This window comes from Enhydra lutris, unplaced genomic scaffold (assembly GCF_002288905.1).
Source record: "Enhydra lutris kenyoni isolate GAN:26980312 unplaced genomic scaffold, ASM228890v2 scaffoldscaffold112, whole genome shotgun sequence".
In the NCBI taxonomy this organism is placed as follows: Eukaryota; Metazoa; Chordata; class Mammalia; order Carnivora; family Mustelidae; genus Enhydra; species Enhydra lutris.
The window spans coordinates 1,773,035-1,901,999 of record NW_019154196.1 but is presented as its reverse complement, the minus strand read 5'-3'; the positions used below and the strand labels follow the sequence as shown (position 1 = coordinate 1,901,999).

The window sequence follows — 128,965 nt, the reverse complement described above, 5'->3', positions numbered from 1 at the left end:
TCTCCAACCTAGCTATTGCCTGGATAATTGTTAGCCTGAATTCTCTTTCTGACATATTGTCTATGTTGATAGCCGTTAGCTCTGTTGCAGAAGGCCCATCCTCTGTATTTTTCTTCTGTTGGACATTCCTCCTCCTAGTCATTTTGGTGAGAGGTGACTGAACGGATGTAGCTGGATGTATCGACCATGGTGCAGTCCAGGTGCACCCTGGAATGCTTCTGAGCAATCAGGATTCCCCATCCAAATGAGAGAAAAAAGAAAAGAAAAAGAAAAAAAAAAGAGAGAGAGAAAGACAGGAGAAAAAGGGAAGATAAAAGAGAAGGTTCAGCCCAAATGGGCCCCAAGGTAGGATTTATGAAGTATACAAACAAAAGTAGACAAACAAAAAGACTGATAAAAGTATATGACACGAGAAAAAAATATATATATAAACAAATAAAGGAAGAACCTCGTCAAAAAGAACCCCAAGTATAAAATTTATATGCTATCAGGACAAACACAAAAACACAGAAATACTGGTGGAAGAAAAAGATGGGAGAGTGGTAATAAATTCTCAGTGTGGGCGAGGAAGGTTGTTTTGATTCTTCCTGGATGTATCTTGATATCTTTGTTAAAGGACTCAACTTTCCTAAGATAAAGGGTGATTAAAAATTGGTTTACCTATAGGGGTAGCATTGATTGGGGAAAGGGGATTACTTTGAAGTTTAACTCTATATGAATATTAGAAAATAAAAATAAAAAAGGAATAAACTAGATTAAACTAAACTAAAATTTAAAATAAATTAAAAAATAGGAATGCAAAAGAAAAACACAAGTGTATATACCAAAAAGTTCAGGTTAGAAGGTTATTATGGAATTTGATGTACTGGACATCTCACTGTAATGGTAAATAGGTTAAAAAATAATCTATATAAAAAAAGTGAACCAAAATATTGGGAACAAGTTAAAAATAAAAGTTATCCTATGAAGTAGTGGTGGTTGTTCTCTTATAGTCTTTTTTTTTTTTTCTTTCCTGGTTGGTTTTCTGTGGGAGGGGCCTGCCACGTGGGTTTTCAGTCAGTGATGTTCCCTGAGTTAAGTCCTCCCACTCCCCTCAAGGGGGTGGGCTCTGAGGAAACTGTTTTTTTTCTGGCTTTTGCTCTCTGGCGGTTTTTATGTTTGTTCACTTTTTTTTCTTCTCGACTTGACCGCTTTTGATGGTTTTTGTAGGTTTAGAGGAAAGCAAACTGCACCCTGACCTCCCTCTCAGAGAGAAGCCTCAGTCTGGCTGGAGAGCCCAAATAAATTCCCCCTTGGCCACTGGCAGAGCAGGTTGCTAGTCATGGTCCCTGGGGATGCAGGATCTTCTGCTGCAGCTGTCTGGGCAACTCCAGACCACCAGAGAGGTTCCAAGCAGCGATCGCACACTGAGATTTTCCCGCTGGCCCGGGCTGGGAGTGCCTGGTCTTTCTGGGTCTAAGAACGCCGGGCTTTCACGCACCTCTCTCAGGGGAGGGGACGGGGTGTGCGCGTCTCAGGCTCTATTAGCACGGCTGGGCATTCTGCTGTCTGGCGATGCTCCCAGCCGCTCACAGGAGCCGGACCCTACCGGCGCGCTGGGGGTTCAGAGACTAAGACCTGGTTTCTCCGCAGCACACTCTCTGGCTCAGCACCAGGGGAGGCTGTCCTGGGTCCTGGGACTTAAGCCCCTGTCCCTAGCCACCCCGATTCCCACAATTTCCACCCCCGCCATGATCCTTTGCTCTCTTTGAGTGCTTTCAACCAGTCTCCAAGTTAATGCTGGTCCCCAGACACAGGGCACTCCCGTATTGGGGTATTACTTTCCAATCAGTCACCTCTGGTGGCTCCCTCCCCCTTTTGTTTATCTTCTGATATCAGTCCCACGTTCCCACTCCGCTTTACCTGCCCACTGGCGTCTTCTGCCCCTGTAGAGATCCAGATGTGTATAATTCTGATCTCAGGCTGATTTTGTGGGTTACCGGAGTTCTTTGGTAGGTAATCAGCTCACTTTAGGGTACAGGTTGAAACGGCGCCTCCTCCTACTTCCCTGCCATCTTGTCTCCCTCTGTTCTTTCCTCTTTCATTCATGATTTGATTTGGCTCCATTCTCTTTTCTTTCTGATATGTCTGGCTAGGGATTTATCAATCTTATTAATTCTTTCAAAGAATGAGCCTCTAATTTTGTTGATCTGTTCAACTATTCATTTCATTTCTATTGATTGATTTCTATTCTAATCTTCATTATTTCTCTAATAATATCTCTAGGATAAACAAGGCAGAATAGATGGATTTAGGTTTTATTTGCTGTTGTTTATCCAGCTCCATTAGGTGTGAGGGTAGGTTGTGTATTTGAGACTTTCCCTGTCTCTTGAGAAAGTCTTGTATTGTTATAAAATTTACCTCTTAAGACCATCTTTGCTGCATCCCAAAGTTTTGAACAGTTGTATTTTCATTTTCATTTACTTTCATGAATTTAAAAAATTCTTCTTTCATTTCCTGGTTGGCCACTCATTCTTTAGCAGGATGCTCTTATCCCCCATGTATTTGTGTTCCTTCCAATTTTTCTCTTGTGATTGAGTTCAACTTTTAAAACATTGTGGTCTGAAAATATGCAAGGAATTATCCCAATCTTTTGGTGTGAGTTGAGACAAGATTTGTGACCCAATATGTGATCTATTTTTGAGAATATTCTGTGTGCATTCAAGAAGAATGGGTATTCTGTTGCTTTAGGATGAAATGCTCTGAATATATCTGAGAAGTCCATCTGGTCTAGTGTTTTATCTAAAGCCCTCATTCTCTGTTGACCTTCTGCTTAGATGATCTGTCCATTGCAGTGTGAGGAGTGTTAAAGTCCGCTACTATTACTGTATTATTGTCAACATGTTTTTAAAATTTTGTTATAATTTGGTTTATAAAATTGGCTGCTCCCAAGTTTGGGGCATAAATATTTATAATTGTTAGATCTTCTAGTTGGATAGACCTTTAATTATGATATAGAGTCCTTGTCCAACTCTTTCTTTTAAAAAAGGACTTTATTTATTTATTTATTTGAGAGAGAGACAGAGCAAAAGAAGGTTGAGGGGCAGAGGGAGAGGGACAAGCAGACTCCCAGCTGAGCAGAGAGCTGGATGTGGGGTTTGATCCTAGGACCCCAGGATTATGACTGGAGATGAATGCATATACCCACCTGACTGAGCCACCTGGGTGCCACCCTTCAACTCTTATTAAAGTTTTTTAAATTTGTCTGATAAAAGGATGGCTACCCCAGCTTTCTTTTGATGTCCATTAGCATGATAAATGGTTATCCACCTTCTCACCTTCAATCTGGAGGTGCCTCTGGATCTCAAGTGAGTATCTTATAAGCAGTGTATCAGTGAGTTTATGGGTCTTATTTTTTATCCAATCTAATACACTGTATCTTTTGATTGGAACATTTAGACCATTTACCTTCCGAGTAATTATTGGAAAATATGAACTTACTGCCACTGTATTACCTGTAAAGTCTCTGTTTCTGTATATTGTCTCTGTTCCTGGCTGGTCTATGTTACCTTTGGTCTCTCTCTTCCTTAAGGGATCCCCTGTAGTATTTCTCTTAGTTCTGGTTTAGTGATCACAAACTCTTTTAGATTCTGTTTTTTCTTGAAGCTCTTTATCTCTCCTTCTCTTCTGAATGACCATCTAGTTGGATAAAGTAATCTTGCCTGCATATTTTTCTCATGTAGCATCCTGAGTATATCATGCCCATCCTTTCTGGCTGCCAGGTCTCTATGTATGAGTCTGCTGCCAGCCTTATATTTCTACCCTTGTGAATTAAGGACCTCTGTCTTGAACTGCTTTCAGGATTGTCTCTTTATCTCTAAAATTTGCAAGCTTCACTAATACATATCAGGGTGTTGATTTATTTTTATTGATTTTGAGGGGGGTTCTCTGTGCCTCCTAGATGAATGCCTATTTTCTTCCCCAGGTTAGGGAAGTTCTCAGCTATAATTTGTTTAAATAAACCTCCTGACCCTCTCTCTCTTTGCTCTTTCTCTGGGGACCCCAATTATTCTAATATTTTTTCACTTTATGGTATTGCTGATTTCTCAAACTCTCCCCTCATGATCCAGTAGTTGTTTATATCTCTTTCTCTTATCTTTCTTATTCACCACCATTTTGTCTTCTAAATCATTGACTCTCTATTCTGCCTTGTTTATCGTAACAGAGCTTTCATTTTAAAAAATATTTAATTTATTTATTTATGAGAGAGAGAGAAAGAGAGAGAGAGAGCATGAGTCTTTGCCCAGGTGCAATTGCAACCCCCTTGACAGGGGGCTGGGCTCAGTGTAAATGGCTCTGGAACCAATGTGGGAGGTGAAAATGGTGGTGCCCTGATCTCTAGCCCCGGAGCTGAATGGGGCTCCTGGAGCTTTAAATAGCCCCGGAGCTTCAGTGGGCCCTCACAGAAAAGCAGTCAGTCATTCTTGTCTCCCTGGCTTCTGTCAGAACTCTGTTCCCCCAGCCTGTGATTGAGCATTTTTATCTCAGGCATGTGACCCCTTTTCAAGTCTCTAAACTTTAGGGACTCATGTGGCACACCCTGCACTCCTCATCCTGGGGGAGAAAGGTGGGTTTGCTATGGTTCTGCCTTTTTTGGGGTCCCTGCTTGGAAAGCAGTAGCTTGACTGTGCAGTGGTTCCTGGTTTATGGCAACATCAAGCAGACAGTAGGTGCCTGGACACCCTGTCTGCAACTGGCTTTCCCACTCCAATATTTGGGAACTCCACCATGCTCAGGCACCCCAGTTCTTTTTGTGATCCTGGGGATCCAGAGACCATGTTGTCCCACTTGGGATTCTGTCCCCCTTCACCTGCTGAGTGTGTTTCAAGTAGGGATGTCTCCCACTGGGCCAGACTTCTAAAAGTTCTGATTTTGTGCTCTGCTGCTTATAACACTTTCCAGTTCCTGGTTTATAGAGGCTCCCTGCCGCCATGGTTTCTTTTTATTTTCTTTTTGTATTTTTTTGTTTGTATTAATTAATTAATTAATTAATATTAACATATAATGTATTATTTGCCCCAGGGGTACATGTCTGTGAATCATCCGGCTTACACATTTCACAGCACTCACAATAGTCTTGTGGTTTATTTTCTGAGATATCACCTTGGATTCACATCTCTGCACCTCCTACCTTGCAAAAAGTGGTCATTTTTCTATTTGTAGAATTGCAGCAGTTCTTTTCTCAGATCTCTGGTTGATTTTGCAGGTGTCCAGAATAATTTGATAACTGTCTAGCTGAATTCCAGGGACCAAATGAAATTAGGGTCCCCTACTTTCCCACCATCTTAACTCAGAACTTAAAAGTTCCCCTCTTTGAGTACACTCCTAGAAATGGAATTGGATCCTCATATCCTGGATGGAGGCTCACTAATTATAGACACTTATGGCTCTAATTCCATGGAGTCAAGGCAGGTGAGAGATTTCCAAAGATGACCTATGTTTTTTCAGGAAAACTGTGGATATAAGCAAATACAGAACTGATGTTTAGAGAATTGTGAAGTTGTGAGACAAGCTGGAGAAGCTTGTGTTGACAAGGGAAGAACAGAGTGCAGCAAATGTGCTGGGCCAAGATGACTAGATTGTATATTTGTGAAGTAGATGCTTTGTAAAATCACTATCTTAAGACTTCTTGAAAACTCTGAGAGTGGTCAGTGTGGAGGACTAAAAGCTAAATTCCAGGATAGGAAATGAGGGCATCACAAAAAGTAAACTGTAGGGGCACCTGGGTGGCTCAGTGGGTTAAGCCGCTGCCTTCAGCTCAGGTCATGATCTCAGGGTCCTGGGATTGTGTCCCGCATCGGGCTATCTGCTCAGCAGGGAGCCTGCTTCCCTCTCTCTCTCTCTCTGCCTGCCTCTCTGCCTACTTGTGATCTGTCCCTGTCAAATAAATAAATAAAAATCTTTAAAAAAATTTTAAAAAAAGTAAACTGTAGACTGTCCACCCATATCAGAGACTGGGGAGGGCATTCAACACTGATCAGCAGGGAGAGATGACAGATATAGATAGATAGATGATGATAGATAGATGGATAAATAGATGATAGATGGGTAGATAGATGATGGTAGATAGCTAGCTAGCTAGCTAGATAATAGATAGAAGACATATAGGTGGATAGACAGATCAATCACACATTAGACTTTGGATATCCCAATACAGAAGATACTTATAGTCTGCAACAGATTGCCCCATTGACACACAACAATAATCCTTCTTCCAACCCCAGCAAACCAAGGAAGGGAGAGGGAGACCTAAGTTTAAAAATTTAAGAAGCAGGAGAAATAGTGAAAGGAAAGATACTTGTCCTCTTCCTCATGGTGGACCCCCCAAACTCTGTCAGGCCTGAGCTAAGCAGAGGTAATCAGATAGGATTTGAATTAGATGGGTGATTTAAATCATGACTTCGATAAGGCTGGATCATAGCCTACTGAAAACCAGTCTTGATTAGCTAAGTAGGATGAGACTTATACCTGAATCTGACTAGACTGCTCTGTAATCAGCCTGATATCCTTCAAGAGGTGGGCAAGAAGATTCTAGGTATGAAGGTGGTCCTAGCTTAAAGTAAAGCTGAATTTTGTTTGTATACAATCAAATTCCACCCAATCACTACGTGGGTTAGATAAAGGGTAATATAACAGATTTCACATGGCAGAACAAATGTAATTGCAAATTTTACAGACAAGAATCCAATGGGGCTTACAGAGGCTGAAGTGGTTGTGCATTGAATCTGTGGACGGTAAGAATAATAACAATGAGTTTTAGATGAGTCTTTACAGAATGAAGTTTCAATAGGAAATTCAAAGCTGGCAAACTAAGTTCCAGTGGAACAACAACTTGAACAAGAATGTGGAGGTGGGAACTCTTCAATTAGGTATTGTAACCAGAGAGATTAGTGGGTAGTAAAGTAGGAAAGGAAGCAGGAACAGAAGAGTCTGAGATGGCTATGAGGAGTTTCTTCAAAAGCCAGATTGGTGTCCCCGGAACACTTGGCAGAAGGCCTATTTTTTCTGTGTCTTCTAAGATCTTCCATCAATCTCCCTTCTCTTAGCCCTCAGATCCAATCTTTGTAACTTTGTATCAGTATCCAATTGAAGCTCCAAGAGTTTTGTATGGCAGGTAAAACATTTCTTTTTTTTTTTTTACTATCGTGAAAATCAAATGAAAACCAGTCAAATAAAACTAAAGACTCAAAAGATAAATTGGCTATTTGGCCGATTGGTTTCCAATGAATTGCCCATTGTGAAAATTGACCTGCTTCCATTATAATAAGGGCAAAAACAGGACAACTGTAAAATTGTCATCCAACCTGGGATATTCTTCTGATGGTGAGAAAGTGTTGTCCATGATTACACTGGGAAGGCAGGTGTAATATCCATAGACCACAGAGCTGTCCACACCAAACTGTGAAGGGCACTGAGTTTAGGGAAACATCTGACAGTTTTGAGAAAACAACCAGGTCTCTGCCACCATTTGACTCTTCTGAATGTGGATATTCTTCTTTTCTTTACACTGGGTTATAATGTCCATAAGGCTAGATTGTGTTAAGTCTCCAATTTTCATTCAAATACAATGTGTCACCTAGTGTGCTGTGTATAACAGGCCCTCCATAGATAAAGGGTGACTTCATGGGACAGATAAAGAACAGGTGTGGATTTCATGGTACAGGGGCAGACTACTGGGACAGCCACAGATGGAGACCTTGTGAGGGTCCTTAGAGTCACTGGGGAAGTAGGAATGTGTCTGCAGTCGGAGGTAGAGCACCTAGAGAAGATTTCCTCTTCTGACCAGGTTTTCTCACACTATCCCAACTGGCCCTTCTCTGGTGCTGTCCCCAAGCTCCCTGTTTGGGTTTCTTTAATTGTAAGCTTGGGAACTACTATTCCAGAGCTGGAGTTTGTGGGCTCCCCTGGGATCCATCAGCTTCACTCTCCTTGCTCAGGTTCAGTGTTAAGTACTTGCATGGGCAGTTGGAGACAGCTGCAATCTGGGCTACAGGCAGCTTGTAGAAGGTGGATGGGTATCTGTGGGTGGGCTGGGATGCACAGGTGCTGGTTCTGGGTCCACCACCATCTCCTTGACCAAGTCTTCTTTCTCTCTTTCCACTTTTGCTGAGAAGAGGCTGTTATCTTTTTGGGTCTTACTCTCTGAGTGAGAGAGCCACAGGAGTGCTGAGGGTGACAAGGGCTTTGATAGCCTGATTGAGAGGTGATTGAGGGGCTGAGGTAGGATGGAGCTGGAAGGTTCCTCCTTCTCTCCTCTGATCCAGTAAGTACAAACTCAAGGAAGGACAATGAAGTTATTTTGGTGTTAGACACTCCTCCACAGGATATCTGCTGAATTTTTTTCTTCCAGGGATTCCACTCAAAGGTGAGTGAGGGTCTTTTCCCTATCACCCCCTTACCACTTCCTTGCAGTTTCTATTGCTGATTGCAGGTCATTTCTCCACTTCTGTTTGTTTATTAACATTTCATTTTCCTCTTATTGTCTGCCTCCTTCAGGTTTTGTGGGGGGTGGGGATGGAGGGCTTGAGCATATTCTTTCTAGTGTTATGTCTCTCACTTATCTTTCTTCTAGTCCTCTTCCTTTGATCTATTTATCCATCTGTCTAGGTTATGGGACTCAGTGATGGTCTCCTGGGTTAAAGAGTGATCTAAAGCAAAAAGGCAAAGAATGAGTGACAAGAAATGCAGGTGAAGGAGAGGAAGAAGAGCTGATATAAGACATAGAGTTAAATTAACTTGTCCCCAAAATTGTACTATAGAGACAAAGTGGCCCCCTTTATGGTATCACTTTGAGGGACAAAATGAAGGCATTAACTAAACACCCATGAAATAAATGAAGTTAGAGAGCAGGAACTGAACATGTGAGATGCTAGAATTTCTTGATGCTAGATGTTTCTTGAGGTGTTTCCATATTATAGTTAATCATTCAACAAAATTTACTGAGAATATAATATATGCCAGTACTATTCTAGGATCTGGGGATCCCCCCCATGAGCAAACATGGCATCAGGAATATAGGTTCTAGCTGGGAAAACAGAAAATAAATCCATGCTAATTAAATGTGGAATGCCTGATGGTGTTGAGTGTTCTGAGAAGTACAAGGGCAGGGAAGAAATGGGGAAGGAAGAAGGACTTCAACTCCAAATAGGTGTTGAGTAAGGCATGGTAGAGTAGGTGAGGGAACAATGTTGAGCATATCTGGGAAGAGCCTTACATGAAGAAGTTAGAGCATGTACCAATTCCTCCTGAAATGCAAGGGAGGTCAGTGACACCAGAGTAGAGGAAATTCCAGAGAAAGCAAAAGAAAAAGAGGTCTGGATAATGATGGATTGCTAGCTAAATGAGTCTTCCTTTATTCTTGAAGCATTTGGTCTTTTATTTTATAGAAACAACTTCACTCTAATGCTATGTACAAATAGACTAAAGTGGGAGCAAGGACAGAAAGGGGAGGAATCCAGCTGAGGGCCATTGTCATCATCCGGTGGAGCAGTGATGATAGTGTAGCCAGCTGGGACCTGCAGGAGTGAGATGTATCCAGGAGTGAATACATTCTTCAGGAAGAGCCAGCAGGGATCTGAAGTTGGGATATGTGTGAGGAGAGAGGAGTCAAACATGTACCATGTATTATTGTCCTGAGCAACTGACAGACATGCCATTAATTGACCTGGGAAGACAAGAAAACAGCTGTTTCCACAGGGGAGACCAAGGGTTCTGTCTGGTCAGTTTAGATAGGAAAAGCCCATTGGACATCCAAGTGGAGGTGTTGAGTATAAGTAGATATAAGAATCAGAGTTCAGAAGAGCTGTCCAGGAAGGGAGAGAAATGTCATTTTTTTCACCTGTGTAGTATTGTATTATAAGAGTTGGAAGGGAGGAAAGGTATGGAGTGCAACTCTTTGAATGTGCATGTGGCTGAGTGCCTCTGCACACAGTTGGTAATACTGGTTGTCCTCAGTAAAGGAGGAAGAAGTTTTGATGAGGTCTGGGGGACCTGGTTTTCAGTTGATTGGCTCAGTTTGGAGCTGATATATCCAAGATAATATTTGAAGGCTATTGGAATAGTTATTTACTCTTGTAGAACAACCCTTCCCAGCATCATACCTGGGTGTTGGTGATGGCAAGGATACCTGGGCACATCTTCATTGGCACAAATCAGAACATACTCTCTACGGTAGGGACACAGCTCACACAGCCTACGTTCTTAGTGGTGAATCTATGTAGGACCATTCTAGTTTAGAAAATTACCCTAAGTCTTTACATAGAGAACATGTCCTGTGGGGTTGCCTGATTTCCTCTTTGTAAGGATATAAGGTAGACATGAATACATCCCACACAAACATCTGCTAGATGCTGCTATCATGCATTTGTGGAAAAACTCTAATCTTTTAAAAATACCTGAGATATTTCTTACTAAATCACTCACTTATCCTCAGAAGAAGGAATCCAGCAGTGAAGTAGTACATTCAGGTCAAGAACAGGGCTGTGGGAAACAAACTGAAGGTTGCAGAAAAGAAGGTGGGTGGGGGGATGGGGTAACTTGGTGATGGTCATTAAGGAGGTCATATGATGTGAAGAGCACAGGGTGTTATAGTCAACTAATGAATTATTGAACATTATATCAAAAATTAATGATGTATATTGACTAATTGAATTGAAATAATAATAATAAAAAAGACTGAGGGCTCCTGCAATTAAAGGAGGAGTCTTTCTGCCTTCAGAAAATGAAAGTTTATCATGTACTATTTTATTCAGTCAACACATATGTATTGAGATGATACTATGACCTGAGAAACCATTCTAGGATCTGCCAATGTCACTGTGAATAATAAATGGTGCTTATGTCCCAGTGGGATGAGACAAATCATAAAAGTAGAGAAATGTGATGAGCACAGGGTGTTATATGCAACTATGAATAGTTGAACACTACTTCAAAAACTAATGATGTATTATATGTTGGCTAATTGAACATAATAAAAAATAGAAAGCAATGTAGAGAAAAGAAGTAGAGAAATGTAAGCAATGTGTGGTAAATTGTGTAAGTGCTATGGGGAAAAAAAAACAAGAGCAGGGAGGGCTTGAGGGTGCAAGACACTTTTGGTCTTAATATGACCTTACAGAAGGCATCTCTATAGGGGTAGGCATTTGAGTAAAGATCTGAAGCAGGTGAGAGATAGAAGTCTGGTGAAAGAACATTCCAAAGAGAAGAAAATGCAAAATCCCAAAGGTGGGAGTGTGTCTAGTTTGTCTAAGGAAATTCAAGAATACACAGTGAGTGAAAGGGGCATGATAGGAGATAAGGTCAGAGGTACTGGGTGTGTGTGTGTGTGTGTGTGTGTGTGTGATATACATAGGGCCTTGCCACTGCCAGGATTTCAATTTTATTTTGAGTAATTTTGGTAGACAAGGATATACTATCAGCAAAAGAGTTACATAATGTGACATATTCTAACAGAGTCATTTAAACTGCTATGAGAATAGACTCTCAAGGACAGAAGCCAGGAAACCGGAGAGGAGCTTATAATAATCCATCTGAGAGAGGATAGTGGCTTGGAGCAGTTACAATGGGGGGTGATAAGAATCAATTGGATTCTGAGTATTTTGAATGTAGAGCCAAGAGGCTTTTCTGATGGTTTATATCTAGGGACCTCTAAGACATAAAAAAATAAAATTATTGTAAGATGTTAGGACTGAGAAAAATAAAGAATATCACAAATATCCATTAACTTCCCTATTGCTAACATATATAAATTACCTCTTGGACATGAAATGTTTCAAGGCCTATTGGAGATAGTTTACTTAGTTCGTGTAATTCCAGATAAAAAGAAGCATATTATACAGGGAAAACCAGTATTTTCCTGCTAAAAGAGGATTGTCCAATAGTCTTGTGACACATAAAATAATTCATTTCCTAGTATCTTTGATATGGATACATACAAATATAGATATGTGCCCAATTCCATAAGCTAGTAAAGATCCTACACTCCACATCATGGGAATATGAAAGAGCACCCTATTTATGTCTCAAAGCACATGTTATTGGGCTTTGATGTGTTACAAGATACAACTGACTGAAGTCGAAGATAAATAAAGACATGTCACTCAATCTCAGAATTTCTCTGTTCCTGTTCTCAGGTGATTGTGAACAACTGAGCCATGGGGATATGGTTGAACCAGTCATCTATAGATGGCTTCATCCTCTTGGGCATCTTTTCTCATAGCCAGACTGATCTTGTCCTCTTCTCTGTGGTTATGGTGGTCTTCACAGTGGCCATCTGTGGAAATGTTCTCCTCCTCTTCCTCATCTACATAGATCCTCGGCTTCACAAACCCATGTACTTCTTCCTCAGTCAGCTCTCCCTCATGGACCTCATGTTGGTCTGTAATATCACACCAAAGATGGCAGTCAACTTTCTCTCTGGCAGGAAGTCCATCTCCTTTGTGGGTTGTGGCATACAAATTGGTTTTTTTGTCTCTCTTGTGGGATCTGAGGGGCTCTTGCTGGGACTCATGTCTTATGACCGCTATGTGGTCATTAGTCACCCACTTCACTATCCTGTCCTCATGAGTCAGAGGGTCTGCCTCCAGATTGCTGGGAGTTCCTGGGCCTTTGGGATACTAGATGGAATTATCCAGATGGTGGCAGCTATGAACCTACCTTACTGTGGCTCAAGAAATGTGGATCATTTCTTCTGTGTTCCAGCTTTATTAAAACTGGCCTGTACAGACACATCTCTTTTTGACACCCTGCTCTTTGCTTGCTGTGTTTTTATGCTGCTCCTTCCTTTCTCCATCATTGTGGCCTCCTATGCTCACATCCTGAGGGCTGTGCTCCACATGCACTCTGCTCAGGCTCGTAAAAAGGCCCTGGCCACCTGTTCCTCCCATCTGACAGCTGTCTCCCTCTTCTATAGGACAGCCATGTTCATCTACCTGAGGCCTCGACGCCACCAGGCTCCTAGCCATGACAAGGTGGTCTCTATCTTCTACACGGTCCTTACTCCTATGCTCAACCCCCTCATTTATAGCTTGAGAAACCGGGAGGTGATGGGGGCCGTGAGGAAGGGGTTGGACCATTGCAGGACGAGCAGCCAGCATTGAAGGAACAGCATCTGGTGCTTGGTGTTGCCACCTCTTGCTTGCATGACATTGGCAAGTCACTCATCTTTTGTGAGCATCTGTTTCCTCATCAATAAGAGACTCATGACACCTGCCCTGCCTCACAGGGATCAGTACATGTAAATCTAAAGCCTCATGTAGAAGCAATACACTGATGTTGTTGTCATTATTTATATTTTTTAAAATTTTGAATTAAATCTACCTATTTCTTAATTCTTCTTGGTTATAACTGTGTTTTATTGAGTGTTTTAATTGCTGGGCACTGTTATTTTCTCTTCACACACCTTCTATATTATTTAATTGATGATTTAGCCTAACAAATATGGATAATTTAAGTGGAAATTTCCTACATGAAAGAAATTGAGTCTCTATAATTCTTCACAGTTGGTTCCTGGACTGCTCCCCTGCTGCATTAGAGGATTTATAAAGCTTTCTTTAGGAAATGTAAATATATCCCTACAGTTTAGAAATTACTTGCATATGTTCTATTATGAAACAAAATAGATGAACATAGGAGAAGGGAGGGAAAAATAAAATAAAATAAAAACAGAGAGAGAGGCAAACCATAAGAGACTCTTAACTATAGGAAACAAACTGAGAGTGACTGGAGGGGAGAGGGTGAGGGGATGGGGTAACTGGGTGATGGGCATTAAAGAGGGCATTAATGAGCACTGGGTTTTATATGCAAGTGATTAATCATTAAATTCTACCCCTGAAACTAATAATACATTATGTGTTAACTAGATTGAATTTAAGTAAAAATTGAAAAAAATTGAAAATAAAAAGAAGAAAAAATTATTTGTATATTTCCAGCATGTGACTCTGTGCCTTATAAATAATAATTGCTCAATAAAACCTTATCAAATGAATGCAAGAAGAAGTTATCAAATGAGATAATATTCACAAAAGCATTTTTTAAAAGCACTATTCACATGCCAAGTTTGCTGTGGTAGCTGTGATTATTTCTGTACTTCATGTTCTGCAAGAGTAAAACTGTATCTCTTTAAAAGGGCAAAGATTAGAATAAAAATACAGAATTGAAGCCATTATTTAAAACATGTATCAGTCAGTGTCCAGTCAGGAATAAAACCACTATATTTATTTTACCAGAGAAGATATTCACAAATGACGCTACAGACAAAGGGCTGATATCCAAGATCTATAAAGAACTTCTCAAACTCAACACCCAAAAAAACAGATAATCACATCAAAAAATAGGCAGAAGACATGAACAGACACTTCTCCAGTGAAGACATACAAATGGCTAACAGACACATGAAAAAATGTTCATCATCATTAGCCATCGGGGAAATTCAAATCAAAACCACATTGAGATACTACCTTACACCAGTTAGAATGGCCAAAATTAACAAGACAGTAAACAACGTGTGTTGGGGAGGATGTGGAGAAAGGGGAACCCTCTTACACTGTTGGTGGGAATGCAAGTTGGTGCAGCCACTTTGGAAGACAGTGTGGAGATTCCTCAAGAAATTAAAAATAGAACTACCCTATGACCTGGCAATTGCATTACTGGGTATTTACCCCAAAGATACACATGTAGTGAAAAGAAGGGCCATCTGTACCCCAATGTTTATAGCAGCAATGGCCACGGTCGCCAAACTGTGGAAAGAACCAAGATGCCCTTCAATGGACGAATGGATAAGGAAGATGTGGTCCATATACACTATGGAGTATTATGCCTCCATCAGAAAGGATGAATACCCAACTTTTGTAGCAACATGGACGGGACTGGAAGAGATTATGCTGAGTGAAATAAGTCAAGTAGAGAAAGTCAATTATCATATGGTTTCACTTACTTGTGGAAAATAAGGAATAACATGAAGGACATTAGGAGAAGGAAAGGAAAAGAGAATTGGGGGAAATCAGAGGGGGAGATGAACCATGAGAGAGTGTGGACTCCGAAAAATAAACTGAGGGTTTTAGAGGGGAGGGGAGTGGGGGGATTGTTGAGCGTGGTGGTGGGTATTACGGAGGGCACGTATTGCATGGAGCACTAGGTATTATATGTAAACAACGTATCTTGGAACCCTACATCAAAATCTAATGATGTATTGTATAGCAACTAACATAACACAATAAAAATAAATAAAATAAAATAAAATAAAATAAAATAAAATAAAATGTAATATAAAAAGTTGTTAACCAGATATTTGAGAACTGAAATGGTAAAAAAAGATCACTAAAGATTACTGAGGGGAAAAAAATCGAAATAATTGCTAGGCCTGGGACTCTAAAAGGGAAGGTTAGGGTTTTAAAACTTGGAGACTTGGAGCCCAAACATCTGAGGAGTGGTCATTCACTAGCTGGTATTCCTATCTGAGAAGAAGTCCTATGGGCTTCTCTTCAGACATCAGAGAAGGCTTCCCTGGCAAACTTAATGGTCCTTCCTCCAGAGTCCAAAGGAAAAAGAGCGGCTTGCCTGGGTCCCAGGCTTCTGACAAGTGAGTGACATAAGGTTAGTTCTGGTCCTCCGGCTCACAGGAGTCTCTGTCTCCAGACTGCCAAAGAATAGGTGCTTCTCAGCTACTGCTTGTTCCTCTGAGGGACAGGATGAGACTGGTTCTATGTGTGTGAAAATAAAATTTGCAAACTGGAACCAACTGCCAAGATGAAGAATGAAGGATGAAGAAACAGTGCTGGGATAATCGTGATAGGAAAAACAAGGAATAGTTAAGAAGATAGTTTCTTCTATCTTCGTGGCTTACAGTCTTCTTCTAGTGCCGCTATTGGCATATCTGATTACAGCTTCATGACAAGGCAGCTGCAGCATCACAAGTTGGACTGTAGAGTGTGAGTTTGGAGCTGAGACAATAATTTAACAATTGGCACAGTCTACACTTTTCACTAATCAGTTTTCAGACCACAATAACAATGTTTGAATTTCTGTTAAACACAAACAACAACATAACAATTCTCTCTCTCTCTCTTTTTAACGATTTTATTTACACACAGCAAGAGAGGGAACACAAGCAGGAGGAATGAGAGAGGGAGAAGCAGGCTTCCCACAGAGCAGGGAGCCCAATGTGGGGCTCGATCCCTGGGATCATGCTCTGAGCCCAAGGCAGACGCTTAATGACTGAGCCACCCGGCGTCCCAACTCTTCTCCTTTTTTAAAGTTTGTATTTGAATTCCAGTTAGTTTACCGACAGTGAAATATAGTGAAATATAGAAATACAGTGAAATATTAGTTTCAGGTGTATAATATAATGATGCAATATCTATATACCACACCCCATGCTTATCTCAACAAATGCCCTCCTTAATTCCCATCACCTATTTCACTCATCCCCAACTCCCCACCTCTCTGGTAACCATCAGTTTGCTTTCTAGAGTTAAGAGTCTGTTTCTCCCCTTTCAACTCTCTCTCTCAAATAAATAAATAAATAAATAAATAAATAAATAAATAAAATCTTTTTTTAAAGTGTGGGAGGGGGACACGGGGTGGCTTAGTCAGCCAAGCGTCTGCCTTTGGCTCAGTTCATGATCTCAGGGTCCTGGGACTGAGCCCCATATTGGGCTCCTTGCTCAGTGGGGAGTCTGCTTCTCCCTCTGCTCTCCCCTACTCCCAAATAAATTAATTAATTTAAAAAAGAGTCTGTCTCTTGGCTTACCCCCTTTTCTCTTTTTTTCTCACTAGCTGGTTTGTTTTGTTTCTTAAATACCACATATGAGTGAAATAATATGGTATTTGTCTTTTTCTGACTGACTTATTTCCCTTAGCATTATACTCTCTAGCTCTATCCATGTCATTGCAAAAGGGCAAGATTTTATTCCTTTTTATTTTAATCACTGAGTACTATTCCACTCTATATCTATGCCACATTATCTTTATCCATTCATCTGTTGATGGACATTTGGGCTATTTCCATAATTTGACTGTTGTAGATAATGCTGTTATAAATACAGGGGTGTATGTATCCCTTTGAATTAGTTATTTTTGTATTCTTTTGTTAAATACCTACTGGTGCAAATGATGGGTTATAGACCTCCATACTGTTTTCCACAGTGGCTGCACTGGTTTTCATTCCCACCAATAGTAGCAAGAGAGTTCCCCTCTCTCCACATCCTTACCCAAATCTGTTGTTTCCTGTGTTGTTGATGTTAGCCATTCTGACAGGTGTGAGGTGGTATCTCATTGTAGTTTTTATTTGTATTTCCCTGATGCTGAGTGATGTTGAACATTTTTTCATGTCTGTTGGCCATCTGGATGTCTTCTTTGGAAAAATGTTCATATCTTCTATCCATTTTTCAATTGTATTATTTGTTGTTGTTGTTTTTGGTTGTTGAGGTTTTTTTTTGTGGTATTTTTAAAAATTTTTTAATTTATTTTCAGCGTAACAGTATTCATTGTTTTTGCACCACACCCAGTGCTCCATGCAATCCGTGCCCTCTCCAACACCCACCACCTGGTTCCCCCAACCTCCCACCCCCCGCCCCTTCAGACCCCTCAGATTGTTTTTCAGAGTCTGTAGTCTCTCATGGTTCACCTCCCCTTCCAATTTCCCTCAACTCCCTTCTCTTCTCCATCTCCCCATGTCCTCCATGCTATTTGTTATGCTCCACAAATAAGTGAAACCATATGATAATTGACTCTCTCTGCTTGACTTATTTCACTCAGCATAATCTCTTCCAGTCCCGTCCATGTTGCTACAAAAGTTGGGTATTCATCCTTTCTGGTGGAGGCATAATACTCCATAGTGTATATGGACCACATCTTCCTTATCCATTCATCCGTTGAAGGGCATCTTGGTTCTTTCCACAGTTTGGTGACCGTGGCCATTGCTGCTATAAACACTGGGGTACAGATGGCCCTTCTTTTCACTACATCTGTATCTTTGGGGTAAATACCCAGTAGTGCAATTGCAGGGTCATAGGGAAGCTCTATGTTACCTGATTTCAAGCTTAACTACAAAACTGTGATCACCAAGACAGCATGGTACTGGCATAAAAACAGACACATAGACCAGTGGAACAGAGTAGAGAGCCCAGATATGGACCCTCAACTCTATGGTCAAATAATCTTTGACAAAACAGGAAAAAATATACAGTGGGAAAAAGACAGTCTCTTCAATAAATGGTGCTGGGAAAATTGGACAGCTATATGTAGAAGAATGAAACTCGACCATTCTCTTACACCGTACACAAATATAAACTCAAAATGGATGAAAGACCTCAATGTGAGACAGGAATCCATCAGAATCCTAGAGGAGAATATAGGCAGTAACCTCTTCGATATCATCCACAGCAACTTCTTTCAACATATGTCTCCAAAGGCAAAGGAAACAAAAGAGAAAATGAACTTTTGGGACTTCATCAAAATCAAAAGCTTCTGCATAGTAAAGGAAACAGTCAACAAAACAAAGAGGCAACCCACAGAATGGGAGAAGATATTTGCAAATGACAGTACAGACAAAAGGTTGATATCCAGGATCTATAAAGAACTCCTCAAACTCAACACACAAAAAACAGATAATCATATCAAAAAATGTGCAGAAGATATGAACAGGCACTTCTCCAATGAAGACATACAAATGGCTATCAGACACATGAAAAAATGTTCATGATCACTAGCCATTAGGGAGATTCAAATTAAAAATTCACATTGAGATATCACCTTATACCAGTTAGAATGGCCAAAATTAGCAAGGCAGGAAACAACATGTGTTGGAGAGGATGTGGAGAAAGGGGAACCCTCTTACACTGCTGGTGGGAATGCAAATTGTTGCCGCCACTTTGGAGAACATTGTGGAGATTCCTCAAGAAATTAAAATTAAAAATTGGTTGTTGAGTTTTATAAATTCTTTATAGATTTTGGATACTAACATTTTATTAGTTATGCCATTAGCAAGTATCTTCTCCCATTCTGAAGGTTTCTTTCTAATTTTGTTGATTGTTTTATTTGCTGTGCAGAGGCTTTTTATTTTGATGTAGAGCCAATTGTTTATTTTGTTTTTGTTTCCCTTGCCTCAGGAGACATATTTAGAAAAAAAATTGCTATGTCTAAGTCAAATAATTTATTACTTGTGTTCTTTCCTAGAATTTTTATGGTTTCAGGTCTAACATTTATATTTTTCATCCATTTTGAATTTATTTTTGTGTATGGTGTAAGTAAGTGGCCCAGTTTCATCCTTCTGCATGTAGCTGACCAATTTTTTTCCATGTGACACAATTTGCTGAAGAGACTGTCTTTCTCCCATAGGATATTCTCTCCTGCTTCATCAAGGGTTAATTGTCTGTATAGTTTTGGGTTCGTTTCTGGGTTTTCTATTCTGTTCCATTGATCTATGTGTCTATTCTTCTGCCAGTACCATACTGGCTTTTTTAAATTTAAATTCAATTAGTCAATGTATAGTACATTATCAGTTTTTGATATAATGTTCAATGACATATAACACCCACTGCTTATCACATCAGGTGCCCACCTTAATGCCCATCACTGTGTTACCCCATTCCCCCACCCACCACCCTTTCTGCAACCCTCAGTTTATTTTCCCAGAGTCAAAAGTCTCATATGGTTTTTCTCCCTCTCTGATTTCTTCTCCTTTGGTACCATATTGTTTTGATCACTACAGCTTTGTAATATAACTTGAAGTTTGGAATTGGGATGCTTCCAGCTTTGCTTTCCTTTTTCAAGATTGTTTTGGTTATTTGAGGGTCTTCTGTGGTTCCATATAGATTTTAGGATTGTTGTTCTAACTCTGTGAGAAATGATGTTGGTATTTTAACAGGAATTGCCTTAAATGTGTAGATTGCTTTGGGTAATATAGACATTTTTCCAATTTATGTGCATAAAATGTCTTTCCATTTCTTTGAGTCATCTTCAATTTCTCTCATTAGTGTTTTATAGTTTTCAGTGCACAACAGGTCTTTCACGTCTTTGATTGGGTTTATTTTCTAGGTATTTTATGGTGTCTGGTGCAATTCTAAATGTTATTGATTCCTTAATTTCTCTTTCTCCCGCTTCATTATTGGTATATAGAAATACAACAGATTTCTGTACATTGATTTTGTATCCTGTGATTTTATTGAATTTCTGTTTTTTAATGAGTTTTTAAAAATTTTTCAGTTTTTAAAAATTAGCATATAATGTATTATTTGTTCTAGGGACACAGGTCTGTGATTCATCAGTCTTTTTAAAAATTTCTATTTTTTTATTTTTATTTTTATCTTTTTTAACATCTTAATTTTATTTTATTTTTTTTCAGTGTTCCAAGATTCATTGTTTATGTACCACACCCAGTGCTCCATGCAATATGTGCCCTCCTTAATACCCACCACTAGGCTCACCCATCCCCCCACCTCCCTCCCCTCCATAGCCCTCAGTTTGTTTCTCAGAATCCACAGTCTCTCATGGTTCATCTCCCCCGCTGATTTACCCCAATTCAATTTTCCTTTCTTTCTCCTAATGTCCTCCATTTTATTTCTTATGTTCCACAAGTAGGTGAAAGCATATGATAATTGACTTTCTCTGCTTGACTTATTTCAACAGACAAATGGATAAAGAAGATGTGGTCCATATATACAATGGAATATTACACAGCCATCAGAAAGGATGAATACCCAACTTTTGTATCAACATGGACAGGACTGGAGGATACTATGCTGTGTGATTCATCAGTCTTACACAATTCACAGCATTCACCATGGCACATACCCTCCCAAATGTCCATCACCCAGTCACCCCATCCCTCCCACCCCCCTCCACTCCAGCAATCTTCAGTTTGTTTCCTGAGATGAAGAGTCTTTTATGGTTTGTCTCCCTCTCTAGTTTCATCTTATTTCATATTTCCCTCCCTTCTTCTATGATCCTCTGTCTTGTTTCTCAAATTCTCAAATTCCTCATTCATTTTTTGATGGCTGCATTATATATATATATATATATATATATATATATATATATATATATATACATACATATCTCACATCTCTATCCATTCATCCATTGATGGACATCTAGGTTCTTTCCATAGTTTGGCTATTGTGAACATTGCTGCTGTAAACATTCAGGCGCATGTGTCCCTTCTTTTCACTATATCAGTATCTTTGGGGGTAAATACCCATTGCTACAATAGCTGGGTCACAGGGAAGCTCTATTTTCAACTTTTTGAGGAACCTCCATACTGTTTTCCAGAGTGGCTGCACCAGCTTGCATTCCCACCAACAGTGTGGGAGGGTTCCCCTTTTTCCGCATCCTCACCGACACCTGGCATTTTCTGACTTGTTAATTTTAGCCATTCTGACTGGTGTAAGGTGGTATCTCATTAAGGTTTTGATTTGTACTTCCCTGATGCCAAGTGATGTTGAGCACTTTTTCATGTGTCTGTTGGCCATTTGGATATCTTCTTTGCAGAAATATCTGTTCATGTCTTCTTCCCATTTCTTGATTGGATTATTTGTTCTTCAGGTGTTGAGTTTGATGAGTTCTTTATAGATTTTGGATACTAGCCCTTTATCTGGGGCTAGCCCTTTATATTTGCAAATATCATCTCTCACTCTGATGGAGTCTTTCAGGTTTTCTATATAGAGTATCATGTTATCTGCAGTAGTAAAAGTATCACCACTTCCTTACCAATTTGAATTCCTTTTATTTATTTATTTTGTCTGATTGCTATGACTAGGACTTCCAGTTTTATGTTAAATAGTAATTGTGAGCACGGACATCCATGTCTTTTTCCTGACCATAGAGGAAAAGTGCTCACTTTTTCCCCATTGAAGATGATATTAGCTGTGGGTTTTTCATAGATGACCTTTATTAGGTTGAAGTATGTTACCTCTAACCCTACATTGTTGAGGGTTTTTATCATGAATGGATGTTGTACTTTGTCATTTCTTTTTTTTTTTTAAGATTTTGTTTATTTATTTGTCAGACAGAGATCACAAGTAGGCAGAGAGGCAGGCAGAGAGAAAGGGGAAGCAGGCTCCCTGCTGAGCAGAGAACCCAATGTAGGGATCGAACCCAGGACCCTGGAACCATGACCTGAGCTGAAGGCAGAGGCTTTAACCTGCTGAGCCACCAAGGGGCCCCTCAAATGCTTTTTCTGCATCTATTGAAATAAATGGTTCATATCTTTTCTCTTATTGTTGTGATGTAACGTGTTGATTGATTTGCAAAATACCAAACCACCCTTGCAGCCCAGGAATAACTCCTATTTGGTCATTGCAAATATTTTTGCATCTATGTTCATCAGAGATATTGGCCTGTAGTTAGTTCTCTCTCTCTCTCTCTCTGGTATCTTTATCTGGTTTTGCCCTTAGGATAATGCTGACCTTATACAATGAATTTGGAAGTTTCTTTCCTTTTCTATTTTGTGGAATAGTTTGAGAAGAATAGGTATTAACTCCTGTTTAAATGTTTAGTAGAATTCACTTGCAAAGCCACCTGATCTATGACATTTGTTTGTTGGGAGATTTTTCATTACTGATTCAATTTATTTGCAAATTATGGGTCTGTTCAAGTTTTCTATTTATTCCTGTTTCAGTTTTGGTAATTTATACGTTTCTAGAAATTTATCCATTTCTTTCAGTTGTTCAATCTGTTGGCATACAATTTTTCATAATATTCTCTTATAATTGTTTGTATTTTTATGGTATTGGTTATGCTCTCTACTCTTTCATTTCTGATTTTATTTATTTGGGTCTTTTTTCTTTATGATAAGTCTGGCTAGAGGCTTTTCAAATTTATTAGGTTTTTTCAAAAAACCAGCTCTTCATTTTATTGATCTGGGCAATTATTTTTTAGTTTGCATATAATTTGTATATGCTCTCATCTTTATTATTTCCTTCTTTCTTTTGGATACAGGCTTCATTTGTCATTCTTTTCCTAGCTCCTTTGGGTGTAATGTTGGGTTGTTTATTTGAGATTTTTCTTGTTTCTTGAGATAGGCCTGTGTTGCTAAGTATTTCCCTCTTAGGATTGTTTTTTGCTGCATTCCAAGCATATTAGACCACTGAATGTGGTGAGGTTTAACTAGGTGTGCTCTAGTCTGCTTGTTATATGAGACCTGACACCACTTCCACTGGAACTGATGCCCTGCAAAACTCTCTGGCCATGAGATGTAGTGTGGGCAGGTGTTTCTGCTGGTGTGCTGGGAGAGGGGCCTACTGTGTGGGGCCTGAGGCAAGTGTGACTGGAAAGGGCATTCTTGCTGGAGTGCAGGGATGTAGATTTTGGTGTAAGTAAGTTATGCAACCATTGTAGTGCTGTATTTCTGGTGAGGGGTGGAGGAAGGAAATGGTGCCAATAAGCTCCTTTGTTCCCAAAGAGTCATCTCTGTGAAACTGCTTCTCAGGAACAGGCTCCAAAACAGCAAATACTTTCCCCCTGTGTACCCCAAGCATTCTTCAGATTGCTGTTTCCATGCCATCTGTCTCTGGGTTGTTTGCCTGCCTTCTCTCCTGGAGTAGGGCTGTGCCCCCAGGTCTCTATCATATCCAAATCTGCCAACCTTTAAAATTCCAGTCATCCAGCATGGTACTGGCATCAAAACAGACACATAGACCAGTGGAACAGAGTAGAGAGCCCAGATATGGACCCTCAACTCTATGATCAAATAATTTTTGACAAAGCAGGAAAAAATATACAGTGGAAAAAAGACAGTCCCTTCAATAAATGGTGCTGGGAAAATTGGACAGCTATATGTAGAAGAATGAAACTTGACCATTCTCTTACACCATACACAAAGATAAAATTGAAATGGATAAAAGACCTCAATGTGAGACAGGAATCCGTCAGAATCCTAGAGGAGAACATAGGCATTACTTCTTCGATATCAGCCACAGCAACTTCTTTCAACATATGTCTTCAAAGGCAAAGGAAACAAAAGCAAAAATGAACTTTTGGGACTTCATCAAAATCAAAAGTTTCTGCACAGCAAAGGAAACAGTCAACAAAACAAAGACGCAACCCACAGAATGGGAGAAGATATTTGCAAATGACAGTACAGACAAAAGATTGATATCCAGGATCTATGAAGAACTCCTCAAACTCAACACACACAAAACAGATAATCATATCAAAAAATGTGCAGAAGATATGAACAGGCACTTCTCCAATGAAGACATACAAATGGCTATCAGACACATGAAAAAATGTTCATCATCACTAGCCATCAGGGAGATTCAAATCAAAACCATATTGAGATACCAGCTTACACCAGTTAGAATGGCCAAAATTAGCAAGGCAGGAAACAACATGTGTTGGAGAGGATGTGGAGAAAGACCTTGCCCTTCTCTGTGACCATGGCTCCCTTCCCTCTGTAGCACCAATGATCCATTTCTCCCCTAAACTATGTCTCTGTACTTCCTACCTTCTTCAATGTGGCCTCTTCTCTCCATCTTGGAATTTGTTCTGTCATAGACTTGATTTATGGGGTTTTAGAGCAATTTGATAATTATCTAGTTGTATTTGTGAGAGGAGGCAAACCTAGGGTTCTCCTAGTCCCCCACCATCTTCCTACTCACATATCCAGACTCCCCTCCTTTAGCTCTTTGAGAATATTTAGGTCAGTTTATTTAAATCTTTGTGTAGTAAATCTAATGTCTGTGCTATCTTAAGGACAGTTTCTGTTCATATCTTCTGTGATTGGATTATGCCCTTTATTTATTTTTATGCCTTGTAATTTTACAGAAAAGACTGAAAACATAGTGGGGTGCTTGGGTGGCTCAGTCTAGCATCTGACTCTTGATTTGATTTCACAATCTCAGAGTAGTAAGATCAAGCCCCATGTTGAGCTTTGTGTTCAGTGCTGTGTTGGCTTGAAATTCTCTCTCCCTCTCCCTCCACTCCTCCCCCCACTCTCTCTCTAAAATCAATAAATCAACAAATCAATAAATAAAATCTTAAAAACAAGAAAACTGGACATTTGGAATGTTATATTATGGTAACTTTATAAATCAGATTCTTCCCCAGCCTCATCATTTGTTTTGTTGCTTGCTAAAGGCTTCAGTTATTTGCTTGAGTTTGACTATTGTAAAATGTGTATTTTTGTCTCTGCTTTCCAGCTTTATAGAGATGGGAGGACAGTGACACTAGTAATTGTAATTCTTAGAACTTATAACAGAGAGAACTCTTTTGATATTTTATTCCATTTAATTCTCACAACAAATATTTGTAGTGAACATCATCATTCTCATTTTACACATGAGGAAATGGGTTCAGATTAGTCCTTAGCCCAAGGTCGGGTCTACATAAGATTCCCACCTAGCTCTGTCTGACTTTGTGGTCAAGTGTCTGTGCTATGTTACTTTTGTTTGTGTGAATTTCTTAGTATGAGAGAAAGTGAAGTTGGTGGGAGCTGACAGGAGAGTGGGAGGAGGTAAGCGCCAGGGACAGGTGAACTCTTGATCATAGTAGAGCGTTTGTTGAATCCTTGACCTCTTAGAGACTGCTTTGAATTTTAGTGGAATTGAGCTCTGAGATCAGAAGGGTCAGTGTGATCTTGGATGGTTGCATCCTCATTAAGCCAAGGTCCTGGGAGGAGGCAGAAAGATGCAGAGGGGTGATGGTCTGGAAGTCACTGGATGCCCTTTGCTTACATACAGTATTTAGTGGACATTCTCAAGGTAGGCCACAAAACAAAACAAAAGCCAATGTTTCCCATTCCCTTTCAGAATAGAGGGAGAGACAATTTCTCTCAGGTTGACCCATAGAAACCCTCCTCAGTTTTCTTCTCCTCCTTCTCCTGGGATATAGTTTGTTTGTTGATGTAGCTGAAATGAGCAGAGAAGTTTGCAGGCGCCTCCTTTCTCTGGGAATTTAATTGCCAGAGACTGGGGACAGAGATGTGGCAGAGGAGGGGTCTCCAAGGATTTGTGAAAATAGAAGTAACTTTCCTTAGTCACAGCAGAGGAGAACAAGGGATAGTAGTGAGGAGTGAGGAAATAAAACCTTTTAGTCTAGCACTGGACCTCGCCCAACAAAGGGTCTCTTTCACAGGTTAGGGGCTCCCTGATGGCTCCCAGTGAATGCTTCTTCCTTTCCTTGTCCAGGTTAATCTGGATGCTCCTCTTATGGATGAGGGATGTATGATCTCTCTGTACTATAATTGTTCTGGAAGGAAGGCTTGTTCTGGAAGGAAGTATCTATATGGTTAAGAAAATACTGCCTGGATTTTAGCATGAGGCTGACTCTTCTAGGTTTTTGTTTGTTTGTTTGTTTCTGTTCTTCTATTCAGAACCCATTTTCCTCCCATCTTAACCAATTTTATTTTTTAATATTTTGTTTATTTATTTGAGAGAAAGAGAGAACAAGCAGGGGAAGCACAGAGGCAAAGGGAGAAGCATTCTCCCCGCTGAACAGGAAGCCTGCCATGGGACTTGGTCCCAAGACCCCAGGATCCTTACCTGAACCAAAGTCAGATGCTTAGGCAACTGAACCACCCAGGTGCCCCTCCATTTTAACCAATCTTTTTTTTTTTTAGAAGATTTTATGTATTTATTTGACAGAGATCACAAGTAGGCAGAGAGGCAGGCAGAGAGAGAGAGAGAGAGAGAGAGAGAGGAAGCAGTCTCTCTGCTGAGCAGACAGCCCAATGCGGGACTTGAGGCCAGGACCCGAAATCATGACCTGAGCCAAAGGCAGAGGCCCCACCACTGAGTCACCCAGGTGTCCCCATTTTAACCAATCTTAAAGCATTTCTTCAAAATCTCTCCACAGCCCTTATTGAAGACATCAGGGATTTCCTACCCATTAAGGGGTGCCCCAAGCACCTCAGTCAACTTCCATTTTCACAGTATATGAAAGATTCTGGAGGAGTTCTGACCACACAAGAACTTCTTTTTTAATTCTGGAAAATTTCTCCTCTAAGAGAATGTCCTTTTTCCATTTCAGTCCCACTTCCTTCTAAGGAGATGGAGGTTCACTGGCTTCCCTGCACTGAAAGAGACCCACTGCAGACCCAACTGACTGATTAGAGAAGCCCTCCCTTGGTGGTGAAGTCTGTCTTCCAAGATCATAGGGCTCCAATCTCCTGATCTGCCCTCATCTCCTCATTAGCACTTTCTCATGTCATTGATTTCACGGTTTCAGGTAAGGTTTTTCCCTCTATGTGTCTTGTATTTCCCCTCTCTGTTATCAAATGCTTAAAATGTTTGTTCACTTCTCAATTACCTTTGCCATTCTGCTTACTATTTCTCTTGAGGTACAGACCTCCTGTGTGGTTAGATTCTGTTTCTGGAATGTTGTTTTGCCTCCCAATTCTTTATTCTGTGGGTAGAACTAGAAATGACCTCAGGGCTGTTTCATTCAACCTGTCATGTTGCTGCTTGGGAGAGAAGTCCACCGAGACCCAGGAGAGGAAGAGAATTTCTCAAGGTCTCACCACAGGTTTTAGGAAGAATGGGCACTGTTTTGTCTTTTCAAGTCTAGAGAGGATGTGACAATGGCCAGACCTTCTGAAACTGCCCCTCCACCAAATGTTACTGGGAAAGCTATCTATCCCTGATGACATCTGGCTGTTAGATTTTGAATGAGAGTGGTGAAATTGTCTCCTGCTGACCCACCACATGGGCCTATGTTTCTTTTTTCTTTATGTGGCAGACAGTTTATTTATTATTTATTTATTATTATTTTTTAATTTAAATTCAGTTGTATTTCTAACTCTTGGGGAAAACTTTCTGTGTGCTGCTCCTCCACACCTTATACATATTATTCCATGTCGATATTTTTTCCTATGTCCCTTCTTCTTGAAAGACATTTAGGGTCCTGCTGTAATTTTGAAAAGCATACTTTGGTGCCTTGCTCACTTCTCTTTCCATTCCACAATTTCCTTTCATTTCATAGCTGTCCCATGAATCTGACTACGCTCTGCTGAAGTTCTGCCCAACACAATTCCCAGTGCACCTCTTTGGGAGTCTCTTACACACAGCTTAGGGCTTTGACAATTCTGATCTGGGGGGTGGAGGATGCCTTCTTGCTATAAAATATCTCTCAATATTGTCCGGCTGAAAAAAAAATATGTGTTGTAGCCACTTGGTAAGACTTTACCAGGAGAAATTTGCATTTCCGTTGGAGGAAGCTAGGAGGGTCAGGCCATGACTATTGCCTCTGTGCATATTGGAACCACCTGTTTCTGGTGCCTGAGAGGTACAGGGCAGCTATGGAAGACCTTGATGGGACACGACTTCCAAAGAGAGCCAGAGGGGTTTGCAGGCATTGTGGTCTACTCCACACTTTTCAAATATGATGGGAGAGTCAGAGATGCTGGGCTCTCACATCCCCCAGAGTCCCAGAAGTCAGAGAGATTATTGTGGCATTGATAATAGGAGAGCTCTGCTCCTCTGCCTGACTGCCCATTTCACTCAGGTGCCCCCAGTCTGTCTGTTCCTCATCCCACGTGTTGTTGCCTTTCCCCTGATCCTTCTTTCTTAGCATCTGTGTTATCTCTTTCTCATTGTGTCTATGTTCCCTGCCCTCTATTGCATTGTCTTTGTTTTCTTACTTTTGGTCTCTTCTGGTGTCATTTCTGATAGCCTAACATTTTCCTTCTTTACTTTTCTCTATTTTGTCACATCCTTTTATCTTGTCGCCTTTTCCTTGACATCTTCCCATTACTCCTTTCATCTCCCTTCTTCCCTTCATCTCCTGTTAATGTTGCTCTCCTTTCTAACTTCCCACCCCTTCTCTCATGCCTCACTGCATTCTGTGTGGTCACTTTGATGTCTACTGTCGTGTCCTAGGTTGGGGCTCTCAATCTGCTCTAAGTGCTATGACTACAGTGCATATGACCACGTAGCTTTGGCAACAGAGATCTCCTACAACACCCCCAGATGTGACATTGAGAATAGTATACATATCAGTGTTACTTTTTCTATAAAAGAAACTTTAAAAATATGAATTTATTACTTTTTCTTGAAAAAACACTAGTTTTTACTTGTATAGGTTTTTTAAGTGTTATGCTACAAAGGAAGTTTAAAGAGAAAATATCTTCCAGGTACATCAGTTACCTGCTCATATGACAATCCTCACTTAAGTTCAAGGAATACATGAAGACATTCTTACCAAAAATTAAAATATTACAGATCAAGCTAGGGTCTTTCTTTGACCCTAGTCCCCACTCAATCCTAACCCTCTCTGCAGAGTAACTTACTGTTATCATACTCTGTGTCCTTCAGCAATTTATGTGTATGTGTTTCTCATTTTCCTTCCTGAGAACATTTAATATTGCCAAATTTATATCAACTTTTGTGGGTGAAAGTTTGTATTTATGTTTTCTAGTTATTAGTGAAATACAGCAGTCTTTTACAATTCATTTATTTTTTAATTTAAATTAAATTAGCCAAGGTATTATCATTAGTTTTTTAAAGATTTAATTAATTAATCTTTTTATTATGTTCAGTTAACCCACTTATGCTGGTTAACATCATTAGTTTTGATATAATGTTCACTGATTTATTAGTTGAATGTAATACCCAGGGCTCATCATTTCATGTGCCCTCTTTAATTCCCATCACCTAGTTTTTTCCTTTTCTGAGAATTACTGCTGACTTTTTTACTCCTCTTTCTTACTGATTTATGGGTGTACTTTATATCTTTTGGAAGATATTTGTGAAGATCTAGGAATCCTTTTCTAGTACATATTGTATAATATATTATAAATACTTATTATTGTAATAGTATATCTTATAAATATTTTGCTTATTTTTATGTTTTATTTAATGAGATTGCCCCTACTATGAAGTCATAGACACATTATTACTTTCTTCTGATGATGTTAAAGTTTCTCTACTTAGTTCTTTAACCTGCTAGGAATTTATTTTTGTGTGTGGTATGAGGTAGGAATCTAAATTTTTTTTTTTCAAAACAGTTGAAAAAATTTTCCAAACCATTTATTGAATAGCCTTTTTCCCCCTCTCAGATTTTACACCATATTAAAATTAAATTAAATTAAAAATTGGACTGTAAGTTTTCATGCACACATGGGTCTGATTCTGGACTTTCTTTGATCTGTCAATTTGCTTATTCCTTCACCAATACTAGACTTTATTTTTTGATTACTGACAAGTCAGTTTTACTTTTTCTTTGAACACTGTGTTGCTTTTTCAAAATTACTTTGGCTTTTTTTTAAACTTTGTCTATTTTTTAAGCAAATATTTATTAAGCACACAATACAAGCTGGGCATGCATGTTGGTTTCCACTTTATTGACTTCCATTACAAATCCTGTTGAACATCACTTCAACATTATATTTATGTATTTTTTAGACCATTTAGGTGTCTCACAGAATACAATTCAAGAGGTACAAAGTGTATACCATGAAGACTCTTTCCTACTCTAGATCCCTTTAATCTGATTTTTATGATTCTTTCCACTGAGACAGTGTTACTAGTTTTTTTTTACTTCATTTCAGAGATTTTTATCTATAGATATAAATATACACACACGTTTATTTTTTAAATACACAAAAGTAAAATGTATTATTATATAATATTACATGATATAATATATAACATTGTATAGTTATATGGTTACAACCTATAACATATAATTTATATAATAATATGTAAAATAATTATTACATACATCTATACAGTATGTAATATAACAAGTTATATGTACAATTATAATAAATCCATTGCTCTGTTCTGTGCTGCTTTCACTGAACAGTATAATTAAAGAAAATTCTATATTGACACAAAAAAAGCAACTTCATTAATAGGGCAATCAGAGAAAGATAATTATCATGTGGTTTCACGCATATGTGGAATATAAGAAACAGCACAGAGCATCATAGGGGAAGGGAGGGAAAACTTAATAGGAAGTCAGAGAGAGAAAAACCATGAGCAAGACAATTAACTATAGGAAACAAAATCAAAAAAGGTAAGTTCATCTTACCTTTTTAACTTTTTGTGGAAACTCCATACTATTTTTCACAGTGAACATTCTTCATCTTTGTTAGAGATTCTTTTTCTTAAAGAGGATTTGGAGAGAGGCACCTGGGTGGCTCAGTGGGTTAAAACCTCTGCCTTCGGCTCAGGTCATGATCCCAGGGTCCTGGGATCGAGCCCCGCATCAGGCTCTCTGTTCAGCAGGGAGCCTGCTTCCTCCTCTCTCTCTGCCTGCCTCTCTGCCTATTGTGATCTCTGTCTGTGAAATAAATAAATAAAAATCTTTAATAAAAAAAAAAGAGGATTTGGAGAAAGGGGAACCCTCTTAACACCATTGGTGGTAATTCAAACTGGTGCAGCCACTCAAAACAGTATCAAGTTTCCCCAAAAAGTTAAAAATAGAACTACCCTGTGACCCAGCAATTACACTATTAGGTATTTATCCAAAAGTTATAAACATAGTGATTCTAAGGGGCACGTGCACCCTAATGTTTATAGCAGCAATGTCCACAATAGCCAAACTATGGAAAGAGCCCAGATGTCCATCAACAGATGAATGGATAAAGAAGAGGTGGTGTAAATATATATAGGAATATTACTCGGCCTTCAAAAAGAATGAAATCTTATATTTGCAATGACGTGGATGGAACTAGAGGGTATTATCCTAAGTGAAGTAATTAGAGAAAAGCAAATATAAGATTTCACTCTATGTAGAATTTAAGACACAAAACAGATGAACATAGAGGAAAGGAAGGAAAATAAAATAAGTCAAAATAAGAGAAGGAGAAAAACCGTAAGAGACTCTTAACTACAGGAAACAAACTGAGGGTTGCTGGAAAGGAGGTGGATGGGGGTAAGGGGTAACTGGGTGATGGGCATTTAGGAGGGTGCTTGATATAATGAGCACTGGGTGATATATGTGACTGATGAATCACTTATACTTTACCTCTGAAACTTAAAAAAAAAGAGAAACTTAGAGAATTTATTCTAAACCAAGTAGCATTTAAAGAGGACAATACATTGGGCAAAGTTTTAATGTCTTTAGTATTGTGTCACTAAACATATACCACCTGCTTCTAGATCCCAACACATTGTCTGGCTCATCCCTCTGTAGGAACAATGGTCTGGGTGGGAAACCAGACTCTCATCTCCCACTTCATCCTCCTGGGTCTTTTCACCCACTCGCCACTTCACCTCTTCTTCTTTTCTGTCATCATGGTCATGTTCCTTGTGGCCCTCTCTGGCAATGGGCTCATGATCCTCCTCATCACCATCGACTCCCGTCTGCACAGCCCCATGTACTTCTTCCTCAGCTGGCTGTCACTCATGGACCTCATGCTCATTTCCACCATTGTGCCGCGAATGGCCACCGACTTCCTCCTGGGCCGTGGCTCCATCTCCTTCATAGGCTGTGGACTCCAGATCCTCTTCTTCCTCACCCTCCTGGGAGATGAATGCTTCCTGCTGGCCTTCATGGCCTATGACCGCTATGTGGCCATCAGCAACCCATTGAGGTACTCAGTGATCATGAGCCGCCGTGTTTGCTGGCTCATGGTGGCAGGGTCCTGGCTCTTTGGCCTAGTAGACGGACTGATCCAAGCCATTTTCACCCTTCGCTTCCCCTACTGTGGCTCTCAGGAGATTGACCACTTCTTCTGTGAGGTCCCTGCCATATTGAAGTTGGCCTGTGCTGACACCTCTCTCTATGAGACCATGATCTATGTTTGTTGCATCCTAATGCTGCTCCTACCCTTCGCTGTCATCTCTGCTTCCTACTTGCGGATCCTGGTAGCTGTGCTCCACATGCATTCTGCTGAAGGTCGTCAGAAAGCCTTTGCCACCTGCTCTTCTCACATGGCAGTGGTTTCTCTCTTCTATGGGGCTGCCATGATCACCTACATGCGGCCTCAGGCTTACCACTCCTCCAAGCAGGACAAGGTAGTCTCAGCCTTCTATACAATGATCACCCCTATGCTTAATCCACTCATCTATAGCCTGAGGAACAAGGAAGTGGCTGGGGCTCTTAAGAAACTCCTGGGGAGGTGTCCCTGTTGGGGGGGGGCAGGGCTAGGTTGACATTGGCAACTGAAGATGTGGGCTCTGGTTCTGGGAACTTGAATTAGCTTCTGTAGTTTGACCGGAAGAGAAACAGATGTTCTGTACTGAAAATAAAAGTCATTCTTTGGCCAGAGTTCGTGATATTCGCACATTAACTTAATCAAGTGTATCCATGCTGAGTATGGATAGTGTGGAAAGAGGGCTGCACCAATGGCATTACAAAGAATGGGAGACACATAGCCTATATCCCACAAAATTAGCAGGTGACAGGTTTCAGCTATTTTCCTCTATGGGAATTGCCAACTGAGGGAAAAAGCTTGCTCAAGGTTGTGCTTCTCTTTGGGTGGCTGCCTGAATCCCATGACTAGTCAATAAAGTATATAAAGGCTTGGTTCCTTTCCCTCAGTTTGACCCTGAAGGTCCATTCCAGCTCCAGAATTCCCTGTAATAATCTGAGCCATCACGGGCTTCTCATCCCTGTATCCAGTTTTGCTTTCTTATCTCGTTCCCCACCACGAGTTCAATCCTTCCAGTGCTCTCTGATAAACCTTCCACAAGCAAAACTTGTCTCAATTTGCTTCCAGGAAACCTAACCTGTGACAAGTGGAGATGAAAGAATGTTGGTAGGTTAAAATCTAGTTTTCTAGATACATGTAGTCAAAATAAAATGTGGACACAGAAAACTTTGTTGCTTGGTGGTATCAGAGAGAAGTCAGAAAGTTTCCTGAAGACTTGTAAGACAAGTTTAATGCAGGGGTGGAAAATGCAAATGCCTCCATATTTGGCTATCGTAAACAATGCTGTTATAAACATAGGGGTACATGTATCTCTTTGAATTAGTGTTCTTGTATTCTTTGGGCAAATACCCAGGAGTGCAATTCCGGGATCAAAAGGTAGTTCTTTTTTTAACTTTTGGAGGAACCTCCATACTGTTTTCCACAATGGCTGCACCAGTTTGCATTTCCACCAATAATGCAAGAGGGTTCCCCTTTTTCCACAACCTTGCCAATACTTGTTGCTTCTTGTGATGTTTGACTTTAGCCATTCTGACAGTTGTGAGATGATATCTCATTGTAGTTTTGATTTGCGTTTCCCTGATGATGAGTGATGTTGATCATCTTTTCATGTGTCTGTCGACCATCTGTATGTCTTCTTTGGGGGAAATGTCTATTTATGCCTTCTGCCTATTTAAATTGGATTATTTGGTTTTGGGGTGTTGAGTTGTATCTGTTTTTTTTAATGTATTTTGGATACTAACCTTTATTGCATATGTCATTTGTAAATATCTTCTCCCATTTCACAGGTTGCCTTTTTGTTTTATTGATTGTTTCTTTCGTTGTGAAGAAGCTTTTTATTGGGATGAAGTCCCAATAGCTAATTTTTGCTTTTGTTTCCCTTGTCTCAGAAGACATATCTAGAAAGAAGTTGCTATAGTCATTGTCAAAGAGGTTGCTATCTGTATTCTCCACTAGGATTTTGATTGATTCCTCTCACATTTAGGTCTTTAACCCATTTTAATTTTATTTTTGTATGTGTTCCACCCACATCACTATAAATGTTAAGTATTTGCCCTTTCTGATGCCTGAATAGTATTCCACTGTATATATATACCACATCTTCTTTATCCATTCATCTGTTGATGGACATCTCAGCTCTTTCCACAGTCTGGCTATTGTGGACATTGTTGCTATGAATACTGGGAAGCCAGTGCTCCTTCAGATCACTACCTTTGTATCTTTGGGTAAATACCCAGGAGTGCAACTGCTGGGTCATAAGGTAGCTCTTTTTTCAACTCTTTAAGGAAACTCTATACTATTTCCCGGAGTGGCTGTACTAGCTTGCATTCCCACCAACAGTGCAAGAAGGTTCCCCTTTCTCTGCATCCTTGCCAAAATCCGGTATTTGCTGTCTTATTAATTTTAGCCATTTTGACTGTTGTGAGGTGGTATCTCCTTGTGGTTTTCATTTGTATTTCCCTGATGCTGAGCAATGTGGAACATTTTTTTCATGTGTCTGTTGGCCATTTGCAAGTCTTCTTTGGAGAAATGTCTTTTTCTGTCTTCTGCCCATTTATTGACTGGACTCTTTATTTCCTTTGAACTGAGTTTGATGTGATCTTTACAGGTCTTGAATACTAGTCCTTTATATGATATGTCATTTGCAAATATCTTCTCACATTCTGTGGGTTGACTTTTAGTTTTGTTGACTGTTTCTTTTGTTGTATAGAAGCTTTTAATCTTTTAAAAAACTTTTTTTATTTTTTTATTAACATATAATGTATTATTAGCTCCGGGGATACAGGTGTGTGAATCACCAGATATACACACTTCACAGCACTCAGCATAGCACTAGAAGCTTTTTATCTTGATGAAGTCACAATAGTTCATTTTTGCTTTTGTTTCCCTTGTCTTTGGAGATGTGTCTAGCAAGAAGTTGCTGTGGCTGAGGTTGAAGAGGTTGCAGCCTTTGTTTTTCTACAGGATTTTGATGGATGGTCCTGATTTAAGTCTCACTATCTTAAAGTTTAAATTTAGTCACATGGTCATTTTAAGAACAAAGAAATAGTTATTTTTCCTCTGATAAATAAAAGCATAGACAATGTTTACCACAGAAGATTCCCACAGAAACAACTGGAACACTGAAGTACTGAAGCATGTACTTTAGTGAGAAGAAAGTGAAACATAGATGGGTACAAGATACCAGAGAAACCTCAGTTACTGCTAAATTATAACTGAGTATAATTAGATGCTAATTTTTAAAAATTCAACAACTAATTTTTGTGATTAAAGGACTTGTCAAACAAAATTCCCCCAAAACAACTTTTTAAACAAAATATTTATTTATTATACAGTGGAAAAAAGACAGTCTCTTCAATAAATGGTGCTGGGAAAACTGGACAGCTATATGTAGAAGAATGAAACTCGACCATACTCTTACACCATACACAAAGATAAACTCAAAATGGATAAAAGACCTCAACGTGAGACAGGAATCCATCAGAATCCTAGAGGAGAACATAGGCAGTAACCTCTTCGATATCAGCCACAGCAACTTCTTTCAAGATATGTCTCCAAAGGCAAAGGAAACAAAAGCGAAGATGAACTTTTGGGACTTCGTCAAGATCAAAAGCTTCTGCACAGCAAAGGAAACAGTCAACAAAACAAAGACGCAACCCACGGAATGGGAGAAGATATTTGCAAATGACAGTACAGACAAAAGGTTGATATCCAGGATCTATAAAGAACTCCTCAAACTCAACACACAAAAACCAGACAATCGTATCAAAAAATGGGCAGAAAATATGAACAGGCACTTCTCCAATGAAGACATACAAATGGCTATCAGACACATGAAAAAATGTTCATCATCACTAGCCATCAGGGAGATTCAAATTAAAACCACATTGAGATATCACCTTACACCAGTTAGAATGGCCAAAATTAGCAAGACAGGAAACAACATGTGTTGGAGGGGATGTGGAGAAAGGGGAACCCTCTTACACTGCTGGTGGGAATGCAAATTGGTGCCGCCTCTTTGGAGAACAGTGTGGAGATACCTCAAGAAATTAAAAATAGAGCTTCCCTATGACCCTGCAATTGCACTACTGGGTATTTACCCCAAAGATACAGATGTAGTGAAAAGAAGGGCCATCTGTACCCCAGTGTTTATAGCAGCAATGGCCATGGTCACCAAACTGTGGAAAGAACCAAGATGCCCTTCAACGGATGAATGGATAAGGAAGATGTGGTCCATATACACTATGGAGTATTATGCCTCCACCAGAAAGGATGAATACCCAACTTTTGTAGCAACATGGACGGGACTGGAAGAGATTATGCTGAGTGAAATAAGTCAAGTGGAGAGAGTCAATTATCATATGGTTTCACTTATTTGTGGAGCATAACAAATAGCATGGAGGACATGGGGAGATGGAGAAGAGAAGGGAGTTGAGGGAAATTGGAAGGGGAAGTGAACCATGAGAGACTATGGACTCTGAAAAACAATCTGAGGGTTTTGAAGGGGCGGGGAGTGGGAGGTTGGGGGAACCAGGTGGTGGGTATTAGAGAGGGCATGGATTGCATGGAGCACTGGGTGTGGTGCAAAAAACAATGAATAGTGTTACGCTGAAAAGAAATTAAAAAATTAAAAAAAAAGATCTATGCAATCATGCCAATAGATGCAGAAAAGATTTGACAAAGTACCACATCTCTTCATGATAAAAAACCTTCAACAAAATAGGTTTAGAGGGAACATACCACAACATAATAAAGGCAATATATGAAAAACCCACAGTTAATATCCTTCCTCAATGGAAAAAAACTAAGACCCATCACTTTAAGATAGGGATGTTCACAATCATCAGAATTATTCAAATAGACCTGGAAGTCCTAGCCACAGCAACCAGACAACAACAAGAAATAAAAGGCATCCAAATAGGCAAGGAAGAAACAAAACTTTCACAATTAGCAGACGATACTCTATGCAAAAACCCAGAAGAATCCACCAAAAAACTTCTAGAACTGATACATGAAATCAGTAAAGTTACAGTATACAAACTCAACATACAGAAATCTGTCCATTTCTATACACCAGTAATAAAGCAGCAGGAAGAGAAATTAAGGAATGAAACCCATTTACAATTTTACCCAAAACAGTAAGATACCTATGAATAAAACTAACCAAGAGGAGAAAGACCTGTACTCTGGAAACTATGAAACACTGATGAAAGAAATTGAAGCTGCCCAACTTCTTGCTCAACATGTCTCCAAAGGTAAGATAAACAAAACAAAAATGAACTATTGGGACTTCATCAGGATAAAAAGCTTTTGCACAGCAAAGGAAATTCAACAGAAGAACTAAAAGGCAACCTATGGAATGGGAGAAGATATTTGCAAATGATGTATCAGATAAAGGGCTAGTATCAAAAAAACCGTAAAGAACGTATCAAAGTCAGCACACAAGAAACAAAGAATCCAGTTCATAAATGGGCAGAAGATATGAACAGACATTTCTCCAAAGAAGACACCCAATGACCAACAGACAAATGAAAAAATCCTCAACATCATTCAGTATTGGGGAAATGCAAATCAAAACCACAATGACTTTCTCTGCTTGATTTATTTCACTCAGCATGGAGCACTGGGTGTGATGCATAAACAATGAATCTTGGAACACTGAAAAAATAAAATTAAATTAATTAAAAACAGCACAATGAGACACCACCTTACAATGGTCAGAACGATTAAAATTATCAACTGAGCAAACTACAGATGTTGGCAAGGAAGTGGAGAAAGAGGAAGGCTCTTCCACTGTTGGTGGGAATGCAAGCTGGTATGGCCATTCTGGAAAACAGTACAGATGTTCCTTAAAAAGTTAAAAATAGAGCTACCCTATGACCTAGCAATTGCACTTCTAGGTATTTATATGAAGGATACAAGTATAGTGATTTGAAGGGGCACCTGCACCCCAATGTTTATAGCAGCGATGTACACAAGAGCAAAACTATGGAAAGAGACAAAATGTCCATCGCCAGATGAATGGATAAAGAAGAGGTGGTATTTATATACAAAGGAATAATAGTCATCCATCAAAAAGAATGACATCTTGCCATTTGCAATGATGTGGATGGAATTAGAAGGTATTATGCTAAGTGAAATAAGTCAGACAGAGAAAGACAAATACCATATGATTTCACGCAGATGTAGAATTTAAGAAACAAAACAAATGAACATAGGGGAAGAAAAAGAAAAATAAATTAAGATAAAAAGGGAGAGGAAGGCAAACCTTAAGAGACTCTTCACTATAGGAAGCAAGCTGAGGGTGCCTGGAGGGGAAGTCAGTGGGGAAGGGGTAACTGGGTGATGAACATTAAGGAGGGCACTTGAAGTAATCAGTACTGGGTGTTATATGTAACTGATAAATCACTAAATTTTACCCCTGAAACTAATAATACAGTAAGTGGTCACTAAATTGAATTTAAATAAAAAACTTTAAAGAGAAACTGAAGCTGCCAGAAAGAAAAAGAAAAACATTCCATGCTCATGGATTGGAAGAACAAATATTGTTAAAATGTCTATACTACCCAAAACTATCTGTACATTTAATGCAATCTCTATCAAAATACCAACAGCATTTTTCACAGAGCTACAACAAACAATCCTAAAATTTGTATGGAACCATAGAAGACCCCAAATACTCAAAGTAGTCTTGAAAAAGAAAAGTAAAGCTGGAGGCATCACAATTCTGGACTTCAAATTATGTTATAAAACTTTGGTTAACCAACATATAGTACATTATTAGTTTTTGATGTAGTGTTCAGCAATTCTTTAGTTGTGTATAACACCCAGTGCTCATCACAACATGTGCTCCGTTTAATACCCATCACCCAGCTACTGAACATAATTAAAAAAAAAAAACTAAAAAAATAAATAAAACTGTAGTAATCAAAACAGTATGCTACTGGCACAAAATAGACACAAAGATCAATGAAATGATCCAGCTTCCTTGACCCCTTGAGTTGGGTTCTGTGAACAACTTGTAAGCAGGTACTGCATGATCCTTGAAGTTCTCACAGGACAGAGCCCCATTTGTCCGTAATAGTAACCCTGTATCAGCCTTTTCTATTCATGTGTAATTCCCCACTTTTCTCTACATCCTTTCTGTGGACACTTCTCAAATATAATACTTGCCTAGATGTCTAGCCCCAGCTATGCCAACTTAAGGCAACTGGTGATGCTTGGTATGTGTAGGACTCTCTTCTCTTTAAATGATCTTAATAAACTAGTAGATATTAAAAGAATTGGGCAAGAAAAGTAGAAAGATGAGAAAAACTAAAAGTGAAGAAAAACTTAAATTAATTTTGAAAAGAGGAAGGCTTGTGTTGCAGCCAAGGGAGAGAGAAAAGCACAGACAGATGCATTATCTTGCACGATTCTGAGCACCTTCCTGGGATATACAAGTGATAACAAGGTTGAGAAAGAAAGAGAAAATTGGTGAATCCTGGCATTTTATATCTTGCCTCCCATAGGCCAATCATGTCCTTGATAGGATGTTGTCAACTTCCTCAAAGTACACAGAAAGGCCACAGATGTCTAGTCCCCACTGCAGGTGAGCCTGGCATTCCTCCCATCCTCTTTGGTTTAGATTTCACCTATGACTTGGCCTGTCAGATGAACTTGAAGTTGAATGAGCTGATCTCTCTTGAGCTGGATCCTCAACGACTGGAAATAGGAATGAGCAGAAGATGAGCGACACAATCCTATGCCAACTTGAGACCTTAGAGCAGAGCGAGGTAGTTGAGAAGCTATTTACTGATTTCCTAAGGAAAGTGGTAAAATGGACAGCACAGTGCATTAGGGAGATTCATCTCAAAGATGAATGTGAGCTCTTTCCTCTCATTCCTCTTTCAGAAGACATAGATGAGAATTGAAAGACAGCCAAGGGCACCACTCTAACACGGTCTTAATTGAGATAATAGGCGGGCTCATCTAATCATCCTACCAATGCTTTTCAAGCTTTTCCAAGGCAAAATAACCACCTGCTAGATACTCCTCAATACTATAGATTCCAAGTTTCTACTTCCAAGGATGAGAAGTCAGTCAGTCACATTTATAGGTGCTGAGAGACTAAATAACAGACATACCATGAATTGATAATGGTGTAAAAGACAACTCTGGTCCACAAGCAGCCATCTGCCCAGGAAACAACCCTCTTATCTATGATGAACAGTTCAGGAAGCCAGCTGCCACAAGTTCAACTTGGAAGAAGTCAGATCCCTAACAACCTAGGAAGCTAACAATACTTTCTTTTTTTTTTTAATTAAAGATTTTATTTATTTGACAGAGAGAGACACAGGGAGGGAAGGAACACGAGCAAAGGGAGTGGGAGAGGGAGAAGCAGGCTTCCCATAGAGCAGGGAACCCAGCGTGGGGCTCAATCCCAGGACCCTGGGATCATGACCTGAGCCAAAGGCAGGAGCTTAACAACTGAGCCACCCAGATGCCCCTATAGTCTCCAAATAAACAATTTCAGTTATTAACAGACAGCTTTCCAAAATTTTGTTCCCACTTCCAATTTAGGACAAACCACAGAAATCCAAATACATACCCTAACCCATCCCCCTGCTTTCAGTTAACCTACTTCCAGTTTCCCCATGCCAACAGTTTCCAATCATAAACAATCTGAAGCTTCTCTTTTTCTACTCTAAAGCTTTCCCACTCCTCTCTGTCATTGAGACTCTGCCAAAATACGATTGAGAGTGTCTGACTGCCTTGCTATAGCAACTTTGAAGAAATAGCATTTTCTTCACTTATCTGGGTGGTCTTCATTTACTTTCACAGTGCTCAGTAATTATTTGTTGAATGGAAAATAAATAATAATTGAATAAAAAAAAGTATAAGATGTCAATTGAGAACAAGTTTCACAGAATAACTGACCAGGCTCCATTTCCTGCCATGCATGATTATAGTTTAGATATCCACTCTGACCTTCAGTGGTGATCAGGTTCTCCCCCAGCCCCATGTGCAGGTAAGGGTAAAGACTCTGAGAGAAGTATGGGTGAATATGTCAGGTGATATCCCATGGGTGCCCTCTTCCTTCTTTAGGAGCAACCTGGGGTGGTTTTCAGAATCAGGGCTATGGGGAATGAACTTTGTCCTGAATTCAATTCATTAAATTTTGCATCTTCGTTGGTGTGGAGTTTCTATTCCCTCAGCTCATTATGAACTGTGTAGGGTACACTGAGACATCTGCTCTGCAATCGAGATATAAGCCTGGGACCTGAGCTCATCATCAGTTTTACAAGAACCAGGAGAATATCTTTGGTGGTTAGTTCCATAAATTCTTATTTGGGGCCTTGGAGTTGGGAGAAAGGTGTGTGTGTGTCTGTAAGGGCCTTTCCCAGGCCACCATTTGCTCACACATTGCCCCGAGGATTAGATCTTTGCATGCGTGTTGGGTCTGGCCCATCTCTGCTGAGATTCACAGGATGGAGCAGAAGGTGAAGTCTGGTGAGCTGAATGGGGTTGGGAAGTACTGAAAGGGGTGAGGGAAGACCTGACAGATGAGAGACTAAAAATGACGAGGAAGTGGGAGAAATTCGTCCAACATCAGGCTTCAGCTTAGAGATACCTCCTTGCTGTCAAGTGACAAAGGTTCTTGGAATCAGAGACCAGACAGATGGTAATCCTACTTTTCTTGGGCAAAATTTATCCATTCTCATTTATCCATTCTCTAGTCTCTGGACTGAGTTGGCAGGCAGGCTCGTGGGCCTTTGCCACCATGTGCCCATGCCAGTCTCGTGTTGTGGCTGTGTTCCATTCCCACCTGTGCTGATCTTGGATTCTACCTCCCTGAACTGTGTTCTGGCTCTCTTTGCTGGTTGTCTCCCTAATTTGCTATGTCCCAGGACTTTCCTATCTAGTGACATGATCTGACTCTAGACAGCTTCTCACCACTGCTAAGATAAGACGAGGTATGCACACAGATTGTCCAATTGCATTACAGGTAATATACTGAGAGCAATTGCAGTGCAAGTGAATATTTTCCCCATAAGTATCACCTTGTGGGGGGGGCTAAAAAGGACACCTGGGTGGCTCAGTCCCTTAAGTATCTGCTTTTGGCTCAGGTCACGTTCCCAGTTCCTGTGATCGAGCACCACACTGGGCTCCCAAAACTGAGGATTCTACTCCCTCCTCCTGTTCTTGCTCCCTCTCTCTCTCTCTGACTGTCTCTCTCTCTCACTCTTATTCCCCCCTTCAAATAAATACATAAAATCTTTTTTAAAAAGCCATATATGACGGGATCCTTTCCAGACCTAGTGACCCAGAACTCCAGGGATGGTACCAAGGCATCTATACTTTTTTAAATTATGTTTTGGTAGCCAACATATAGTAAGGACATCATTAGTTTTTGATGTAGTGTTCAATGACTCATTAGCTGTATATAATACCCAGTGCTCACCACAACACATGCCCTCCTCAATTCCCATCACCCAGTTACCATATCCCCCCCGCACTCTCCTCCCCTCTGTAACCCTCAATTTGTTTCCCAGAGTCCAGAGTCTCTCATGGTTTTTCTCCCTGTCTTTCTCCCCCCTTGTTTTCCCTTCCTTCCCCTATTGTCCTCCGTGCTATTCCTTATAATCCACATATGATTGAAACCATGCGATAATTGTCTTTCTCTGCTTGACTAATTTCACTCAGCATAATCCCCTTCAGTTCCATCCACGTTGATGCAAATGTTAGGTATTCATCCTTTCTGATGGCTGAATAATATTTCATTGTGTATATGGACCGCATCTCCTCCTCCTCTTCCTCCTCCTCCTCCTTCTCTCCCCCTCCTCTCCCCCCCGTCCCCCTCCCCTATTCTTCTTTCTTTCTTTTCTTCTCCTTCTCCTTCTCCTTCTTCTTTTCTTCTTCTTCTTCTTCTTCTTCTTCTTCTTCTTCTTCTTCTTCTTCTTCTTCCTCCTCCTCCTCCTCCTCCTCCTCCTCCTCCTCTTCAGATTTATTTATCTGTCAGAGAGAGAGAACAAGCAGGGGGAGTGGCAGGCAGAGGGAGAAGCAGACTCCCCACTGAGCAGGGAGCCCAATGTGGGACTCAATCCCAGGACCCTGGGATCATGACCTGAGATGAAGGCAGACAATTAACTGACTGAGCCACCCAGGTGTCCCTGGACCACATCTTCTTTATCCATTCATACATTTAAGGACATCTTGACTACTTCCACAGTTTGGCTATTGTGGACATTGCTGCTATGAACATTGAGGTGCATTTGTACTTTTTTTTTTTTAACCAAAAATACTTCCAGATGTCCTAGAGACCCAAACATCACTAACCCCAGTTGTGACAGTGGGAGCTCTGAAATGTCATTTTTGTTCCCTTCCTTCTGTTCATAATTATCCTCCAATCATGAACTATTTCAATAGTCTTTGTTTCTCTTTGCTTGTCTTTTCCACTTTTGTTAAGAAAAAATTTTTGAATTCTACCTGTGACATTACACAATTCAGAAGCCACAACTTCCCCAAAGCATCCCCTGGAATCCCACCACTTGTGGAGTGAGGACTGGTTCTTCCTTCCTTTGTAGATTCAGTGAGTGTATCTTAGAACATTTAGTAGTTCTAACCAGCTTAGCACCCACCTAGGTTTGGAACTATAGAAGGTAATTGATGTACAAGCAGGTGATAGTTACGCTCCAGTCTCTTCTCTACTGTCCAAGTAGCAGAGTGGTAAATGGTTGAGATACATCCTGAGAGGCATCATGAGATTCTCATGATGCATTTAGCATCCACTTTTAGTTCTGTTGCAGTACCTGCATTGGGGCAACTTTATTAAAATCTAAATTTAAAAAAGAATAAAAGAATATAAATAAATAAAATCAAAATCTCCAATCTAGAAAACCTCTCCACAAAGACAGAAGAGAGAGAGGAAACAGCTTGTATTTATTTATTTTTTTTTTAAAGATTTTATTAATTTATTTGAGAGCAAGTGATAGTGAAACCACAAGTAGAGGAGAGGGGCAGAGGTAGAGGGAGAAACAGACTCCTGGCTGAACTGGCATCCTGATGCAGGGCTTGGTCCCTGGACCCTGGGATCATGACCTGAGCCAAAGGCAGATGCTGAACTGACTGAGCCACCCAGACAACCAACAGTTTTATTTTTGAACAAGTATTAAACCAGAGGATGAGGTGCATTACAGGTAATATACTGAGAGCCTGCAAAACAGAAAGAGTCTCATTCTTTCATACTCAGACAGTGACAACCCATTACATATACGCTTTTGAGATAAACAAGCACTAGTCTTCAAATAAGAGGACTTGATGGTACCATTGTCACACTCTGTTCATTCAACAGGTAATGGGGGCAGCAATCTGTGTTAGTTAATTGGCTTTATCCAAAGGGGGAAAAAGCCTTCACACAGTTTATGACAAGAGGTAGTTTTGCCTCTTACCACAAGGTGTCTATTGAACTTAGGGTCCTCCTCTGCCACAGAGCCTGAGATAGGGGTGCTACATTCCCTGATGATCACGTTTCAAAGAGATGGATCCTAGGTCCTTGAGAAAGACATTCCTGGGTCAGAGCACTGGCAAAAACCTTACTTGGTTTTTAAAAGGTTTAAACACCTAGAAGCAACAAGGAGCTTACAATGCTGTTTTCTAAAGCAAATGCTCTTTACAGGAGAGGGAGGAGAGTCACTTCTCTTTTTTTAAATTTGCATTTATCCTTACACCTGTCACCCCCTTACTCTCCTCCTTTCTCATTCTTGTCCCCCAGTACTTTCCCCCTCTTTACATCTTTGTCCTACTTCTACAGCTATTCACCTATGACTTATGTCCCATCTCTCTATCCCTTGCATTCTCTGGCTCCCTGAGGTTTTAGAGAAGTAAGGATCAAATCATGCTGATAACTTTAAGGCTGCTGAAAAAAGAAAAAGATTTTTCACTGCACAAGGAAAGGGTGGGTCCATGTCAGAGGGTTGGGCTCTGTCTTTTAGAAGAAACAGGAGGTGGGTATTTGGAGATGCCAGGTTAGTAGTTTCATTTCTTTGTTCCTTTGTTCTTAGGGTCTTGGGCATGGAGCTCTGGAACCACACCTCCCTCTCTGACCTCATCCTTTTGGGCCTGTTCGGCTACTTATTCCTTTTTTCCCTTGTCATTCTGGCCTCTGCTGTGGCACTCCTTGGCAGCATCCTCTTCCTCCTGCTCATCCAGGCCAACAGACACCTGCACATCCCGAGGTACTTTTTCCTCAGCCAGCTCTCCATCATGGACCTGATTGTGATGAGCACAGTGGTTCCCAAGATGGCAGCCAACCTTCTGTCAGGCCATAAGTCCATCTCTTGGGGTGCCTCTGCCACTCAGATCTTCCTAGTGGTCATGGTAACAGGAGCAGAATGCTTCCTCTTGGCATTCATGGCCTATGACCGGTATGTGGCAGTCTGCCACCCACTGCGGTATCCTGTCCTCATGAACTGGAAGGCTTGCTGTCTGCTGACCCTGGCATCCTGGATGGTTGGGGTGTCTGACAGTGTGATTGACATGGGTGTGGTCTTCAGTTTCCCCTACTGTGGCTCTCTGGAGGTGGATCACTTCTTCTGTGAGGTCCCTGCCCTGCTGCGTCTCTCCTGTGCTGACACCTCACTCTTTGAGGATCTTATCTATGCTTGCTGTGTGGTCATGCTGCTGTTGCCCCTTGTGGTCATTGTGGCTTCCTATACCCGGGTCCTCACAGCTGTCATTAGAATGCCCTCCGCAGAGGGGAAGCAGAAGGCTCTGACCACTTGCTCCTCCCACCTGGCTGTGGTGGGCCTATATTATGGAGGAGCCATGTTTAGCTACATGCAGCGGGCCTCCAGTCGGACACCAATGGGAGACCGAGCCACCTCCATCTTCTACACCATCCTCACTCCAATGCTTAACCCACTCATTTACAGCCTGAGGAACAGGGAGGTAACGAGGGCCCTGAGGAAGGTGCTGGAGAGATGGGGACTGTAGGCATGCCTGCCTTTCTGAGGCTTCTTGTGTTGGTCTGCCTCTTCCTCTGCAAGCTCAAGCTCTCTTGTTGCTCCTCTTCCTCCTCTGTACTCATTGGATCTCTCTGGCTGGTTGGGACAAGGCTGTGAGCTGAGTAATCAAAAACCATTTGAATGGAAGATGTCAGGGTAACAGATGGTACATGGCCAGCTGCCCAGTGAATCTTTCCCCACATTGAGCACCACAATTTTCATGGAATGGAGGGCCATGGATGTATTAGTTACCTTCTTCCTAGGATTGACAGGGGAAGTCTTTATTCTGAGTTGTCTGTTGAAGGTGAATGAGGAGGGGGAACCAATCCAGAATTCATTTGTGCACTGAATGTGGTACATGATGTTAGGGTCTGGCATGGAGGAGCTATGCTACCTAGGGCAAGGCTATTTCTCTCTCTCTGGACTTCCCTTTATTACCTGTACCATCATAGCTACCAGTGCGACTATGGAATAAAAACTCCATTTCTGTGTACCTTATGTTATTAAGCAGCATAAAGATTTTTGTGCCTTCTTGCAATTGTGCTTTACATACAGGTATTAAAGTGTAAAAACCTCAAAGAAATATGGCCAGAACATTTTATATGCCGACAGCAGCACACTGCAGAAAGTACAGAGGGTACAAGTATGTCACTCCCTGCAAAGAGGGAATTTGGGGTCAGACTGATTCTTGATCATTGAGACTCAAGGTGGAACAGGAGTGAGCTGTGAGAAGACTCTGGTAGGAACTGGTTTCTATAGTTTCCATCACAGGGGCTCTGGAGGGATTTGGGAAATAATCTCTTGATCCATGTCTTCTGCAAAGATCTTCTTCAACACACTGGACCAAATATCTCCCCTTCATCACTCATTCACACTGCTCTCAAGAGACCTGCATGGACTTCCTGAGAGTCCACGGGGATGTCAGGCACTATGTGGGGGTACACATAGAATGGTGAAGAAGAGGGCATGGTCCAGGCCTGGGGGAATCTGGCCACAGATATAAAGTGTTCCAGGCAGAGGGGACAGTATTCTTGAGCAGAGAGGGGCAGGGATAAAGCTAAGGAGAGCTGACCAGAGGGAATGGGGCCCACATTGCCTGGGGCCTGGTAGGTCATTGTAAGATGATCAGACTTTGAGCAGAGGGGAGATATGATCCACCGTAAGCTTCATAGAACCACTGTGACTATTGTGTAAGGTCCATAGTGATGCTCATATCATGAAACAGGTGAGAAATGATGGCACTTGGACCAGGGTAGAAATAGGAAGTGGCAGAAGTTGACAGGTTTCCGATGTAATTTAAAGGTGAAGCCCACAGAATTTTCTGCCTTACTGGGGTTGAAGATATTGTTAGTCGCAAGGTTTTATGAGGGATAAATGAGAAATTACATTTAACTTGTTTGCACTCTGAGCACTTTGTTAGCTTCTTTTATTAAAATGCACATGTGGACACCTGGGCGGTTTAGTTGGTTAACTGTTTGCCTTCTACTCAGGTCCATATTCCAGGATCCTGGGATGGAGTCCCATACTGGGCTCCCTGTTCTGAAGAGTCCGCTTCTCCCTCTGCCCATTCCCCTGTCCCTGCTCTCCTCTTTCTCTCTCTCTCCCTTTCTCTCTCATGAAAATATATAAGTAAAATCTTAAAAAAATAAAATGCACATATGCTTCAGTAATTAATCCTTTTCTTAAAAATGACATGCAACTGTATGCCATTTTATGGAAGCAAATTTTCAAGTAGTTGTCTGATTTCAGTGCATTACAGAGTGGATGTGGGTTGTTGTTGTTTTTTTCCATTCCAATTATAATGGCAAAAACTGACAAGGCAAAAAACGACAAGTGTTGGAGAGGTTGAGGAGAAAGTGGAACCTCTTACACTGTTGGTGGGAATGCAGCCACTTTTATTATATTATAAAAAGTGTTGCCCAACATTCGTTCCCGCACCTTCCCTGGGTCCTGTTTAGATTGGGGACATCTCAGCCCAGCTCCATGTGGCACACTGCCCACCCTTCCGGGTTCACCCTGAGTTTCAACATCATTCTCATTTTCAAGGAGTTGGAACACTGCAGCCCCACAGCCCCCTCCTCAGGACCCAAGTTTGTGCAGGCTGAGCTTCTCCATCCTCCCTGCTATTCAGAGCTGTAAGTCTTCTGGGGCACTGGCACACCCCCCACTCCAGTTTAACTCCCACATCCTTAGGGGTTTCAGGGCAAGAGGTAGGCAGATAGACACCACCAGGTACCTCACAGCCAAGGCCAGACCTGCAGCGTGCCCACCAGAGAGATGGTAAATAGGAGTGAAGTAGTTGGAGCTTGGGGGTTGCCCAGAAGCTCGGGAACAATTTCTCTAATGCCACAGCCATGCATGGGTAGGAATTCTTCCAGCAAGACGTTCTCTCCTGTGTGAATGTGAAGGTCAACCCAGGGCAGGGTTAGGACCCAGGAAAGGTTCATGGTACCTTCTGCATAGGGCCAGAGCTCAGCACTGTGTGTAAGGGTCTAGGGGCTTCAAGCTCTGCTGGTCTCCACTGGAACTGAGGCTACAGTTTTGCCAAAGTGTGGTAGCCCCAGAGGAAGAGAGGTTTCTGTATTTATCTATGGGAGATTAGGGGTGGTTAGTGCAACAAGTGGCTTCCAGGTGCCAAGTACCACAGGAAACTCCCCCAATATCCTTGGTCTACCTGCTGTGGCACCTGTCTCAGCTGGGGAGAACTGATGACCAGGGCACAGGAGTGGCATAAGTTACAGTTTTCTCCTATCCCCTGTTTCCTTTCCTCCTGGTTTTCCAAGCAGACCCCGGAACCCCATTCTTCTATTATCTTTGGTGGTTTTGCAGTTTGAATGTCATATACCTGGGTGTTTGGTTTTTTGGTTTTTTGGGTTTTTTTGTTTGTTTTTTGTTTTTTGTTTTTGGTTGGTTTTGGTCGTTTGCAATTATTCTGTGTGGTACTCTCTGATTCTCCCTGATGGCTGCTTGTTTTGGTGTCTGACACTAATTTGGGGAAAATTCTCCCTTCATTTATTCCACAGTTGGTTCTTCTATTCTAGTCTCTCTTCTCCTGCTAGTATTCACCTTACACACTTGTTACACCTTTGCAGTTGTCTCATGATCCTTGGATATTTTGTTCCTTTCCCCCGCCCCACTATTTTTTTCTCATTACTTTTCAGTTTTCAGAGTTTCTGTTGTCATATCCTTAAGTTCAGAGGTTTGTTCTCCATCTGTGTCCAGTCTACCAATGAGACCATTGAAGGCATTTTTCCTGTTAGTGTGTTTGAACTCTAGCATTCTTGTTCTTAGAATTTCCATCTCTTTTATATTATCCATCTCCTCTTGCATGTTTTCTATATTTTCTACTAGACCCTTTAGAATATTTTTAATTCAATTAGCCAACATATAGTACATCATGAGTTTCAGATGTAGAGTTCAGTTATTCATCAGTTGCATATAACACCCAGTGCTCATCACATCAAGTGCCCTCCTTAATGTCCATCACCCAGCTACCCCTTCAACCCACCCAGCTCCCCTCCAGCAACTCTGTTTGTTTTCTGTAGTTAAGAGTCTCTCATGGTTTTTCTCCTCCTCTCATGACTTCCCATTCAGTTTTCCCTCTTTTCCCCTATGATCCGCTGTTCCTTAAATTCCACATATGAGTGAAATCATATAATTGTCTTTCTCTGATTGGCCTAATTAACTAGGCAGAATATCCTCCAGTTGCATCCATGTCGGTATAAATGATAAGTATTCATCCTTTCTGCTGGCTGAGTAATATTCCATTGTGTGTGTGTGTGTGTGTGTGTGTGTGTGTGTGTGTATCTCAGATCTTCTTTATCCATTCATCCGTCAAAGGACATCTCAGCTCTTTGGATAGTATTTCTGTTGTGAACATTGTTGCTATGAACATTGGGGTGCAGGTGCCCCTTCAGATCACTTCATTTGTATCTTTGTGATAAATACCTAGTAGTGCAATTGCTCGGTCACAAGGTAGCTGTATTTTTTTAAAAAGATTTTTTTATTTATTTGACAGACAGAGGCCACAAGTAGGCAGAGAGGCAGGCAAAGACAGAGAGAGAGGGAAGCAGGCTCCCTGCTGAGCAGAGAGCCCAACACGGGGCTCGATCCCAGGACCCTGGGATCATGACCTGAGCCGAAGGCAGAGGTTTTAACCCACTGAGCCACCCAGGAGCCCCCAGGTAGCTGTATTTTTAACTTCTTGTGAAAACTCCATACTGTTTTCCAGAGTTGCTGCCCCATCTTGCATTCCCACTAACAGTTCTAAACAGAACTAAAGGTTCCCCTTTCTCCACATCCTCATTTATTCTCCATTATTCTCCACATCCAACATTATCACCCATTATTCTCCACATCCAACATTCATTGTTTCCTGACATGTCGATTTTAGCCATTCTGACTGGTGTGAGGTAGTATCTCATTGTTGTTTTGATTTGTATTTCCCTGATCCTGAGTGATGCTAAACATTTTTTCACGTATCTGTTGGCCATTTGGATGTCTTCTTTGGAGAAATGTCTGTTCATGTTTTCTGCCCATTTCTTGACTGGACTATTTTTTTTTTTTTTTTTTTTTTTTTGGTGTTGAGTTTGAGAGGTTCTTTATAGAACTTGGATACCAGCCCCTTATCTGTAATGTCATTTGCAAATATCATCCCCCATTCCGTAGGTTGCCCTTTAGTTTTGTTTCATTATATCCTTTTCTATACAGAAGCTTTTAATCTTGATAAAGTCTCAAGAGTGCATTTTTGCTTTTGTTTCCCTTGTTTTTGGAGATGTGTCTAGCAAGAAGATGCTGCATTCGAGGTCAAAGAGGTTGCTGCCTGTGTTCTCCTGTAGGATTTTGATGGCTTCCTGTCTCACACTGAGGTCTTTCATCCATTTAGAGTTTATCTTTTCATATGGTGTAAGAGAATGGTTTAGTTTCATTCTTCTGCATGTGGCTGTCCAATTTTCCCCACACCATTTATTGAGGAGACTGTCTTTTTTACATTGGATATTCTTTCCTGCCTAGTTGAAGATTAGTTGAAGAGTTGAGGTCCATTTCTGGGCTCTCTATTCTGTTCCATTGATTTATGTGTCTGTTTTTGTGCCAGTACCATGTTGTCTTGGTGATCACAGCTTTGTAATATAGATTGAAGTCCAGCATTGTGATGCCACCAGCTTTGGTTTTCTTTTTCAACATTCTTCTGGTTATTTGGGGTCTTCTCTGGTTCGATACAAATTTTAGGATTCTTTGTTCCAGCTCTGTGAAAAATGTCAATGATATTTTGGTAAGGATTGCATTGGAAGTGTAGATTGCTTTGGGTAGCATAGACATTTTAACAATATTTGTTCTTCCAACCCATTAGCATAGAATGTCTTTCCATTTCCTTGTGTCTTCCTTAATTTCTTTCATAAGTGTTCTGTAGTTTCTACAGAGCAGATCTTTTATCTCCTTGGTTAGGTTTCTTCCTAGGTATCTTATGGTTTTTGGTGCAATTTTAAATGGAATCAACTCCTTAATTTCTCTTTCTTCACACACACTGTTAGTGTATCAAAATGCAACTGATTTCTGTGCATTGATTTTGTATCCTGCACATCACTGAATTCTGTATGAGTTCTAGTAATTTTGGGGTGGAGTCTTTGGGATTTTCCACATAAAGTATCCTTGCTATTTTGCAAAGAGTGAGAGTTGGACTTCTTCTTTGCCAATTTGAATGCCCTTTATTTATTTATTTTTTGTTTTCTGATTGCTGAAGCTAGGATTTCTAGTACCATGTTGAACAATAATAGTGAGAGTGGGCATCCCTGTCATGTTCCTGACCTTAAGGGAAAAGCTCTCAGTTTTTCTGCATTGAGAATGATATTCACTGTCCGTATCCTGATTCAAGCCTGATCTTATGACCCTGACGTCATTACCTGAGCCAAAATCAAGAATTGGATGCTTAACCAACTGAGCTACCAAGGCGCCTCATAGACTTTATTTTATATATTTATTCATTTGTTAAGATTTTATTTATTTATTTGACAGACAGAGATCACAAGCTGGCAGAGAGGCAGGCAGAGAGAGAGGGGGAAGCAGGCTCCCTGCTGAGCAGAGAGTCCGACTCCGGGCTCGATCCCAAGACCCTGGGATCATGACCTGAGCTGAAGGCAGAGGCTTTAACCCACTGAGCCACCCAGGCACCCCTAGACTTTATTTTTTAGAGAAGCTTTAGTTTTACAGAAAATTGAGCAGAAAGTATAGAGTGCTCCTATATACCACTCCTCTCCAACCCTTCTGCTACCCATCACACTTTCCCTATGTTTAGCATCTTGTATTTGTGTGGTACATCTGTTACAACTGACAAACCTATACCAATACATTGTTATTAACTAAAGTCCATAGTTTACATTGAGGTTCATTCTTGGTGGTGCATGTTTTGGTGCATATATTTCTACTCTATAAATAATAACATGTATCCACATTACCTTATTGTACAGAATAGTGTCACTGCCATAAAAATCTTCCTGTTCATCTATTCTTCCCTCCCTGTCTCCCTCCAAAACCCTGGCACATGATCCTTTTACTGAGTTGTTATGCTTCCTCCAGAATGTCATATAGTTGGAATCATACAAGCTTTTAGACTGGTTTCTTTCACTTAGTAGTATGCATCTAAGGTTTTTCCACCTTTTATGGCTTAATAGATCATCTCTTTTATTGTTGCAAATAATTTTCCACTGTGTAAATGTACCAGTCTGTTTATGTGTTCACCTTTGGAAGGACATCTTGTTGCTTCCAGTTTCTGATATTCAGATTTTTATGTGGATGTGAGTTTTCAACTCATTTAGGTAAATGCTGGATCATACGCTAAGACTGTTCCATAGTCATAGGATTATATTTGGCTGTGTAAGAAATTGCCAAACTGTCTTTCAAGATGACTCTATCATTTTGGAAACAACCAGCAATGAATGAAGGGTCCTGTTGTTCCATATCCTTGTCAATATTTGTGTTCATCAGTGTTTTGGATTTTAGACATTCTAATAAGTGTGTAGTGGTATTTAACTGTTTCAATTTGCAGTTCTCAAATGGAAAGTGGTGTATAGCACATTTTTTCTTTTTAAAAAATTAATTTATTTTTTCTTGACAATTCTCTTTATTTTTTATTATTATGTTCAATTAGCCAACATATAGTACATCATTAGTTTATAACACCCAGTGCTCATCACATCATGTCCCCTCCTTAATGCCCATCACCCACTCACCTTCCCTTCTGCAACCATCGGTTTGTTTCCCAGAGTCAAGGGTCTCTCATGGTTTATCTCCCTCTTTGATTTCTTCCCATCCAGGTTTCCTTCCCTTCCCCTATGATCCTCTGTGCTATTTCTTATATTCCACATATGAATGAAATCGTATAATAATTATCTTTCTCTGATAGATTTATTTCACTTAGCATAATACCCTCCTGTTCCACCCACATCGATGTAAGTAAGTATTCATTCTTCCTGATGGCTGAGTAATATTCCATTGTTTATATGAACCACATCTTTTTTATATGATTATTTCCCATCTATACATCTTTGGTGAAGTGCCTGTTCAGATCTTTGCCCATTTTATTTTGAGCTTTTTTTTATTGCCAAGTCTTAAGAGTTCTTGTTTACTTTGGATATGAGTCCCTATCATGTATGTATTCTTTTTTTAATTCAAGTGTAATTAACATACAGAGTTATATTAGTTTCAGGTGTACAATATCCAGCAATTCTATACATTACTCAGTACTCATCACAGTAATACTCTTAATCCCTTTCACCTATCTCACCCCCTGCCCCGCCACACACACACAACTCCTTTCTGGAAACCAATGGTTTATTCTCTATATTTAAGTTTTGTAAATTTTTAAATTTAAATTCAATTTAATTTACATACTGTATTACTAGTGTCAGGGATAAAATTCAGTGATTCATCGATTATATACAATACCCAGTTCTCATTACTTCAAGTGCCTTACTTATTGCCCATCACCCAGTTACCCATTCCCCCATCCCACCTAACCCCTAGCAACCCTTGATTTGTTTCCTAGAGTTAAACAGTTAAGAGTGAGGTTTTTTGTTTGCTTTTGTTTTGTTTTGTTTTTCTTAAATTCCACATATGAGTGAAAACATATGGTATTTCATTCACTGACTTACTTTGCTTCACATTATATCCTCTAGATCTATCAGTGATGTTGCAAATGGCAAGATTTAATTCATTTTTATGGCTGAGTAATATTTTATATAAACATATAAATAGCCATATGTATCTTCCATATCTTGGCTATGGTAAATAATTCTGCAATAAACACAGGGGTGCAAATATCTTATTTAACTAGTGTTTTTGTTTTCTTTGGGATAATACCAAGTAGTGGAATTACTGAATCATAGGGTAATTTTGATCTGTTTATCACAGTGGCTACACAAGGTTGCATTCCCACCAACTGTACACAAGGGCTCCTTTTTCTTCACATCCTCACCAACCCTTGTTATTTCTTGTCTTTTCATTCTGGCCATTCTGACAGGTGTAAGTTGATACCTGATTGTGGTTTTAATTTGCATTTCCTTAATTATTAGTGATACTGAGCATGTTTCATGTGTCTTGGCCATCTGTATATCTTCTTTGGAAAAATGTCCCTTGCCATTTTTTTCAAGTTTTTATTTAAATTCTAGTTAGTTAACATACAGTGTAACATTAGTTTCAGGTGTAAGATCTAGTGATTCATCAGTTACATACAATACCCAGGGTGCATCACAAGTGCCCTCCTCAATACCCATCACCCAATTACCCCATCCCCCACCCACTTCGTCTGTAGCAACCCTCAGTTTATTCTTTATAGTTAAGGGTCTCATGGTGGGGAACTTGAGTGGCATAGTCAGTTAAGCATATAATTCTTGGTTTTGGCTCAGGTTGTGATCTCAGCATCCTGAAATTGAGCCCCGTGTAAGGTTCCATGCTCATCATCGTTTCTCACTCCCTCACCCTCTGCTCCTCCACTCTCCCCACATGTACTCTCTCTCTCCTCCTCCTCTCTCTCTAAAATAAATAATAAATCTTTTTTAAAAAGTCTCTTGTGGCTTGTCTCTCTGTTTTTATCTTATTTTTTCCTTCCTTTCCCCATGTTCATCTGTTTTTCTTAAATTCTGTGTATGAGTGAAATGATATAGTATATTTCTTTCTCTGGCTGACTTATTTCATTTAGCATAATACACTAATTTCATCTATGTCATTGCAAATGGCAATATTTCATTCTTTTTGATGGCTGAGTAATATTCCATTGTACATCTGAGTAATATTCCATACCACATCTTCTTTATCCACTCATCCATTGATGGACATCTGGGCTCTGCTGCTATAAACATTGGGGTGCGTGTGTGGATGGATCTTTCTTTTTAATCCATTCATTGATCCTATATGTTTTGATTGGAGAATTTAGTTCATTTGCATTGAAAGTAATAATTTATACATAGGTACTTATTGCCATTTTGTTAATTGCTTTCTGGTTGTTTTGTGATTCTTCTCTGTTACATTCTTCTTACACTTTCTTTGTGGTTTGGTGATTTTCTTTAGTGTCATGTTTAGATTCCTTTATTATCTTTTGTGTACTACTATAGGTGTTTGCTTTATAGATACCATTAGGCTAACATATACTAGTGTGTGTGTGTATACATACGTAGTCTCTTTTAAGTTGATAGCAAATTACGTTTGAATGCATTCTAAAACAATATTTTACTCCCCCCCCATTTTAATGTTTTTGGTATCACTTGCACATCTGTTTTTGTATCACTTAACTGATGATTAATGCAGTTGTAGCTATTTTTACTACTTCTGATTTTTAACCTCTATACTAACTTTATAAGTCCGTTACCTTTACTATGTATTTCCTCTACTATGAGATTTACAATTTCATATGTATTCTTGTTACTAATTGATGTCCTTTATTTCCAGCTTAAATAAATCCTATTAACCATTCTTGTGAGGCTAGTTTGGTGGTGATAAAGTCCTATCAGTTTTGCTTGTCTGAAAAACTCTATCTCTCCTTTAATTCTGAATGATAGTCTTGCCTGGCAGAGTACTCGTTTGAAGTTTTTTCTTCTGACCACTTCGAATATATCACACCACTGTCTTCTGACCTGCAAAGTTTCTACTGAAAAACATGCTTATAATCTTATGAGGGTTCTTTTGTACATAATAAGTTGTTTTTCTGTTGCTGCTTTTAAGATTTTCTCTTTCTCTGTAAATTTTGATATTTTAAATATAATGTGTCTTGCTGTGGATCTTTTTGAGCTCATCTTTTTTGAACTCTCTAAGATTCTTGGACCTGCATGTCAGTTTTCCTCCCCATGTGTGTTTTTAGCCATTATTTCTTCAGATTATTTTTCTGCCCCTTTATCCCTCTTTTCTTCTTTTGGAATCCCTATAATGTGAATGTTATCCCACTTGATGTTGTCTCATAGGTCCACTAAGCTATCTTCACTTTAAAAATTATTTTTTTTCCTTTGCTGCTCTGTTTGGTTGAGTTCTACTGCCCTTTTATATCTTCCCTGTCTTCTAAATCACTAGTCATTTCTTCTGCTTATCTAATCTGTTGTGAAAACACTCTCGTGTATTTTTAAGTTTAGTTATTGTATTCTTTAGTTTCGTATTTCTTTTTTTTTTAAAGATTTTATTTATTTGACAGATGGAGATCACAAGTAGGCAGAGAAGCAGGCAGAGAGAGAGGAGGAAGCAGGCTCCCTGCTGAGCAGGGAGCCCCATGTGGGGCTTGATCCCAGGACCCTGGGATCATGACCTGAGCCGAAGGCAGAGGCTTTAACCCACTGAGCCACCCAGGCGCCCCTAGTTTCATATTTCTTATATATTTTATATCTTTAAGTTCTCACTGTGTTCTTCCATTCTTCTCTGAAGTTTGTTGAACATCTTTATTACTATTACTTTTCATTCTTTGTCAGATAAATTACTTACCTTCATTTCCTGAAGTTCTTTCTGACATTTTACCTTGTTCCATCATTTGGAACATATTCCTCTCTTCCCTCATTTTACTTGACTCTCTGTGTTTGTTTCCATGTATTAAGGGAAACAGCTGGTCTTGATGGAGTGGGCTTGTGTATGAGATAAAATTTATCATTCAGCCCTGCTCTAGCTCTTGGTTGTCTGTCAAACCTTTGTGATTATCTAAGATTTAGTGTGATAGTTTATGCTGATCTGGCTAGGACTTATACTGTGTTTGCTATACTTGTAACTTTCTGAGACTTCAATTTCCTCTGGTGTCATTGATTTTGTCTCCCCTGGAAAGTCTTAAATAGAGTCTGACCTTTACAGTTTTTTCAACTATAAGCCCGTTATTGTGCAGAGATCTTGTTGCTGTGATGATAAGATATTAGGAAGGGGTACTATTCTATAGTCCTATAATTAGTTCTTAGTCTTTTGTAGGCTTGTACCCTTGAGATATGAACTTCACAAATACTTCTCAGCTCCCCCACCTTAGGTGTGACAGGAAGGTTAGAGGGGGCTGAAGTTGGCTAGTGGCCCTTCCCTAGGTAAAATAAAGTAGTTTCCCATAAGTGCTGGCTTTTGTTAGAGAGAAATGGGGGAAGGACAGAATGCTATGGCATACAGTTGCTCTTTCTCCATTTTTTAGGGCAAAAGTTTGCCCTGTGACCTAAATTCTCTGACAGATCTAAGAACAATTACTGTCTTTCAGTTTATTCAGTTGTTTTATTGTTGTAGGGATTGAATAATGCTTCAAAGGTCTTTATATTGCAGAGCAGAAACCTGAAGTCTAGGCTATATTGTGCCTGAGGTTCCCTCCAATGGTTGCCAGCAAAGGAACTTAATTCACCTTAAATGACCCATGTCCTTGCACTGATCTTGCTTAGTTAAATGCTGTCATCCCTTTTCTTTCTTCTTTGGCCTATCAAGAGGAATTTGTCCATTAATAAGTTGACAGTTAAAAAAAATGTGATCAGTATGGTCAGTACCTGGCCCTACAATGAGGTTATGAGATTCTGAGATTAGCAGCTGACAGGTGGGCCTCAATTTGTGTGGGGTGGACTCTTCCAGAACAAGCTTCAGGCCAAAAAAAAGACTCTGGCCGGTGTCCCAATGCTAACCACTCACTCACTTTTTTGTTTCTCAGGCTTAGGGCTAACCTGAGTCTCTTGTTGACCAACTCTTCAAGGTCACCTTCCAGGAAAGGCTTGGAGAGCATCCCAGTGAGGCAAGTAGCAGTGACAGATACACAAAGCCCAGCAGTGGTATGGTTTTGGACTCTGGTCTACAAAGTCATCTCCAAATTATTGCTAGAACAGAGGAATACAATGAGAGTTCCTTAGCCTGATGCCAACTGTGTCCATCAGTACACAGGGGTCTGCTGGTTGGAGGAAGAGCCTTCCAAGTCTCATCAGTGTGTATGTGTGGGGTGGGGGTTCTGAGCCTTGGCCCCTGGGGTAACAAGTTCCAGGGCAGAACTTTAGAAGCACGCACAATAACCAGCCACAATGTTGCCTGGAGCCAGGATGGAGGAGTCAGTGAAAGAAGGAAGCAAGTGAAATGATGGGAGTGGAATGAAGGCCAGGCCCAGTGTTGTGGATGCCAAACCAAGGATGCCCATGCTGGAGTAAGGCTGGAAGAATACCAACATTAGCAAGTTTCCAATAATCCCTTTAAACAATTTTTTAAAAAAACTTTTTTTAACCTCTGAAAGTCAGATGACTCTATTTGGAATACTTTCTCTATCAGTCAGTTTTAGATGTTAGAAATTAGCCTCTCTGAAAGGAGGCTTAATTCTGTAAAATTTATCTTTTACCACAGTTTCAATGTAAAAAGCATTTTAAAAAACAAATTTTGACTTGTGTGAGAGCATATACTCATAAGTTGAAGCTTTCTACTTCTGGTGTGGCTTCAGTCCTTAAGAGGAAAAGCAAGCACTGCTGTCCTTTGAAACAACACCTACTGGATCTCATGTGTGCATGAAGGAGTCTGCTTTTATACTTGTCTTTTTTGTGTTGAATATCTATTCTGAATTTTCAAAATTATGCTTTGATTCTTCATAATTTCTTATAGAATTTCTTATAGAATTGATTTGCATTGATCATAAACAGTAAATAAAAGTGTGAAATAAGTAGGTGGGTAAAAGAGGAGCTCATTTGTTTTCGGCAGCAGAGGATGGGAAAGACATTGGGTGAGGTTACCGGGTCACCAAGGCCTTGGGAGTGGAGTGGTGAGAGTCAAGTCCCTGTCCTCCATGGAGAGGAGGGTGGGCAGACTTGCCACTCTCCTAAGTCAACCCTAAAATAACTACATATAGTTTAGAGGGATGCCACCCAAAACGTTTGGCATCTTATTTGATATGATTGTTGATCTTCCCAGAGAAAGAGAAACTAAAGGGTGTGGTTCTTGGAGACGGGCTGCCTAAGTTTCACTTAACACAGCACACACACAAGGCAAGGAGTGAGTTTCCTCTGTTAAAAGAATATCTGGAAAGCTATCTAAATTGAGATACTTTGCTGCACCATCCTTCCCAAGCATGTAGTCTGCCAAGTGAGGGGACCCAACATCACAGAAGCATTGGAGTGTTTTGGCATGAACAAATGGAACAGAGGTTAGGGGATTAGCTCAAGCTGAGGGAACTGAGGAATGAGGAGGACCCAGGGGAGGTTGTGGCTGCACTGTTTCCTTCATCTCTCCTTGCTTCAGTATTGAGAGAACAGCAAAAGTCTGTCAGAGGGAGAAAGTAGGGGTGTCTAGGGGAAGAACAGCCCCCCTCCCTAGAGCAGGCACACAGCCTGCCAGATGCCAGAACTGGATATGAGACCAGAGTTTGAAAACTAGAGCGATTATTTAATAATTAAAGTTATATGAACATTTTGAACTGTGTTATTGAAGAACAAGAAAGAAGGACTCTAGGGAGACAATTGAAGGCAGGGATTTAAAAACTATGAAAGACACGAAAACATGTCATGTCACTACCTTGTAGTGTTAAGATTATTCAATCAGATGGTTTTGATTTTCAATTATATATTTTTAAGATATCTTCTTGTTTGTTTTCCATTGGCATGAGGCAAAAGGAAAAAAACCACTGGCTTACTTTTTTAGTAACAAAAGCAATCACACACACTCCCTGTAAAAATTTATGGTGCCACTGTACCCATAGTATAAATAGATTATATTTTGTCTGTTCTCCTAATAGCAAGTATGTGGTACTCCATCCCTGCTTTCACTGCTGCAATGAATATCCTCTTATATTTTCAGGTGCTGGTGTGAATATTTCTATAGATTAGATTCCCGGATTTGGAACTATTGGGTCAGAAGATGCTCACCTTTAGAAATCAGCAAAATTGACCCCAAAATGTGTCAATTTATAATCCCATTAAAGACATATGGAAATGTTCAATCCATGGGAATGGAAGATTCTCATGGAGCCAAGGATAACTTGACTCCCACCCACTGTTGAAGTTAAGGTCTCTCTCAGCACTGCCCACCCCTGTGAGTTAGCCGGACCCAGTATGCCTCAAGCCAGAGCAGCCTCACTTCACGGTTTTATTTTGTACAATGGATTGGGATCCACACATAATTGCTTTGTTCACCATCTCCCAGTTTTGAGGAATAGCTCCATGGAAAATGTAAACAGTGGGGAGAACTGAACATACCATGTCCTATTTTTTAGAAATTTTCAAGAGAGTCATGGGGTTTGACCGGAAGGAGACTTGGGTTTCTACTCTGAATATTCTGGCCTCTTGGGTGGCCTCCAGCATGGCCTCTATGATTCACAAAACATCTAGCTGAATGTCTAGGATCCCTGGACTTCCCCATTATTTAAAATGTACTGGTAGAGGATCAGTTATTTAAAAATACTTTAACTTGCCTTTTGTATCAGCTGTATGTCTTTCTCATTTAATGTATAAAAACAATAAAAGGAACAGATAATCATTGTATACAGTCAAGGAATATATTTTTAATGTTATCATATAATATTTGTGAGTAGGACCCCAAAATATTAGCACACTAATGCAAATGATTATAGAAAACTAACTTTTTCTTAATATCATACATGGTATGTTAACAAGACTATAATTTTAAAAAAAGTTTTTACTTTAATTCTGCTTGTTAATATAATGTTATATTAGTTTCAGGTGTATAATACAGTGATTGAAAAATTCATACATCACCAGGTACTCATCACAAGTGCTCTCTTTAGTCCCCATCACCTTTTCACCCATCCCATCAACCCTATCCCCTCTGGCAACCATCAATTTGTTCTCTATAATTAAGGTGTCTCTCTTGATTTGTCTCTCTTTATTCCCCCTTTGCTCATTTGTTTCTTAAATTCCACATAAGAGTGAAATCATATGATATTTGTCTTTCTCTGACGGTCCTATTTCACTTAGCATTTTTTAAAGTTTTTGTTGTGTTATTTTTTATAAATTTTTTAAGTTTTTATTTAAAGTCTAGTTTGAAAAAAAAAAATAAAGTCTAGTTAGTTAACATAGAGGGTAGTATTAGTTTTACCTGTGCAATATAGTGATTCAATACTTCCATACAACAGTGGTCAATGCTCATCACAGCAAGTGACCTTCTTCATCCCCATCACCTGTTTAACTCATTCCCCCATCACACTCCCCTCTGGTAACCACCAGTTTATCCTCTAGAATTAAGAGTGTTTTTTAGTTTGTCTTTTTTTTTCTCTTTTTTTTCACTTGTTTCATTTCTTAAATTCCTCGTATGAGTGAAATCGTATGATGTTTGTCTTTCTCTGACTGACTTATTTCCCTTAGCATTATACTCTCTAGCTCCATCCATGTCATTGCAAATGGCAAGGGTCCATCTTTTATGGCTGAGTAATATTCCATTTTACATATATAACACCTCTTCTTTATCCATTCATCAACTGCTTCCATATCTTGGCTATTGTAAATAATGCTGCAATAAACATGGCGGTGCATGTATCCCTTTGACTTAGTGTTCTTGTATTCTTCAGTTCAGTACTCAGTAATGCAATTGCTGGGTCGTAGGGTAGCTCTATTTTTAAGTTTTTAAGGAACCTCCATACTGTTTTCCAGAGTGGTGTACCAGTTTGCATTCCCACCAACAGTGTAAGAGGTTTCCCCTTTCTCTGCATCCTTGCCAACACCTGTTCTTTCCTGTGTTGTTCATTTCAGCCATTCTGACTGTTGTGAAGTAATATCTCCCTGTAGTTTTGATTTGTGTTTCACGGATGATGACTCATGTGGAGCATTTTTTCATGTGTCTGTTAGCCATCTGTACGTCTCCTTTGTAAAAATGTCTCTTCGTGTCTTCTGACCATTTTTTAATGGGATTATTTGTTTTTTGGGGTGTTGAGTTTTATAAGTTCTTTATAGATTTTGGATACTAACCTTTTATCAGATATGTCATTTGCAAATACCTTCTCCCATTCAGTAGATTGCCTTTTAGTTTTGTTGATTATTTCCTTCTGATAAGAAGCTTCTTATCAGGATGAAGTCCCAGTAGTTTATTTTTGCTTTTGTTTCCCTTGCCTCCAGAAACATGTCTACTAAGAAGTTGTTGTGGTCAATGTCAAAGAAGGTACTGCGTGGGTTCTCCTCTAGGATTTTGATGGCTTCCTGTCTCAAATTTAGGTTTTTCATCCATTTTGAGTTCATTTTCGTGTGTGGTTTAAGAAAATAGTCCAGTTTTCCAACACCATGTGTTAAAGAGACTCTCTTCCCTGATATTCTTTCCTGTTTTGTGGAAGATTAATTGACCACATAGGTGTGGGTCAGCAATTGGTGACTGAACTTAATCTCCAGCCTCTCTTTACTCCCTGAGTTCAAGGGTAGATGGACAGGAGCTAAACTTCAACGTTTTAATCACATACTTGGTTCCCCAGAAAACCAGCTCCCCCTTAGGGGGCTTTCCAGAAGTCATTTCATTAAAATAAATGAGGTGTGGTTGAAAGGGGCTTGTTATGAATATCAAAAGACATCCTGATAGCTCTTACCACTTAGGAAATTTTAAGGGTTTTTAGAGTTCTGTGCCAGAATCTAGGTGGACGACCATATACTTTGCATTAATCATAATATCACACCTATCTTGTATTTTTCCTGACTCAGCCCTGGAGTCAACCACTTCTCAAAGGAGGCTTGGTTCCTTTTAGTGGAAAATAGTAATAAAAACTCAGTTCTGGGGGTGCCTGGGTGGCTCAGTGGGTTAAAGCCTCTGCCTTCCGCTCAGGTCATGATCTCAGGGTCCTGCAATCGAGCCCCACATCTCAGCCCCGCATCTCATCGGGCTCTCTGCTCAGCAGGAGGCCTGCTTCCTCCCCCTCTCTCTGTCAGACTCTCTGCCTACTTGTGATCTCTGTCTCTCAAATAAATAAATAAAATCTTTGAAAGAAAAAAAACAACTCAGTTCTGGATGCTAATTGTGTTCATTGGTACTGGAGTGTTATTGTTCTTATGCTGTCAAAACTGACAGAGCCAGGAACCTTATGTGTGCACACATAAATCTATCTACCTATTTTTCAGGTGTGTGCATGTGCTCCATCTACCCATACATTGTAAAAAACATGAGTTCACAGAGTTACTCTTTCATTTTCTTCTTTCCACTTTCTGTAGTTCTGTATTTCATTTCTGACTGAAAAACCTCTCGGCAGACATAGGGAATTTTCTTATTTGCCCAATCCCTTGTTAATCAATTCTTGTCATTATTCATCCTTGTCATGATTCATTTTAAAGTTCACCTGGTTGCTGTGGCCCCATCAGTTTCGGAGCACATCTGAACATAAGATGTTCCAACCCTGGAACTTCTCTGCTCCAGCCCTGGAATCAGCCATTTCTCCAAGTTCATCTCAGTGGGAAATGACATTTAAAACTGGGATCTAAGCCCTAAGTGAACTCACTACTTATGAGGTGTCATTGCTTCCAGACATTTTGGAGCTAGAATACATATAAATATTGCATGGAGCACTGGGTGTGGTGCATAAACAATGAATCTTGGAACACTGAAAAAATTAAATTAAATTTAAAAAAAAGAAAAAAAACAGATAAAAAAAAGTATTTAAAAAACACAGGTTAACTGATAACTCTTATCCAGTCTAGTAAGGTTTCCCACCATCTCTCCCCTATTCTAGTTTCTTTCTGGTCTCCCACAGTACACACTGTGGCTCCCAACAACATGAACTTATTGCTCCTCCTTTGCTTACTCCTACCATACACACAAATGAGCTTTGGAATGCCCTCTACTCATTAAAGAAAATCATATAATATATATGCATACACCTATAGGCAAAGTTTCCTCTTTTTTTTTTTTTCCCCCTCTGCTGTGCAGTCTTTAGCCTTTGCTGACATTTTGGTGATGTTTCCTCCACTCTAGAGGAAGTGGGAGAGCAAATCCCAGCCAGGGATCCGGGAAGCTGCCAAAGAACCTTGCCAGAGCAGGCAAGAGAGTGCCTCACCACAGGTCCAGGGTGGGATCCGAGGGCTCATAGGGCTGTAACCAGGTATCAAGCTCATCCTCTTCAAGGATGCGTGTCCTTCTGACAGGCAATGGGCAGATGGTGAGGGGATCTGGGTGTTCACTACCGTCGTGAGCTCTGGGTCTGAAATACGCACAGAGCGTCCCTGAGAAGGTGTCTGTGAAGGTGAAGATGTGGGAGCCGTCTGACACGTTGAAGAAGGACAGTTTTCCTGCCTCCCAATCCAGGAAGATGCCCACACGCCGCGGCGGCACACGTAGGGTGAGCGCAATGCGATGTGGGTCCAGGATGAAGTACTCACAGCGGTTCCACAGCCCCAGCACCCAGTAGCCGTTGGCTGGGCTTAGGTGCACCTGCCCCGTGCGCGGCACGGAGGCCAGACACACACCGAGGAACCAGCGGCTGCGCCTGCCCACATGCACTTCCCAGTAGTGGCAGCCAGCAGAGAAGCGCTGACAGCTCAGCACACACGTCTGCTCAGAGAACCGCTGGGGGTCCCCCACCACGGGACCGAGCTCTGCTCTGCAGGAGGACACGCTCTTGCCATCCTGGGAGACTTCCAGGCTGCGGTGCGCGGAGGCCGGATCAAGGGTTACGTTCACTGTGCAGGGGCGCAGAATTAGTGCCTCCGAAGGGCGGTTCTGGGCCCTGCCTGCCCCTTCCCGACAGGTAAACCTCTAGCGCTCCTGCTGGTCACTCCCACTCCTGAAACCACCCCTGTGTACCAAAGCAGCTCACAAGGTGCTTCTGAGCACTTCAAAGCCATTGGAAGAATCCTATTTCTTTCCTGAACTGGAAGTTTCCTAACTGCCATACTAGGTGCCATGGAGAGCAGACATAGAAAACAAGGTAGATTCGTGGGGATGGAGAATTGGGGATTTCCCCCCAATTCCTGGCCAACGGGAAGGGGCTCCAGGCTTCAACTCCTCACTGATGGCACCACCCAATGTGACCTTGAGATCATCATGTGAGCTCTGAGCCTCAGTTTTATAGCAATGTTAGGATTTTGAAACTGAAAGGGACCTCTGAGATCATCCAGTCCAGTGCCCTGCTCTCCAATACCCCACCCCTCAAAGCACACCCACTTGATAGATGGGAACCCCAAGGATCTCTTCTGTCCAATGAGAGGTTCCTACAAACTAGCCCTAACAGTCTTCCTACCAGATGGAAACAAACCTAGTAAAACCCAGAAAATAATGTGCTTTTAGAAGATGTGTGCACACAAAAAAGTGCATGTGTAAGTATAATCAGATGTGTGCATGCAAGTATGTATGTGTATACATGTAGGCATACATGTTGTGTTGTGTATGTGCAAAAGTGGGCTTCTGTGTTTGTGTGTGTAGGCTCCATACTTGACTCCTGGACAGATCCTTCCTCCAATCTCAGATCTTTCCACCTCCCTTCTGTTTAAGATCCAACAAACCCCAGTCACAAGGTCACAGTTCCTTGACTTCAGTTACCTGCATATTGCTGGGCTGCTCTCCACTCTGAAACCAAACAGAAAGAAAAAAAGAGACTCAAAGATCTGGGTCAGTAACTCTGCAACCTTGAGGGAGGTTCAAAATGCATGAAGGATGCTACAAACCCAATGATCTCATTCCCCCCATGACAGCTAGTTGGAGTCCGGAATGGTCTGGGCTCACAATGGCATTTCTCTGGGAATTCAGGATTAGGTAAGGGCTAGTGTCAGTGCTGGGTTATACCAAATCTGCATGCAATCTAACCTACTGAAAAAGGCAGGAGAACAAAGCATGTGGGCAAAGAGAACCAAGGCAGGTTATTGGGATGCCTTTAAGGTTGCACAAGAAATTTTAATCTCTGACCAGCAGGTTCAGTCTGAGGAAGTCTGGCTGAGCATGGCTCCTGTCCTAAAATGTCCTTTAGGTACCCTGTTTTGCCTCCTTTCTTAACATAAACCATTCTGGATGGATTTCTGTTTTATTTTATCTTATTCCACTTTATAACAAAGAGATCAACAAGTCACAAAATAGCAAAAGTAAAAGAAGTTTTCAGAGCTCCGTAAATTTACAGCAGAGCCCTTAAACCCTGGGTCTACATCAGAATAACTAGTAGAACTTTTAAAAACATATAGCTCTTGCATAGAATAACTCAATTCTATAAAGATGTTGATTCTTTCTAAATTCATCTGTAAATTCAAAGGAATCCCATGCAAAACTGCTTTTGGATTTTTTAAAAGGAATTTTGTAAACGTATTCTAAAATTTAAAATGGACCTAAAAAGATCCACTCATTTTTAAAAGGAAGCAGAAATGCAGGAAAACTTGTACTTTTGGGTACTATAAAAGCCCTAACAGTGAAAACAATGAAGTAATAGGTGGTCGACCGATAGACCCATCTACACATGAGAACCAAATATGAACTAAAGGCAATACCCACATCGATGGGGAAATCACGGTCGGTGTAGTAGATGGCACTGGGAAAACTGACTCACTATATGAAGAAATACAGCTGTATTCTCACCTGGCACCAAATAAGATGACAAACTTCAGATGATTTAAAGACATATACATAAGACATGTAAAGTGAACAGAAGAAAGTGGAAGAGATTATCTTTATGACCTACGTGTTAGGAAGGTTTTCTTCAACAGAACTTCAAAAACATATGCCATAAGGTACAAATTTGATGCATATGTATCTGTATAAGGATATTAATCCCTCACTGGTATTAAACACTGTGAATTCCTTCTTCTAGTCTGTCACCTGCTATTAGCTACATCCTTGGTTTCCCACTGAAAAGAAACCATTAATTTTGATAAAATCGAATTCATTAAACTTTTACCTAATGACTTGTGTTTTTGAGACTTTGTTGGTGTGTATTTATGTATGTCTATATATATGTCAATATATATGACATATATGACACTATATATTGTCATTATGTACATATATATGTCATGTTCCCTTGAATCAATAAAAGAAAGATAGCAACCTCATACTAAAAACAGCCAAAAGGGGCACCTGGGTGGCTCACTTAGTTAAGCTTCTGACTTTTTATCTTGATCTCAGGTTCATGAGTTTGAGCCCTGCATTGGGCTCCACATGGGGGCATGGAGTCTGCTTTTTAAAAAAAAATGGCCAAAGGATAAGAATTGGCAATATTTAAGAGAGGAAGCCCCAAAAGTCATCTGGCATATGAAGAGATGCCCAAACTTAGTGTTCAGAGGAGAACAGACTGAAAGAACAATGAATAATCACTCATCCCCATCAAGCGGCTAACTCAGAAAGTGGCTTATACGGGATGTGGGCACATGGAGTCTCCATGCACTGCCAATGGCAAGATGATGGCACTGCCTCTGGGGGATCCCTCTCTCCCACTTACTGACATATCCCCTATAGGCCAGCAACTCCCTCCCTGGGTATACATCCCAGAGAAATCCCCACATAAAGCCTGAAGGTGACAGATTTGAGGCTGTTCATCCAGTGTTGTGTGTGGTGCTGTGGAGTTAGAGGCAGGCTGGATATCTATTTGAAGAACATGGCTGGCTAACATGGAGTACACTGCAGCAAGGAGACCCAGACCAGATATGGTAGCAGGGATGGATACCAAAACACAGCGATGAGTGAGAAAAGCAAGGAACAGCACACGACCGTAGACATCATTTACAGAAACGAAAATGCTTGTGCACAAAGCTGAAATTCACCTTTTGTAAGAATCCATACAAAGTAAACTACACATCAGACTGTTTGCTTTATGTAGGGAAGGGGGAAGGGATAGGGAAAAATATTTTCATATAGAGTAACATGCCCATTCTAGACCCACAAGGATCTAGGTGATTCTGATATGCAACCAGAATTGGCACCAATGGTTTATAATATGCTTATACCTCAAAACAATATAAAAGTTAATAGGAAGCAAAACTTGAATATAACCTCTAGTAAGTGACATACATTAATACATGCCATTTGCCTGTAGAAGAAGCCAGAATGAAGTATGGTTCGTTAGTCAGAATGAGTGACTCTGATGTTGAAATGTAAAGAGGATAATGGGAGGGAGATGAGCTTCACTCACCAGCCTGGCCTTCAGCCCTTCTCCAATCTGAAGCAGCCATGGAAAAACAGAATTAAAACAGAAGGTCAGTGCTGCTTCCCTACTCCCACATTGCATTTTGCACCCACCCTTGCCCTTCTCCCCTTTCTCCTGCCACCCACATGCTGGCAGGGTTCCATCTTGGGCATCATACCTGGTTGGGAAACGAGAAATCAGATGCTAAAAGGTGGACAAGAAGAAATAACCTGAAGAGGGGTCACTTACCAAGTTCTGTCTGAAGCTTTCCTGTAAGCAAAACACAGAAAACATCAGTCTTTGGGGGAGGGGAACCACCATCCCAAGGTAGTTAGGTCCCTGGGAGGAGGTTCCTTACTCTTCAACCACTGTTCACCCCAGTCCCAGCTTAGTCTCTGTACCACCCATCTGCATGATTCTTATGCCTCATTCTATTCTTTGCTCTAAGACAGAAATCTGCACAGGGCTAGAAAAGGAAAACAGGTCATGGTACTGAGAGGTCTCTTCCCGGGGCTCAAGTCTAGTTTGAAAGGCTACTGTTCATCTGCCCTGAAATCAGAAACTTTTCCTGAGGAGGAGGTCCTTCATGAATCCGGGCACTGAGCACAGCCTATGTAAACCTCAGGGTCACTGACTGGGCACATTATTTAAAGGACTGGGAGGACATCACACTCAATTATTCCCTCTGGCCATATGTTAAGACTTTGATATTTTGCCACTAGGAATGCATTCCTTTGAATCACCACTTTCTGTCTTTTTTTATTTTTTTTTTTACTTTTTTTTGATGATTATTTATTTGAAAGAGAGAGAGAGAGATAGTGAGAGAGCACGAGGAGGGGAGAGAGGGAGAAGCACCCTCCCCACTGAGCAGGAAGCCTGATGTGGGATTCAATCCCAAGACCCTGGGATCATGACCTGAGCCCAAGGCAGATGTTTAACCAACTGAGCCACCCAGGTGCCCCTCTTATGTCTTGTTTTAAAAGTAAATCATTCTGACTAGAGACTTGGGAAGATAGTGAAGTAGGAGGATACTGAGTTCACCTCCTCCATTGTTTTCAACTAGCTATCACCCATATCCAAGACTGGCAGAGAGATCTGAAGATTGGCAGAAAAAATTCCACAACTAAATATAGAGACAAGACTGCATCTGAAAGGTGAGGATGTTCAGAAAAGTGGAGAGAGCAGGGAAATGGGCCCTCACACCAGGAGCTTACACAGGAAAGACTGATCTCCATAACACTTCGGCTTGAAAACCAGAAGGGCTGGATTCTGTGAGTTTATAATACCAGTGGGACTTGAAGTCTGGTGCTTTAAAAGTCAGCTGACACAGCACTGGGTGAGCCCAGAGGGCAAGTGATAGCTGGCTTTAAGGAGACAGCAGCCCACACAGAAAGGGAACACAAAAATGGCAGTATACACAACACTGGGGGCAAATGGGAGATTTGTTCATAATGATTTTGGAGCATGTTAGGGGACTTCAAAAATGAGGGAGTTGGCAGGCACTATTTCCCTCTCCTGAGCCCCCAGCATGAACACAGAGCCAACTGTGGGAGATTGGGGCTGCACAGACACTTCCTACTTAACCCATTAGCAGTGTGCCATGCCTACAAGTTCTCCTGAGGACTAGCCCACACTAAGCCAGCTAGCTTTGACCATGGGCTCAGAGGAAATATTTTTTTTTAATTTTTAAAAAAGATTTTATTTATTTAATTGAGAGACACAGTGAGAGAGGGAACACAAGCAGGGGGAGTGGGAGAGGGAGAAGCAGGTTTCTGACCGAGTAGGGAGTCTGATGCAGGGCTCAATCCCAGGGTCCTGGGATCATGACCTGAGCTGAAGGCAGACGCTTAACAACTGAGCCACCCAGGTGCCCCGAGGGGAAATATTGTTAAAGCCACATGACCCCTAGCCATGCACCCCCAAGCAGCACCATGCACCGGCCCCAGCTGCACCCAGCCATTCTCGTGTTCTGCAGCCAGTCTCACGGCCCCAGCAGCTCCAGCAAACAACCACCAGCTACTGCAGTGCTTCAGGGGGTCGGTCCAACATAGGACCAGTGGCCCAGTGCAAGTTTTGCTAACACTGCAGCCCCGCTCCTAAGTTCCCCAGCAGGCACACTCCATCAGAGCTGGCCTTCCTGGGTCCTACTAACACCACAGAGAGCAAGCACAGCCCACAACAGCCAACAGGCAGAGGACCACTGCAAATGACCACTCTAAAAGGAAAAGTGATTCGGGACGCCTGGGTGGCTCAGTTGGTTAAGCGGCTGCCTTCGGCTCAGGTCATGATCCCAGCGTCCTGGGATCGAGTCCCACATCGGGCTCCTTGTTCTGTGGGGAGCCTGCTTCTCCCTCTGCCTCTGCCTGCCACTCTGTCTGCCTGTGCTCACTCTCTCTCTCTCTTTCTGACAAATAAATTTAAAAAAAATAAAAAAAAATAAAAGGAAAAGTGATTCAAACACAACAGCAGGGTGTAAGCAACACACATAAGATATTCTCCCAACTTTCATAACAGACAGAAACACACACAGAGAGGCAGACAAAATGAGGAGACAGAAAAATTTATCACAAATGAAAGAACAGGCCAAGGCCAAGGCAGAGATCTAAGCAAAACAGATAAAAGTAACATGTCTGACCAAAAATTTAAAGCAATGATTCTAAGGAACTCACTGGACTTGAGAAAAGACTGAAAGACATGAATGAGACCTTTAACACAGAGATAAGGAAAAACATAGCAGAGATAAAGGGCATAATAAATGAAATGAAAACATGTTTGATGGAATGAACAGCAGGCTGAAAGATGCAAAAGAATGAATTAGTGACCTAGAAGATAGAGTAATGGAAAGCCAATAAGCTGAACAAAAGAGAAAGAAAAGTATTGTGCAAAATGAAAACAGACTTAGGGAACTCAGTGACAGCATCAAATGTAGTAACATTTGTATTATAGGAGTCCCAGAACAGAAAGAGAGAGAAAAGGGGGCAGAAAATTTATTTAAAGAAATAATAGCTGAAAACTTCCCTAATCTGGGGATGAGAACAGATATGCAGTCCAGGAGATACAGAGAACTCCCTTCAAAATCAGTAAGAGCAGACCCAACCAAGACATACAGTAATTAAATTCACAAAATATATTATAAAGAAAAAATTTTCAAAGCAGCAAGACAAAAGAAACCAATAACTTAGAAGAGAAAATCAATAAGACTATCAGGACATTTTTCAACAGAAACTTTGCAAGCCATGATATACTCAAAGTGCTAAGTGGAAAAGATCTGCAGCCAAGAATACCCTATCTAGCAAGACTATCATTCAGAACAGGAGAGAAAAAGACCTACCCAGAGAAATGAAAATTAAAGGATGTCATGACCACTAAACAAGCTCTGCAAGAATTATTAAAATAGACTCTTAAACAATGAATCTTGGAACACTGAAAAAATAAAATAAAAAAATTTTTTAAATACTTTATTTATTTATTTGACAGAGATCACAAGTAGGCAGAGAGGCAGGCAGAGAGAGAGAGAGGAGGAAGCAGGCTCCCCGCCGAGCAGAGAGTCCGACGTGGGGCTTGATCCCAGGACCCCAGGATCACGACCCGAGCCGAAAGCAGAGGCTTTAACCCACTGAGCCACCCAGGCACCCCAATAAAATAAAAATTTTAAAAAAGAACTTAAGAACAACACCTTTAGAAGAGCTTTTTTTTTTTTGCAATAATGAAGTATTTTAAATCAGAAAAAAACAAAATAGACTCTTGAGGAAGTGGTATATATATAAAATGGAATATTACTCAGGCATAAAAAGAATGAAATCTTGCCATTTGCAAGATATAGATGAACATAGATGGAGCTAGAGAGTATTATGTGAAGCAAAGTAAGTCAGCCAGAGAAAGACAAATACCATATGATCTCACTCATCTGTGGAATTCAAGAAAGAAAGCAAAGGAGTAAAGGGGGATAAAGACGGAGAGGCAAACCAAGAAACAGGTCTTAACTACAGAGAAAAAACTATGGCTACCAGAGGGGAGGTGGGTGGGAGATGGGTTAAATACATGATTAGGATTAAGGAGGGCATTTGGTGTGATGAGCACTGGGAGGTATATGGAATTGTTGAATCACTATATTGTTCACCTGAAACTAACATTACAGTGTATGTTAACTGACTGGAATGTCAATAAAAACAACAACAACAAAGACACAGGGTGACAAAATGGGTTAAAAAAAAATAAGACCATCGACCATCTATATGCTACTACAAGAGACCCATCTTAGGGGCGCCAGCATGGCTCAGTCCATTAAGCATCGGCCTTTGGCTCAGGTCATGATCCCAGGGTCCTGGGATTGAGCCCTGCATTGGTGTCCCTGCTCAGTGGGGAGCCTGCCTTTCCCTCTCCCTCTGCCCACCCATGCTCTCTCTCGCTCATTCCTCTCTTTTTTTTAAAAAAGAGAGACCCATTTTAGATCTAACACACCTGAGATTGAAAGTGAGAAGATAGAGAAACATGTGTCATTCAAATGGATGTCAAAAGAGAGCTAGAGTAGCAATTGTATTGAGTGAAACAGATTTAAAAGAAAGACTGTAAAAATTGATTAAAAATTGATTTAGAAGGACACTATATGATAATAAAGAGAACGATCCAACAAGAAGATATAACAATTTTAAATACTTGTATACCCCAAATGGGAGCACCCAAATACATTAAACAGTTGATAATGAACATAAAGGAACTAATCAGTAATAATACAATAATAGTAGGGGACTTTACTACCCTACTTACAGTGATGGACAGATCATCAAAACAGAAAGTCAATAAGAAAACAACAACTTTGAATGACACAATGGAACAAATGGATTTAATAGATACATTCAGAATATTTTATCCTAAAACAGAAGAATACACATTCTTTTCAAGTGAACAGGGAACCTTCTCCAGAGTAGATCACATACTAGGTCACAAATCAGGCCTGAAGAATTCAAGATCTAAGTCATACCATGCAACTTTTCTGACCACAATACTATGAAACTAGAAGTCAACCATAAGAAAAAGTCTGGAAAGACCGGAAACACATGGAAGTTGAAAAAAAATGCTACAAAACAATGAATGGATCAACCAGAAGTCAAAGAAGAAATTAAAAAGGACATAGAAACAAATGAAAATGAAACCAAAATGGTCAAAACCTTTGGGATGCAGCAAAGGCGGTCCTAAGAGGCAAATATACAGAAATACAGGCCTACCTCAAGGAGCAAGAAAAAGCTAAAAAAAAAAAAAAAAATCCTAACCTTTCATCTAGAGGAGCTAGAAAAAGAACAACAAACAAAACCTAAAGCCAGCAGAAGGAAAGAAATATTTAAGATGAGAGTAGAAATAAATGATACAGAAACTACAAAAACAATAGAACAGATCAATGAAACCAGGAGTTCTTTAAAATGTATAGCTCTCTAGCTATGCTTATCTAGAAAAAAGAGAAAGGAATCAAATAAATAAAATCACAAATAGGGGAGAAATAACAGCCAACACCACATATCATAAGAAATACAATCCCATAAGAGAATGTTATGAAAATAACTATAGCCCAACAAATTGAACGGTCTAGAAGAAATGGATAAATTCCTAGAAATATATAAAATACCAAAACTGAAAAGACAAGAAATGGAAAACTTGAACAGACTAATAACCAGCAAAGAAACTGAATCAGTAATCAAAAAACTCTCGACAGATCAAAATCACAATGAGATACCACCTCACACCAGTCAGATTGGCTAAAATTAACAAGTCGGGAAATAACAGATACTAGCAAGGAGGCAGAGAAAAGGAAACCCTCTTACACTGCTGGTGGGAATGCAAGCTGGTGCAGCAAATCTGGAAAACAGCAGGGGGTCTCCTCGAAAAGTTAAAAATACAGCCACCATAGGACCCAGCAATTGCACTACTAGGTATTTATCCAAAGGATACAAACATAGTGATTCAAAGGGCACATGCACCCCAATGTTTATAGCAGCAATGTCTACAGTAGCCAAATTATGGAAAGAGCTGAGACATCCATCAACAGATGAATGGATAAAGAAGATGTGGTCTATATATCTATAGTGGAATATTACTCAGCCATCAAAAAGCATGAAATCTTACCATTTTGCAATTATGTGGATGGAACTAGAGGGTATTATGCTAAGTGAAATAAGTGTATCAGAGAAAGACAAACACCATATGATTTTATTCATATGTGGAATTTAAGAAACAAAACAAGGGAACATAGGGGAAGGGAGGGAAAAATAAAATAAGATGAAATCAGAGAGAGAGACAAATCATAAATGACTCTTAACTATAAGAAACAAACTGAGGGTTGCTGGAGGGGAGAGGGATGTTAGGGTAATTGGGTGATGGGCTTTAAGGAGGGCACTTGATAGAATGAGCACTGGGTGTTCTATGCAACTGATGAATCACTGAATTCTACCTTTGAAACTAATAATACACTATATGTTAATTAATTGATTTTTAAGTTTTAAAAAATTCCCAATGAACAAAAGTTCAGAACCAGGGAGCTTCACAGTTAAATTCTACCACAAATTTAAAGATGAGTTAATACTTACTCTTCTCCAACTATTTTTAAAAATAGAAAAGGAAATTCATTCTTTGAGGCCAACATTACCCTAACAGCAAAACCAGATAAAGATACCAAAAGAGAGAGAGAGCACGATACACCAACATCCCTGATGAACATAGATGCAAAAATCCTCAACAAAATCTTAACAAACTGAATCCAACAATACATTAAAAAACTCATTCAACATGATCAAGTGAGATTTATTCCTGGGCTGCAAATGTGGTTCAACTTCTATAATCAATGTGATAAAACACATTATTAAAGAAAGAATAAGAACCATATGATCATTTCAATAAATACAGAAAGACAAAGTACAACAGTGATTCATGACAAAAACCCTCAACCAAGTAGGTTTAGAGGGAACATACCTCAACATAATAAAGACCATCTATGAAGAATGGGGAAAAAAAAAGTGAGAGCTTTTCCCTCTATGCTCAGGAACAAGACAGGGTTACCCACTCTAACCACTGTTATTTAACATAGCATTAGAAGTCCTAGCCTCAGCAAGCAGACAACAAAAATATATACAAGGAATCCAGATTGGCAAGGAAGAAGCCAAACTTTCACTCTTAGCAGATGACATGATACTTTAAACAGAAAATCTGAAAGACCCCAACCAAAAAAGTGCTAGAACTGATACACAAATTCAGCAAAGTTACAGGATATAAAATCAATGTACAGAAATCTGTTGTATTTCTATACACCAACAATAAAAAAGCAGAAAGGGGAATTAAGGAAACAATCCCACTTACAATTGCACCCAAGACAGTAGGATACCTAAGAACAAATCTAATCAAAGAGACGAAACACCTGTTCTCTGAAAACTGTAATACACTGATGAAAGGAATTGAAGATGACAGAAAGAAATGAAAAGACAGTTCATGCTGATGGATTGGAAGAACAAGTATTGTTAAAATATCTATACTATCCAAATCAACCTACAAATTTAAGGCATTCCATATCAAAGTACCAACAGCATCTTTCACAGAACTAGTACAAACAGTTCTAAAATTTGTATGGAACCACCAAAGACTCTGAATAGCCAAAGCCATCTTGAAAAGGAGAAACAAAGATTTGGCCAAAGCCATCTTGAAAAGGAGAAACAAAGCTGGAGGCATCACAATTCTGGACTTTAAGGTATAATGCAAAGCTGTAGTAATCAAAAGAGCTTGGTACTGGCACAAAAATCAAAGGAACAGAAAACCCAGAAATGAACCCAAAACTAAATGGTCCTTTAATCTTCAACAAAGCATGAAAGAATATCCAATGGGGAAAAGACAGTCTCTTCAACAAAACAACATGCAAAAGAGTGAAAGTACACCACTTTTTACACCATACACAAAAATAAATCCAAAATGGATGAGAGACCTAAAAATGTGTCAGGAAACAACAGAAATGCTTGAAGAAAACATAAGCAGAGAAAACACAGGTAACTTCTTTGGCATAGGCCTTAGCAACTTCTTCTAGATAGGTCTCCTGTATCAAGGTAAATAAAAGTAAAAACAAACTATTGGGACTTCATCAAATTGAAAGCATCTGCACAGCATAGGAGACAATCAACAAAACTAAAAGGCAACCCACTGAATGAGAGAAGATATTTGCAAATGACATATCTGATAAAAGGTTAGTATCCAAAATCTAGAAAGAACTTAAAAACATAATACCCAAAAACCAAATAATTCAATTAAAAAATGGGCAGAATGCAAAAAAAGTCCACGTTCTCCCAAAGAAGACAAACAGATGGCCAACAGACATGTGAAAAGATGCTCATCATCAATTCAACATCAGGGAAATGCAAATCAAATCTACAATATAATACCATCTCCCACCTGTCAGAATGGCTAAAATCAACAATATAAGAAACAACAGGTGTTGGTGAGGATGTGGAGGAAAAGGAACCCTCTTTCATTGTGGGTGTGAAAGCCACTCTCTTGTTTTGTTTTTTTTTATTGTGTTATTTAGTCACTATACAGTATGTCATTTGTTTTTGATGTAGTGTTCCAAGATTCATTGTTTACGTATAACACCCAGTGCTCCATGCCATACGTGCCCTCCGTAATACCCACTACCAGGCTCACCCATTCCCCTAATCCCTCTCCCCTTTAAAACCCTCAGTTTGTTTCTCAGTCCACAGTCTTTCATGGTTCATCTCCCCCTCTGATTTCCCCCAACTCACTTTTCCTTTCCTTCTCCTAATGTCCTCCTTGTTATTCCTTATGTTCCACAAGTAAGTGAAACCATATGATAATTTATTTTCTCTGCTTGATTTATTTCACTCAGCAAAATCTCCTCCAGACCCGTCCATTTTGATGCAAAAGTTGGGTATTCATCCTTTCTGATGGCTGAGAAATATTCCATTGTATATATGGACATCTTCTTTATCCATTGGTCTGTTGAAAGGGATCTCAGCTCTTTCCACAATTTGGATATTGTGAACATTGCTGCTATGAACATTGGGGTACATACGGCCCTTCTTTTCACTACATCTCTATCTTCGGGGTAAATACCCAGTAGTGGAATTGCTGGGTCATAGGGTAGCTCTACTTTTAATTTTTTGAGGAATCTCCACGCTGTTTTCTAAGTGGCTGCAGGAACTTGTATTCCCATGAACAGTGTAAGAGGGTTCCCCTTTCTCCACATCCTCTCCATTTGTTGTTTCCTGCCTTGTTAATTGATAAAGTCCCTCTTGAAAACAGTATGGAGGTTCTTCAAAATGTTAAAAATAGAACTACCTAATGATTCAACAATGGCACTAGTGGGTATTTACCCAAAGAAAACAAGAATGCTAACTGAGGGGGATACATGTACCCCAATACATGGGGTACATGTACCCCAGTACTGTTTATAGCAGTATTATTTACAATAGCTAAGGTATGGAAGCAGCCCAAGTGTACCTCGATTGATGAATGGATAAAATAAGATGTGGTATACATACATACATGTATGTATATATAATGGAATATTACTCAGCCACAAAAAATGAATTCTTGCTATTTGCAATATCATGGATGGAACTAGAGACTAGAGAGTATAATGCTAACAAAAATAAGTCAGAGAAAGACAAATACCATATGATTTCATTCATGTGGAACTTAAGAAACAAAACAAAGGGAAAAATATAGAGAGAAAATATTACATATATTCATATATATATGAAATATATATAGAGAAAGACAAATCAAGAAACAGACTCTTAATTATAGAGAACAAAGTGATGGTTATCAAAGGGGAGGTGGGTGGGGATTTGGGTTAAACATGTGATGGGGATTAAGGAGTGCACTTATTTGTATAAGCACAGGGTGAGCTATGTTAGTGTGGAATCTCTATATTATACATGTAAAACTAATATTACACTGTATGTTGATTAACTGGAATTAAAATAAAAACTTTAAAAAAAGTAATCCCTCATGGGAAAGTCAACACTGTGCTCTAATTTAGACTATGGTGTTAATTATTTTTTATAGTAGGCCTTCCGAAGGACCAGGTGGACTACAAAACAAGCTTCTCAAACCTCGTAATTTCGTCTAGAATTTCACTGGGGCATACAAGGTGGTTCTTGAGGTCTTCCCCACCCCATCTGCCCCCACCCCGACACCATGGTTCAAGTCCTCTGGGGAGAAAAGCGAACCTGATAAATTAGTCACACTTCGGTGTAAATTAAAGCTGCCTTCCTTCCCAGTGGCATTCGCATTAAAAAGAGAAAGATGTCCTAGGAAGGTGAACCGGTGGGAGTAAATGTTTAATGGTGGAATTGTAAACAAATCGTGTAATTTGCAGGAAAGGGGCAGGCCCGGTCTGTGGGAGAGTCTGAAGTCAGACCTCCGTGGCAGCTGCACGGGAATCCTGTGGAAGTGGAGAGGTGGGAGGCGCAGAAGGATGGATTTAGAATTACATTGTTGTCATCCGCCGCTCTCCACTGGGCGCCTAAAGCTACTGAACACTTTCCACCGCGCACGCACCGGGTTACCCCACTAGTCCGCAGCCAGCACTGTGGGCACGGCACCCAGAACCTACCCAGTTCCGCTGTGAGTCTCTCTGGAGAAGAAACGGAGAAAAGAGGAAAATCTCAATGGATGAACACTCCGGCGTCACTCCCCTAGAGCGCACAGACTCGGTCCCCGTGCGTTCTGGGGAACCAGGACCGGCTGCGTGCGTTGGAGGAGTGGACTTGGTGGCGGGGGCAAGTGGCACCCTGCTCCCAAGTACCCCGGGGTCTGAAGTCCTTACCTCCCCGACCCACCAAGTCCTCCCCCTCCTCCCACCACTTTCTGTTACTTAGGGAAACGGGCAGAATGCGCCCCTCTCCCTGCTTACCTTTGTCCTTCTCAGCCTGCTTTCTCAGCTTTTCTGAAAGGTCAAGGGAAGGCGGGCGTAGGTGAAGGCGAGTGCCCGCCCTTCTTCTGCAGGTCCCACCCCAGCGCCGCGTAGCCGCGGAACCGCGTCTCCTGGGTGCCCCTTCCGCCTCCAGCACTTTCTTCCCAGCAAAGCGCGCGCCAGGCGGGAGACCACCCTCACATACCCCCACCCCCCAGTCCAGTCTGCCCTGTACCTTGGCACCGCCGTTGCTTCTGAAAGAAGCACAGCGCCAGCGTCATGAGGAGAGCCAGGAGGAGAGGCAGTGCCACCAGCGTCCCGAGGAAAGCCCTCTTCCAAGGGGAGCCTCCGGGTAAAAATGCATCTGGAAAACACCTCACAGGGAGCTGTTTCGCTCTAGGAGCCACTAAACACTTCAGGGACAAGCCTATTCTACACCTAGCGTGCCGAAAAGCCTTCCAAGCCGGCAGGCGTTAAACCTCGTGGGCAATCTGTAAAATGGGCACGAGGGTGGCTGCACCTGCGCTCCGCGCAGCTCTCCGCGAGGAGGACCCCAGGACTAGGGGTGGACTTAAGCCACGATAGGAAAATACAAACTGAAGGGTATGGAAGGGAAGGACTGACGGATCCCACCCACTCCCCCAGCTTTTAACTTCTGGGATCTTGGCCCTGTCCGCACCCCTCCACCCTAAACCTCTCCCCACAATTGTCCTACTTCTGAAGAACACGAAAATGGAAGGTGTTAGTATCCGAAAACCAGAGAATTATTGCTCTGTACCCACACGGTTAAACCCACAAGTCATTTTCCCTGCCTTTTTTTTTTTGAAAAATTAAAATTATCTTTATATTTATGCAGAAAATCCTTAAAAAATAAAAAGTGTCCGAATGGAACAAAGAAATCTACCAATATTTCAGGATACAAAATCAAAATACAAACATCAACTTGGAGTTTGTTGCATTAGCAACAACTTAAAAATGATATTTTTTTCAATACCAGTTATATATTATCAAAAATCTTAAAATACTTCAGAAGAATTTTATGATAGGTGATCTTTTTCCCACTTCTTGCAAACACTTGCTTCTAGTTCTCATCACAGCATTGGAAGAATTGGCTCACTGGGGAGGCTTTGTCCTCAGGCAGGATGTGGCCGAGGCCCTCTCCCACAGGGGCCAGTGTGCAAAGAAATACACAAGCAAAATGGAAAGTAACCCTTTAGAAACTCCTGTGGCAATTTAACATAATAATTTGGTGTCTGGAAGATTATTATTTTCAAAAATGATGGTTTTTATCTCAGCGGTCTTTTTAAAAAATGTATTTTTTCCTTTTTTATTGTAGTAAAATATAAAATTTACTATTTTAACCATTTTTAAAGGTACAATTCAATGACATTAAGTTACTTTCACATTGTTGCGGATCATCAACACCGTCCATATCCAGAACTCTTTTGGCCTCCCACACTGAAATTCTACCCCTTAAACACAAACTCCCCATTTTCTGCTCCCTACCCACCTTGGATGCCAGCAACTGGCAACTTCTATTCTACCTTCCGTCTTTACAAATTTGACTACGCTAGGTACCTCCCTTTAAGTGAATCAAACAATATTTGTCCTTTGGTGTCTGGCTAATTTCATTTAGCATTATGTGGTTCTATTTTTCTTTTTCACTTTAATTTTTCTAGTAGCGCATTTTTATTGACTTGTACAAAAGTATTGGGCCACAAGGGATTGGTCCTTCGCTACAGTTGGTATATGGAGCTCTGATCTGTAGGTTAAGAGCAAGGGCTCCAGGTTCAATGCCTCCCAGACTTGCTAACCTCTACTGTGTCCCCTTGTTCAAGCTTCTCCTGCCTCCTTCCTCTTTCCCCAATGACCATACACGTTCCCATTCCCATCGCTGGAACTTTGCGTTTGCTATTCCCTCTACCTGAATGTGCTCCTCACAGACATGCACGTGAACCACATCCTCTTTTGAAAAGGATAAATGCAAATAGAAAGAGAAAGAATTGGATTTGGAAAGAGATGCCCTCCTTTACCCTTTTCTTAGAACATTTCCTCATAAAACTCAAAAAACCTTTTCTCTCTCCCTCTGAGATATATGTAAATGTTTTTGAAAGCTATATAAGCTCTTGCTAGCTTTACAACCCAGAAATGTTTTTAATTAATTACTTATTTATTTATTTTAATTTTTTTAATTTTATTTTTTCAGTGTTCCAAGATTCATTGTCTATGCATCACACCCAATGCTCCATGCAATAGTGTCCTCCTTAATACCCACCACCAGGCTCACCCAACCCCCCAACCCCTCTCCTCCAAAACTCTCAGCTTCTCAGAGTCCACAGTCTCTCATGCTTCATCTCCTTCTCTGATTTACCCCAACTCACTTTTCTTTCTTTTGCCTAATGTCCTCCATGTTATTCCTTATGCTCCACCAGTAAGTGAAACCATGTAAGGAGTTCAGAGCCATTTCTTTGAAATGTAAATATCAAGAAGAAGGTGTCCCTATGTCCTATCTCATGGGGGTTTAAGGTGCCTGGCTCCAAGTTGTGACTATATGCTTGTCGTAGAGATAGAAGCCACTCTATTTTTCCTCTGGATAACACAATTAGCTAACCCGAAAAGCCACCCCAACAACACAGTACATTTTCAATAAACTATGTGTGACTTGTGGTGTTGTTGGGTCCTCTTACTCAGTGACAAGTTATCATTTAGAAGGGTCAGATTTCTTCTTGTTATTCTATAGTTGACCCTTGAACAACACACATTTGAACTGCGTGGGTCCACATAGATCTATTTTTTAATATAAATACAATACAGTACTCTAAATGTATTTTCCCCTTCTTAAGATTTTCTTTTTTTAAAGTTTTTATTTTAATTTCAGTTAGCTAACATATGCTATAATATCAGTTACAGTTGTACAATATAGCGATTCAATACTTCCATACATCACCCAGTGCTCATCACTACAAGCCCTCCTTAACCCCCATCACCTGTTTAACCTATCTCCCTGACTGACCTCCCCTCTGGTAACCATCAGTTTGTTCTCTGTAGTTAAGAGATTGTTTCTTGGTTTCTCTCTCTCCCCCCTCTCTTATTTTATCCCTTTGCTTGTTTGTGTTGTTTCTTAAATTCCACATACAAATGAAATCATATGGTATTTGTCTTTCTCTGACTTATTTTGCTCAGCATAATACCCTAGATCCAACTATTTCCTTGCAAGATAGCGAGATTTCATTCTTTTTATAACTGAACAATGTTCCAGTGAGTGTGTGTGTGTGATTTCTTCTTTATTCATTCATCAACCGATGGACACTTGGGCTGCTTCCATATTCTGGCTATTGCAAATAATGTTGCTATAAGCATCAGGGTGCATGTACCCCTTCTACTTAGTGTTCTTGTATCCTTTGGGTAAATACCAAGTAGAGAACTTACAGGGTCATAAGGTAGTTCCATTTTTAACTTTTTCAGCAACCTCCATACTGTTTTCCAGAGTGGCTGCACCACCTTGCATTCCCAGCAACAGTGCAAGAGGGTTCCCCTTTCTCCACATCCTTGGCACCATCCATCATTTCCTGACTTGTTACTTTTAGCCATTCTGACAGGTGTGAGGTGACATCTCATTGTAGTTTTGATTTACATTCTTCCAATGATGAGTGATGTTGAGCATCTTTTCTATTTTGTTTGTAGTTTCCATATAATTTATTTCTGCTCTAGTCTTAATTATTTCCTTCCTTCCACTGGCTTTCGATTTTGTTTGTTCTTTCTCTAGCTCCTTTAGGTGCAGGGTGAAATCATTACCTTTGAGCTTTTTCTTGCTTCTCAGAGTAGGCCTGTATGGCTGTAGACGTCCCTCTCAGAGCCACTTTTGTGGATCCACCAGACGTTTTATTAGACTATTGTGGTTCCATTTTTGTTTGTTTCCATGTACTTGTTAAGTTCTTCTTTGATTTCCTGGCTGACCCATTCGTTTGTTTAGTAGCACGTGTTTTTTTGTGTTCTCTCCAGATTTTGTCTCCTTGGCTTCAACTTTCACAGCATTGTGGTCAAAAAAGTTACGTGGTGTGATTTCAATCTTCTTGAATTTGTTGAGGTTTTTTGGTCTGCTAATATGTGATCTATTCTGGAGAATGTTCTGTGTGTACTTAAAAAGAATATGTGTTCTGCTATTTTAGGATGGAATGTTCTGAATACATCTGTTAAGTCCATCTGGTCCCGTTCGTCTTTCCAAGCCATTGTTTCCTTGTTGATTTTCTGTTTAGATGATCTGTCCATTGATGTAAGCGAGGGGGGGAGTTACTGTCCCCTACTCTTATTGTATTACTATCAATGCATTCTTTTATGTTTATTATTAATCAGTCATCTATTTGTGTGTTCCTATGTTGGGTACATAAATATTTACAATTGTTTATCTTCTATTTGTATAGACCCCTTTATTATTAAATAGTGTCCTTTGTCTCTTTTTACAGTCTTTGTTTTAAAGTCTGCCTTTTCCAAGATAAATATCATCGCTCCAGCTTTCTTTCGACATCCCCGTGCATGAGAGATGTTTCTCCATCCCCTCACGTTCAATCTGCAGGTGTCTTTGGGTCTAAAATGGATCTCTTGTAGGCAGCATCTAGATGGGTCTTGTCTTTTATCCATTCTGCCACCCTTTGTGTTTTGATTGGAACGTTTGGTCCATTTACATTCATGGTTTTCCTTATCTCTGTGTTAAGTGTCTCAGTCATGTCCTCTAGTCTTTTCTCAAATCTGGTGAGTATACTTATGATCATTCCTTTATTTTTTTCCCCTAGTTTCCTTAAAGGTATATTGGATTTTTTTTATTAACATATAATGTGTTATTTGCCCCAGGGGTACAGGTCTGTGAATCATCAGTCTTACACAATTTACAGCACTCACCATAGCACATACCCTCCCCAGTGTCCATCACCAAGCCACCCTATCCCCTCCCCACCTCAGCAGCCCTATGATCATTGCTTTTTTTTAATTTCTTTTCAGCGTAACAGTATTCATTGTTTTTACACCACACCCAGTGCTCCATGCAATCCGTGCCCTCTCTAATACCCACCACCTGGTATGATCATTGCTTTAAATTCTCTGTCATACATGTTACTTACATCTGTTTCATTTAGTCCTCTACCCTGGCTTTATCCCATTCTCCCATTTGTGATCAATTTCTCTGTCTCCTCATTTTGTCTGCCTCTCTGTGTCTATTTCTGTACGTTAAGAATGTCTTCTGCTTTTGAAAGCAGTGATTTTATGAAGAGTAGGTCCTGGAGTGCCCTGCAGGATAATGTTCCCTGTTCACGAGGAACTAGCACTTTAGCAAACCATCTTATGTGTTCTACTTATGCCTTGCTGTTGGGTCTGGCCCCTTTTCTTTTCAGTGTAGTTGTCTACCCTCACTCTCCTCCTGCTGTGGGTGTGCTTGCTCTCGGTGACGTCAGTGAGACCCAGGCATGCTGGCTCTGAGGGTGTGTGCCCACTGGGGAACTTGGGAGTGTGGTGGTGATGTTAGCAGTATTTGCATTGGGCCATGAGTCCAATGTCCAGAATCCTAAAGCACTATGGTGACTGGGAGCTCTTGCCAGGCTGGTCGGGGTACAAGGCTGGTCATAGTGCTCGATGATGGCTGGATGCGGCTGAGCCTGACATGTGAGGGTGGCTGGTGGTGCTCGTCTGGGCACTGCACCACAGCTGGGCTGGGGGTGTTGTGGCAGCTGTGCACCTGTTGGCTAGACAGGGTGCATGGGCAGCTTTAACAAAATTTGCCCTGAACTCTGGGTCAAGATAATAACTGTGTATGCAGCCCCACCTCCCGCAGGTGGCTCTGTGTTTATGCTGGGGTCGGGGGAGGAAGATGGCACTTGCCACCTCCCTTATTTTTAGAGAAGTCCCCCAACACTCTCTGAAATCAGGATGAACAGATCTGACTCCCATTTACCCCAGCTTTGCGCAAACTGCCTTTTTTACATTGCCTCTCTGTGCAGTCTGCTGTCTCCCTGAAGGCAGTGACCCAGCTGTCACTCACACTGCAAGCCAGTGCATGGTCAGATGACTTTTAAAGCTCCAGGCTCCAAATCCCACTGTTTTTACAAACTTACAAACTTAAAGACAAACGTTATGGGAAAGAGTCTTCCCTGGGTAAACTCCCTGGTACAAGGGCCCATTTTTCTGCCCTCTCTGTGCATGCAGCCTCCCTCTGCCTTTCTGACCTTCCCAACCTCTCAGCTGTAGCTTCTTCTCTATATTGAGCTGTGGAGTTTCTGGTTTATTGACTGGGATGTGGATGGCATCTAGTTGTAGATGTGGGACGGGAGGAGCTCAGGGTCCTCCCACTCGACCATTTTCCCAAGATCCTCTCTCCCTTATGGTTTTTAAAAATAGCATCTTCTGGGTGCCTGGGTGGCTCAGTGGGTTAAGCTGCTGCCTTCGGCTCAGGTCATGATCTCAGGGTCCTGGGATCGAGTCCCACATCGGGCTCTCTGCTCAGCAGGGAGCCTGCTTCCCTCTCTCTCTCTGCCTGCCTCTCTGTCTACTTGTGATCTCTGTCTGTCAAATAAATAAATAAAATCTTTTAAAAAAATAAAAATAGCATCTTCTTTTCTCTAGCTTACCAGATTGTAAGAATACAGCATATAATACATACAGAAAATCTGTGTTAAGCTTTTCTATTTATGTTAACAGTCAACAGTATATTATTAGTAGTTGAGTTTATGGCTTTCAGAAGTTAATAGGGGGATTTTCAAATGTTCAGGGCAGAGGGTGGTGAGCACCCTTAACCCCCCGAATTGTTCAAGGGCCAACTGTAACATAACTATTTATTTGTACCAATGTGAAGAATGACCAAAAGTTAGGTTTATCCTCAAGACTTAAAACAACTAGTCATGAACATTAAACCCTTCAATGTGTGCCTCATAATAAGACTTGGGTCCTAGATAATGGCCTCACCCTTCAACTCATTGCCTAACTATCTTCTTCCCTAACCTGCCACTTTTAAATCCACATGCACACCTCACCACACCTTAGCACCCTTCCCAGCTTCATTTTTCTGTACAGCACCTAATATCTTCTAATCTAATGATACAATTCACTCTCTTGTTTATGTTTCCCCCACAGAAATGTGAACCTGAGGGCAAGGGTTTGCAGCACATTACTTACAAATATCGTTTGGGGGATGAAATTAGGAACACATGGGCTCTCGTGATGACCTCTAACGAGTAGTTTCTGGGTTTTAGGGCAGAGACTTTGGTGCATAATGTTGATTCTGTGGGGCCTCCCCAGCATACTGTTTGGGAGAGTGTAAGCTGTTGTACTCCCAGTAGGTTCCTCATATCCAAAGAGCTGACTTCTCAGGTGTCAAGTTTAGTCCACCCCAGAGACAACCAGTCTCCAGTACCATTGTGCCCTTTTAGATTACCTTTGGAACAATGCGCATGGAGAATATGGTGGATAGGAAGATGAGGGCTAGTCAGCATCTACTCACCTGCTATCTGGATGGTGAACTCTTTCTTCTGGAGCAGGAGAGAGTTCTGGATGGAGCAAGACACATTGCTATGGGCATCTCCTTGGACAACCACAGATGTTTCCAGATTGAACAGGCCCTGAGCATCCTGGACAATCGTTTCCATCTCGGGAGGTAAGCACTGTCCTTTATGATCTTTCCACTGAGCCTGGGGTTTGGGGTACCAGCCACTGGAGCTGCACCTCAGCTGAACACCTCCCTTCTTGAAGCCCTCAAGGGAAATGCGAGGGTCTGAGCCCAGCCCTGGGAGAGGCAGGAAGAGTGGGAAAGATCAGCCTCCTTCCTAGAAGGTGTACATGAAGTTCATGCTACCAATGCAACGTCTGCAGTCATCATAAGGTATCACAAACTGTGACTGCTCTTAACACACACGTAGGCTCACAGCCCCCAACTTTGATCTATGAATGACAGTCTAAATTTGTGGTGGGACATGGGGTAAATGCCCCATGGGGTGGAACATGGGTAGGTGGGACATGGAAATAGTAGTACCCACGAGGGACATTTGGAGATATTGGTGGGGGGGGCATTTGGCTAAGAAGGGGTCCTGGCATTTCATCATATTACACAAGAGACTGTCCCCTGAAGTAAAGAAAAATACCACCCCACATTTCCATAGATTGTCCTCTGTCTCTCTTGAATCCCACCAGAGTTCAGGTACCTGTGTTCCACACACTCTTTCGTCTCCCCATCCTGTAGAGCTAACTTCATATTTTGAATATGCAAAACATTGATATGTTTAAAGAGCAATACTGTAAAAAATGTACATCAGGAAAGCCCCAGACCTTTCTCCATCCTCTCCAACCATTGCTCCCTCCTCCCCTTTAGGCAGCCAATTCCATGAGTTCCTAGTGCATCCTTCCTGTGTTCCTTTCATGCAGTGTTGCTTTTTTCTTACACCAAAGTTTACGTGCTATAGAACCTCTTCTGCCCCTTGCTTCCTAGAGCCCCCTCCTCATTTTTGGGGGGTGTGTAGTGTGGATCACTTCATTGTGTGATGGACCATACTCAACACCTTTGCTTAGATATTTAGATATCTTCCTCTTGTGACCTTTACAAAGGATGCTACAAAGATTAAACTTATATGTACGCCCTTTTGCTGTTGGAGCTGTGGGAGGCTTATCTTCAGGGTAAGCTCCTAGAGGTGGGCTGCAGTTCAAATGGTGGATGTATAGGCAGTCCTGTTAGCTATTGCCAAATTCCTGTGCACTGGAGCTTTGCTTTGCTTTCCATCACCAGGATACAAAGCAGAGGCCTTCTTCCCCACAGCTCCACCAAGGGTGTATGGTTAAACTGTTAGTTTTTGCCAATCTCACAGGTAAAAATTGCATCTCAGTGTAGCTTTAATTTGCCTTTCTTTCATGATGGGTAAGGGTGATCATCTTTTTTATGTTTAAGGGCCATTTGTGTATCTTTTGTGAACATTTATTTTGTTCAATTTATAATGAATCTTCCTTTTTAATAGTTTTTTTAAAAAATAGATATGGGGTACACTATGGAGTATTATGCCTCCATCCATCTCCCCGTGTCCTCCCTGATATTCCTTATGCTCCGCAAATAAGTGAAACCATTTGATAATTGGCTCTCTCTGCTTGACTTATTTCACTCAGCATAATCTCTTCCAGTCCCGTCCATGTTGCTACAAAAGTTGGGTATTCATCCTTTCTGATGGAGGCATAATACTCCATAGTGATCCCTGTCTGTCAAATAAATCAATAAATAAATAATCTTTAAAAATAAATAAATAAAATTTTAAAATAGATATGTTTTCCCCTTTTCTGTGTTTCTCTGTCTACTCTTGAGCAAAGCAGCTCTGTCCAAATAGACCCTTTACTCTGTCTCTTTGGCCAGGTCACATACCTGCTACCTCCAGTTCCCAGACGGCTTCCTTGGAGAAGCTGCTGGAGAGGAAACGGCACCCGTACAGGCCCTCATCAGCAGGAACGACACCACGGAGCCGCAAGTTCACACTTCCATCCATGATATAATCCTTGATGAGTTTCGTCCTGTTCTGGAACTGTGCCATTTGCTGGCTGTAGAGCTCTTGTCGCCCCTGGTACAGGTGCACCACGTCAGAGGTCTGACTCCGGAACCAGCGGATCTCCATATCCTCGGCATCCAGGTATGGTGACAGGTGGCACGAGAACTCCACCTCTTCCCCAACGAGTGCCAGGATGGGCTCCCCGGGGCCTACCACCCTGACCTCCTCCTCTAGGACAAGAAGCCAGAATGACAACTGGAATCAGCTTTCACCCAAGGTAAGTTTATAGCACATTCCTTTGCAGCTCAGCAATCTACAGTAAACCATCCAAATGACAAAAGACACTTTGCAAGACAATTGGCTTTGGCTTTCTGAACATGTAATTGTCATGAGTATGCCAGGTGAAAATATACACAAAGGATATTACAACCAGGTACAACATGCGGTGCTGGACTAGTAATTGGTTTGAACCAACCAGCTGCAAATGTTTCCTTAGGGACAATTACATAAATATGGCCAGGACATTAAATGAAAAAGAATCTTGGACCAAAAAAAGCAAGTTTCAAAACAATATGTACACTATTCTCTTATTTGATTAAAAAATGGCATGTTTGCATAAAAACATGGGCAGAAAAAAAGGTCCAAAAAGACATATACTGAATGGTTCTTGGTGGTAATTTCTGTAGGATGGGAATAGATATGTTCCTGTTTTTTTCCTTATCTGATTTTCTAATTTTTTATAATGCACGTGTACAGTTCCTGTAATAACAAAGAGTATTAACGTAATCTATGGGGGTTCCTTGTGTCATGGGTTTTTTCTATCTAAAGGCCAAATCTGGTCTTCAAGATTTTTATTTATCAAAATTTTTTAAATTTGATCATCCTCTTAAATGGTGCCTCCTTGTGGCTCCTCTACTCCCTATTTTCTGCCATTCCCCTGAGGGTGGCTATTCCTGGCACAGTCCCTTTGCATGTGCTGTTTCCTGCCACTCAGGATGCCTTCAGTATTCTTTCTGGCTTCACCTTTTCTTGTACCTCCTTTTCTTTCTTTGAAACTCTGCTAAAACCCATTCCCAAAGCTTCCCCTTCATGGATTCCTCCCATCCTTCACTTTGCTCATAGACCATGGCAGTGATGTTTATTGTTGCTCACTCCATTTGAAACCTTGTTGCCCACTGGGTACAGCCCCAACACCCTCCCTACCAGCTTCCCTTTCTAGGTTCTCTCAAGCTGTCTCTTCCCCCCACACTTGATGCCTGCCCCTTTTCCTGGGGGCATGGACTGCCTCAGTTTACCCTCCATCTGTCATCTTCCTGGAAATTATGTATCCTTCAGGAGTCTACTCAAGCAGTACCTCCTCTCTAGTGTTCTTCTTGGCTTTCTGGAAAAAAACAAATTTCTCTCTTAGGTGTGCTTACAGATCTTTGGATATGTTTCTCTGACAGCCGTATCGCTGAACGCTTTTATGTTCTATCTCCTACCCTTGACCTTCTTGAGGACCTGGGATGTGCCTGGTCATTTTGGTGTCTCTGGTTTCCAGCTCAGGGAATCAGAGAATTGCATTTGCTTAATTAGTTTATACTCTCTGTTGGCTGCTTCCTTTGTGAGAGATGTTGAGCCTGAGGTCCTCCCTGTCCTTCAGAAGCTACAGTTTATATGTGAGAGTATGGGGGAGGGCCTGATACAGCCCAGGGGGCTGTGGATCTCAGCCCTGGGAGCCCCTGGCGGGAGGGAGGCGAGAAGCTGAGGTGCTCATGGCCCGGCTGGCTGGGCCACAGATTTGACAACTACCTGAGTTCAGCTTTCCGGGCTGGAGGAGAAGAAAGAGATGGGTGAGGAAGAAGACACTGCTGGGGAGAGGCCCTCTCTGGCAGGAGTCTGGGAAGACTGGGAAATCCACCATTTCTTCTCAGCGGCGGGGGCCCCTGGAGAGGAACAATGAGATGCAGAAATGGAGCAGGAGAGCTGGAACACAGACCAGCAGGCCTGATGTCTGTTGCAGCTTCAATTTTTTTTTTAATAATAGTTCCTATCAATCTCAGGGCCTTCTTTTAAACCATGGCTGGATGTGAGAGCTGCTTCTAATTTTACCAGGTGTCACTGCTGACCTTGGCGCAGACTCATGGAGCTGCGAGGGGACAAGGCCAAAGGGTCCCAGAGGAAGCAGTTTCTTGGCTTTGCATTGTTTAGAGTCAGGAATAGAGCCACACATTGTGTGGGGGCTCCGCTAGGATTAAGTGCCTTTCCCCAAACAAAGGGAAACCTATAAGGTCTCAGAGTTATTTTCGTTCTCCCTGCCCCACTTCCCTTTGGCCTGGAACATGAGGTCCACAAACAGGGGAACAAACACGGAGTTCTGGTCTTTCAGAAGTGGGATGCAGCCTGCCAGCTCCCACCACAGCTGAAACACCTTCCTCCGGGCCCGAAACCTTAGGTGGAGGCTTCGAGAGTTCAGCTGTGGCTGTCCCTACCCCTTCCCAGGCCACATTAACAGACTTGTCTCATCTAGGGACATCACCCATTCGTGACCCACTCGACCCAGCCCTGGCACAGGTGAGGGCTGTCGCCTTTCAGTCCTGAAACCCCTTTGGGACCTGGGATGACATCTCACTGTCTGATAGCCAGTGAGCCTGGGCAACCCATACATCTTGGGATACATTCAAGCTTCTCCACATGTCTCCTCTGTTTAGTGGTGGGACTTTAGGCAGATTCTATAACTGATGGAACCTTGATTTCTTTGCCTGAACGATGGAAGAAACCAATGCCAACTCAAGGGGTCATTAAGCCTTCCCTGGGAGGACTAGGTGCTCTTTAGTAAATAGAAGCCAGAACTATCAGCCTTTGCCACCACCTTCCAAACATCTCGCTCTCCATCTTTAGACTGTGCACTCTCCTTTCACTTCAGTTTAGCACCCACGAGGGGAAGACAGATTTCTTCAGCTCCCCCCAATCTCCCCATCTCCCCTCTTCTGCCACCTCACCCCTTTGCTTCATTCTCCTTCTCCTGAAAACGTGTTCTTGATGTCCTGTGGCTGCAAAGCCCTACCCACATAGTAATCGCATTACCAGGGTGTAGAAGAAAGACTTTAGAAGCTGCTGGGTCATGTAGCAGAAGAGTGGTCAGAGGAAGTATGCAGGCGAGTTAATGGTGTATGTGTGTGTGGTGGGGGGAAGTCTCTGAGCTGGAAGGACCCAGCCAGTGGGAATACAACAGCGAGGGGGCAATGTCCAGTGAAGCCAGTGGACCAGGGGGCTGGGACCCTCCCCTAATGGAGCTCACACACAGGTGGGCAGGCAGAGGAGCAAGCTGGAACAGCTCCTTAATGCTTCAAAAGGGACCCCTCAGCAGGAGAAGGTCAGAGGAATCCCTGGAGGGAGCTTGGCCACTTGGATGGCCAGTAGGTACTGGAATTAGTAGTCACACAATAGTCAGCAAGAACACGGACTATGGGCCCAGGTCTAGGCTCTGGCCAGAAAGTCCAGCCCTTTTGCCCTTTTACTGATGACAAGACACTGGTAGCAAAGGAGCTCCAGAACAGGGAGTCACGCTGGCTTTGCATTTTCTCTCCCTCTTCCTGTTCCTTCTCTTCTCTCTTGTGTCTCAGTATTCTCTTCTGGACTCTCAAGATGGAGCCCCATGAAGCCAAAAGCCATGATGGTATATCAGCGCCAGCTGGGAGCTTCCAAAACAAGAGGGGCTCAGAGGACACTTATGGGTCCATTTAGACCAGTCAGATAGTGAGGAATTAGTCAAGACCTGTGTTAGGGGGTAACTCAGGTTCTCCTTCCACACAGTAACAGAGCATTAGACAGGCTCACAGCTGGGGGCCCCACTTTCTCTAAGCTAGGAGGCTGCCACCTCCTGGGGGGAGCAGTCCCTGTGCTCCAGACCCTGGAATTCGTAGTGGGATCTCAGTTCTTATCTATTTATTTATTTACTTGACAGAGTGATAGAGAGCACAAGTAGGCAGAGCAGCAGGCAGAGGGAGAGGGAGAAGCAGGTTCTCCGCTGAGCAGGGAGCCTAATTCAGGACTCCATCCCTGGAGACTGGGATCATGACCTGAGCTGAAGGCAGACGCTGACCTGACTGAGCCACCCAGGTGAACCCCCACCCTTTTCTGACAGAGAGATAGAGTCCGACCTCAGCTCTCTGTTGTGAAACGCCATGTGAATTCCATCACTGAGGCTGCAGGGGAAGGAGATCATAAACACACGCATACATGGGCTTATGCCCACAGTAATAAAAACTAATATGACCTGAGCACTTACTGTCTACCAAGCGTTTACTTATACCAAAGTAATCATCATCATCATCATCATCGTCGTCGTCATCATCATCGTCATCATCATCGAGAAGTCTGAATCTCAGACCACAGGAAACTGAGGCACAAGGAGGCAACTCAGCTAGGAGGTGGTGGAGTGGGGGTTTCTCCTAAGCTCTGCCCTTGTGCAGATCAAGATTCCTCACCATCTTTGTCCTGGGTCGGGGCTGGGGCACCCTCTCTTTTCCTACCAGAGCATGACTCCAGTCAGGGACCACCTGACCACAGACCACAGCGCTCACCCTGACAACATCTCACACGCACTGAAGAAGCAGACTGAGTCCCCGGGTCTCAGCCACAAGACCAAGCAAGCAAGCATGAGCAACCAATGCACAAGTGAATAAAAATCCCAAACTCCCACTGCTCATAAAACAATTCAAAACCAGAGTCTCCCTCAGACCTCTCCAACAGCGTCTTCTTGGACAGGAGGTACATGCCTTGTGGTCCCTTTGCTCCCAGTTCACAGGCCTGAAAAGCCTTTAACTTGAAGGAGGACCGATGATTTCCCAAAAGGACTTCAGAGGGGCTGAATGCCCCTTTCTGCCCTAAAGGGCCCCCCTCCTGCCCACCTACTGCCTGAAGTCCACCCTGTCTAACCTCACTCCTCAGCTCAAAGGCTTTGATGCTCACTGGAGTGCAAGTGTCTGTGAAGGGAAACATTTTCAGATCTCAGCTGTTCACACCACAGTGTAAATGGATTTCAGACTATTTCTCATGAGGAGGTTTTGCTGGGGAGAGGGTCTGGACACACTGGATGTGTCTGGGGGAAGGTGGAAGACCCAGAGAGAAGAAAGACAGCCGGAAAGAGGGTCTCAGGCTGGAGCTAGTCTTTGCAGGTGGGGCATGTTCCTTCCACTCTCCGGGAGCCTCTGGGATGTCCTCTGAAGGCACACAAAGGAGTAAGGGTTGCACACACTGATGATGAAGGAAAGCCTCCACCCTCCACCCAGGGGAAGCATGTTTCCTCGCATTCTCTCCCTGGCCTCATTCTAACCTCATCCCAGTCTTCTCTTTCTGCATCTCCAAACCCTAACAACACCTGATGTTCTCTTAATTTGCAGTCCCTCTGCTCTTGAGTGTCTCTTTAAAGATTATTTTTTGCTTTTGCCACTTCTGTGAGCTTGGGCTGTGTAACAGCAGTGTGTCTGTCATCCTTCCACTCTTGCATCCTAAGCTATACACCTTGAGAGGTAGAGGACTCTCCCACACTCTCCGCCTCCAGGATCCGTTGCAATGTTCTGCCCTCCACAAGCTGTCAGTCAATGCTCACTGATCTACTCTGGTTTGATTTCATTTGCCCCACAAGGTGATTTCCAGCCCCAGTCTCCAGGTAGATGAACCGCCCCAGTAAGAGACCTCAGGGAGGCAGAAGGGGGGATGGGGTAGCTCAGAGTCCTACCTCCTTGTGTGAACCTGCCTGAATGAGTATCTCCCCTTAGCCACACTTGAAACGACACACCCCGCAGCCAAGTTCAGCCTGTGAGGTGAGGCCAACCCATCTTGTCCTCTCTCCAAAGCCATCATTTTCTGCTTCCCATTTCTGAAAGGTGGAGGTTTCAACAGATGTTGAGAATGAGGCACGTACCTGGCCAGTAATAGCAAGGAGTCTGAAATAGCAGATGATTCCTGGTGAGCTCAACTCCCTGCAAAAGGCATGACTGTAGTAATGTGTCTTGGTCCCAGATACTAAGGTCCCCTGGACATGAACTATCTGCTGAGTTCAGGAGGCCAACTCCTCTGTGACAGAATTACCCAACCACCTTCTACCTTAAGACCCACACTGCGTGCTCTGCCCTTTGCTATAAAAACCAAGATGGACAGAACAAAACAAGGAAGTCTCTGTCACATCCTGTCTCTGTGAGAATCGTGAATGGAATTTCCATGGACAATATCCCCCTGAGGTATTAGAAGGAGGGGAAAGGTAGTCAAAAGCTACTATGAATTGAATATGAATCAGAGACTATGAATTGCAGAGAATCAGAACAGGGAGAAAATGCTCCGGTTGGCTGCCTGGGATCTTTGGGGCTCCCGGGGGGATGGGACGGCCATCCCCAGCTAGCCCCTCTCTCCTCAGTGTTACAGTGAAGGATGCAGAGACTGGACTGGACATCTACAAAAGGCTGGTGATCGACTATTTACCAGCTCTGCCCGTCTCTGCATGGCAAGGGAAGTAAAGAAGATAGCCTGAGAGCGTTGCCCTAAGTAAAGCCGGCAAGAACGATTCACATAGAACCTGGAAATAGGGTGGGGTACGGTATTAGGATTTCTCGAATGGAGTGGAGCTCCACGAAGAGGAAGCAAGCACTACCTCACATCACCCCATGGCCATCAGCCATGGTACAGCCACCTGGCTGAGCCCCACACTGACATCTTTCCTAGAAGACAGGTCAGATCTGGGGCACAGGGTAGCTCACTCACATGCAGGACACACTCAGGGACTCCCAGGACTGCCCGATGTTTGGGGATGGGCCTGTGCGGGAGCTAGGGCTTTGAGTGAGTAGAGGGAAGTGAGAAGACTGAGCTGAAAGTGACCCTCCATGTTCAGGCGGGCTAGGGCCTGCATCAGAGGATTACACATGCGTAAAGATATCCTAGGATTGTAAAGGGGCTGTGTGGGGAGCTCACATGATGTGTGGTGCAGGTCCCTGGAGATGGAGAGACAGAAGAGAGCTCAGGAGCAGATTAAACATAAAATGAACAGTGAACAGCATCAGGACCAGGATCAGGAAAGTGATGAGGGTGAGGGGAAGGGGACAGATATTCTGAGTAGAAGGAGGTGGTTAGTGTGTGTAGGGTAGGAAAAGGCTATGGGCTTGTCCTGAGAGTTTGTGAAACTCACCAGTGGAACGGAAAGCTGGACAGAAGTATGCTAAGTGAAATAAGAGAATGACAAATGCCATCTGAGTTCACTCATGTGTGGAATTTAAGAAACAAAGCAAAGGGGATGCCTGGGTGGCTCAGTCTGTTAAGTGCCTGCCTTCAGCTCAGGTCATGATCCTGGAGTCTCGAGATTGAGCCCCACATCAGGCTCCTTGCTCAGCGGGGAGTCTGCTTGACCCTCTGCCTGCTGCCTCCACTGCTTGTGCTCTTTCTCTCTCCAACAAATAAACAAAATCTTTAAATAAGAAAGAAAGGAAACAAAGAAGCAAAGAGGAAAAAATGAGAAAGAGAGAGTCAAAGCAAGAAACAGACTCTTAACTATAGAGCACAAACTGATGGTTACACAGTTGTTCTATGGACATCTAAGAGCCATCTGGAAGCTGAAAGAACCTGAAGTGATTCAGTTTGGAGAAGAAAAATGGTGACCATACTGATGGGCTATTTGGAGACGTTGATCTTGACCTTTTCACTGCCCTTTCCCTGAGGTCCTCCTTGTTGCCTGGGGAGAAGAGAGATTGTCCCACGAGAAATGCCAAAGCCAGAGTCCTCTTCTGTGGTTCTGGACACAGACCTGCTGGGATGTGGGAGGGAGATCCCAGCTGCTACTGCCTACACAGCATCTCCAGCAGGGACAGGATCCTGTGCTCTATCCCACCAGCTGATTATGGCTACCTCCATTCAAAGTCCTCAGGAAACACATAAAGGCCTGTATCCAAAATGAATCAGAATGAAGAGAATGACCTCTGGACTCCTGGACGGCTGTCCATGGGAAGGGAAGGACTCGAACGTACCCTTCGATGGTGGAGAACCCACCCCGTTCAAGCCTCTCCATTGGGTCATTTAGACCAATTCTCCTTGGTGTGCACCAGCCCTCCCCAGGGGATTGTCCGGAGGGGACTTAGGGGTGGGGGAGTGAGAGAACCCCCTCCGCAGCACAAGGACCTCCTCAAACACAGCATGGGCCACCAGAGGAGACGACGCAAAAAGTCATGCTGAACTCGCAAGTGGATGAGTTAATCCTTCTCTGGAAAGAGCAGAAAAAACAGCAGTAAGAGGGGCTTAGGATGAACTTGGGAGTGCAGAGGCAGGCTTGGGAAGGCTGGGGAGCTACCTCCTCTCCCAGATTTGGAAAAACCTGTTTTCCCTCCTCTTCAAGGTCCGTGGGGGAATGTGTGGCACCTCCATCTCCACCTCTCCTCCCAGCCTTCTCTTTCGTTATTCCCTTCCTTGTTCTTCCCCAGTCAGCACCTGCAGCCACCACTCTACCCTTCTCGTCTTTCTGCCAGTCCGTCCTCTTTCCCCAAGATCCTGCTCAAGACTCCTTCTTCCAGCGTCGTCTTGGGTGAAGTCCACCTTTCTTGGTGGATGAATCTCTTCCTTCTTACTCAAGTTGTGCCTTGAGCTTGAACATGTGTTAATGTCTTATAAGAGCACACATGGCAAACGTTGTTATGTGACTGTATTTTCATCTACAATTCTGGCCCTTGGAATTTAGGGATCAAGTCTCCCTGGCCCTTGGCATATTCTCAGACACCAGCAAATGATTCCTTACAAAAAGACTAGTCAGTTGCATGGACTGACATACAAAAGAAGAGACGGTTATGGACAGAGAGGGATTTTGCTCTGTGCTCCTCAGGGGCAGAAAGAATGGGTTTGAACATTTTTTCATGTGTCTGTTAGCCATTTGTATGTCTTCTTTGGAGACGTGTCTGCTCATGTCTTCTGCCTATGCTAAGTGAAATCAGTCAAGGGAGGGAAAACAATTATCATATGGTGTCACATATGGTATCATATGCTGAAACATAAGGAATAAAGCAGAGGACCACAGGGGAAGGGAAGGAAAACTGAATGGGAAGTAATAGAGAAGGGGACACACCATGAGAGACTCTGGATGCCAGGAAACAAACTGAGAGTTTCAGAGGGGAGGGGGGAAGGGGATGGGGTAGCCAGGTGATGGGTATTAAGGAGGGCACGTGTTGTAATAAGCACTGGCTGTTATACACAACTAATGAATCATTGAACACTACAATAAAAACTGATAATGTACTATATGTTGGCTAACTGAACTTTTAAAAAAAAAAAAAACCCCTTCTGGAGTTCCAAAAAAGAAAGAACGGGTTTGCTAATATCTCATCACCTCCTCCCCTCACCCCACTCAGCCCAAAGCCTGCCCCCCCACCCCAAGGCTTCCTCATTACATAACTTCCTTTGTTGTTCTCCAAAAAGCTCAGACTGAAAGTCCTGTGCCTGTCAGCCAGCACACGCCCACCGTTGTAATTTTGTCACACAAACGGTAAAGCACACACACACATTGAGAGAGTGGGAGAAGTAAGTTGCTCTCTCTTTAGCTGGGCCTGGTGGGGCGGCAGGGGGCAGTATGTATGGAGCAGCAAGGACTGCCCATAACTGCCCAACCAGCAGTCTTCCAGGGCAATGGGCATCTCTGGGGTCACTTAGAGACAATCAGCATTGGGCACTCCCACCTCAGAAGACTTCCTCTGCAGTAGAGTTAGCCAGCACCCTCTCATAACACGCAGAACAGCGTAGAATAAGGACTGGTTGTAAAGAAGCCACCAGCCGAATGCAGGCCCTGTGAGAACAGTGTCCACATGAGTCCTTTCCATTTGGAGGAAGGAAGTGGATGAACTCTGGTTAGTATGCCTGGATGATGCTTTTTCACAGAACCAGCTCAAACTTACATTTGGACAGAGACTGAATTATAGAAAGAGGTTGTAATAAAGGGGGGCAAAAAAAAGGTTAGGCTGTTCTTAAAGATGGTGCTTCCCACCCATGGGCCCCAAACCTGTGCTTCCTACCCCAGCTCTGAGGGCTCCACTGTGTCATTGACATTAACGCTGCGCCATTCTTGTACTCCTAGAATAAATTCCACTTAATCGTGGTGCATTATTTTTACAATATTCTTCTCTGTACACTCATATTTAACATCAGCGTTTCTTCTATAGTCATTAGTGCGGTAGGATGTAATTTCCCTTCATTTATTTCTCTCACCAGCCCCATCCCCAGTGTTATTCTCATTTAGTTTGGAATAAAGGTTCTGTGGCTGGGATTCCTACTGGGCTCAGCTGGTGGAGTGAGCGAGCGAATCTTGGCCTGAGGGTGGTGAGTTTGAGCCCCACGTTGAGTGTGGAGAGTACTTAAAAAAAATAAAATCTTTAAAAAAACAAAAAAAGGAAAGAAAGTGCAACTAACTTAGAACAAGTAAGAAAACTTTCCATCATCTCTGCTAAGAACTTTTTTTTATGGGCCACAGGACTGTTGTTTTGCTAGAATTAACTCAAATCCATCTGGATTTTTGGGGACAATAGATGCATAACTATTGTAAAAATGTATACTGATAGTGTCTGTTCAGTACCTGAATAGACCAGAATGAACAAATCAATTTGGGTCATTTATATTTTCCTGGAAAATTATTCCTTTCATCTGTGTTTTCATATCTCTGTGTTCAAACTCTGTGGGATAATCTTGTGATGTTTAAACCTCTATACCTGGTGTTTCTGATATTAATGTGTTCCTCCTTTTTTCCTCCCCTCTTTCTTCCTTTGGAAGTCTTGCTAAAAAACTTATTTTATTGACATTTTGAAAGAAAAAGCTATTGTTTTCATTGAGCTTATTTCTTTGATAGCTGTTTTTATCTTTTGGATTTTTTTTTTCTTTTTTTACTTTTGGGGGAGGTCATTTTATTATCCTTGTCCTGCCTGGCATTTTGATTGATCTGCCTGTGACCTTATTTATTTTGGAACTCTTGCTTTCTAATAGGTACATGTAAGAATAGTCACTATTCTCTGTGTATCACCCAACCCACATCCTATAGATAGTTTATTCATTTTTGTTTATTATTGAGTAGTCTGTAATTTTAGTTTTGTTTTCCTCTTTTCTTTCAAAGATTTTATTTATCAGCCATCAGAAATGATGAGTACCCAACTTTTGCATTGACATGGACGGGACTGGAAGAGATTATGCTGAGTGAAATAAGTCAAGCAGAGAAAGTCAATTATCATATGGTTTCACTTATGTGTGGTACATAATAGGGAACAGCATGGAGGATATTAGGAGAAGGAACAGAAGAATGAAGGCGGAGAAATTGGGGTGGGAGAGGAACCATGAGAGACAGTGGACTCCAAAAAACAAATTGAGGGTTTAGGGGGTGGGAGGATGGGTTACCCTGGTGATGGGTATTAAGGAGGGAAACGATTGCGTGGAGCACTGGATGTTATGCATAATGAATCTCGGAACACTACATCAAAAACTAATGATGTGGGACGCCTGGGTGGCTCAGTTGGTTAAGCAGCTGCCTTCGGCTCAGGTCATGATCCCAGCGTCCTCGGATCGAGTCCCGCATCGGGCTCCTTGCTCAGCGGGGAGCCTGCTTCTCCCTCTGACTCTGCCTGCCACTCTGTCTGCCTGTGCTCGCTCTCACTCTCGCGCTCTCTCTCTCTGACAAATAAATAAATAAAATCTTAAAAAAAAAACTAATGATGTGTTGTATTGTATGGTGACTAATATAACACAATAAGAACAAAGATTTTATTTATTTGAAAGAGAGAAAGTGGGGGTGGGGGAGGGGACAAGCAGACTCACTGCTGAGTGGGAAGCCTGAAGCAGGGCTCGATCCCAGAACCCTGAGATCATGACCTGAACTGAAACTGTAAGAGTCAGCTTAACTGACTGAGCCATCCAGGTGCCCCTGATTTCCTGTTTAATGCACAAATTATTCAGAAGAATACTTTTCATTGTCCCCTCTTTATACACTTTCTCTGTGATCTTGTTTTAGATACTCCTCTAAATAAGTTACTACATACAATGTATGTAGAACAGTGTCAAGCATATAGTTAATAAGCGTATGCTGTTTTCATCATTATTATATTTTAAGAAACATAAGATTTTTTTTCTGCCACAAGATAAAGTCTCCATCTTTTTTTTATGATGTTATTTATTTGTCAGAGAGAGCACACAACAGGCAGAGTGGCAGGCAGAGGCAGAGAGAGAAGCAGCCTCCCCGCTGAGCAAGGAGCCAGATGCGGGACTCGATCCCAGGACACTGGGATCATGACCTGAGCTAAAGGCAGCAGGTTAACCGACTGAGCCACCCAGGTGTCCCAAAGTCTCCATCTTTTAATAAGAGAACTTAAGTCACATTTATTGTGGTTATTGATTTTCTTGGACTTATTCTCCGTTCATTTTATGTTCCTATGAAACATGCTTCCTTCTTATTTTCATTCCTGACTAAGTGGGTCATGGAGTTCTTTCTTCCTGCCCCCTCTAGTGGTTTGAAAGCTCTATAACCTATTTTTTTTTTTTAATCTGTAAGTCCCCTTAACAATTTATGCATCTCTCTCTATCTATCTATAGATAGATATAGATATAGACATTAAAGATTTTATTTATTTATTTGACAGAGAGAGATCACAAGTAGGCAGAGAGGCAGGCAGAGAGAGAGGGGAAGCAGGCCCCCCTCTGAGCAGAGAGCCCAACCCTGGGCTCCATCCCAGGACCCTGAGATCATGACCCAAGCTGAACGCAGAGGCTCAAACCCACTGAGCCACCCAGGCGCCCCTATATATATTTTTTTCTCAATGTCTAGAAGTGCTGGTCAACTTCTGAATGAGACAAAATATTGAGTTTGCCTTTATTTCTGCTCTTCCTCCCAGACTTGGTTGAAACCACCTGAAAGTTTTATTTCAGATGCTCTTACTGTAAGGGCCTATTCAGCCAGAGCAGCCCCACCCCGGTTGAACAGCCATTTTGTTGTAAAACTTATATTGACTCTGCCCCCCGACCAAGGGGAACTTACTTAAAAACAAGTCCCGGAAACCAGTCCCAGGTAACAAAGTCCAAGTACAAGGGTGGGTCAGGCCAGATGGAGGTATTCAGTCAGTGGGGGCACATACTGTCTCCTAGCTACCAAGGCGTATGGGCCCCGCCCTTTGGGTACCTTTTGGGCGCCAATTCTGAACAAGGTGATAGGCTGGTTCAAATGTCTACTAGGGTAAATTGTAACTCAACTGGTCACCTAGCATGACTATGCAGCTTTCTCTTTGTGTTACAATTTCATTGGCCACCTATGTGTGGCCAGGCCCAACCACATGGCCTTTGCTCTATAAAAGTTAGTCTGAAAAGCAGGAAGGGGTCGTCCTCTCTGTAAGCCCCCACCCCGACCAGTCTGTTTGACGGTTGGTTTGATTCTTGATGCTTGGCGTGAAATAAAGCTTTGCTTGACTTTCGCTTTGTATCAGTCTCGCTCCTTTAATCACGGACCCATTATTAGGGTACCCATTTTGGGGGGCCCAACACTTACATACAACTTTCCTTCCATTTTAGGAACTATTTTCTAGGAGTTACATTAAAAATCACAGGTGCATTAGCAGCAGGTTATAGGCACAATCACCATTGGGGAAATTTTGTTGCTCATCTCTGTTTCTTGTGTCACATGTCTCGTCCATCTTTCCTTGGGTTTATTTTGCTTGAAAAATCCTCCAGTATTTTATTTCAATACATTTCTTTTGGAAATGTCATTTCTCTGACTCTCTTCTTCTCTGAAGATTTTCTTTTACTTTCTTAATTGGAAGATGATTGTTTAAAAATGTGGGTGTGACCATGGGAGGAAAGAGGATCGTGACAGAGTCAAGTGGGAAGAGGAGTAGGAAAGTACAGGGTGGGATGAAAGAGATGATTCTGATCCCTCAGAACAGAGTCAACCGACAGGAAGTCGCGATGCAAAAACACAGTAGTTTAGACATGTGAGAGGTTAAGTGAGGCAGTCACTTAGGTCAAGGAGTTTTTACAGAGAGCCAAGAGGCCACTAGAGGTCACTAAGGAGTTGGGCTTTATGCACGTTCTCACAAGATGAAACCATACAATTTGAACTGGTCTAAACTGCAAATATTCCTAGGACTCTACCCAAACACTTGCAACTTGCTACAGTAAGAGACTTTGTTTAGTGATAACCTTAGCCTTAACAGTCAACTATATGCAGCCAACCTTAGTGTTCCGCTGCCAACCTCAGCCAAAAGTCTTTGGAAACAACCCATATAAACATTTCTCTCTTTTTAAAAAATTTTTATTTATGTTTTTAATTTCTTTTCAGTGTTCCAGAATTCACTGTTTATGCACCACACCCAGTGTTCCATGCAATCGGTGCCCTCCTTAATACCCAACCAGTCTCACCCAACCCGCCCCCCGCCCCGGCCCTCCCCTCCAAAACCCTCAGTTTGTTTCTCAGAGTCCATATACAAACATTTCATTTTGTCTTTTGAAAACCCTTAACTTCTGCTTGCTAGAGGAACACAATTTGCTCCCCAAGTCTAGGCTTCCCAAATTGTAACTCTGAGACCTCAGATAAATGCTTTTGTTTTATTTCAGCTCTTCCTTTTTTTCTCATTCAACCGACGCAAGGAAGTAACTACAGAAAAATCAAAATCAGTGAAATAAGTCAAGCAGAGAGAGTCAATTATCATATGGTTTCACTTATTTGTGGAGCATAACAAATAGCATGGAGGACAAGGGGAGTTAGAGAGGAGAAGGGAGTTGGGGGAAATTGGAAGGGGAGGTGAACCATGAGAGACTATGGACTCTGAAAAACAATCTGAGGGGTTTGAAGCGGAGGTGGGGAGGGAGGTTGGGGGAACAAAGTGGTGGGTATTAGAGAGGGCACGGATTGCATGGAGCACTGGGTGTGGTGCAAAAACAATGAATACTGTTATGCTGAAAATAAATTAAAAAAAAAAAGCCACAGAGTTCTCCCTCTGGGCAAAAAGATTAAGAGGGGTAGAGGAAAGGAGAGAAAGAGTTTAGGGGACAGTTGCATTTTATTACAATGCTTTTGTCCCATTTCACTCTTCAAACAGGAGCAGGCATTACTTTCATTATAATAAGTCTTTCTAAATACAAAGAAAAATACAAAGGAGCTTCTTAGTTCCAACCAGATCTGGTATGTGAAGTCAGATTTTATATGTGACTGACTTAGCTAGTGGCCCCAGCTGCATAACTTTGAAGGCTTTGTCTTCACTCCTGATTTACTGATTGGAAATTTATTGGTGAAGCTGACTCCTGATTCAGTGCTAGGAAAAATAGGAAAAAAAGGTCTGTTGAAGCCAGGAAGGGCAGATTTTTGGACTCTTAAGATTCTGAGTATATTCTAGAAGCTAAATTGGAATCCCAGGCAAACAGAGGCTGGGGTAGAGTCCCAGATGTCCCTGTTCTTAAGACAGAAAACCTGTGTTAAAGGCAAGCTTCTTTGTTTGATAGATACCATTGCGACCATGGCAGCTTTTCAGTCCATTGAAATCCCTCCTTCCCAAACCCTCACTAACTATATGCTCCTTTGCTATGGCGTTCCTTCTGTTTACTTTCTTTCCTCTTGGAAACATAATGTTACTGCAAGTAATTTGTCGTTTCAAGGGCTTCTTTGGGAAACTTAATATCTTCCAAACCATCTCCTCTAAGATGTATCCTCTCCCATCCCCTTCATGCCTCCGTCCTTTTACCTCCTCCAATCTTCCCCTCAGCTCCCTTAGACCTTTTGATATGTCACCTTTCATACCCCTACCTCCTGAATTCTTCTGCTTACTCATGTCAGACCCTTCCCTGTCCGTTCTAGACCCTCAACTCCTCGTAGTCACTCAAAATCCACGCTCCCCCATCAGGGGTCTCAAGGACGCAGGGACCCCTAAAGTAACCACTTGAGGTTGAAAAGCAAAAAAAACCTAACTGGAGGTAGACTAGTTGTTTTGCCCACTCATATGGGCTTTGGAGACACCCAAATATCCAATGTCTCCTCAGTCCCTCAGCCCAGATTTAGTCCACAGCTTCCGTAAGACTACATACTGGGGCAAAGGCAATCATAAAAGTTGCCTCCCACAAAAGTGAAGAGTTTAACCCCCATATTGAGCCTGTAACCATAACTTCTTCCTTCTAGCAGAAACACAATTCTGATGAAATGTAAAGAAGGGCAGTGGCAAGGACCAATGCTTATACACTCTAGTTAGTTTTGTATTCTGTGTTTATGCCTGACTCGTGGTTAAAATTTTGGCATGAAAACCATAAAATCTCTGCTTGTGTCTGTCTATATGTATATTACATGTATGTGATATTTTCCCTCCAGATGGTGTTACCAAATTAATTTAGATAAAAAGTAAGTGCCTATATAAATTAAAAATTCCTAAAATTTCTGAGATTATGGAAATATTTTTCAAATTCATTTGATTTGAGTAAGTCTTGGATAAACACAATTATTTTGATACTGTAGATTTTACTAAAAAACAGCCATGTCTTCCTAATTGTTAGCATTAAATAAAATACAGGCATACATTCTTATTCTACTTAAACTTACTAATCAAATAAGCGAATATTATATTTGTTAGATGTGTAAGACTATAAAAATTATAAATTTTCATGTAATCAAGTAATGTCATTCTAACAAACTTTATATCAACAATAATTTTTTATTATATGCCTACTTAAATGAAGTTTCCAAAATCTTTTTTTATTATTATCAAAAGATAAAATGTTATATTAGTTTCAGGTGTACAGCATAGTGACCTGACAATTCTATACACCGCGTTTAGCATAATAACTTCTAGGTCTATTCACGTTGTCACCAATGGCAAGATTGCATTCTTTTTTATGGCTGGGTAATATTTCTGTGTGTGTGTGTGTGTGTGTGTGTGTGTGTGTGTTTGTGTGTGATCTTCTTTATTCATCTACTGATGGACATTTAGGTTGCTTCCATATCTTGGCTGTTATTAATAATGCAGTGATGAACATAGGAGTACATGTATCTTTTTGAATTAGTGTTTTCATTTTCTTTGGGTAAATACCCAGTAGTGGAATTATTGGATCATACGTAATTCTATTTCTAATTTCGGGGGGAACTTCTATACTCTTTTCCACAGTGGCATCACCAATTTACATTTCCACCAAGGCACGAGGGTTCCCTTTTCTTCACATCCTCACCAACACTTACTAGTTCTTATCTTTTTGATACTAGCCATTTTGACTTGTGTAAGGTAATATTTCATTGTGATTATGATTTGTATTTCCCTGATGATGTGATGTTGACCACCTTTTTGTGTGTCTGTTGGCCATCTGTACTTCTTCTTTGGAAAAAATGTCTATTCGGGTCCTCTGCCCGTTTTTAAATCAGTTTATTTGTCTGTTTTTTGGAGTTGCATAAGTTCTTTGTATGTTTTGGCCATTACACCTCATCAGATATCTGCTTTGCAAATATTTTCTCCCATTCAGTAGGTTATTTTTTTGTTTTGCTGATGGTTTCCTTCACTGTGCAAAAGGCTTTATCTTGGTGAAGTCCCAATAGTCTGTGTTGGGTTATGTTTCTGTTGCTTGAAGAGACATATCTAGAAAAGCATTGCTAAGGGTGATGTCCAAGAAATTACTGCTTGTGATTTCTTTTAGGAGTTTTATGGTTTCAGGTCTCATATTTAGGTCTTTAATCCATTTTTTAGTTTATTTCTGTGAATCGTGAAAGAAAGTGACCCAGTTTTTAAAAAAGAAAAGAAAGTGGCCCAGTTTCATCCTTTTGCACGTAGCTGTTGAGTTTTCCCAACACCATTAATTGAAGAGGCCATTGTATATTCTTGCCTCCTTTGTTGTAGATTAACTGGCCATATAAGCATGGGTGTGGGAGGCCACGGTAAGGCTTGAGAGGAGAACCAAACCAGGCCCTGACTTGTGCCTCCTTTAAAGGCTGAATAGCCGAACAAAAGGCTTAGGTCGATAAAGTCGAGTAGCACTGAGAAAGGGTCTGTGCTATGTGTTGTGCGCTCGCCTATGTGACTTCCCACACATTTGCTAGTCAGATAGAGATGATTTGGTCGGGGTCAGAAATTCTTGGCTGGTCCTTGCTGTCCTTGCACAGGCTATAGACTACACCACTGTAAGACTGTGCTGTGCTTACATAAACTATGTCTTGAGTGGCCTTGAAGTCAGTACCTCTGGCGCTAGACGGTCTGCTATTGGTGCTTGGGAAATAGATAATGGGAAAGCTTGAAGGATTTTCTGTGCATGTTACAAACTCTTTAGTAATCAGCTAAAAATAGATACTTTCTTATGACTGTTTCTGTTAGCTATATAATGCCTTGCTGCCTTGAATAAAATTGGCACTATTGGACATCCTCCTTGGTGCTCCTCCTGCCCCCATCTCTTTGTCTCTTAATTTCTTTTCAGCATCCTCTTACCCTCTCGACCCTGGTCGATTTGTCGTGCCGGCCGCGACACATGGGTTTACTTTTGGGATCTCAATTCTTTTCTACTGATCTATATGTCTATTTTATGCCGATACCATAATGTTTTGATTACTATAGTTTTGTAGTATGTCTTGTGATAATCTGTAGTTTTGCTCTTCTTTCTCAAGATTCCTTAGGATACATCTCAATAAACAAGTAGGCACTGACATATAAAATATAATACCACTTACAACTGCTCGAGAAAAGAGAAATGCTGTGCTGTCAGTCTCCCCAAACATCTACTATATACCGTGCATGTAGCTGAATACTTTTAATATTCTTGAAATATCACTGTTAGAGTGATGGAGAGCATTTTGGTGTTTCCCAGTCGTTAGGGATGGGAGGGTCAGGAAGGGAGGTGGTTGTAGCTATGAAAAGGCAACAGAAGGAATCCTTGTGATCACAGACCTCTTCTCTGCTCTGTCTGTAACTGTGTTAACAACCCAGCTATGATATTGTACTAGAGCTTTGCAAGATGTTACCACTGGGTTGATACTGCTGTATTATATTTTACAACTATATGTGAATCCCCAATCACCTCAAAATAAAAAGACTATTTAGTACACATTTTCTAAAAACACATACATATGTAAACACTCACCTTCCCACCTTTAGTTCCATCTCACCTTGAGGGTCTTGAGAATGTCTGGGGATTGTAGCAACATGCTATTTCAGAAATGGGTATCAGAAATGGAATAGGAGCCTTGAACTTGGCTGCAAGTTTGTTCTCACACTTTTCACAGGATGTTTGGATGGATTGCCCTTGGGATATGAGTGAAAGCAAAGAGTTCATGTTTGGTGCCCGAGCAACTGGTTCAGCAGTAGTGCTGTTTACTGAACACCAAGGGAAAACAAATGGACAAATATCCAACATGATGTCAGGTGCTGATATGTACTAAAGAGACAGTACAGCAGAGTCCCAGGCTGGATTGTCACAGGGCGGGAACAGGGAGGTGATTTTAGGTAAGACGCCCAAGGGGGTGAAGAGGCACTACTAGGTGCCCTAAGCAAAAGAGGTTTCTATGGGGGGAAAAATTGGGAAATAGTAAAATAAAATTATAGTTACTGCAGGATCTCAAAGCCAATGAGTAGTCTAATGGCACCATGAATCTGAGAGGGAGACGCATGACCGAAAAAGGCCATGCTCCTGAGGTTGTCTGTCCCTTCTGGGAGCAGGAAGGCTGGTGTAGACTGAAGAATGCTGCTGTTGTGAGGCTGGAGACTGAAGGGACTCCATTTTTAGAAAGGCTCCCTCTCTGCTGTTTCTATGCTAGACCCCATTTACTCATGTTCTGTATGTCACCTTTCATTTGAATGAAACCCAAGAAGCTATGTTCTTACTCCAAAGGGAACAGAAGAAAGTTAAGTCATTCTCTGAGTTCATTCTAGGCCCCCAAGCCCCTGATAACATCTAAGAACTGGATCCCAAACATGTTCTAGGACTCTAGCTTCTGACAGACCTCAGCTGACAATGGCATCAATACCCAGGACCTTCAGTGATTAATGAGTGATTAATAAATAACAATGATTCATAAATAACACCTGTTGTTTACCTCTCATTTGCCCTTGACCAGCACCTACCCTGGATTCCTGAACAAACTCGTACCCTAGACCCCTTTCCAATATGAACTCCTAGCCCCAAGCAACACAGAGACTCACTCTCCTTTCCTTTCCAAGTCTCTCAAACAATCCACCTGCTATATTCTATTTAATAATTATTATCATTAATAATAATATTATGTAATATTAATGATGATAATTTATTAATAATATTTAATTATTATTGACTCTTTTAATGAACTAAACTAATTAACTAAAATGATTATTATCTAGTAATAATAATTAATAATTTCTGCTTTCACTTCCTCCTGGCTCGAGTTTGGTGTCTACCCTGAGCAAAGCCAAGGACCCTCTTTGCTGTTCCTGTGTATCCCGCGCTGGGTCCTATGTCCGTTGTTCTAAGGTCCCTGCACCAGGGGCATGGGACTCGTATCTGGGAAGCCCTGAGGCCCCTCAAGCCATTCACCACCTCTCAGTGGGTGTTTCTCCCTGCTGCAGAGATGTGGCACCCTCGGCCAGCTGGAACCCTGAGTGTGATGAAGGAAATTTTCAAGTTTTAATGTTTGTGGGCCCTGCTCCTGGTCTCCCAAGGAAGCCACACTTTTACCAAGGTCAGAATGTCTTCACCACACTTCAAAATATGGGCTCTATTTCTGCCATAAGCACACACTGTACATCTGCTTTGTTAGCCAATGACCTAAAAGAAACATTTCAAGCTAAAGATAAGAGTAAAAATCTCCCTACAGTTCTGTTCCCATACCTTCAAAGCCTGCAACCTTGCACCTGCTAAAAGCAAAAACAAAGTGTGTATTTTTCTGAAATGTCCTTCATCATGATGAATCGTAACTCTTGATGTAACAGAAAAAAACCATATATAACACAGGATTAAACATTCCTTCTCTGGAGCACTGCCTTCTTTGTGAAGTTTGTGTATACCCGGGCCGCTGTCCTCACTTGCGCTTGTGATCTCATAAAACTCTCGTCCTTTCTCTAAAGAAATTCTAAAAGGTTTATTCCTTTTGCTTTGATGAGAGCACCCCTGGCTGTGGATTTGAAAGGGGCTCTGAGAGCAGAGGTCCAGAGGCCTGAGGGTGAAGGTGCAGAGTCTGTGTGTGTATCCACCAAATAACTTTCATTTCTGTCTTCCCCTTTCCAAAATGTGACTGAGGCTTTTCTCATTGAACACACCCTCCGAAGCTCCCGGACTTAGGAAAGGCCTTCACCTTCTTCGTTCCCGGCCCCGAGTGACCTGAGCTGCACAACCTCCCTAGCGGACTGAGCAGGGATTGCTGTGACAAGCACCAAGGGTCTGTTCCTTCCCCTAACCACACCTTCCCACAGCTGCTTCTTAACTTTTTTTTCTTTTAAGATTTTATTTGTTCATTTGACACACAGAGAGAGGGAACACAAGCAAGGGGAGTAGGAGAGGGAGAAGCAGGCTTCCCACTGAGCAGGGAGCCCAATGTGGGGCTCCATCCCAGGACCCTGGGATCATGACCTGAGCCAAAGGCAGACACTTAATGCCTGAGGCATCCAGACGCCCTGCTTCTTAACTTATAATTTGGAGATGTTTGAACATATACAAAGGAAAATATAGTGAACCCCGATGTTCCTACCCATCATTAGCTTCAAAAATCACCAATTCCAGGGACATCTGGGTGGCTCAGCTGGTTAAGCGTCTGCCTTCAGCTCAGGTCATGGTCTTGGGGTCCTGGGATCAAGTCCTGCATCGGGCTCCTCCCTCAGTGGGGAGTCTGCTTCTCCCTCTGCCTGCTGCTCCCCCTACTTGTGTACTCTCCCTCTCAAATGAGTAAATATAATTTTTTTTAAATCACCAATTCCTGGTCATCTCCTGTCATTTAAATGCCCATCTATCCCCTCAACCCTTCATGTAATTTTGAAGCAAATTTCAGACATTATTTCACCCACAAATATTTCAGTGTATACCTCTAAAACTATAATCCTTTAGAGATATTATGTGATAGTATGCATAACCGTTACATCTCTTTAAAAAAGTAATAGTACCTACTTTCTGTCATCAAATATCTGATTATTCTAATTTCCCCAACTATCTTCCATAAACAACATATAGCTGTATTTGGTCTGTGTGTTTAATCAGGATGCAAATACACTACGAATTTGTAACAAATTATAACTTGTGGATAAATCTCTTAAGTATGTTGTAATCTGTTAGTTCTCTCTCCTTTTATTTTTCCTTGCAATTTTTTTGTGAAAGAAAATAAAATTTTTCTGGTAGTCTGTATGTCATTGGCTGAATCACTTTTAACATGTTTCTCTCTCCCCATATTTCCTGAAAATTAGCAACTGGGTCTCGAGGCCTGATAAGATTCAGGGTGGGTTTTTGTTGTTGCTGTTGTTGGTTGGTTTTGTTATTTTACCTTGTTTTTTGTTTTTGTTCACCCTACATCCCTCCGTTTACTAGCAGTGACAAGGACATCCTGTTAGCTAGGAGGCGATGGGGGGCTACTAAGATCAGAAGGCTGTCTGCAGAGGGGAGGAGGGAGAAGGGACAAAAACGGAGAAAGAATGTCTCTGTTTTGCAGAACAAGCAGCTCCCACCAAGGAGACCCATGGCCAGGTGTTCCAACGGGGATTCACCCTTGCATGAGCCCCTCTGGCTCTTAATACTAAGATCTCCTATGGGCAAGGTCTTCTGCTCTTAATACTAAGATCACCTATGGGCAAGGTCTTCTAGTGTTTTTTGAACACAGAGTGTATGCACTAGCCTGTTGATAAGCTGAGTTTGCACACGTGAAGCAAACAACCTAACTAACAAAATATTTAGAAGTTCCCTAATGTATCAAGCACCCCCAGCACACTGAATGAAAGCTTCCTGCACGAACCCCAATAGAAAACGGTGTTTCGGGATTGTTTCCGTCTCCTTACTTGTTGCACGTAATTTAAAAAAAAAAAAAAAAAAAAAAAAAAGCTTTTGCTCAAACCAGGAGACTTGGGCTGGTCCATCGGCTGATGTCCACAAGCGACGGACACTGGTTCGTGACCGTCCTAACCTCATCCTTCCCTTCCCGATTACCAGGAAAGCCTTTGGAAAAGAAACTTCTGGCTCAGTATTTGGTCATACTCAGGTGCAGGATAAAGGCCGGCTCTTTTTCTGCCCTCACGCACCAGTCTTCTAAATAACGACGTGGTTCGCCGGCCCCAAAGGAGGTTCCGGGCGCTCTTTTTAGGGCGGTTGTGAGTTGGTAGATTTAAACGCACTAGATGTGTTTCAGTCCTTTGCACTTATCGCGCTCGCTGAAGCTCCAATCTGCTCGCCCAAAGGGAGCTCGGTCAGAGTCACCCCAATTCCTCTTGCCTGGACCAGGTGGGGTGTCAGGCTCATCCCCCAATCAGTCGTGGCTCCCGGAGACACCGGCTCCTCTGTGTGCAACATGGAATTTACATGGTCGTCCCTATTTACGGACCTCTCAGTTCTCCACCCCTGTTCCCGTTACCAGTCCTAACGGTGTCGCGGCCACACTCCCTTCCGCGCTTAACTCTAGGACACCCTCATCTAGAGCTCGGACAGGGAACCTAAGCTCTCCGGGTCAAAGGCGGCCGGAACCAGCGAAAGGCAGTCCGCCCGCCCTCTAGAGCGGAACCGAAACTGCACCGGGGGAACTCGCGAGCGGCGCTCCGCAGCAGCCCCTTCGCCTTGGTTCCGGGCGTGCAAAAACGGGGACGGAGACCACGGGTTGTCCGGAGCGTGAGCAGGGCCGCGGGGCTGCGGAGGAAGGACGCACGCACATTTCCTCGCAGGGCGCCTACGCGCTCCGACGGTTGCGGGTCGGCGTGCAGAGCTGGGGCAGCGGCGGGGCACCCTGTCCGGGAGGGTGCCTCCGCCCCGCCTGCTCTGCGTCCCCCGGCTTGGCGTCCTCGGAGTCTCCCCTGCTGTGCGCGCCCCGCGGGGTCCTCTTCGGAGAGCACTTTGCACGTGGCGGGGTGGCATTTTGATGTATCTTACCTGCGGGGAAGAGTTGTTTGGATGGGGAGGGAGGTAGCCTGTGCCGCCCCGACACCGGGCCCCTCGGCGTGGGGAGTATGTTCGCTGACCCCCGGGTGGGGGAAGGATCCCCGCCTGCCTGTGCGCCCGGGAGCGGGGCACGACTGTCCTCGTGGGAAGGCGTGCTTCTGTGTCGGGAGGGGCGACTCCTGTCCGGGACAGCGCTGGCACCGCGGTAAGTCTGCGCCGGCGGGCTTCCCTGAACGCCCGCACCTTTCGTCCGCTCGTCCACGCGGCTCCTGGCGACGTCCTTGAGGCCGAAGCCGTCCCTTCGCGGGGGCCGTGCCTGTGCTTCCGGGTCTGACGTCCCGCAGTCCCACTTCCAGTCCCACTTCGTCCTTGCGCATCCCCCTGTGTGCAGAACTTGAATACAGTTGTGTGCCATTGTCTCCTGCGGGTCAGCCCTTCGCGAGTTGACCTGCCCAGCTCCCAGCTCAGAGGGAGTCAAGAAGGATTCCTCGACGGCTCACAGGCCTCATCCGCCCTGGAGACGGCTAGACAGCCCCCTGGTATCTGCAGAGTCTGGGTTGCGTTTCCGTGGAAAGCCTCTGTCGGCTCTCCCAGCACTTCTAGGTCTAGAGCTTTCACATTTCCTTGCGCATCTTTATCTTTGCATGAGTGGAGAGTCAGGCTTGCCCCCTGTGTTGGACAGAGTTCTTCAGAGAGAGAAACAACAGGGGAGAGACGGAGAGGTAAGACATTGGCTCATGCAGTGATGGAGGCCAGGAAGTCCCAAGATGTGCAGCTCAGGTCAGCTCCCTTAAGACGCAGAAAAAGCCACCGTTTTAGTTACAACCCAAAGGGGTGGGAAAGGCCTAGTTGGAAGGTCACCGGGCAGGAAGAATTCTCTTCCTTGCAGAAGCGTCAGCCTTTTTGTTCAATTCAGGCCTTCAACGAATTGGATGGATCCCACCCAAATCACGAAGGGTAATCTGCTCTACTCAGTCTGCCAGTTCAAATGTGAGTTTTGTGCAAAAATACTCTCGCGGACAGGTGAGTAATATCTGACCAAGTATGGGCATTCTGTGGTCTAGTCAAGTGGACCCAAAATTCAAAATTAACCATCACACCCCATCACCAGCGAGTCGCCTTTAGATCGTCCTGGGTGCTGCTTTATGCTTAGAGGAAGAAAGGATGAGCTCTAGGCACATCTAGGTAGGATCTTTAAACAGGAGGAAGAGGGAATAGGCTATACCAGCCAGCTGTCCTCTGTGCTGGTTGTTATTATTATTGTTATTATTATTACTACTATAGTTTAAGAAAAACCATTCCTGAAGTCCACAGCAGACTTCCTCACACACCTCAGTGACCCCAAATGGTCACCTGGCCTTTGGTTGCAAGGTGGGGTGGGGGTGGGGGGGCTTGGGGAATTGAATATCAAGAAAATGGGAGTAAGAATCATTATGTTTGGTCATCTTACAGTAATCGTGATTGGTTTGGGCTTATTGCTACCCCTTATAATCTGGGGGCTCCACTAGCTGAGAAGGGAGGGAGTGGGGCATACAACAGTATCAGATGTAGTTCTCAAACAGAAATCCCAGTCCAGCCCTGCCTCTCTGAGACTGTATCCTTGGCTTCTTTAGGGCTTGGGATGTTTATAAACTCAATCACATTTGTATAGACGACTTCTTGGCTTATAAAACTTGATTATTATGTTTATTATTATTATTAAACATAAACAAAACAAACACTTTATTTATTAAAACTTTATTATTATAATTATTAGGTTTGGACTTTAACAGTTTCATTCCCAGATGGCAGCCTTCTTTCTCCTGTTTCTATGTCTCTTGGGGTTGGGGGAGGGTGTCCTGCCATGGACCCTTTGTATGGTTGAATTGAAACTTCTCAAAGTGGAAGATGGGGGTCCTGGCACTGACTATTGGTCTCTGTGGCTCTGTTGATCTGCCCAGATCCCAGGGCAAACCACTCATTTCCAGAGCTGGTCCCTCTCGGTTGCAATCAAAAGACTCCCACCTTACCTTCCTATGCTGGTTCTGGCAAATGGCCTGGATATGCTCACAGGTAATGCCTGTGCTACCCTCCTCCCCTCCCATCCCATTTTCTGACCCAGTGCCCCATGCAGTGCCTTGTCTTAGACTGGACCAGGGGCCAATTCTGCAGGATGTAGATGAGATGTTGCTGCTTTCATGATTCAGATCGTTTATGGTGCCCACACCCGAAGAATGAAGTCCCAGGACCTAAAATTTAGGATTTCTAACAAAGAATGGAGTCCAACTGCAATTCTTCCTGCCACCTCCCCCACAGTCTGATCTATCACCAAGTCCTGTCTGTGGAGCTCTTCCTTCAAAACACAGACACACACACAGACACACACACACACACACACACACGTGCACCCACATGGTTTACCTCACCCTGGGCGTGATCACTGCCTGGCCTGCTCCAGTTACCAATCCCTCAAGGATAGTTGGTGTTAACTTTCTCTCCTGGGGAGACTTTACTATCCACCCCTCCCAATTCCCCATGCTACCACTTTACTCTTGCACTTAGTACTGTATGTTGCAATCACTTACACATCTCAAGCTAGAATACTAGGAATTGTGGTCTGAGTTAGTTTTAGGACAGCTGCAATAATTAATGCTACTTGAACAAGAGAATGGCTGGTCCACGCCCATAACAGACCCTTTTCTAAATAATAAGTTTTAAAGATTTTATTTATTTATTTGACAGACAGAGATCACAAGTAGGCAGAGAGGCAGGCAAAGAGAGAGAAAGGAGGAAGCAGGCTCCCTGCTGAGCAGAGAGCCCGATGTGGGGCTCAATCCCAGGACCCTGGGATCATGACCTGAGCCGAAGGCAGAGGCTTTAACCCACTGAGCCACCCAGGTGCCCCCTAAATAATAATTTTTAAAGATTTGTTTTTAAATTTTAAAGATTTATTTATTTATTTATTTGAGAGAGAGAGAGAGATACAGCAGGGGAGGGGCAGAGGGAGAGGGAATCTCCAGCAGACTCTCACCACTGACTGTGGAGCCTGACGTGTGGTTTAATCTCATGACCCTAAGATTACAACCTGAGCTGAAACCAAGAGTCCAATGCTTAACCAACTGAGTCACCCAGGTGCCCCTCTAAAGAATAATTTATGTGATAAAATGAGGTATTTCAAATCAATAGGGGATACAAACAATGCGGCAATCAGCTCTTGGAAAGGGAAAGAAATTCGTATTTTAAATGAATTCTAGGAAGACTGCTGTGGTTTTGAAATATGTTCACAAGTTCTTTTGTAGACTTCCTTTCAAGCAATGAAGCTTAAGTCCCCTGTCATTGAGGGTGGGCTGGACTTAGTGATTTGCTTCTAATGAAGAGCCTAGTGCAACTGCAGAGACCAGAGCATGAAAAGCACCATGACTTCTGCCTCGCTTGCTCTCTCTCTCTGACCACGGGCTGCCGTGTCAGAGGGACACTCTAGCAGGCCACTGAGAGGCCTGTGGTGAGGGGCTGAGGCTTCCTGAGAACAGCTATGTGAGGAGCCATCCTGGAAGCAGATTCTCCACCCCTAGGGGCACCCCCGAGGGAATGCAGCCCCAGCCAACAACTTGCCAACTGTGCGACTGTGCCATGAGAGAACTCAAGTCAGAACCATTCAGTTAAGATGCTTTCAACTCCCGACCCAAGGAAACTGAGATAATGAATGTGAGTGGTTTTAACCCACTGAATTTTGAGAAGTAGTATGTCACACAGCGACACACAAAACAAAGAATAAACAGCAAAATATTTAAAAAAAAAAAAGAAAAGAAAAGAAAATTCAACACAAGTGGGCATTGGAGGGGAAGGAACCCTCTGCAGTCTAATGAGAGATTCCTGAGTACCTGAATGTGTCGTCAGCCCACGTAAGGGATGAGGCCTCCTGATCAACTTGCTGCATGAATCAAGAGTTCAGCATGGCCACAGGGCCTCTCTCCTTCCCCTTTTTGTGATTCCCTGACCGTGGCAAGATTATTAGTGTTCACCAAATATCCACGAGGTCCTCCACTTCCCAGCCTCCTTTGCAGTTAGAAGGGAGCCTTGTGACTTGGTTCTGGTGCAAGAGACGTGGGGCTCAGGGATATAAGGCACCTCTGGGCCTGTCCCTTAAAAACATCCCATAGGCCCTTCCAGCTTCCTGTCCCCCTACAGTGAACACACTGAAGTTCACATATTCCAGATGTTATGGCTGCAAGGTAGAGAAGGACAGTCTGGTCTGCACAGAACTCTCTGTGATCAGCAAGTAAACCTTGTGTCTAGCCATGGAGATAGAGGGTTTATGTGTTTACTGTCACCTGGTCTAGCCCATCCTGATGAAACCATTTCCTCTTTCTAGTACCTCTAGTACCTGTAGTACCTCTAGTACTAGTACTTTGTAGAACCTGTCTCTGGGTCATTGGGACATTCCCTATATCCACCAGGGTCCATCCAGGTTGTGTGTATGTCTACACTGGTGTCCCCTCCAGCTTAGTTACAGTTTTTTACATAGACAGATTATCACCAGAATTGCAGGGATCATGGTGCCCACCGTGCAGGCACAAATACGGACCTGAGCCTTGACCAGGATTCTCTATAGCCCAGCCAAGACCAGGCTATCATGTTTCACAAGACTCAACACCCCCAGGCCCTGGGCAGTATTAAGTGATCCCTACAGGGCACCCTGCTAGCTCCTGGCCTGCTCCCCACGTGATTCCGAAAGAACCAGATCGAGGGAGAAGAAGAAGTCAACCGACTACCCAGCATAAAGTGTCTCCTCTGAGTCCTTGGGTTCCATCTCTTCCCCAGGGGATAGAGGGGGATGATCCACTCCCCTCCAGACCCAGGGTCTGTAGGAAAGTGACCACAGCAATAATGGTAGTTAATACTGATATAATGCTTACAGTATGGTGGGTCTTGGTGTAAGTGCTTTACATATACTAGTTTCATTTTCACCACAACTCTGTAAAGTAGGTTGTTTCACAACAACCCTATAAGGTAGGACAGCTACCTATCCTCATGAGGAAGCTGAGACCCAGGGAGGTGACACCGTGCTGGTTTACACAGCTACCTAGCCCATAAGAAACCCAGAACCCATATGGAAAGAGCCAAGATGTCCATTGACAGATGAATGAATAAGGAAGATGTGGTACATAGGTACAACGGAATATCACTCAGCCATTGGAAAGAATGGAATCTTGCCATTTGCCACAACATGGATGGAACTAGAGGGTATTATGCTAAGTGAAATAAGTCAGAGAAAGACAAATACTATATGATTTCACTTGTGGAATTTAGGAAACAAAGGATCATAGGAGAAGGGAAGGAAAAATGAAATAAGATGAAAATAGAGAAGGCAAACCATAAGAGATGTTGAACTCTAGGAAACAGGCTGAGGGTTGCTGGAGGGGAGGTTGGTGGTAGGATGGGGTAACTGGGTGATGGGCATTAAGGAGGGCACTTGATGGACTGAGCACTGGGTGTTCTATGTAACTGATAAATCACTAAATTCTACCTCTGAAACTAATAATACAGTATATGTTAACTATACACTGATGTCCCCATAAATTGAATTTAAATAAAGAATTTTTAAAAAAGAAACCCAGAGTCCAACACTAATTCAAGAGAAATACCTTAGAGCAGGATGCCATTTTCCAAGAGCTCACCCTCCAGATTAGGGAAATGAAGTACAATTCCTCTGATTTTCAACTTCTCCAAAGCCTTCTATAACTGAGTTGACCCACGAATACCACAGGAAGTTCAGTTCTGCCTCTTTTTAAAAAACAATTCCTTCCTCCTGCCACGTTGGCCTCTCCATGGCCTCTTGGTCTTGGTACCCTGTGGTCTGTGAGGGACAACTGGAGAAGAATGGCCCCTCCAAGAGGAGACCAGACAGCCAGGCTTGGACCAGTAGGTGCCAAATCTCAAGACAGAGTGTTTGGAAGATGTTAATGACTGACTGATTGAGTGATTGATTGAGTGCCCCCCAGGGGCACACGGAGAAAGAGAGAATCTCAAGCAGACATTGTGCTGAGCAGGGAGCCCAATGTGGGGCTGGATCTCACAACCCTGAGATCATGACCTGAACTGAAACTGAGTCCAACGCTTAACCAACTGAGCCACCCAGGCGCCCCTGAAAGATATCAAAGAGCTCGGCTTCAAAACTGCCCAACTGTGTGTCCTTGGGCATTTGCTTATCTTCTCTGTTTCCTCACCTATAGACAGGTTATCCTGGGACACCTGGGTGGCTCAGTTGGTTAAGCGGCTGCCTTCAGCTCAGGTCATGATCCCAGCATCCTGGGATTGAGTCCCACATCGGGCTCCTTGCTCAGCGGGGAGCCTGCTTCTCCCTCTGCCTCTGCCTGTGCTCACTCTCTCTGACAAATAAATAAATATATTAAAAAAAAAAGAAGTAGTGTATCTGTATACGTAGTCCACTTAAAACAGAACCTGGCACAAAATAGGCACCAAAAAGTGCTCACTACTATTAATTAGCTTCGTAGACAGTTTCAGTCAAGACTTCTGGAAAAAAGACACATCCCCTTTAGCACAGGGCCCACAAATGAGAATGGTGGTTGGGCTGCTATTCCTTCTAGATCTTTGTCCAGGGATTGTGAGCAATCCCTAAGAACTGCTGATAATTCAGGGAACTCCAGGCTCATTCCTATCTCTCTGGCAGCTGGACAGTTTTTACTATCTCTTTAAATCTTTCATATGTGAAGGGAACTCGCTGACATTAAAAACATTAGCAGCATTTATGGCAAATTCAAAAGGTGAAGCTCTTTGCTATAGAATGTGTTCCTATGACAGACAAAAATTTCACAAAAGAGGTTAAGGCTATAATTGACCTAAGGAGGGAAGGTGATCCTTGGAGGATATCACTGTAAGGGTAAGCAAATTAAACAATCATATATGATTTTTTTTTGCCTGTAATTTAGAGGAAAAAATCTGCTAAAACCCAATCCCGGGGAGGCAAGCATATAAGACACTCTGCACTCATGGTTGGGGGCTTCATAAATTGGTATAATTCTTCTTGAGAGTAGTTTAGCAATTTGACTCGATTTATTATGCTTAAATATTTTTTTTAATAAATAGTACATTCTTATGGTTCGAAATGCAAGGAGTATTGAAAAGATATGTACTGGGACGCCTGGGTGGCTCAGTTGGTTAAGCAGCTGCCTTCGGCTCAGGTCATGATCCCAGCGTCCTGGGATCAAGTCCCACATCGGGCTCCTTGCTCATCAGGGAGCCTGCTTCTCCCTCTGCCTCTGCCTGCCATTCTGTCTGCCTGTGCTTGCTCTTTCTCCCTCTCTCTCTCTGACAAATAATTAAATAAAAAATCTTAAAAAAAAAAAAAAAAGAAAAGATATGTACTAAAAATTCTCCTTTCCACTCTTCTCCTCCAGCAGCTCAGATACCTCCCCGCAGACACCCATGTTGGTGATTCCTGGTGCAAACTTTCATGGATACTTCTATGAACATACAGAAATATGTACATGTCCTTTTCATCCTTTCTTACACAAAGTATAGCATAATGTTGTTGGAGGCCACGGCACGGTTGGAGTTGTGGATCAAACCAGGCCCTGACTTGTGTCTCCTTTAAAGTCCGGACACCTTGATAAGGAGTCAAGGACAAGAAAGTTGAGTAACACTGAGAAAGGGTCTGTGCTATGTGTCGTGCGCTCGCCTACGTGACTTCCCACACACTCTCCCTACAGAAGGGAACCGATGTGGTCAGGGTCATGAATTCTTAGTTGGTCCTTGTTGTTCCTGTACCTCCCATAACCCACTCCCTGGTTGATTGTCTTGCTAATGGCATTAGCCGAGACTACCTGGCATCACGAGGTTTGCTTGTAGTTAATGTAAACTTGTTATAGAAACTTGCGGTCATCTAGGTACTGATGTATTACTCCTCCTATTGTGGTCTGCCTTATAAATGCTTGTAAGATGTGGAATAAAATCGGTACTGTTGGATATCATCCTCAGTGCTCCTCCTGCCCCCATCTCTTTGTCTCTTAATTTCTTTTCACCATCCTCTTACCCTCACATTTCCTGGTCGATTTGTCACGCCAGCCGTGACATAATGTAATTTAGAATATTGATTTCTTTGCATCTTGGAGATTTTACCATACCATTTCATAAAGAGCCTCACCTTTCTTTTTATGGCGTAACACCATTGCATTTCCCCTTGAAATTTCCTATTTTGAAGTTCTAACTCTGAATACCTGAGAATATGACCTTATGGGGAAATAGGGTCACTGCAGGCATCATTATTTAGGATGAGGTCATTTGAGAGTAAGTTGATCCTAATCTTGCATGATTGGTTTCCTTATAAAGGGGGGGGGGATTTGAACACAGATATGCATACAGGGAGAAAATGCTCTACGGAGGTGAAGGCAAATTTGGGTTGTTACATACCCAAGCCAAGGAACGCCAAAGACTGCCACCAAATCACCAGAAGCTAGATGAGGAGCATGGAACAAACACTCCCTCACAGCTCTCAGGAGCAACCAACCCTCTTGACCCCTTGCTCGTGGTCTTCTAGCCTCTGAAACTTTGAGTCACAACATTTCTGTTGTTTAAGCCGTGCAGTCTGTGGTGCTTTGTTTTGGCATTGCGAGCAAACTAATACACTTGCAAGTATCATAATTTCTTTGATCACTTCCTTACCTTGGTCGTTCAGAGGTGTTGGTTTTTTTTCAATCTTTACTTTTAACAATGCTTCAGTGAAAAATATTTCTACATGCCATTTCACAGGTGTGTAACTACACCAACATGGTGAATTGCTAGAGTAGAATGGATCCAGCAAAGAGTGTGTGTGTGTGGTGATCCTTTCTGCCAAGTACCTCCTTAGAGGTTCAGAAAGTCGGCACTCCCACCAGCCGGCCAAGACAGTGCTTTCCCTCTGTTCTGATGACCACAGCTTGTTATCAAACTTTTGGATACTGGCCATTCTGATAAGAGGAAAAAATGGTATCTCTGTGCTTTTTTGGGTTTGCATTTTTTATTATGAGTCATTTGAATATTTTCCTGTGAATGTATTTTTCTATTGGGTTGTTGGTCTTGCTTATCAGTTTTGGAGGAGCTCTTTGTGCTACAGGGACATTTGCCCTTTTTTTTTAAGTTTTTATTTTAATTCCAGTTAGTTAACAAACAGTGTTCTATTAGCTCCAGGTGTATAATTTAGTGATTCAACAATTCCACACACACCTGGTGCTCATCATGACAAGTGTGCTCTTTAATCTCCGTCATCCCTCCATCCACCCTTCCCCATCCCTCTCCTCTCTGGTAACCATCAGGTTGTTTTCTTTAATTAAGAGTCTTTTTTTTAAAATTTCTCTCTCTTACTCTCTTCCACCCCTTCTCTTTGCTTGTTTGCTTTGTTTTTTAAATTCCATGTATGAGTGAAATTATATGGTATTTGTCTTTTTCTGACTTATTTCACTTAACACAATACTCTCTAGCTTCATCCATGTCGTTGCAAATGTCAAGATTTCATTCCTTTTTATGGCTGAATAAAATTGCATCATATATATGCATATTTATACACACCACATATTTTTAATCTATTCATTAATTGATGGACACTTGGGCTGCTTCCATATCTTGGCTCTTGTAAATAATGCTGCTATAAACTCAGGGGTGCATGTATCCCTTCGAATTAGTGTTCTCATACTCTGAATAAGTAGTCAGTAGTGCAATTGTTGGACTGTAACATAGTTCTTTTTTTTTTTTTTTTTTGAGAGAGAGAGAGAGAGAGAGAGAGAGAGAGAGAATGAGTGGGGGGAGGGGCAAAGGGAGAGGGAGAGAGAGAATCCCAAGCAGGTTCCACGATCAGCAAGGAGCCCAGTGCAGGGCTTGATCTCATGACTCTGAGACCATGACCTGAGTTGAAAACAAGGGTCAGACACCCAACCAACTGAGTCACCCAGGTGCCCCAAGGTGGTTCTGTTTTTAACTTTTTGAGGAACAACCATGCTGTTTTCCACAGTGGCTGCACCAGTTTGCGTTCTCCCCAACAGTAAGAAGATTCCTTTTTCTCCACATCCTCACCAACACCTCTTATTTCTTATGTTGTTAATTTTAGTCATTCTGACAAGTGTTAGGTGACATTGTAGTTTTGATTTGCATTTCTCTGAAGAGGAGTGTTGTTAAGCACCTTTTCATGTTTCTGTTGGCCATCTGTATGTCATCTGTGGAAAAATGCCTATTCATGTTTTCTGCCCATTTTTTAAAAAAGATTTATTTACTTGAAAGAGAGAAGCATGAGTGGGAGGGCAGAGGGAGAGAGAAAATCCTCAAGCAGACTCCTTGCTGAGCAGGGAACCCAACATGGGGCTCTAATGACTCTGAGACCATGACCTGAGTTGAAATCAAGAGTTGGGTGCTTAACCAACTTAGCCACCCAAGTGCCCCTCTTTCTTCTTCTTTGGGACTCTTATAATGCAAATGTTATTACATTTGATGCAGTCACTGAGTTCCCTAGGTCTATTCTCATTTTGTATAATTCTTTTTCCCTTATCTTTTGTTCAGCTTTGTTTCTTTCCATTCCTCTGTCTTCTAGATCATTAATTCCTTCCTCTGCTTCTTCCAGTCTGCTGTTCATTCCATCAAGTGTGTTTCCCTTTCATTATTGTGCCCTTTACCTCTGCTCTGTTTTTCCTTATCTCTGTGTTAAGGGTCTCATCCATGTCTTCCAGTCTTTTCTCACGTCCAGTGAGTGCCTTATTATATTGCTTTAAATTCTCTATCAGGCATGTTACTTACATTTGTTTCACTTAGATTTCTGGCTGTGGCCTCGTCCTGTTCTTTCATTTGGGATAAATTTCTGTCTCCTCATTTTGTCTGCCTCTCTGTTTATGTTGGTCAAGAAAGTCAGCTATATGGGACGCCTGGGTGCCTCAGTCAGTTAAGCGTCTGCCTTTGGCTCAGGTCATGATCCCAGGGTCTTGGAATCAAGTCCTGTGTAGGACTCCTTGCTCAGCAGGGAGCCTGCTTCTCCCTCTGCCTGCTGTTCCACCTGCTTGTGCTCGCTTTCTCTCTCTCCTTCTGACAAATAAATAAAATCTTAAAAAGAAAAAAAAGCCAGCTAAGTCTCCACTCTTAAAAGTGATGACTTTATGAAGAAGAGGTCCCAGAGTGCTCTGGTGTGCAGTGTGCCCTGTCCCCCAGAACCTGGCATTTCAGGAGAATATCCTGTGTGTGTTGCTTAAACTCTGCTGATATGCCTGAGTCACTTTTCTTTTCAATACCCTTGCCTGTACTGTCTTCCTGTTGGGGGCTGTGCTTGCTTTCTGTGGCATTAGGAGGACCCAGGCGGGCCAGCTCTGAGGGGGGCATGGTTGCTGGGGAATTGGGGAGAGGGGCCACAGTGTTAGCAAAATTTGGGTCCTAGTCCTGTGCCAGATCCCCCAAAGCACTACAGTGGGTGGAGGCTGTGTGCTAGGACTGGGTGTGGGGCACATGCATGGCTGGGCATGGTACAGGGTGGTGATTAGGGAGGCCCGGCTGGGTAAGGCATGGAGGCTGGGCAGGGCATGCTGGGTATAGCAGCTGTGCACCAGGTGACAGGTCTGGATTCTGGCACAGCTTAAAAAAAAAAAAATTTTTACTCAGAGCCTGGGGCTGACTGGGTGAGTTTTTAGGAGGATGGGTGGGCTTGGTGCACCGCTAGCAAGTTAGGAAGCATGTGTCTGTGCAGCCCTGCCTCTCTCAGAGGTTTGTGCTGGGGACTGAGAGGAGAGTGGCACCTACCAGTTCCCTCATTTTTTGGAGAAGTCTCTGGACTCTCTGATCTGTCTCCTGTTTGCCCCTGGCTTCTTGCAAAGGCCTCTCCACACAGTCTGCTGTCTCTTAAAGAGTGGTGACCCAGCTGTCACTCACCCTCCCTGCCTGCCCAGTGCTGAGTGAGCTGACTTTTACAGTTCCCTGTTCCAAGTCCCACTGTTTTTCCAAACTCAAGGAATTCAGCCCCTCTGGTTTTTACAGCCAAACATTACAGGGAGTAATCTAACCCATGTGAGCTGCCGGGTGCTGGGGCCCATTTCTCTGCCCTCTCCATGCACGCAGCTCCCTCCCTCCTGCAGGCAGTCTCCTTCTACAGCACTGACCTTCCTAACCTTTCAGCTGCAGCGTCTTCTTGATACTTAGTTGTGGAGTTTATTCTGCTAGTCTTCAGATTGCTTTCTGGTTGATTGACTTGGATTTGGATGATCTCTGGTTCTAAATGTGGGCAGGGGTGAGCTCAGGGCCCTCCTAGTCTGACATCTTCCCAAGCTCTTTAATTTATCCTTTTCAATATAAGACCCAAATATTTTTTCCCAGTTATTCTTTTTTTTTTTTTTTAACGTATGGTGGTTTTGCCATACAAAAACATTTTATTTTTATGCATATGAATTAGTTTTTACTTTTATGGTTTCTGGATTTTGTGCTTATAGCAGGGAAGAAAAGAAAACAAAACCTTCCCCACTCCAAAATGATCAAAGAATTCTCCTGTGTATGTGTGTCTCTGGTTCTTTTTTTCCGTAATTCTTTTATGGAGGTGGTAGAAGCAGCAGTATGTTTTTACTCTTATGGATCAATAATGTGGGCACATTTTTGTTTAATTGCTTATTTACTCATGAGAGATCACATGAGCATGTGAGCAGCGGGGGAGGAGAAGAGAGAGAGAGGTAGAAGCAGGTTCCCCACTGAGAAGGGAGCCCAATGTGGGGCGTGTTCCCAGGACCCTGGCTCATAACCTGAGCCACCCAGGCGCCCCACAATGTGGACAGAGTTTATGTCTTCAATACATCTGGAGTTTATCCTGATATAAAGACTGAGGTTTGAATCCAAACTTATATTTCCTTAATTCTTCATAGTTGTCCTTATATCCTCTGTTCCCCCACTGATTTGAAATGCTACCTTTATCAAATACTAAATACCTGACAAGTTTATTTTTAGACTTTGTGTCTCAGAATTACACCAGCTTGTTAATATGCTATAATAGTGCCCCAACCCCATCACTTGGATTTTTTTTTCAAGGCACTTTCTAGCTAGAAACAAATGATCTTCATCATTTGAACTTTAGAATCATTTGCGTGTTGCTAAAGATTTCGTTGCTATTATTATAGTTATAGATTAACTTAGAAAGAGATGACATCATTCTGATAACAACTCTTTCCATTCATGCAAATTGTGCATCCAAGAATGTTCCATAAGGTTAGTTCATCTTTTGTGATTCCTAGAGCACTGCAACTTTTCTTCACATAGGTCTTGGATGTGTCTTCTTGATTCCTGGGTATTTGGTTTTTTGCTTGCTCACTTCTGTTGTAAATGTAATCTTTCCTTCCATTACTTTAATTGTAGCTTGTATATAAGGAAAATATTGATTTCTCATGATAATTTTGAAACCACACCCCTTACAGAATTCTTTTATTGTTTATCTAGGGATTTTTTTTTTTTTTTTGGATGAGTCTCATTGGCTTTCCATAAATAAAACCCTTTTATCTACAAATAGGATAATTATACTCCTGCTTTCCATTATTTATATTCTGCTTTTTTCCCCCCTTATCCAGCTGCAGTAGGAATAATGGTAGTGATGGGTTACATCCTTGTCTGATTCTCCATTCTTCTTGCCAACTGTTCCAAAGAAAGCATGGAAAAAGCTCTTGTATACTATTTATTACAGCATTGATTGACTGATTGAGACCCAATTGGAAAGAACCTCAAAGATCAACCACAGAAGAGTTAAGGAGATCATAGTTCAATGGAATATCACAAAGAGTTGTTAAATGAAAATGATACTGTATAATATCTGTAAAAAGAGTCGATAAGAATTGCAGATGTAGTGCTATTACAAGCATCTGAAAAATATCTGCAAATTGGTAGCAGACAAGGAAGTTGATTAAGACGTTAACAGTAGTTGTCACTAGGTAACAGGAGTAAAAGTGGTTAGTGTTTCTAATTTTTCTTTCTTTTCCAATTTTTACATAATGAGCTTGATACATATGTTAGAGTGGAGGGGGATTTTTAATAATACTGACCAAATTCGATGACTAAAAGTGGGGTTGGTATTAAGCCCCTTTGGCACTTAACATTAATCTGTACTTGAACTACTTCAAAGGAGGTAGGTGAGCTCTAAATGAAGAGCAAACTCAGGACAAAACCATTGCTGTACCTGTTGGGCTCTTAGAGCTGTACCATCTTATAAACAATTTCTAATTTTTTGGTAAACACACCTAAAATAAAAAGAAATGTGTAAAATTCATTTTAATGATATATTTTATTTAACCCTATAAACCCCAAATATTATTTCAGCATGTAATCAACATTTTAAAATACTATTTTACAATCTCTTTTTCTACTAAGTCTTAGATATCAGATGCGGATTTTATATTTACAGCACATCTCAATTTAGACTAGGCAAATTTTATGTGCTTTTTTTTTTCTCGTTTCATGTGCTTAATACCCACATGTAAAAAATGGCTTGCATACTGATCAGTGCAGGGCTAGACACTTTGCTTTGATTTGTAGATATCTCGAAGAGACAGGTATTGGAGAAGGCTAGCCTGTGTGTGTAGAAACAAGGCCAAACAAAGATGCCTGAAGTATGACAACGCTCATGGAGGAAAAACTACCACCTAAAGTAAAAAATCACTTTAATTAAGATGATTTATGTGGCTTCCCAATGATCCCTCCCACACACATAGAACCTTTCAGTGAGGAAAACCCCCTAATCTGGACATAAGCATTAGGCACCTTGCTGCGTAAAAAGAAAAACCCAGTCTTCTCTGCCATAAGTGGCAAGTAACACCACAACCGTACATCATGTGAATTCTTCTGGTGGCATGTCATGAGGACTGCCTGAAGCAACTTCTAGAGCTGTGCTAGAAGCCCTATATGGAGGGCATTACCTACATGTGCCTATTTACTTATTTAAGATTTATTTTAGAGAGACAGAGAAAGAGAGAATGCACGGGATGGGGGGAGGGAAAGGGAGAGGAGAAGCAGACTCCAAGATGAGCATGGAGCCCCATGCAGGGCTTGATCTCACAACCCTGAGATCATGATCCCAAGCCAAACCAGAGTCCCACGCTTAAGGGACTGAGCCACCACCCAGGCACCCCTCCATGTGCATATTTGAATAAAAGTTGCACTAGTCACATTTCAAGGGCTCTGTCTAGTTACATGTTGGCCAGAGTACCTGTTGGGGAAGCTCTAGGGCAATCCATGTCCAAACTTCAATCCCTGCATGTGCTTTTGCCTAAAACTGCAAGGCTTGAGAAGGGCCTGGGTCTCTGCTTCTTCCTAGGGTCTCCCAGCTGTCTTGGTCTCCTCTAACACAGGACACCCCTCATCACACTGGCTCAGACTCACTCTGAGATGTCTGGAGTTCTGGCATGGAGCCAATTGTTATCAAGAACCCAAAGCTCCAAGGAAACGCCTTCTATTCCCTCTATTTACCCTGCACCTACATGTATAAAAAGTGAAAATTAGACACAGAATTGATGCTGAACATGGGCTCACTCCAGTGAGAAGTGA

At 42.0% G+C, this 128,965-nt stretch overlaps 4 protein-coding genes across 4 annotated transcripts; 3 read left to right on the top strand and 1 right to left on the bottom strand.

Moving 5' to 3' along the window:
* Positions 1-12,191: 12,191 nt before the first annotated feature.
* Positions 12,192-13,136, top strand: LOC111139671 (olfactory receptor 56). Its single transcript, XM_022492011.1, has one exon. It carries the CDS (start codon positions 12,192-12,194, stop codon positions 13,134-13,136), a length of 945 nt encoding a protein of 314 aa, XP_022347719.1.
* Positions 13,137-32,114: 18,978 nt separating this feature from the next.
* LOC111139653 (olfactory receptor 56-like) lies at positions 32,115-33,074 on the top strand. The gene has a single exon (XM_022491979.1). It carries the CDS (start codon positions 32,118-32,120, stop codon positions 33,072-33,074), a length of 957 nt encoding a protein of 318 aa, XP_022347687.1. The 5' UTR covers positions 32,115-32,117.
* Positions 33,075-45,625: 12,551 nt separating this feature from the next.
* On the top strand, positions 45,626-46,546 carry LOC111139652 (olfactory receptor 2M5-like). Its single transcript, XM_022491978.1, has one exon. The coding sequence runs from the start codon at positions 45,626-45,628 to the stop codon at positions 46,544-46,546; it is 921 nt and encodes a 306-aa protein (XP_022347686.1).
* Positions 46,547-64,843: 18,297 nt separating this feature from the next.
* On the bottom strand, positions 64,844-91,337 carry LOC111139665 (butyrophilin like 9). Its single transcript, XM_022491991.1, has 10 exons — positions 91,226-91,337; positions 89,314-89,664; positions 87,418-87,699; positions 80,170-80,298; positions 79,935-79,967; positions 79,635-79,655; positions 69,278-69,298; positions 69,035-69,061; positions 66,466-66,492; positions 64,844-65,606 (listed from the first exon to the last, which is right to left on the bottom strand). The coding sequence occupies exons 1-10, from the start codon at positions 91,335-91,337 to the stop codon at positions 64,981-64,983; spliced, it is 1,629 nt and encodes a 542-aa protein (XP_022347699.1). The 3' UTR covers positions 64,844-64,980.
* Between the last annotated feature and the right edge of the window lie 37,628 nt (positions 91,338-128,965).

Coding starts and splice junctions, on each gene's coding strand:
- LOC111139671 (XM_022492011.1), top strand. CDS start 12,192: ATGGGGATATGGTTGAACCAGTCATCTATAGATGGCTTCATCCTCTTG.
- LOC111139653 (XM_022491979.1), top strand. CDS start 32,118: ATGGTCTGGGTGGGAAACCAGACTCTCATCTCCCACTTCATCCTCCTG.
- LOC111139652 (XM_022491978.1), top strand. CDS start 45,626: ATGGAGCTCTGGAACCACACCTCCCTCTCTGACCTCATCCTTTTGGGC.
- LOC111139665 (XM_022491991.1), bottom strand. CDS start 91,337: ATGGTGGATTTCCCAGTCTTCCCAGACTCCTGCCAGAGAGGGCCTCTC. Junction 69,062..69,277: donor AAAGCTTCAGACAGAACTTG/GTAAGTGACCCC, acceptor TGGCTGCTTCAG/ATTGGAGAAGGGCTGAAGGC. Junction 66,493..69,034: donor AAGGGCTGAAGGCCAGGCTG/GTGAGTGAAGCT, acceptor GTTTGGTTTCAG/AGTGGAGAGCAGCCCAGCAA.